The sequence below is a fragment of the Mytilus trossulus genome, chromosome 1 (assembly GCF_036588685.1).
Source record: "Mytilus trossulus isolate FHL-02 chromosome 1, PNRI_Mtr1.1.1.hap1, whole genome shotgun sequence".
Lineage (NCBI taxonomy): Eukaryota > Metazoa > Mollusca > Bivalvia > Mytilida > Mytilidae > Mytilus > Mytilus trossulus.
The window spans coordinates 21,652,835-21,763,919 of record NC_086373.1 but is presented as its reverse complement, the minus strand read 5'-3'; the positions used below and the strand labels follow the sequence as shown (position 1 = coordinate 21,763,919).

General features: G+C 31.6%; 3 protein-coding genes and 1 long non-coding RNA gene across 20 annotated transcripts; 2 read left to right on the top strand and 2 right to left on the bottom strand.

Moving 5' to 3' along the window:
• Positions 1 to 4,079: 4,079 nt before the first annotated feature.
• Positions 4,080 to 72,418, bottom strand: LOC134718752 (band 4.1-like protein 2). 11 transcript variants are annotated; one of them, XM_063581439.1, is made up of 27 exons: positions 72,297 to 72,418; positions 67,581 to 68,104; positions 34,698 to 34,826; positions 33,076 to 33,177; positions 32,219 to 32,261; positions 29,877 to 29,952; positions 29,173 to 29,217; positions 27,694 to 27,882; positions 26,332 to 26,419; positions 25,649 to 25,801; positions 24,930 to 25,027; positions 24,282 to 24,460; positions 23,841 to 24,028; positions 22,180 to 22,389; positions 21,746 to 21,811; positions 20,973 to 21,020; positions 20,260 to 20,694; positions 16,876 to 19,146; positions 16,601 to 16,642; positions 15,798 to 15,860; positions 13,751 to 14,032; positions 12,343 to 12,450; positions 11,231 to 11,386; positions 10,063 to 10,266; positions 7,963 to 8,058; positions 7,560 to 7,672; positions 4,080 to 6,059 (listed from the first exon to the last, which is right to left on the bottom strand). In XM_063581439.1, exons 2-26 carry the CDS (start codon positions 68,076 to 68,078, stop codon positions 7,574 to 7,576), a joined length of 5,868 nt encoding a protein of 1,955 aa, XP_063437509.1. In that variant the 5' UTR covers positions 68,079 to 68,104; positions 72,297 to 72,418; the 3' UTR covers positions 4,080 to 6,059; positions 7,560 to 7,573. The 11 variants fall into 11 exon arrangements, with proteins under 11 accessions (XP_063437509.1, XP_063437528.1, XP_063437537.1 ...); XM_063581458.1 differs by lacking the exon at positions 10,063 to 10,266; XM_063581467.1 differs by lacking the exon at positions 13,751 to 14,032.
• On the top strand, positions 19,417 to 62,225 carry LOC134718802 (uncharacterized). Of its 7 annotated transcripts, none has more exons than XR_010107446.1 (6): positions 19,417 to 19,663; positions 41,633 to 41,738; positions 42,427 to 42,547; positions 47,333 to 47,428; positions 54,403 to 54,493; positions 56,654 to 62,225. It is a non-coding gene; the product is annotated as an uncharacterized LOC134718802 (long non-coding RNA). The 7 variants fall into 7 exon arrangements; XR_010107445.1 differs by lacking the exon at positions 19,417 to 19,663 and adding an exon at positions 30,676 to 30,762; XR_010107449.1 differs by lacking the exon at positions 19,417 to 19,663 and adding an exon at positions 33,690 to 34,140.
• Positions 72,419 to 75,076: 2,658 nt separating the features above from the next.
• Positions 75,077 to 92,310, top strand: LOC134718730 (CD82 antigen-like). Its single transcript, XM_063581421.1, has 9 exons — positions 75,077 to 75,166; positions 75,265 to 75,348; positions 79,103 to 79,151; positions 80,331 to 80,383; positions 81,389 to 81,463; positions 84,546 to 84,614; positions 84,977 to 85,105; positions 86,989 to 87,075; positions 91,172 to 92,310. The coding sequence occupies exons 1-9, from the start codon at positions 75,110 to 75,112 to the stop codon at positions 91,835 to 91,837; spliced, it is 1,269 nt and encodes a 422-aa protein (XP_063437491.1). The 5' UTR covers positions 75,077 to 75,109; the 3' UTR covers positions 91,838 to 92,310.
• Positions 92,311 to 93,013: 703 nt separating this feature from the next.
• LOC134718741 (uncharacterized) lies at positions 93,014 to 101,981 on the bottom strand. Its single transcript, XM_063581430.1, has 5 exons — positions 101,701 to 101,981; positions 97,658 to 97,771; positions 96,879 to 96,938; positions 94,365 to 94,571; positions 93,014 to 93,636 (listed from the first exon to the last, which is right to left on the bottom strand). The coding sequence occupies exons 1-5, from the start codon at positions 101,750 to 101,752 to the stop codon at positions 93,404 to 93,406; spliced, it is 666 nt and encodes a 221-aa protein (XP_063437500.1). The 5' UTR covers positions 101,753 to 101,981; the 3' UTR covers positions 93,014 to 93,403.
• Between the last annotated feature and the right edge of the window lie 9,104 nt (positions 101,982 to 111,085).

Below are 111,085 nucleotides of genomic sequence, written 5' to 3'. Positions count from 1 at the left end.
CCAATGGTGAGTTTTTATTGCACTTCTTTTCTTTGACATGATTTGGTCCGTATATCTTCCAATGGTGAGTTTTGATAGCACTTTTTTTCTTTGACATGATTTGATCTGTATATCTTCCAATGGTGAGTTTGGTTGCACTTCTTTTCTTTGGCATGATTTGATCCGTATTTCTTCCAATGGCGAGTTTGATTGCACTTCTTTTCTTTGACATGATTTGATCCGTATATCTTCCAATGGTGAGTTTGATTGCACTTCTTTTCTTTGACATGATTTGATCTGTATATCTTCCAATGGTGAGTTTGATTGCACTTCTTTTCTTTGACATGATTTGATCCGTATATCTTCCAATGGTGAGTGTGATTGCACTTCTTTTCTTTGACATGATTTGTTGCGTATATCTTCCAATGGTGAGTGTGATTGCACTTCTTTTCTTTGACATGATTTGATCTGTATATCTTCCAATGGTGAGTTTGATTGCACTTCTTTTCTTTGACATGATTTGTTGCGTATATCTTCCAATGGTGAGTGTGATTGCACTTCTTTTCTTTGACATGATTTGATCCGTATATCTTCCAATGGTGAGTTTGATTACAGTTCTTTTCTTTGAAATGATTTGATCCGTATATCTTCCAATGGTGAGTTTTGATTGCACTTCTTTTCTGTGACCTGATTTGATCCGTATATCTTCCAATGGTGAGTTTGATTACAGTTCTTTTCTTTGACATGATTTGATCCGTATATCTTCCAATGGTGAGTTTTGATTGCACTTCTTTTCTTTGAAATGATTTGATCCGTATATCTTCCAATGGCGAGTTTTGATTGCACTTCTTTTCTTTGAAATGATTTGATCCGTATATCTTCCAATGATGCGTTTGATTACAGTTCTTTTCTTTGACATGATTTGATCCGTATATCTTCCAATGGTGAGTGTGATTGCACTTTCTTTTCTTTGAAATGATTTGATTCGTATATCTTCCAATGGCGAGTTTTGATTGCACTTCTTTTCTTTGAAATGATTTGATCCGTATATCTTCCAATGGTGAGTTTTGATTGCACTTCTTTTCTTTGACATGATTTGATCCGTATATCTTCCAATGGTGAGTTATGATTGCACTTATTTTCTTTGACATAATTTGATCCGTATATCTTCCAATGGTGAGTGTGATTGCACTTCTTTTCTTTGACATGATTTGATCCGTATATCATCCAATGGCGAGTTTTGATTGCACTTCTTTTCTTTCACACGATTTGATCTGTATATCTTCCAATGGTGAGTTTGATTGCACTTCTTTTCTTTTAAATGATTTGATCTGTATATCTTCCAATGGTGAGTTTTATTGCACTTCTTTTCTTTGACATGATTTGATCCGTATATCTTCCAATGGTGAGTTTTGATTGCACTTCTTTTCTTTGACATGATTTGATCCCTATATTTTCCAATGGTGAGTTTTGATTGCACTTCTTTTCTTTGACATAATTTGATCCGTATATCTTCCAATGGTGAGTTTGATTGCACTTCTTTTCTTTTACATAATTTGATCTGTATATCTTTCAATGGTGAGTGTGATTGCACTTCTTTTCTTTGACATGATTTGATCCGTATATCTTCCAATGGCGAGTTTTGATTGCACTTCTTTTCTTTGACATGATTTGATCCGTAAATCTTCCAATGGCGAGTTTGATTGCACTTCTTTTCAGAGACATGATTTGCTCCGTATATCTTCCAATGGTGAGTTTGATTGCACTTCTTTTCTTTCACATGATTTGATCCGTATATCTTCCAATGGTGAGTTTGATTGCACTTTCTTTTCTTTGACATGATTTGATCCGTATATCTTCCAATGGTGAGTTTGATTCCACTTCTTTTCTTTGACATGATTTGATATGTATATCTTCCAATGATGTGTTTTGATTGCACTTCTTTTCTTTGACATGATTTTATCCGTATATCTTCCAATGGTGAGTTCGATTGCACCTCTTTTCTTTGACATGATTTGATCCGCATATCTTCCAATGGTGAGTTTTGATTGCACTTCTTTTCTTTGACATGATTTGATCCGTATATCTTCCAATGGTGAGTTTTGATTGCACTTCTTTTCTTTGACATGATTTGATCCGTATATCTTACAATGGTGAGTTTTGATTGCACTTCTTTTCTTTGAAATGATTTGATCCGTATATCTTCCAATGGCGAGTTTGATTGCACTTCTTTTCAAACATTAAAGAAAAGCTCGAGTGGAGTTAGCTTTCTTTGCGATGATGTCAATGTGTTTGTTCCAACTCAATGTTTTGTGTATTGAGACGCCAAGATATTTTGCAGAGTTCACCTCTTCTAGGATGTGGCTGTAGATGTTATAATTTGCCTTGACTATTTTCCTCTTTGTTTTTACTCTGAGGAGTTGGCATAAGCCATTTTTGGGGGTGGAATTCCATCTGCTAGTCTGCCTCCCATTGTTGAAGTCCTTCCAGGTCGTTTTGGAGGGTGTCCACATCCGTTTCGCTTCTTATATGTCTAACGAAAAGTCTAACATTTGAAGATGACACATACTCAGGGAGGTCATTTATAAAGATAAGAAACATAAGCTGGCCGAGCACACTACCTTGTGGGACTCCAGACTGCACTGGTGAGGTTTCTGACGATTCTTCTACCAGGAGTACAAATAGTTGGCCCTGTTTTAAGGACATGTAAACCTTGTTAGGATCCAATCTACTAATTTATTTAATATAACTATTCATCAAGTGAAAAATTCACCAGACCAAAAACCCAAACTACAAATCTTAAGGTGTTTAAAGCGTTTACTGAACCAGATGAGGTGAAGGGTGACAATGGACATGTATTCTTACAGAAACTTTGTAACGTAAGGCTTGTGTTATCAAATTATGAATGTCTTCTAACGTCAGAAATATTAAGCTTATACACCACTTGATTAAAATCTGTATATCTCATATTTTATGACAAAAATTAAATGTACATCAGAACTATCAGAAAGTCGATGTGGATCTTTAAGGTCCTTTTTTTTAGAAGGTGAGAAAACCAAATCACCAGCATTTGTTTTATTACAAGGTATATAGCATTCAAATTCAATTAAAATGTCAAATGGAACTCAAGTTATTGCAGAAAACTATTGTCTATAGATGGACAGAGCTGACAAGTTACAGACATACTAATGCCCTAGTATAACACCATCTGGTCTCATTTGTTTAAATTTCTATTTTTTTCGGTCTCTGGATGATTTTTGTACATTTATTCTCCAAGGATACATATTTTTTCAAAATATCCCTCGACAGAATTCTTAGATTAATCCGAGTTTGACACAACCGTTTTCAACACAATAAGGTTAGACTTTATTCTGTGCGTCTCCATAACTTTCACATTCAATTTATGTTCTTTTTAAAATGAAACTTCAGGTTTAAGAAAAAGAAGGCTCGAGTAAAGTGGAAACATCAGCGTAACTATTGTAGAATGTGTTTTGAGTAATACTTGCTCCATTGTGGCTAGTTCACATGAATTGAGCAGGAAAAAATTAAAAGACAAAGTGACATGTGGTTGTCTAAATATGTATGTATTGTTTTTTGGCAAACTATACAGTTATTGTGTAAGTGAAATTACAAGACATATTTGATTTCTGTGCCAGATTTTTTGTATACCATTACTTTGTTCTTCAATTTACAGTTGTGGTATGTTTGTCAAGTTCCAAAAAAATCAGCTCAAATCAGTTCTAGGGAAAGTCTTAAACTTGCAGTGAGGTGAGAGTTTTATTTTGTTTTTGCTTCAAGTTGAAGGCCTCGCTGCAATTTTGAGATGAAGAACATCAATAAAAGTAATGTTCTTTCTCTTTGATTTTTTTGCAGAACAGAATTTGTGTCATGGATGGATACCTCATATCCTTTCTTTCTATTACGCTAGGACAATATGTGCTTCTCAGTAAAATCTGGTTTGCAGTAACATATATCCAAAATGTACCAGTTTTATAACAAAGTGATTTATTATCACTAGATGTTCTTTGATTTCACATTGAAATGACAAATATATTGGATAAACTTCTGGAAATCAAATGGCATAACAAAAATCCAATGGCGTCATTTAAAAATTTATTAGTATGCTTTTAAGAATAAAATGATGTTCTGAACAGCTGCTATAATATGTGGGAAACAGACAAAATAAATAATGCCTTTTCAAGGCGACAATTAAAACAACCATAAAATGTGTGACAACTACAGAAGGTTTATGACAGGACAGTTCAGCAGAATGACTTTCATTTCATCAAACTGATAATGATTAAAATCTGAGATTACTCCTTACCATATATCAAAAATATCAATTACTCTAACCTTTTTGTAGTATAGTATCCATGTATCTTATGAAACATAAAAAAAATATCAAAGGTTTTTGATGTGATTTTATAAACAATAACTCAATAATGACATGGGTGTGAAAGTTTGTCATTCTGCTACTGAAGATATACATCTTTTAATGTTATTTGTGAAATATATTCTTTTATGTAAAAAAAATATGTACAAGTAAAAGTAGTCCCCACTTTTTCTCATAATGAAAAGAATACAGACTGCTTCAGGATAACCTGTATAAGAAAGGAAAACAGTTCTCACTGATTTCAATGGCTTAAAATTAAATCTTGATAAATATTTCATAAAAAATAAATTTTTAGGAGATCAAAAGAATGGCGCAGACTTATCACCTACAAAGACAGCAAGATAGAAGGCTTTATGTTTTTCAAGCTTCAAAATCTATGCTACATCTATTTTAAAACATAAAGCAAGTCGAAGTGAAACAAGCATTGAGCAAAATGCAACATAAAATAGTCTATATAATTAGATTTGTCAATTTACTTTGTCAAATAATTTCTTGTGGTAAAAAAACAGAAATATTTTTTGACCAAAGACAAATTTACAAATTCATAAAAAAAATTGTTATAACTATATTTTTTTACAAAAAAAAATAAATTTATTTGTATAATAATAATCAACTTTGTACCGGCTGCCTCCCACACAACATTAATTCATAAATAAAATAAGCATTTTCATATAGAATTTATAAAACAGATAAGAAAATGCACTTTTTTGTAAAAAATTAGAATTTAATAAAAACTATAAAACGATATATTCAGTAACAATATATCTATGTATAATATTTAAATGTTTTATCATGTATAATTATTAATTCCATTTTCAGTGGTCTCTCATCCCTGTTATCAATACAATTTTGTGTTCAATTATTAAAATCCTCATTTTTCTAAATAAATTTAACAACAAAAAATAAAAAGTCCTCAATTTTCTTTTAAAATTTAAAAACAAAATTGAATCAAACCTAAATGAATTTTGCTTCATGGATAAATGTAAACTAATGAATATTCAGGTTCAGAACCTCATTTCTTAAAAGTATCATCATATATGTCTTCTTCACAAATGTGTTGATCAACGAAAGATAAAAAATAAATGGACTAACATATATAAAACAAATGCATGATAAAAATGGATTTTCTTTACAATTGATGAGCTATACAAAATATGTCATGATTTATCTATAATGATGTTAAAACAATAAAAACTAAACACTTTCACATATAAATTATTGCATTTAAAACCAGACTGGATTAGAAGAAAATAAACAAATGAATGTTATTATGAAAAAAAAATGTTTTTAACAATCCTGAATTATCCCCCAGAAACCACACTATTCATAAAGAAATTAACAGAATTCTAAGCTACTGAAGGCAGTTTAATATATGATAGGTGCAACTACACTTATGACAGTCCATGTACACTTATCAAATGAAAATATCAAACAATCAAATCAAACTGTAAAACTGCTTATAATTTTGAATACCCATTAAAATACCACTAACTGATTATAATTAGTTTGGGAAAGGGAAGGTTGTTATCACATTTTACGATATTCTTTCTAAACCAGTCTGGTGCTGTGGTTTAGTACCATCAGTACAATATAACAGGCCAACGTCTTTATAAAGAGCAATAAACAAGTCTTTAGGCACTAAAAGATCATATGTCTCTTCTGAAGCACTCCATTCAACACTTGCATCCTAAAATATAAACATTCAAGTAAATGTATGTCCTATGTACGATTTTTAACAGAAAGGCTTCCCAAAATATAGTTTTTATAAACATTGAAGTAAAAGTATGTTCTATGTATAATTATCAAAAGAAAAGATTTCCCAAATAAAGCCTTTTGAGAACATCAACCCCTCAGCAGCAAGGTATACCTCTTTGAGATTTTATTTTCATATTATTCTACTTATGAAGATGATATAAACAAAACAGGAGTTATTGTAAATAAATAAAAGTGATCAAGTGCTTATAATGCAATGTTCAATGGGACATTACTACTGTACACATCACTAATTAGCACTGATTTTTTAACTTGTCTCTGACATTGCTGATATAACCTTACATGAAAATTTCATAACAACTCTACATTAATCTAGTTGTAAGTGTTCTTACTAGGCAACTTTTGATATATCTAGATTTCTGAGGAGCCACTTTTGATATGTCTAGAATTCCGAGGAGCCACTTTTGATATATCTAGAATTCCGAGGAGCCACTTTTGATATATCTAGAATTCCGAGGAGCCACTTTTGATATATCTAGATTTCCGAGGAGCAACTTTTGATATATCTAGAATTCCGTGGAGCCACTTTTGATATATCTAGAATTCCGAGGAGCAACTTTTGATATATCTAGATTTCTGAGGAGCAACTTTTGATATATCTAGATTTCTGAGGAGCAACTTTTGATATATCTAGATTTCCAAGGAGCAACTCTTGATATATCTAGATTTCAAAGGACCAACTTTTGATATATCTAGATTTCCGAGGAGCAACTTTTGATATATCTAGATTTCCGAGGAGCAACTTTTGTTATATCTAGAATTCCGAGGAGCAACTTTTGATATATCTAGAATTCTGAAGAGCAACTTTTGATAGATCTAGATTTCTGAGGAGCAACTTTTGATATATCTAGAATTCCGAGGAGCAACTTTTGATAGATCTAGATTTTTGAGGAGCAACTTTTTATATATCTAGAATTCCGAGGAGCAACTTTTGATAGATCTAGATTTCTGAGGAGCAACTTTTGATATATCTAGAATTCCGAGGAGCAACTTTTGATAGATCTATATTTCTGAGGAGCAACTTTTGATATCTAGATTTCCAAGGACCAACTTTTGATATATCTAGATTTCAAAGGACCAACTTTTGATATATCTAGATTTCCAAGGATCAACTTTTGATATATCTAGATTTCAAAGGACCAACTTTTGATATATCTAGATTTCCGAGGAGCATAACTTATAGTTGATCAGTACTGATGTTCTAACTGGTTGAAGACATTACTTGGTTTATGATTCATTAACAAAATATTTTGTGAGATTTTTTCACTTGAGAGCACTTCCAGTGCAATTTCATATAGAATTAATATTTCAAGGGACTTAATTCCAGTTAAAAAAGTTCTCAAACTAGAGTCTTTTATTAATAATATTTACATGATGCTAGATTCCAACAGATATTGAGTAAAAACTTTCATACCAATGCTAAAATTTCTATTTTTCCACTTCTTCAATCTGTCTCATACATTCTATTCTTTCTACTGACAAATCTGGATTCATTTCTGTTACTGAACGGATAGCTTCTGCTAAGAGCTAAAATGAAATAATATTAAACATCAGTTTAAAGTCAGAAAAAAACCCAAGAAGAAATCAAAAAGTAAAGCAACATTTATATATAGTATAACAATGTGAATAGAATACATACAGTACATTAAAAAAATATCTAGCATTTTTCATCATGCATTTGAATAAGAAGTTTGGGCTACAAAATATTTGAACACATCCTTTGAATAATTTATGAAAACATTGACATCTTATACTGAAGCACCTGTGGTAGTATCAATAAAACCAGGGACAACATTGTATTTAAAAGTAAATCTTACATCATCATGATCTAAATCATCATCATCTCCTTCATCTGTAATCACAACCTTTTTCTCCACCCGGGTTTCTACTTTGCCATCTTTTTCTGTTTTATACTGCAACAAAATTATATACCATATTACAAATATTGTCACAATATAAACAAAATTATAATCAAATCATACACAAGTAAAAAATTTTGTATTTCAATGTAAATTCTATGTAAAATTGAAATGGTAAAACATGAAACACTGCAAATATAAGTGACATATAACTAACAGTTCCTAACAATTGATATATCACAATTAAATCTAAACATTGTTACTTACATAATATTTTTAATGCTTTTCGTAATGTAACTGGTTTAATGAGGTCTGTCTAGTAATTCGTTTTAAAGACCATACTACATGTATCTGTTGAAGTTAGTACTCCAAGACTAAAACATATTTTAATGGTAATGGTGTTAGGTAGAAAGGCAAGAAAGTTTTAAAATAAGGTTTAATTTTCAAAATGTAAGTATTTCACTTAAAGCAAAACCTCATCATATATGGCATGGTTATATCTATTTAGCATGCTAATATTGTTATAGATAGCAGTTAGCGACTAAAATCTGAAAAAAAAGTAGTTTCAACACTTTAATGCATTTATAGTAAAATAACTTTTAATTCTAACTTATCATCTGTTAATTAACATTTCTTTTTCAATTGATCTTTATAATTTTAAACTAATATATCTAATGCTTTTAGCCGATGAATTAAAGTGTAAGTAAAATGACTAATGCATGTAACAATTATACAGTTCTGAGAACAATTGCTCTGCCAATACAAGCAATACTGAAAATTATTGCTGGTATTTATTATTGTGATTTCATAATTTAAGACTAAAATATGATTTTAATTTTTGAGATATTGAGAAATGTCCTGTTTAATTCTTATAAAAAAAGTTCAAAATGCGAGTTTAAATTATTGCGATTATAACACTTATAATACATTCTTAAAATAACACACTATATTTAAAAAAAAAAATGCAATATATAACTTTTCCATTATTTCCTTCAACAACTTTTAAAATAAAACAAGAAAGAAACTGCAAGTCATAAAATCTAGCTTCAATGTATCTTACTGATTCCAGGAAACTTCAAAAGGAGCAAAGAAATAAGGTATAGAGAACATTTTACTTCTGCATATGTGAAACAAGTGACATACTTCCTCCTAAAGTTTACTCTTTTGTATAGGTGTAATACCATCATTGATTAGTCAAAATTTTCAAAAAATTGTGCAGAATTTATCTTTGTTTTGAAAAAAGAAATACTTGGAATGAGTCAAGTTTTATCCTGTCCCAGTACTATAAAAAAAATTCCACATAACATTTCATTCCATATAAGAAAATAACCATCACTGGAAGTTAACCAATCAAATTTCTCCCCTTATTTAACCTGTGAACAAGCTTTAATAACCATGGAATCTCAAGTTTACAAAATATTCTATAGAAACTCCAAATAAAAATTAACCTTGCTTTGACATACCCAAGACATATGATTATGATATGACACAGAAATGTTTTACTGCAATATAAAATATAGGACTAATTACCTACAACTGTCAAATCCAAGGGAATAATTTTTTTCAACATATTTTCATATACAACTGGATGTGACGTACCATGATTTTGTGGAATACCTTTAATAGCTGGTGAACTTGATCCATTATATTGAAACTTAAAGCCATAATTAAAATCAAATTTTCTACCAACAAATTGAATTTTACACTTTTATCTTATATTATAGTTAGTTACTTTAACCTTGAACTTTCTTGTAGTGACCTTAAAATAAAGAGGAGCAGAAGAAGATAGAGGGATTTTATTTAAAGAAGTCATGGTCATTGCTTATAAAGAGGCAAATGTCCAAGTTTGGTCAAGATCTAACAGATGGCACTGAAAATAAATGAAAGCTAAAATGCTGATGCTTTTTAAATTTTATAAATAAACATTCCAGTTTGTAAAATGCAACATGCTGTTTTTGTAATTGCATTCTCCATTATGCTAAAGAAAATATAAACATACAAAGAGCAGTTAAGAAATGTTAGTAAATAAGAAACCACAGTCTGCCTATAAGAACTTACTGTGGTAGTTTCAATGGTTTGTGATCGTGTACTATGGGACTGTGAACTTATCAGGATTCCATCTTCCGTTTCATACGGATAACCGTCTTTTTCATATGTAACTGTTTGTGTTTTTGTCTTTACAAAAGGAACATTTTTCGTTGAAATAGGGATGTCATCCGTATTATTTTCATAAGTAAAACTTTCTGTAGGAATAGTTGGTGGCTGAAAAACAGAAAGATGGAATCTGCTTGAAGCTTTCAGAAGCAGCGCAAGAACCTTTTACCTGATGATAAACAGATGTACGCGGCAGAGAGACAGAAATTGTTTAATCTAAACACTGGCAACAAATGCTCAAAAAGAAATGCAACTTGTAAAAGCCAAAAACAATGCATAACACTAGCCATTAAAACCTGAAATATAAAACCATTCCAACAGCAAAAGTCAGGGCAAAATTAAAACATTCCTCAAAGGGAAATAACTCTATTTGTTTAAAATCACACCTTTCATTAACTTTGTAAAATCAATTTAAATCTTTATCAAATTTCATTAAATTTTGATGGTCTCCCTATGAAGATTGGACGACATCCTATAATATTTTGTTTATTGACTGTGGTAATTAAATGACAGACACTACCAATCAGGCATATGACAATACAAACATTGTGTACATTAGAAGACATGGACAGGACATTATGTCACATTAGAACGTAGACAGGACAAACATTCCATATGTTATTGACATATTTTGACAACATATACATCAGAGGTTAGTGTTAATAAACATTAAAAGATCTACCTAAAAAGTAGGTATAAAAAAACAGATATTTTTTTCTAATTTCTAAATTGAAATAATAGAAGCAAATATTTTTTTTAAATATCCCAAATAATTCATGTTTTTAGCTCCTAAATTAAATTTAAGAGGCAAGTACCGCTGGAGTCAGCTTAATGATTTTACTAATGGCAGAAAGACGGTCTTTTGATTTCATATAAATCTGCATCAGGAGGGAAAAAATGATTCATCAGAAACTGAATCTAGCCGATTCAACTAAAATAGTGGTGTAATTAGTAGACTGAAATACAATAACCTACCATCACCTTTCCAATAAAGAAACACCAATTAAAATAAACTTTACACCGAAATATGTAGAAGAAAAAGAATTGTTAATAAAAAGTAAAAAATATTAACCATGTCTGGCATTGATCTGTCTTCCTCCGAAAATCCATTCCTCATGCCCTTTGGAGGAACTGGGGGTGGTACCTTTCTGCCAAGGGTATCTCCTGACGCAGAATCGAAAAATGGCATTGTTGAATTGCTATGGCCCTTCAGTGAATCTTTAGTCTCCTGAAATAGGAACAAAACAATCATTAGTATAACTAACTTCATACAGCTTACTATGTGAGGGTGATAAAAAAATCATTTGTTTTAATTGTCAAATAACACTGCTTAGCCTCTATGAAAGCTTTGCAAAGAACAATGAAGTGCTATAAGATGTAGTGTTCATTTTTCAATATAACATATCATTTTGGTCATGTTTAAAATCAAAGTTTAAAAGATTTTAAAAAAGTCATTTCTGCTATTTTCCAAAAATAGTGATTTCATCAAAAGTAGTTTCAGCAATAATCGAAAGAACAAGAAATGTTTTCCGCAAATTTTGGTAGAAAAATCTCATTTTACAGGTATTTTCTTAAGGTGGAAAATCTTAAGTCAATTTTTTCATTGCCATTTTAAGATGTTTTCTTTTTTTTCTTTTTTTTTTAATGTATACGGAGACCCAAATATTTTTCTACACAATGTAATCAACATTTAGATCCCCTAAATCTAGATCTGCTAAAGATTAGGATTTTACAAATAGGTATTACTCGATTTATTTCACTTGACTGGGCGGAGTTTCACCAGTTCGCTCATAACAAACCAGTCAATCTATGAATAGGTGTTTTAGGATAAACTCATTAATGAAGTGTCCAGTTATTCATTTGTAAAATACTATGATGACACTGATTAAAAATCTGTAATAATTATAACCGCAATCATCCTTGCCACACACATCTTCAAATGTGTGTCCTTATTCAAATTAAAACGTAAGCTCCGCCCGATCAGTTTAAATAACATTGGTAATATCCCATGATTAATCATTAAACCACAGTAAACCACAGTAGGTCAAATCAGTGAAATTCATATATCAATTGCAAGAGCTGGACATAACACTTCAGTCTTCCGTCATTGAGTTTAAAAACTGACAAAGAGCCTTAAGAGGAGTAGTCTGCAAATGTTTTAACTGCATGAAGTAAGATAGTAACCTGTACTGGAGGTGTTACTGGGATAAATTGCATTCTTCTATCTATAGAACCTTCTCCTTCAGGTAAAACTCGGTTGATCATGTCTCCTCCATCCATACCCAGTCCAACCTAGAAAACACAATAGTTTATTATTACAGGATAAGCTACACATTTAACTTTACAAAAATACTAAATATATCTTGTCATTAATCAGTCTATGGAAATACTAACTCTTATATGATATAACCAGTCCAAGAAGGACCCTTTTTCTTCATTTCCATTAAAAAATATTGAAAAAGAAAGTCTCATTTATCAATTTTCAATAAACAATTCATAGAAAACTGTAAACCCAAAAGCATACATCTTACTGCATAAAAGAATGCATTAACTAAAGAGAAAGCTGCACTAGAAGCAAACTACTTATTTCTTTAATACAAGTTACTATTCAACTGCAAAAACTCAAATTTGAACATTATACATGCTTAGCAACATTTATGTTGGAGAAAAATGATATAAATGATATCCAAATATGTTTTACAAAATCTGTGTAATAAATCTGTGCAACTATTCTGTAAAATATGTTTTAGCTTTTTCAAATGTAAAATGAAAAACAAATTTTTAAAAGGACACATTTACAGAAAAGATATGCACACTTTTTTCATGAAATTAATTATTATCTTATCATATACACTGTATATATTTGAGTACAATAACTGTTAACAATACATATACAAGCAAGAGATTGGTCAAGGTAATAAAAGAGGGTCTGTAGTACATAAGCTAATGTTTTAGTTTTATATGGCAAAATAAATAAAACTGTTGGATAGTAGGAGAGTTCAAGTAATGATATCGGCTAGTTTCTGCAATATACTGAACATCAAATATTCTTGATTTGTAAATGTATTACACTATTTTTAAAACTATTTTAATGCCAACTTGATCAACTTGAAAGCTTGCATATTCTGTTTATAAGAAAAAGTTTTAAGATACAGATATTGTGATAACATTTTGATATTCATTGTATTACAACTAGACATATCTTATGACCAGTCAAGTTTTGTACTTATTAATCTGAAAACATATATACTGAGTACTGAAAAATCTCTCAGATATCTCATCACCTATTTTGACTTGAACATTTTCAATTCTTTTCATATGTCCCTGAAGATGTTTTACAATATACATGCAAACAAATACATAATAGATTTCGTACATTCATAATGTATAAGTTACTTCACTATTCAAACTTTTTTTTTAATTGGTCACAAAATTAAGACACATTCATTCTGAATTCAACAATACATAACTCCACTCTGATGGTACATGCATTTCGTTTTATAAAATTTCAATTCAATCATTCCGGTAACAACAAGCAATCTGAGGGAAAGAGGCAAACATTCAAATCACTTCCATGCACGATATTTCAAACCTCAGGAGTTGTAATAGCTGCTTCAGTCGTAACATTTTCTGTCTTCTCTACAAGATCAATTATTTCCCGTACTTCCTCAACCTCTGTAGCACATGGTTCTGGTAAATCTTTTGGTACAGATGCAGTAGTTTTTTCTTCATTCATACCGACAGGTTCTAAATTCTGCATATTTTGATCCTGCATTTCCATGAGGTCAGCTATCGGTGCTTTGGCGTTGTCGTCGTGAGTAGAGTGTGTTGAATGGGACGAGGTAGTACTATGTCGTTTAGTCTTGTCTTCATGCTGCAGGATGAATTTTAAGCTACTGACTAAAAGTTATCACTAATATTTATACGTATGGCTATCGACTATAAACAATGAAATCAGTTATAACAGAATAAAATCTCTATTGATGATGATCTAATGTATATTAGCCCTAATGCATGATCAGTACTTCATGCTTTGAGAAACTAACTAGAAATATCTTTTTAAAGCATGTGTTTTTTTACATAATTCAAAATAAAGGATAGGACCTACCCATTCAAATAAGACTTCAATAAACCATTCAAAAATGCCATAAAAATCAAAATCTACCACAGAAAAGCATTACTACAGCAGAAAATGAAAACAAAAGTTGGTTAAAACTATTTCATGACAAGAGTGCACACACTGAAATGTCTCGCCTTCTTTACTAATCATTGATATTATGTGGATAGTCCTAAGTATATTTGCTTGATTACAACTGCCACATAAACTTAACATTAACCAATATAGCTAAACAAAGACCAATAACTCATGAAAATGAGGTCAAGGTCAGATGAACCATGCCAGGCAGACATGTTCAGCTAACAATGCTTCCATACAACAAATATAGTTGACCTATTACTTAAAGTTTAAGAAAAACAGACCAAAACACAAAAACTAACACTGTGCAATGAACCGTGAAATTGAGGTCATGGTCAAATAAAACCAGCGGGACTTACATATAAATCATAAAATATTTCCATACACCAAATATAGTTGACCTTTGGGATATTATATTAGATAAAAAGACCGAAACTCAAAAACTTAACTATGACCACTAAACCATGAAAATTAGGTCAAGGTCACATGACATCAGCACGCTAGACATGTACACCTTACAATCATTCCATACAACAAATATAGTAAACCTATCGCATAAAGTATGAGAAAAACTGACCAAAACACAAAAACTTAACTATAACCACTGAACCATGAAAATGAGGTCAAGGTCAGATGACACCTGCCAGTTGGACATGTACCCCTTACAGTCCTTCCATACACCGAATATACTAGCCATATTGCTTATAGTATCTAAGATATGGACTTGACCACCAAAACTTAACCTTGTTCACTGATCCATGAATTAAGGTCGAGGTCAAGTGAAAACTGTCTGACGGGCATGAGGACCTTGCAAGGTAAGCACATACCAAATATATTTATCCTATTACTTATAATAAGAGAATATTCAACATTACAAAAATTCTGATTTTTTTTTTCAAGTGGTCACTGAACTATGAAATGAGGTCAAGGACATTGGACATGTGACTGACAGAAACTTCGTAATATGAGGCATCTATATACAAAGTATGAAGCATCTAGGTCTTCCACCTTCTAAAATATAAAGCTTTTAAGAAGTTAGCTAACACCGCCGCCAGATCAATATCCCTATGTCGAGCTTTCTGCAACAAAAGTTGCAGGCTCGACAATAAAAACCCTATGAAATAAGACTTCACCCTTTACAAAGAAAAATAATTTATTAATGATTGTGTAATCATAATACCTCCTTAAAATGCACTGTGACATGCAACATAACAAAATGAAATAAATTCAATGGGAAAAGTCTTCTAATATGAAATCCAAAAGGCAGAAAAAAACACTGCCACAAAATAAACAAAATAAAAGCTAAGTATCCTGGTATCTGAACGGTCATGCTAGGAAGAAAATTATCAAATTTTAACAATTTCAAAACCCCAAAACAAAAAACAATTGCAAATTGACAGAAACAAAGTTACTGGCTGCATGCTTTGTAAGAATGAGCTCAAACCTTTGTTCCTTTCTTCTGCAACTCATCCATCCCTGGTAAAGCCCAACCGAGACCTTTCCCTTTCTGAAATAATATATTATATTTACATCCTAATGTATGAATATGTTTACTTAATATCTTCACGTATTATTACTTTCCAATTAATAACATCTACTTTGAATCAAGACTTTCCTTGGAGACATATCTCATTATAAGTATCTTAACTTTCTTCTAAGATTTTTACAAATTAAACTCATTTCAATACTGACAATTTAAAACAATGATGAAAAAATCAAATAATAAACAATGTCTATTTTATAAATATATAATTCTATAGAAATAGATAATTCTATAGAAATGGGTACACATTTTATATGTTGAACAGAACTACCATGCTGTTCATATATAACATATTACACAGTATGGTATAAGCAACATAGAATAGTCTGAATGTAGGAAAAATGGACTCAAGACTAGGGTACTAATTGTTATACTATATGTTAAGACATATAATTTTAGAGGAATGAAATAAAGCAATCAGGCAAAAAGTATGGACATGAGAAAGTGGAGGGGTATTGTCAGAAAAGTGAAAGAAAAAAGTGTATGGAAATGATAATAAAAAGAAATAGTGCTGTCACGAAAAAGAAACAAATCAACAATGAACTTGACAAGAAAGTATTAGTGAAACAATAAGTACATTGTGGTGAGCTCATGAGCAATATTAAGTACAATGTAAAACCCTAATAAAGGTTTATTATACAACTAATTATTAGTAATGATTGACAAGTTTTAGTATGACATTTGTCATGCTTGTGATAGAGCACCTGTTTGGGACTGACTTTCACCTCTTCTACTGGTTTCACTTCCTATATAATTATACACAAATACATAATAAACTGTAGTTCTTAGATAAATAAATAAATGCAGAAAACAGAGACAAAAAATTACTTTACAATTAATTAACATTATGTGAACAAAAAAATGTTAAATCAATTCTTTCCTTTTCCGAAGAAGTACTATTTCAAAACAAAATTCAATTATTGTCAATGAACATTTTTTCACAATATTTTTTTTTTTTCAAGAATTGAAATATAAGAACCTCCTCCTGAACTTTTTCCTCTATTACTTCCTCAGGGGGTTTCTCCTCAACTTTCTCTTCTTCATCAGAACTGAGTTCACCAGACGCTCCAAAACAACCTGTAGATTTATGCTTTTTCTTATTTTTTGGTGTTTTCTTTTCCTTTTCCTTTTTACTTTGTTTTTCTTTTTTCTCTTTTTTTGGCTTTTTCTGTTTTTTATTTGTTTCTACAACTGGTTCTTCTGGTTTTGGTGTTTCCTCTTCAGCTGGTTCATCTTTCAGATTTATTTCCTCCATTTTTTCGTCTTCCTTCTGTTTTGCCATGACCATAGCTATAGCTGTTGGAACACGCTCCTCTACAACCTTCTCCACAGACCCTACAGTCGGCTCTTTTTCTGATTCTGGCTTTTCAACATTTCCATCTGTTACCTCTTCTATGCCTTGTTCTACAACTACCTCAGACTTTTTATTTTTCTTAGATTTTTTCTCCTCCTTTTCCTTCTTTTTCTTTTCCTTTTCTGCTTCCTTTTCCTTCTTCTTCCTCTCTTTCTCTTCTAGCTTTTCCCTTTTTACCCTCTCCTTTTCTTCCTGTATTTCCCTTTTCTTTCTTTCTTTTTCTTCAGCAAGTTCCTTCTTTTTCCTTTCTTTCTCTTCTTTTTTCAATCGCATGCTCTCCTTTTTATCCAGCTTAGGAGCAACATGTTCATTCCCAGCTTCCTCATTAACTACCTGCTTTATAACTTCTGGTGTTTCATCATGTTCTTTCACCTTTTCACTGACACTATCACCAGAGCTGTCATCAATGTATTTCATCTTTTTAACATTTTCTTCTAATGTATTTTCAGATTTGACAACTTTAACCTCAATAACACTCTCCTCTTTCTTTACGTCTGATTCAACAGGTGCATTTACCTCCTTTGGTTCTTCTATTTCAGGTTTTTCTTTTCTTTCCTCTGATACAATATTTCCACTATCGTTTTTAATATCTGTGACAACAACAGTTTCTATGACTTGTCTAACTTCCCCTAATTCATCTTGTAATCCCATTCTGCTCTTTTTGTCTGCGGCTTCTATTTCTTTTTTGTATTTCTCAAATTCTTCAGGCTTCAGTTCTCTGCGGGTATGTGTTAAAACCTCTTTTTGAATGGTTTCAGTCGTTCTCTCAGAACGGTGTGATATAACTTGATTACCATCAGGCGATACACACTTTTGTTCAGAAACTACAACATCAAAATCTCTTTTTTCGTCCACCTTTCTCTCACAATTATCCTTTTTATCATCAACCAATGTCTCCTGATTATTTAGTGTTTCACCCTGAACATCATTTGATACATACAAATCTTTCTGAACTTCAGGTTGGATGTCCTGCTTGACTTCTGATACAGTGTCTGTTTCAGTAACTTTTATACTGTCCACTATATCTTTCTCCTCTGTAGTCACAATTTCTATTTCATTCTCAGTTTGTTTTTCTTCCACTGATATTAGAGGACTCTCAATTACTTTAATTTCTGTTTTTACTTCAACTTGAGTTTGTGTTACTGGAATAGTTTCTGTTTCATTACAATTAACAACTTCAACTCTACTTTCACTTTGTTCCTCTTCTACAATGGTTTCTACTTTCACTTTGGGTGGTGTTTCTTCCATAGGAGATTCTACATGATAAGAGCCACATACCTCCTCATCATCACTACTATCACTACTCAAACTGCCCGTCTCTGATCCTACATGATTACTGATCACTGAGAGACCCACTGATTCTGTTTTATGTACTTCGGTAGTAAATACTTCATCTTCAATAGCCTCAATCAAAGGACCATTACAGCTTTCTATTTTAACTTTCTCCTCTTTGTTAATTGTCTTATCCTCTATTACAGTCTCCTCTTTAACAATAATCCTCTCAACAGTTTTAATTTCCTCAGACTTAGACAAATCTGATAAGTTTTCTTCCACTTCTTTATTCTCCATTATTTTCTCAACGTCTTTTGTTTCTTTTTCAGCTGTTATTTCCTCAGTAACTACTTTCACTTCCTCAATATCATTATTACTGTTTCTTCCTACACAATGACCATCCACTTCCTCTATAACCTTTTCAGGAGCATCTTTGTTTGTGATAGTTTCTACAATTTTTTCTTGAACTTTGACTTCTGGTATGTCTGTTTTCGTTTCTTCTTTAGCGACCACGGTTATCACTACCTCTCGGACTGTTTCAGAAGCTTCATTAACAGCAGGTTGGACAGTATTGCTGATTTGTGTTTCTTCCACTACATTGGTTTCCTTGACAATTGTCTCTTTCTAAAGAAAAAGATAGATATAATTAGCCATACAGCTAATATTATTTTTTCTGTTATCTAGTTGAAACTCATGCCTTGAGTATTATTTCCATGCCATGCTCAATTACAAGTATGCAAATTTTCAAAAGTCTTTGATAGATTTTCCATTTCATAAATCTAATAACATATTGCTATTAATTTAGACTGTGCTTTGGACTAACTTTGATATCCATGCTGGATGGTAAGATAATTTCATGCTGCTTGGCAGCCAGTAGATTTATGTTCTTGCTTTAAGTGTCCATGCATACTTTTACCTTTGTAACTCCAGGGTGCTTGGTTCATAACTGTTCCAAGCTTGTCATGCTTACTCTCAAATCTATAATTAGTTGTGAACTTCTCCACATAAAATCTACGATAAAATATACAAAGTCATTGTCATATAACTTCCTTTTAAAAGTACTTGGTGATGTATCAGGAAACACGTTATCTTGTCACCATTGTTGTACTTTGTCAAAGGAAGTAAGAACATGCCAAAAACTGTAAGTAGTAAAACATGCTTATTTCTATAATTAAAATCTATAATATAAAAAAATAACAAAATGCTCATAACAATTATTTCTATTTTGAAATGTATTTTCTACTCAAGAAGAAAACCTATAAGACTTATACACCCAGCTCCCTGCTTTACACACTTTATATACAAGCTAGTCAAGTAGGGGAAGTCAAAATAGATAATACTTTAAAATCTTAATATACTCGTACATAACATAATTCAAATGTACCGGGAAGTCGTCAATATTGTCTGAAACAATTAAACAAACGTAAAAGTTTCAGAACATCTTTGTAGAAGCAAAGGCATACCCAAAAGCTAATTTCCCCAACAATAAAAGCAACATGGCATCAACTATTCTACAATGCAAAATGTAATAACTATATTGAAAAGGGAGTTTCATATATATCTATATATTGCTAAAAGCTATATTCTATGAAAAAATATTTTAGAAATTAAAATTATATATTTATGAATATAAAAAATACATGTAAAAATTGTATAAATAAAATGGTTTTAAGCATATAGCACATACATATGCATTGCCCTAATATAATTTTGAAGCAAGCAGGTGTGTTTTTTAACCTGATATGCTGAATCAGGGCTGGTTGGACTTCCTGGAGCAGAATCAATGTCAGTTTCCTTCCCCTTTCCTTTCTTGCAATCCTTGTCCTTTGGAGACCTGAGTCGTCCAAAGAAACCAGACTTCTTGTCTTTAGATTTGTCAGACTCTTTTCTTTTAGATTTGTCACCCTTCTTTTTATCGTCATCAAATTTATCTGACTTTCTATGACCATCATCTCTACTCAATTTATGGTCATCATCTCTATCTAATTTATTATCATTCTCTCTTTTCCTTCTTTCAGCATCATCACCATCATCTATGTCAGTTTCAGGGGAGGCAACTGACCTTTGTTTTTCTGATACCAGCGGGGGAGCAATTCTAATTCCAGGCCCAGTACCCATATTGTTATAAGAATCATCAATTGTTGTCTCAGCCTTTGGCTGTTGTTCTAAATCCTGTTTTGAAAATGATTCTTGAAATTACAAAATCAGCTTTAAAGAAAAATATATTGCTTTTTATGTATTTTTTTTACTTATTGAAAAAAGTGATTTAAAAACTTAAAAACATTGAGAAAAAAAATGATTTGAATAATTATGATAAAAACTAAAAATTGATGTTTTCAAAACTGCAAAGAAACTTAAAATTGAAATAATAAATGATTTCATCAAACAAAAAAGAAAGAAATTACTGGACTATTATGCTTGATATAATATGGGAATAAATGAATTTTAACCTTTCTTGAATCAGCTCCATCTGGTGGTGCTAATGCAGTTATCTTCCCCTGGTATAACATAAATACATGTTAATATGATGCACAAACAACATTTTGTTAAAGACACACTACATGCTTCAATACCATTGTAACTACACTTGAGCCTTGTCTTAAAATTACATTACACAAGAAATGATAATTGATGCATTATAAATATATCATTTTTTTTATGACAATATGATATTCAATACAACATGATATATGATCAGACTTCATATTTGATATAGCTATGCCGATATATTCTCATTGTAGAATATCTGACACTAGTTTAATAAATGTAATCTCCAGCTCTGGAATAATTTTATTTCAGATCTTACTAGCCAGTATATATTTAATCTATGCCTTTCCAATTTATCAGACAGAAACTAATACTGCTTTCACAAAGACAGGCTGTTTTTGATCATGCAACTAGCCTAAAAATACAGATGTGTTCCTTAAAGTCTCTTTACAGTCTTTATTACTGTAATTTGTACTTTTGTCTGTTTTAGAATATTTATTAAAACCGTTCAAAAAAAAATATTAATAGAAATTCTCAACTTCAAAAACTTTCCCTAAAATAGAAATAAATCCATTGGTGAAGATGTTTTAAAATAGATTGCTATCTTACCATGTACAATTGCCAAAATAAATCTCTCAAAAGAGTTTTAAATGTTTAAAAATAAACAAGCCAAAATAAGAATTTAAAGAGCTTTACAAATTTCACGTTTGGAGTCAATCTTGTTTATAATACTTACAGAATCAAGACCAGCTGATCCAGGGTAATGTTCACCATTCAAACCTAATGTTGCTGATTCATCACCCTGAAACAAATCACCAGTATTAGTATCCTTGGAAATTGTAAATTTATAATAATATGCATATTTTGATAGTTTGTTGTTACGTTATACTGCTGTTCCAGGTTAGGGGAGTGTTTGTTTATCATTTTGAACATAAATCAGGCTGCTAATTTTCACATTTGAATTGTTTTACATTCATCCTCTTCCAGAGTTCTATAGTTTGCTATGCAGTATGGGTTTTGCTCATCGTAGAATACTTTTGAGGGACAGGTGCTAACTTCTATATCATTTAGTCTCTGCTTGAGATGTGTCTAATTGGCAATCATACCATATCTTCTATAGTCCATAAGGAATATATATTTAAGAAAATAGTTTAGCTGATCAAACCGTACCATTTTATCTGTTCTGTCTTCAGCACCTTTTCCTTGTTTTCTTTCTTTTTCTAATCGTTTTCTTTCCTTCTCCTCTTCCTTTTTTCTTCTCTTTTCTTCTTCCTTTTCCCTCTTTTCTCTTTCTTTATCTTCTTTTGACTTTTTGCCTCTGTTTTGAGCTTCTAATGTGGCTGCATCACCAGCACCTGGTGACCAATCTTGTGTTGCATCCTAAAATACACAAATTACATATAATGTATTCACACTACGCATTAGTCCATTGAAGACCAGCTCTTATTAAACTGTTTCTTTGATAGATGGAAAAGTAAAAACCCATAAAAAATACTGTAAACCTATTTATTTTCTGAAACTTTTCATTTTCTTGTTTTACTTATACAAGAGAAAGACACAAGGATCAAAGTTTTCAAATATTCAGGACAATTTAAATTTGCATTATTTTTCAACCAGCAAATAAACACTTTTGATAAGTTTTGTGCATCTTATTATTGCTGTACTTGCATTGGTCAACAAAATCAGGTCAATACTTTATCCCCTTAAGGATGTCTGCTGGTCATGTTTTTGAATTCTTGTCATATTTTCGATTTTCTCAGGTTTTATCCATCCAAATGTATTAAAAAAAAATTTACACGGCACCCCACTTTTGTCTTCATAAATCTGTTAAATAGATCATTTCAGATTTAGTGATCCGGCGGCATGAAATCCTTGTTATTTTTTCTTGGTTTAAAGGGTAAAAAACAATTCCAATGTTAACAAATAGTAAAGTCTGAAGAAAACCCTTTTCCCGCCATTTTCTAAATGTCTCGTATTTTGAAAACTACACACGAGACTAATGATTTTATTACTTTATTTTGTTTAAATATCAAAGTTGTTTTCATTTTAAGCAACCACATGAAATCCTTGTTATTTTAAATTAGAGCAGCAGACATCCTTAATATAATCTTTTTAGATTCTTCTACTATCAAATGAAATCATTTAATTTAATATGTTTAAAAACCATTTAAAGAACCTGAAAATCTTCAAACTTAAACAGTTGCAGAATCTTAATTTCTATGATTATGTGTTTTAGCAATAGTTACTTCCCTTGGATAGAAGTGAGATTGCCAATTTTACAACTTTCTATCAAAGTCTAAAGTACAAGAATAACTATATGTCCCACATACCATGAAGTGTTGAGATTATCGCGGGAACATAACGTTCCAACTATTGTACGTTTATTGTCGACGTCGTATTGTCAGTGACGTCGCCTTGGGCGGAAATACGAACTTCTATATAAAATGTAATGGCTGAATAGTTGTTGTTATCGTTGCCTGAACTATCATCTATATGAAGTAAGCTTTTAGTTAAAAGTCCAGGGGTGAAAAATGAGAAACAATTTAAAAGTGAAAACAAATGGCCTATGTATTTTAAAACAATCATCTAAAATCAATTTTGTTGTTACAAGATTTTTTCTTAGTGAATATAATATTTCTTTAAGAAATGATTTTGCTATGCTATGTGTCTGTATATTGTTTGTTAATAAATTTGAGCCATAAAAAGAATGATTCACTGTATAAAGTAACCAAATCTCTCAATTACATAAATCAATCCCACTCCTAATCTGGTGCAAATAAACAGTGAAAGTAGTATTCCACATAATAAACCTAATATATAATGTAACTGACCTCATGACCTGGAGTTCTGTCTGTTCTGTCCTCTGACATATTGCCCAGAGAGTTAGGTTTGTCTGCTGAGGATTCTAGTGTATTGTAACCATCAGTAAAGTATGGAGGAGGTCCACTCTCTGTTGATGGTGTGGTCACACCTTTCTGATCTGTTCTATCTTTCTCGTCTGGGTAACCATGGTTATAACCTGAAGATAATAACAATTTAATCATGAATAAAGACAACAGACCACAAGAGATATCAATTTCTTATACTTGCCCTGTGACTAGATGAGCTTAACAATTTCTTACAGTGAAAGAAATATGCACAACTTAACACAAAGATTTATGAATCACAAACAACTAAATATAAAAAAAATATAATTCCAATTCGTCAAGAAGAGACATAACTTTCCTAGTCAAGCAGTCTGTCTACAAAAACATGATGCTATTGTAACTAACCTTCTGTATTGTTTGTTTGTGGCATTGAGCTGTATTTGAAGTGTGTTCTGTCGAATTTTGGTTTGTTTTCAATCTTTTCCACTTCATCTCGGACTTGTTTTTGTGTTCTACCAGAATATCTAAACTTTGAGTTAAATCTAGGAAATGTTGAACTTTTAGGTGGATCTGATTGATGTAATCTGAAAAACAAATTTCATAATCAATATCTATCAGTAACAAAGGATCCTTGAATTACATAATTAGAAATACAAAGAACTTCTAATTTACAAAAATGTCACTTCATAGGAAGCTTTTTGAGATATTATAATGAAAATAAAATCTGATTAAAATGAGATCTGTCATCTGTTAGGATTTTTAGTACAAGGAGACTGTAACCATATGTGCAGAAATATATTTTTCAGATAGTGCCTTTCCTTATTCATGTCAGTTAAGTAACTTTGCTACACGCAATAAATGCATGTTCAGAAATCATTAGAAGACATTCAGGTACAAAGAAAAAGTTCTCTGACATGATATGGTTACTATTTTTTAAGATGATGATTATTTCATTTTAGACCAATTTTTTGAAAAATGCTTTGATACACCCCCATAAAATTACTTTTAATATTCTTTATGGTAAACAATTTTCATATAAATGTAAATTCTCACCTAAAGAAAGCATGGTGTTCTACACAGGTTTTCCATAATCTTTTAGCCATTTTATGATTTTCTAATTTAAAACCAATCGTCTCACCATCTTTTTCATTCTGAAACAACATACAGATTATATTGACTTTTCTAAGGGAACCTCTAAAATTTTACAAAAAAAAACAAGATTCATAAGACTGATTGCTGCAGTTTACTCTAGTGGCAAATGTTCCATTCAAATAAAAGATCCAAGCAGTTTGGAGGCATGATTCTGAAATTTGAAAAACTTTTCAAGAATCTTTTCTAACTAGAAGATTTGAATTTTTTTAACTTTTAACTTTTCAACATATAACAATCAGCAGTATATATTTATAGATTTTATGTAGTATCAAAATTCAAATTATGCAAAAACAACAACTGAAGCACGTCTGGGTGCGGAAATTTCTAGCTGCATTGAAGACCTGTAGGTGACCTTCTGCTGTTGTCTATTCTATGGTCAGGTTGCTGTCTCTTTGACACATTCCCCATTTCCATTCTCAAATTTAACTTCTAATAAATCTTTATGTTTATGTTCATGTTGGTCTTTCTCTAGTTTTAGATGTTGTGCTTTGCTTACTGTTTTTTTTTTTTTGACATGGCATTATCAATTTGTTTTTAACTTAAGAATTTTAATATCCCTTTTGAATCTTTCACCTTTTTCCCCCATAATCTCATATAAGATATATAATGCATTATCATACCTCTGTAGGTCTTTTCTTTACATAAAAGTTATTCCTTTTGTATGAAAGTTTTAAAATGGCGGGCCACACAAATCTGTTAATTCTTAATTTGTCTTTATATACTTGTATACCACTGGCACATACACCTAACATTAACTTTACTCCTGTTGAATCCTGAAAAAGAAAATATTTAATGTTAATCCAAATACACAAATATTTATAATCTAAGGTAAATATTTAATGATAAAATTGTTAAACATCCATTATAAGGCCATCAGATAGAGGAAACAGAAAATAGACAAATTTTCTACTTTTAAAGAGGTTTCAGTCGAGAACTTTTGAAAACCCCCAAATTAAACTTGATCTGTGTTTGGTGGTAATAAGCATTAGGTGCACATTTCATAAGTTTGCCATAGAAAACTCCAAAACATTTAATTTCAGAATTTTGGTTGTGGCAAAATTAGGAAATGCCTATTTACCATTTTTTATCATTTAAAAAGGGACATAACTCAAGAACAATGTAACTGAAGCCACTCAAAATTGAAAAATAATTTGGTTGTAATAAGCATTGAATATTAAGTTTCAAGACCTTAAACTAAAATAGTGAAGCGAAACCAATTTCAAAACAATATAACTGTCTTTTATTGACAATTTTATTGAATGTCTCAAAAGTTATGTATTTTATTTTATAAATGAAAACTTACTCTAGCTTGATGTAAATCAACACCATACATAGCTAATTTTTTGGCATTTTCTAAATATTGCAATTCTGCTTCTTCTGGTGTTAAACCTCTGAAAAACAAAGAAGAAATTTACATTATTTGGTAACTACAATATTCTGAATTCATCACATTTGTCAAATTTAACTCCCATTTTTCTAGAAATACATACAAGAGGAGATTGAGAAATTTTAACCTTTTATTTAATGAAATTTATAAGTTTTTTTATTCTGAATTCAGAAATTATTTATCTCTTCTTATCGTGAAGTTAATTATCATATTTATTGTAAATTCTTGAACAATTTTGAATGCTGAATCAATGACTAAAGATATAGGTTGTGGTCACTCTAAAAATGTGTGAGTCTTCTGTCATCTCCAAATAATATTTGCTGAAGTGTCAGAGTTTATGTTTAATTAGGAAAAAAACCAAAATTTCTCGTTTAGAATATCAAATTAGTATGTACACAATATAAAGTTCTGTATAAGAATTGACCAAGCTTAAGACGAATCCTTTACAAGGATTTGCAGTTAAATGTAAAGTGCGACGCTGACAAAATCAAAGCAAGATAAGAGAAGTTATTTCTGAGTGTTGCTTAAGCTGTGGGACAACACATTAGAAACTATTTATTATCGGTAGTAGTATTCTATTGCATATTATTTCAACCAGCATTCTTGACTTTTACAAACCAAATTACAAAATTTACAAAACTAACCATTTTTAATTGAAGTTTATTTGCACTGGCTTCTAACCCACTCTTTCTTCAGTCATCACAGTATAGATACATTTTTTAGTCTTCTATAACACATATCAACCTATCCATTCAAAAAACTTTTTTTTTTTTACAAAATATTGACCAACATACTTGTGTTTTGTGTAATTCACACTATTGACCTGCTTACTTATGTGTTTTGTGTTATTCACACTATTGACCTACTTACTTATGTGTTTTGTGTTATTCAAACTATTGACCTACTTACTTATGTGTTTCATGTTATTCACACTATTGACCTACTTACTTGTGTGTTTTGTGTAATTCACACTATTGACCTACTTACTTGTGTGTTTTGTGTTATTCACACTATTGACCTACTTACTTATGTTTTGCGTAATTCACACTATTGACCTACTTACTTGTGTGTTTTGTGTTATTCACACTATTGACCTACTTATGTGTTTTGTGTAATTCACACTATTGACCTACTTACTTGTGTGTTTTGAGTAATTCACAGTATTGACCTACTTACTTGTGTGTTTTGTGTAATTCACATTATTGACTTACTAACTTGTGTGTTTTGTGTACTTCACATTATTGACCTACTTACTTATGTGTTTTGTGACCTACTTACTTGTGTGTTTTGTGTAATTCGTATACTTTGGATCTCATTTCTGGTGATTTGTTTGGTGCATATTCTATTTTATCTAAATAACTATCTCCTGGGCCAAACTCGTACTCATCAATGTTGTCATAGTCACCAACTTCTGCCTGGACCATGTAAGAGCCAACAACAGCCAAGGTGGTAAAGGAACAGGGTAATCTAAAAAAGTATCAACACCAAACAAATAATGAATTCTAATGCAATTAGTTTGTAACGATAATTTTCATTGGACATTGATAAATATTTTGAGGGGTTAGATTCCACGTTTTACCAGTCCGTAACTAAGAAAGCCACCATTTTGAATTCTGGGATATGTAATTTCTCAAAAAATAAACAAGATATTCACATTTTGAGCCTCAAAATCTTCTTTTAGTCTATATTGAAACCATTGTGAAGCGTACGAAAAGTAAAAATATGTTTAGTATTCATGTTGGACATCCAGAGTAAACACATGACGTCACATTGTTTAGATGCTTAAGACAATGCAACAGTTTCACAGACTTTTTCATTTATGTCATTTTTAAGCCAAAATATTTATCAAATGACATTTGTTTTAATATGTGGCATTAGAATGGAGATAACTGTATTGTATTTTAAGCTTGGCCTTCGTAAAACTTAATTTTACTGTCGCAAATATCCGTTTTAAACAAAATATTTGCGACAGTAAAATCTACGTTTTACGAAGGCCAAGCTTAAAATACAATACAGTTATCTCCTAATTCTAATTATCCCAAAGCAAATTAATGCCTAGAAAATACAGTCTTAACGATAAACTTTTAAATCCACAAGTTCAAGCTCATTTTACAATTTTTTTAGTTGGATCCTGCCAGCTTCTAGTTAAGAATTTCACAAGACCGTAAAGAATTTTACAAGCCAGGCCTGTCAGAGGTTTGAGTGAAGACTGCTAGTTTGTGGAATGGAATCATCACTACAATTTTTACCATTTTTTTTTGGCTCAGAAATGTTTTGCCTGGCAAATTTCTGTGTGTTGGTTTTCTTTTTGAATTGTATCAGTTTATTTATGAAGGCTACATGGTGACCTATTGCTGCATACATCCACATGATTTGTATTTTGGTGGACAGTCGTCTCATTGGCAGTTATTCCAAATCTACTTATTGTTATATAGTATGCTAAAATGTTGATAAGCAGTTAATAACTAATTTGGTGTCTTTTCAATCTCAAAAATATAAAATTAGCCCTAAAATTGGTTTTATACAAAAAGATGTTTAAATGTGGTCTTTCAAAACGTATGATGTTGAACTAGAAACAAAACATTCTTAAAACTACCTGACTCGCCTATTGTAACACTTGATATTGTTTTTCTCAATATTCTATTTATTTCTTTTCAATGTTCATTGAATTCTTTTTATGTTTGATGCAAATTTGTGTACCCATCTATATATTGGCTATAAAGCATACTATATTGGGAGATGGTTAAAACTACTTACTTTCCATTAAAGATGTCAAATCTGACTTGTAAACAAAGTTGAAATCTGAAATGTTATAAAAAAAATATTATGGAATGTCAAAAATGATAGTAAATGTAATAAAACATAAAAAATATTTCTGATTTTTCCTTACTTATGATGTAAGACTAGTAAATAAACTTTATAAAATTGTTAAATCCAAATTGCACCTTAAACATTTAACAAATTTTATAACATGTTTGCATTAAAAAAATATGTATGACTTATGCAATCCCTTAATGTGTGAATATGCCTCTAGTGATATTCTCTCATACATAATATATCAAATGTACTTTTGAGTTTTGTGTAGGTGTTTGAAGTAAAACATATGTAGTCATGTGTAAATCTAATATTCAGCTGTAGTGTGAAATTATGCACAACCCAATAACATTTAAATTTTTCAATTTTGTATCATTATAATTACACTAGTTTTCTTTACCTAGGCTTTTTGTGTGTATATGTGATCAGATTCATTTTAACAATATAATGATTCTATTAGCGGCTATATAATTGGATTGAAATGAGATGCACTTGTGAGATGAATCATAAACTTATATTACATAATATTTCTATAGTAAGCTGCTCTTAAAACTGAAATAAAGCAACTGCATGTTAATTCACTTTTCATGTATGCTTCTCTGGCAGATGGTAAAGTTTCTTTTTAATGCTGATGTAGATTATCTCACCTAGAAAGGTCCTCTAACATTGCCAGGGGTTCTGGGGGATAAAACTTTACTGAAAAGTCAAAGACACTGGTACCGCCTGAAAAAAGTGCTATAATATTAGTACTTTACAACAATTTTCTTTGAAGCTATTAATAATATATTATGAAGAGTCCACTTTAAATATGAAAAAATGCTGAGGAGAAAAAGACAAGTAAGGACTAGGAGGAGGGTCGTATAATCTGTTTTAAGAACAAGGAAGTAATATTTAAGTTATACAGGAAGTCATAGAAAAAATCAGTCTTCAAAACTAAGTATAAATCACTTAGTTCAAGTAATTTTTAAGTTGAAACAAACATAAAGAAGACCCATCCAGACGATACCTTTTAAGTAGCAAACAAATTTAAAACTAAGCTAGTCAAACTACGTAGTAACTTGCTCACTGTTTTTTTTTATTTTCTATATTTTACTTGAAAAACCTTAGTAAATTTATTGAGGAATGATTAATTTCACTGAGAAGTTTTCTCTTTTTTATTACAAATGTATCAAATTTCTGAATAATTTCTCCTCCTGATATTTGTGTCTTGTGTACTATTATTTGTCTGTTTGTATTTTTCTTTTTTAGCCATGGCCTTTTCAGTTTGTTTTCAATCTATAAGTTTGAATGTCCATCTAGTATCTTTCGCCATTCTTTTATATATTTTCTGTCATATGTCATATTCGTACAAACTATTTTACATAGTGATACTCTATCCCTTGTTTCATTACCAGTTTATCTACCATACTATATTATTTGTTTTGATACTACAATTAACATATCGTTAACCTTATTTTACACATGTATTTTTATGGAGAACACCTGAGACAAAGAAGGAATGATGTCTATTTTATGTACTGTATACAAGACAAAGTAGGTCTGATGTAAACTTTATGTAGTATATTACAGTAAGATGATACCAATACAACCAAAGGGAAATGTTTCCATGTGTTGAACATGATAACAATATAGCATGACCATGTCTGCCTTAGTATGTATATGTAGAATATAATTGGCAAATGCTAATAGGGAATACCATTGTGTGACCTTCTGATGAACAGTCAATATTATTTCTTAAAATCAATACCAATTATCGTAGATTTCATTTGGGCTTGTTAAACTTTTTCTGGAATTCCAATGACATTGCAGCAGTCAATCAAATTCAACTGACACAGCATGTACATGTTTATAGGTGAAATAAATTGTCATACTTCCATCAAACTCAACATGCTCAACACCTAATTTTAATTGATAGATTTTTTTGTGTTATGGTCATTTATATTCAACAAGGTGTTTTATTTCATCAATACTAATAAAACAAACTGTTTACTCAATTAATACTTCAAATAAAACAGGAACTGAGACAATCATACCATTAAATGACCTAGATATTGGAAATACAATAAAACAATGTAAATATTGACATTCTGTGTAGGTCAATACAATCTTGGCTTGAATGAATACCTGTGATCACTGAAGGATGACCATTTATGATTGTATTCTGTACTATAAACAATAGGTTAGGCAATCATAAATAATGTACTGTTGACAACAGATACCTAGGGCAGATTTTAATACACTAATAACAATATAAATCATACTATGATCTTAGTCTTTATAAAAATCTATGGGAGACCATTCAATATCATAATACTGTATCTCCTAAGAAGATTGTATTTTAATTGACTATTTCAGTTAAATCTGGACTCGAACTGTGATGGCATTTCATTTCAAATCAGAATGTTCAATCCACATATAAACTGGATATTAAGTAAACAAAACCACATTCTACAAGTCATGTGATACTTAACAGGTCAACATCAGCATGACCCAGTTAAATGTGAAATTTTAAATAACACTCACTGCAGGAGAGCAAATCTGAGCATGAAACTCAATCTTTTATTTTTTTTTCAAGAAAAATAACTTTTGATTTATATAAAGCAATGTTTATTAAGCTAAACAATATCCCCAGAAGTTTTGAACTTTCATACAAACCTTTCTTCTAAGTATTGTTGAAATATGAAACTACCTTTTTTTGTGTGTTTTTGTATTGTCTCATTGATGGCTCACCACACCTTTGTTTGTTCATTTCTATTACATAAGACATGCTCATCAAATTTATAAGGAATATGAATTTTTACCTCTGTCCTTGTGAATTAGAAATAACACAATCAACTACAGGACCAGTATAAACTAATGTTTAAATCTACATGTAACAATTGCAATAATTAAAGGAAAACTGAGGATGTAATAACCTACCACACACAGACACATTTCCTCAAGCTAAATTTTAGGTTGAAGTTAAAAAAACATATCTTTTTGAACTTACCCTTGACTTGTTTCAATATTTTCTTTTCATTATTCAACCAGAACTGAAAATAAATGTTTTTTATCAATTAAAAATATTATTACCGTATATAAATATACATTTAAGACATTCCAATATACAAAGAGCAAGTCACTTATGCATGAATATAACTTATGGTGACTTCAATATTTGAACTAACTTTGGTTTTTATTTGAAAAAATATAAACTGTTAAATAGTAAGCCTCTATGACATGAACTTGAATTAACTAAGAACAGGAACTGTGCCTGTGCCACAAGACAAAACTTTCTCAAAGGGGTCGTACATACCAGTACAGTAAAGTACAGTCAAGTTAAAATGAACTATGATATTGACAGCATAATAATTAGGGATCTTTCATAATATGTTCATTTGGTTGAAATTCTACATTAGGTTCTTAAGTTAATATCGGAAACCCCTTTTCTGCTTTTCTGTTGCATTAATCTTGATTGAAGATATATTTAGTGATCTCAGAATGAACATGATTAAGAATCTTCCTCTCATTAACATGTGAATATTCATCCATGTGACATTCTACAAGTTTCTTTATAAAGAAAAATCCTTTTCTTTTATTTTATAACCTTGGTCTTAGGGATTTGAGATCTAACTCTAATTTATATCATACAGACCCCTAAGATGTCAGGAAAGACAGACAGACCAACTGATGGATAGGTCAAAGCCAGTTTCAATCATTGGCCTTGTACTGTATGAAAAAATGAAACAACAGATATGTGGATGCCAAAGAAGGGGTAACAAAAAACATTCAAAATTGTTATCTCCTTCCAATATCATCAGACTGGATCATTTATCTGAGTGCAAAATCTTTCTATTGTATACTTACTTTAACGTTGTTATTCTGATACTGTAAACCAAAATAATCTTTCTCTTGTAATGTTAAATAAGCACAAACTTTATCAAACAATTCTTTGCCAGTTGCATTTTTCTGAAAGGAAAAAATATCATTCACATATATATAGAAATTATGAAAATAGTTTATACTGTACTTCTTATTAATCTTTGTTGATACTTTAGTCATTTCCTTTTAAACAATTACACAAAATGACATGTTAGTTGTTTTTAAAGAAATCATAAATAAAATTGAGAAGGGAAATGGGGAATGTGTCAAAGAGACAACATTCCGACCATAGAGCAGACAACAGCAGAACATCACCAACAAGTCTTCAATGCAGCAAGAAATTCCCGCACCCTGAGGCATCCTTCAGCTGGCCCCTAAACAAATATATATACTAGTTCAGTGATAATGCCATACTAAACTCCAAATTGTACACAAGAAACTAAAAATTAAAAATAATACAAGACTAACAAAGGCCATAGGCTCATGACTTGGGACAGGCGCAAAAAAAATGCGGCAGGGTTAAACATGTTTATGATATCTCAACCCTCCCCCTATACCTCTAGCCAATGCAGAGAAGTAAACACATAACAATTCGCACATTAAAATTCAGTTCAAAAGAAGTCTGAGTCTGACATATATTATCGACTGTTAAAAAAACTGAGTTTTAGTACTTTTTCACTGCCAAATGTTCAACTTCAGCAGTACAAAAATTTGAACAGGACATGCCCACGCCTCAAAAAACTGACATAATTAATTGAACACTAAATTGGACAAGTCAAAACATTTTTTTTGCTGAGAAAACATTCTGAATTTGATTGTAAAATCAATGTTTATAGATTACCAATGCTCATAATTAATGTTCTTGTTCATTTACTTAAAATTTGCATTTCTAATTTTGATGAATGTTTTTATTTTGAGCGTATATTTTTTGGCATTTTCATCTCAGGCCCTGAATAAACCCAAACATGACTAGATATGTACAGTACAGCAAAATCATCAAAATTTATGGTATGCCACCTCACGTTCATAAGTCATAAATCCTGCATTAAGGTCAGTGTAAAAAAATAAATTCAGAATGAGCAGTTGTAACTTTCTACTGAATCTGTCACACCTGTCCTTCAAATGTACCTTTCACCTGTAGTGTAATGATATATACTAAAACAAAATTATCTGAATATATATACAGTGTATACATATTATATGTTCCAATAATTTGTACATACTGGGGATTCATTACTGCCACCTGTAGAGTAATATACTAATACAGTATATGTATATACCTACATGTATCATTATATGTATGTTCCAATAGTTTCTACATACTGGGGATTCATTTCTTGTGTGATACTAATTTCCATAGATTTAGATGGACGGTAAATTTAACAACAAATCTGTACGTTCAAAGAATTACCATTATGCTACAGGATTGTATGCAGACTTTGGCTAAACCACAGTTTGAAATATCCATGAAAATATAATTTCCTCAGTCCTTGAAAATTGGTACATGTATCAAATGAATTCACAGTATATTAAATTAATAAAAACCACTATATGTTTTTCAATAGTTAGTTTTCCATTTTAAACCAAAGCTAGCTACAAATACTCACTGTAACATCTGTTTCATATAACTGTCCATCTAAAAGATGAATTTTACAAAACACCATTTTGCCAGATCTTGGCTTGGCCTTTGTTGGTGGTTTTGTGGTTTTAGGACAGACTTCTTTTTTCTCTTCTACCTGCAAAATACAGACAACTTTTAGTACACTTAATCTCTCAGTGCTTTATAAAATAAATAATTATAATAACTTAAAATAAAGAAATAAGCTAAGTCATCATGACTTGCATATCAATATTCTTTATGATACTACATGCAGTACATAAGTTATATTTATCATTGTTTATTATCAGCAAAAGCCAATAGTCTTGCATGCTGACCTGAGAACACAGATATATATTCCAGTGGCAGTGCAATTCTTTAAGACAAAAAGCAAATTACAGCCTCATACTGCCCACACTAAGGAATCCATTTGTAGACAAATCAAAGAAAATAACTATTTTCCCTGACCCTGCTGTGCCTGTACAACCCTAGGTTTTCCATATTTTCATTGAGCCTGTTAGAATTTCTAATACAGCCCTATTGAAGCTTTAGAAATTTTATTCTACAGATGATCATAAGAGCTTGTGGCTGCAAAAATTGGACACACAATATTTTCTTCATGAACCATCTAGACATTTTATAATTTTCTTTGAAAGCTGATACCACATTTTCAGTAATATGTCTTTAGATGGTTTGTGTTCTAGCTAGAATCTGATGCCAGAGGGCATAGCACAATAAAAGGGCCAGGGGCAAACACCAAAGGAGTTTATACATTGAAAAATATTTAGAAGGTCTCTTTAATATCAATGCAGTACTTTATGTACTTAGCTTTCTTATTACAGTTGAAGAAATATATATATGATTCATGTGCATATATTTCAGAAACTTGAGAAAATATGACAAAGGTACACTGTACATGTTACATACATGTACGCACATCAATTGCTTTTATCCTTTGATATTCATTACATCTTTTTCAAATATATGTCAAGTGTATTGAAGACCAAGTTATATATAAAATAAGTAATTAAACATTATGTCTAACTTGTCAGATTCTTACTTGTGACTGCTCATTTAACTTGATTAAAATAAAATACTAGCTGACACAGTAATTAATTTTTCCAACAAAAAGTATATATTCTATCATTTCTAAAAATAATTATTCAGTTCATTTGAAAGAATGGGGAAAGACACAAGTACAAATCGAACAGGATATATATGCAAACTTAAAAGTCAAAAACAAACTGACAATGCCATGACAAAACACAAAACAGCCAAAAGACAACCATCAGTACACAAAACACAACATAAAAAACTTAAAATTGAGCAAAAAGAACCAAACTAAAAACTGGGGGTGTTTTAAAGTGTTTTTGAAAAAATTGACAGATTTTGCTCTGCATGTGAAACCCTTCATGTAAGAATATAAAACTATAAAAAGTAAAACTAATGCTCCATAACAGTCAATCAACTGCTGATATATTCAGTAAACAATTGAAAAGGGATGATTTCATCTTAAAACCACTTGGAACCTTTTTTTAAATAGCATTCTTATAAACAGCAAACCTCTATATGTCTATCAAGCAAATCATGATAGGAAAAGTAAGCTCTATAGTATGGTGTCAACTGAGCTCCATGTCAGGTGCTGTTGGTTGCTACAGTGTACATAGAAATGGAGAGCTCACAATTGGGAAATTTTTGAAATCATCTTTGTCAGTCAATCATCTAAAATTTTCAATTTTTAGATGCAAGTCAAGATACCAAGCAGACTTAACAACAAATGCTGGATCCTTCATCTATTTCATGTTCTTCTACAGCAAATCTGACAGAACTATGATTATGAACAATATTTATTTGGAAGAGAGTACTCACGATTCAGGATATACATGTACATGTACATCTGTATTTTTGATACAGAACCTTTTATATATCAATTTTCAAAACTGAAAACTATTGACCGATTATCAAGGCTTTATCACATTGGACAGCAAAGAAAAGCAAAGAATACATGTACATTGTACATGAATGATGAAGTAGCAGAAATGAACATGACTTCTTCACATTAGTTTCCTGACACAGACATACATGTACACTTGGTTAGGGTCAATCAAAATACATGTACATTTTTGTGTACATACAGACTTTTTTGTTAATGGATGAATCCATGCCACCACTCTACCAACTCAGCTACATGTAATACACCAGTTCCAATGGTACTGTAGTTATATCTCATTCTGTCATATGAGTTTCAATACAATGTGACAAAAATGTAGGCATTGTCACTTCCAACACATTTTGAGTTAATGGGTGATAAAGTTTCATGCAATATTGGGAAATTAAAAATCTAGATTAATTGATTGGTTATCCTCATTTCAGTATTACAAGACGTTAAGATTATGTACCTAAAACCTAAGGAACAGAAATTATTTCTAGACTACCGTGCAAAATGACAATCGTGAAAATGCTCGAAATCTGATACATGTAGGTACAAGCTAGGCTACTTGCCCCCTTTCTCACTGGTAAATGACATAAGTTCATGTGTAATTCATTGATGATCTTTTCTGGTGAAAGGTACCAACTGAGCTACAGTTCTGCTTTTCAAGCAGAAATGCGTAAGATTTGACAAAAATTGTTCAGGTAAAAGGGAAAAAAAATAGATCACAGGAAAATGTGTGGCAGCCTTGGAGCTTAGACCAATAGTAAGCAACTTCCCTGCATTTTATGTTTTTAGGATGTTTCACATTGAGTTATCGGTAGTCTACATGTATATTTGCTTTCATCAACTTCAATGTCTTCATACATCAGGTAAAGTTACAAATGATAGTCATGATAGTCAACCTTTCAATGAGGATAGTAATGGATATTCGACCCAGTCCCTATAATGGTAGTATACATACTAGTAGTGACTTTCACTGTCAGTCGTCAAACAGTCATTTTCAGCTATTTTTAGCGTCAAATTGGTTATAATTTGTCAACTTCTATTTTTTTTTTGTCTTCTTCCAATAAAAAGGAGTCTTGTAACCTTAGGAGGGAGTCTCATTGATCTGGCTTACTACAATTGTATTTTGTCAGATTCCCGTATCCTGCTTACACTATGTACAACGAACGTACATAATTCTGGCCCTGTAGGAGCAGGTGCTGTCATTTTTCCATCAAATATTATAATCAACCACAAATTGAAATTAGTAAAGCTGTATCCAAAAAAGGATCAATACTACTCGGAGAACTGATCGCCATTAAACTTGTTGTTGACCACTTTTTAATTTCAGAAAACAGACAAAACACAGACTCAATTACACTTTTTTCAGATAGTCAGACCTCAATTGGAATTTTAACTTTAAACTGGAAATCAGAAAATTACATCAAAGTCATAAGAGAAATTAAGAAAAACATGAAAGTATTAAAGATGAATGGAATTCCATTAAATTTTGAATGGACACCTGGTCATGCTGATATCCAAGGAAATGACATTGCTGATTCACTGGCCAAAAAAAGGAGCTAAAGAAGCTGAAAAAATAGAAGAACCATCAGAAGTAACCAGGCAGGATATAAAACGTTCAGCAAGAGAAAGTGTTTTAAGAAAATGGCAGAACCAATGGGAATCAAGTCAACGTGGCAGAAATTATTATAACTATCATCAAAAAGTTTGTCAAAAAATACCAAAAGATTTACCATCCAAATGGTCGTTTTCAATAATTACTAGTTTGAGAACAGGTTATTGTGATCTAAATGATTATAAATCTAAAATCATACCATCATCAGACAAAAACTGTTCCTGTGGAGAGCCAGAAACTGTAGAACACTACCTTTTACATTGTTCTAACTATGAGGAGGCTAGAGAGAGGATGAGAACATCTATTTACTTTATAACAGGAAATATATGCATGGATTTAGACACCTTACTAGGAATTGATGAAGAAGACATTAATAGAGACAACCCAAATGAGATATTGTGCCATCTGGAAAATTATTTAACGGAGTCTGGTAGATTCAAAAACACTATACAGCAAAAAACACTATAATTCTAAATCAAAATTAAGTCAAAATTTTTTAAGCAGCAGCCACCATTTCAATTAAGTACATGAGTGAAAATTACATATGTGAAGAAACTACAAAAGAGGAAACGAAACGTACACAAGTGTTTACAGTGTCATTTGGGACACTTACTAAAGACTAAAGACATTTTTTTGTCATTTCCCGGGTCCCGCAAGACCTCATTTCCCGTTTTCACGACACAATATTTTGACTTTCACGTGTCACGCTTACAAAAAAATTGGCAATCCCGTGTCACGCTTAGACCCCAATGAGACCCACTTGGGAGTGAAAAACTAAATCATCTAAAAAAAAGTGTTATATTTATCGCCATGCATCAAAATATGTAAACGTTAATTGGCAATAATTTTGACTATTATTTTGTATTAAGGTATCCCCTCACAACCTTCTTCAATTGATCGAAAAAGTGCCTGTTAGTGTTATACATTTGTACATGTGCATGGCCATGGGTACGTAAATAAGAAAAAAAGGGGGGATATATGGCAAATAATTTGTCAATTATTTCATTCTAAATTGGACCCATTTAATGCTTTTTCGGTTCTTCTTTAAAGGGGAGGTCATTTGGCACGTCAAGTTTTGTTTTCTGCAATAAAGACGAGTAAAAATTGACCTTTTCTGCCGCCATTTCCCACTTTTCAAATTTCTTTACAAAAACTGGGTCAAGTGTAATGACATGTCAAGGAAGAGTTAAATGCTGATTTCCTGTGATACTAACACAATAGTTAGGACATAAGTATGTTAATGTATTACCTATATAGCTGTAACACAAAGTGAAAATACACACAATGTTCCGTGTTCGAAAAAATCATGGAAGCCTCCAGTACACAAATGATATCACACACGCACTTCCTTCCCACAATTCCCCGAGTAGCTATTTTTAGGCGCTCAAGGTAAAGTAAACAAACAGGTGGATGAAAACCCTCTTAGTCTTCTTACCCATGATAATATAAAAAGTCACAAGTTTATTGTCGTCTTATTGATTTTAATACATATGCATTAACTAGATAAGTTAATTAAAGACACTCTTGAATAACACAGCCTCCAGGGAAATAATTTTATTTAAATTATACAAATATTCAAATAATTAATCAGAATAGATTTCTTATATTTGTTTTAAACTTCAATATAATCAATCATTTATTTTGGCATTGACATTTAAATTTTGAATGCTCCACAAGACACAGTAATGTGTAACAGGGTGGGAAAAGGGGGAGGGTCTGGAGCTTAAATGGTTAATTAACACTTAACTAACACATTTTTGTTAAATGACCCCCAGGTCAACTCATCAGTTCATTCATGAATGGAAAAAGTAAACTCTTCTAATTAGCTATATATATTATTAGAAACTTTAAACATGTATTATATGTCTCTTATATCATGTAAACAAACAAAAGTTAGTATACTATCTTCAAAAAAATTAGTGTGAGGTCATTTCGCATTTTAATCAACATGAATTGGTAGAAAGTAACATTAGTAGCTCGATTGGCACTAGTTAATTTGGTTTTATTTGTTTAGGAAGTGTTATAATTTTCTGATGATTTAGACCTAAGTTTTCTAAAGTATACATGACCCTTATAAGTCAAGAAATATTTGTTTTGATGGACGAGTTATTATAAGGTAATAGAATTTCTGACAACAAAATATTGGATTTCACAACTTACTGCAAGCAACAAGTTGATCTCGGTTACAAGAAAAAGAAAGTACATATTTTAATATATTTATATATTTTTTAAAGGAATTTTTTTTTTTTTGGGGGGGGGGGGGCAAAGTTCCTGGCCCCTCTTGTGGTAAAAATTGGTTGATTATTTAGGGAATTACTAATGCATGACTAGAGCGAGCCCCCTCTTGCCCAAGATCAAGTCAGTCTCCCAGTATGAATATGTATTCCACCTCTGATTAATTTTAAAGTGTACTTCAAATAAGAGTTTTAAATCTAAAGATATCACAAGTGCACAAGGTTGATGATCAATTATGACATAACATCCTAAGAATCCAATTTACACATCTCCATAATGAATGAAAGAGTTACATTGTCACAATAGCACAGAAATTATTTTTATTTGGCAAGGACTTGTAAAAATGTTGAACAACAACTTTTGTGAAGGCATTCCATTCATTTTCATGTGTCAGGCTAAATTAAAAAGAATAAGAAGCAGAAATAGTGAAGATTTACATGTTTTGCTATTATTTTAATCATTCTGTCAGTACAGAAGCCTTAGATTTTTCAGCAAGTCATTAAGGAATTTGTTCTTGTGTCTGTTTTTTATTTTACGCCCCTCTTTTAAATATATATTTTCTGTCAGAATTGATGCAAGTCATGTTGCCCTAGCTACTATAAATAAAAAATCTATGCACCAAGAGTCTATACTATAAAGATGCTTTCTGAGTGGATCAATAACTACATATATCTATCAAGTGAAAGTATAACCATTTGGGTGTAACCATTTTGGAATAAAATATTGAAGAGCTGCAAGATTTTTATGACTTTTGCAGAATTAAAATTGTATATCTGATTGATTTTTGGGTGCTAAGCATCCATTGGCAAATATTTCATACATGTTTTGGACATAGGTAAACAAGCACTGAAGTTTGAATAAAGTTCTAATGATCAAAGGAACACACAATTTAAGCAAAGTACTAAATTATTTTTTTCCAAGCAACCCATCTCCAAATTTATAAATTTTACAAACAGCTGAAGAAATAAGGAACTTGTCGTCTCAATTTTTTAGGTTTTAAAAGATTGACTATTATGGTTAGATAATAGTCCCAGATATAGAGTATTGATAGTTTGTATTTAATGTATCATATCAATTGTCAACACATTGTAATGTTTACTGATGTAATTGATACACCGATGATTTAACTGTCCACAGGTATTGTACTTAATCTTTACAGGTAAATTAGACTTCCTACATGGTCATCCCTCAGGGCAGAAAGATGACAAGATGCTTGTCAATCAGAGATCTAAAGAGGAAGTCAACCAGTGAAAAACAGGTTCAGGGTATATACTTATGATGTAAAATATAATTATAAACCTCTTAAGTATGGAAAATATATTTTCTTTACTTTTTACCTTGATATGTTTTATATTGGCATTCAAATGAATTGATGTATATCTTTAGAATAACAATATGTCATCTATTTAAACATATTACAGATCTATGCTAAAAATATGCCATCACAATTTTCAAAAAAAATCTTCAGAAGTATTTTGCATAAAATTTTGTAACACATTTATTCAAAGCAACTCAAGTAATACAATAACATGTCCACTCTCACACTTAGTTTTAAAACTTATTTGCTTTTATTCTCATTTTAATGACCATTAGAATATTACAATATAATGAGATACGATTTTATAATTTAGTGAATTTAGTGTTAAATAAGAAGGTCACAGAAATTTGAGTTTCCTGAAACTTGAGACACACTGTAGTGTATACGATCTGATTTTGGCACCGTATTACTGGTAATATTTCCTTGTCCAACGAGCTGTTTTGCCACAACTGAAAAGAAGTGACTTTTTTTATAGGCAATCTTTACTTAAGACAGTGGTTGTTACAGATATATATATGGGTCTCAGAAGCATGAGAGTAAACTGAAGAATGATGTTTACAAAAATTCAACAGAGGTAGAGACAATTAGTATTTTGTATTTTTTTAACCCCCTTTTTCATCTTGTTTCCTCAACAGAAAATAATGGTTTACATGGCAACATCTTTAAAGTACATCGTCTGATGATTTGATAATAGTGAATCTGATGAAATATATAGAGCATGCACCACTGGCAGACCCAAGGACTTTTTGCTGAAAAGTAAGAGGGACTCAGTAGAAAAGAAATCAGAATACCCCCCTAATTAGAAAGAAGAAAACAGGTCTCTTGTCTGTCCTCCTTGGACCCCCTTATTAAGTTATTACCATTGTGCACAGAGTTTGATTGTTTTCTGAGAAATTGAAACTTAAAAACATATTACTTGATCAAGAGAAACAGAATATAAATAAGAAATATCTACAGTTTGACAATAAGACCTTGAGGTAACTATTAGTTCTGTAGTGAGTTGATTATGATCTATTGTTACTTAAAGTGAAGATGTTATATCTGTTCACACTTTACATCCAGTAGTTGATGACATTTTCTGATACCATATGATAAAGTGTAGAAGTTATTCATACCATAGAACAATATCTTGCTGACTACTGATTGTATAATAGTAACTACTTTGAGATCTGCCCTGTCACTTTTATCATTTGTTTACACAATGCATTGACATCATAGAAATGACAAAAGATATTTTACCTATGATTCTCTGAATAAATTTCACTTCAAACTTGAGTCAGAGTTATTCAGGATGTGGGTGGGAAGTTTAGGTTAACCACACCTGTTTCTAATCAGAGCAATGTCTGCACCTTAAATTTATGGTCAAGATGACCACATAAATCTGAGGTCAGTTTTGTTTTTAGATATCAGATCTAATTACAGGTGATTTTTAACATGAAATTTTAATGATTAAGGCTGTTTTTCACTTCTTGATATTGTGGATTTTTTTTTCAAGGAAAATTAAAAACCTATGTACTGTGATAAAAATAATTTAGTTCTGAGTAAGTGTTAAGACCGAGGCCAATATTTAAAACAACATTTTGACATGCATTCATTTACAGATAATATCTATAAACACCACGCTATAGTAAAGCAATGAGGCATTTTAATGATAAAAAGTGAAAACTCATTTTCATTGACAAGTATGATTTAATTTGACATTTGAATTCACACAATTGACCTTTGTCAGCTACAGGTCACGTAATGTTTTTTGGCTACTGTTCAAAGGTCATGTTGATGAATAATTATTAAATTTGTGCCAAATTAACCAATAAATCAATGAAAATAACTTTTAAGCAGGTTTTGAACTTCTGGAACTCATGTTTTAATGAAAGAATATATTACATGTAATCAATCCCTTTTTTTTTTATATATATATATTTTTTTTAAAGTGCAGCACTCATTACAATGATATATTATTAGACTTGATTATAGCCTTTGATGAAATAGAAAAATCTGCATGATCTAGCATGGAATTTTAGTGACAATATATAAGCATAGATCTCAAAGGAACAAAATGTTAAATTGTAAAAGGAATATTACTAAGGTACACTCATTTTTTATTAAAATTGAAATAAACAAAATGGCTATAGAAATATGAAACTCAAAATGGTACCTTTAATAACTGAGTAGACAGAAGACAGATGGGGAAACTTTAGTTTATGAATAGCTGTTGGAGAATTGAAATGAACCCATAAAAATCTTTATTAATCCTGAGCCATTTGGTTTTGTTGATTGACAAATACAAAAAGTGGCATAAAAGTATAAGTAGAGGTCAAAAATTGCAGTTTACATGTTATCAATATTTCTAAGATGAAAGAGAGAGATCTGCATTCTAGTAAAGACAGATATTGATTGAATGATATCAACCTAGTTCAGGTACAGGTCAAACAGTTCCAGGGTTCCAAATGGCATGTCACTCATATAAACAAAAGAATAATTAATTCCATGGTTTTGATGTAAATAGGCTTACAGAAACTCCACAAGGCTATTTTAAGAATATGGTTTGAATTTCTTGACATTTCAATGTTTGTTTACATTTTCTGGGGACTTGAGGATTAAGTAGCAATTAACCAGATCCTTTCCCTAAAGACAGTGGCATTACATACAAACCATATGTTGGAGTAATTACCTCTTTATGGGAATGGGCACAGGACGTTTGCGCTTTTTTACCTGAAAAACGATAGGACATTTGCGCTTCAAATACTATGGACATTTGCGCTTTTAATTTTGATTCACCTGTATTAAATTGACCGGACATTTGCGCTTTTTACCTAAAGTGGTCTACCTGTAATCTTAATGAGAAGTAATCATTAAAGTTAAAAAAAATAACTTATATTTGTCATTATAGTTAGTTCACATTTACACAGTCTTGAACATGGAGTTTAAAGTTATAGAGACTAGTAAATGAAAAAAATGTTTATGATTAGGTACATTAATGAACAGGCTCCCCAAACAAGAATTGAGAAGTAGAAACTCGATCATTTATTTAAGTACCAATCAGGACAGATAACAAGAGCAATATTTGTTCACTCATTGGGCTTCGAATATCAAGCTATAACTGACCTGTAATTGTGATGACAGTACATGCATGGTTTTATTTCATAAGAATGTGTACTTTTAGCTGTACATAAACTTTTAAACAAATATCAACAATATGACATGTTTGTGCTATGAAATGATTTTTAAACTTTTAACCATAAAGAATGACTTTAACTCTGCCCGGTCAAACCTGCCGGTCCCAAGCCCGGATAAAAGAAAAGGGAAGTCATAGATATATATATAAAAAAAGCGCAAATATCCTATGTGAAAAGCGCAAATGTCCATTTTTAAAAAGCGCAACTGTCCTATGTTTTGAAGCGCAAGTGTCCACAAAAAAAAGCGCAAATGTCCTATGAAAAAGCGCAAATGTCCCGTGCCGATGGGAATATAATTGGCAGGATGACATGATTATCTACTATAATTAATGGATATCATTTATCTCTCAAGTGAAAGTATTATCACACAGATCAAATACATTTTGATAAGAATTTGATACTTGGTTCCTGTAATTAGAAGACATCTTTGATATGTCAAGTTCGCTTATTAAAATGGCAAAGCTGGACCAGAGACATTATAGTACAAAAATTTAACTGACTGGACCAATAAATCCCTCATCCATGGTTTTACATTTTAAGGTCAATAAACTATTTTCACATCATTGCAAAGAATTTTAAATACATATAAGTGTATATTTATGTGAAATTGGAGATACAATATAATGTTAAATCAAGTGGGAATTCTAATGTGATCATGGTGATGCTTTAAGCTTGTAATGTACTTCCAGGGGCGGATCCAGTCATTTTAAAAGGGGGGGGGGGTCCCAACCAAGAACAATGGGGAGTTCCAACTATATGTCCCCATTCAAATGCCTTGATTGTCCCAGAAAAAGGGGGGTTCCAACCCTCAGAACCTTCCTCTGGATCTACCACTGACTTCCATATATTTAAACTTTCTCAAAATGAATGTAAAGAAGGGGGATTATTTTACCAATTTGAACCTTTGAATGTCTTGTATTTTAACATGAGACATAGGTTCAACTTTTATTACTGGAACTGTTTGTTTATAATAAATTATAAATATCTTAAGAGTACTATAAACTATCAGATAATATATATAAGTTACCAGTCATACCACACAGACGTTGGGAAAATGATTAGTAGTGATCCAAAGTTATCGTTTTCTCTTACTATTGACTCAGTTTTCCATTAGTATAAAAATTAATGCCTTTTTACTATAATTACAGATATAATATTGAATTTTGATTAAACGCTACATTAAAACACAATAGCCCATATTGTGAGGTTTCTAATGTTAGAACAAAGACCATCTGGAAAATAGGAATTCTAGCCTACTTTATATAGCCTGTCTCTAAAATATAACATTATAAATCCTGTTGATAGACATGGGGGTCTACATAGGAATTTCTTACAAAAGTGAATGTCTACACATGAAAGTATTCACATTTAGGGGCCAGCTGAAGGACCCCTCCGGGTGCTGGAATTTCTAGTTACATTGAAGACCTGTTGGTGACCTTCTGCTGTTGTTTTTTCTTTGGTCGGGTTGTTGTCTCTTTGATACATTCCCCATTTCCATTCTCAATTTTACATGTAAAGGAATAAGATTTAAGGGGAAGGAATTCACTCTGAGGCAACAAAATTACTAAAATTTCCAAAGACAATCTTGTTTCTTGTATCATTTCTTTCCATATCCGGCTAATTAGTTGTGACAAAAATTGAAAAGATTTGAAGAAGATATTCATTTAATAGCCAATTTTTTTAAGAGCATTATTTATAGTATGATTTTGTTTGGTTTTAGTATATTATAGAAAGACAATTAATAAGAATTGATAAACTAATTATATTCTGTAATTAATAGTGCACACATTTGACATTTTGTAGATGCATGTTTGACATTATATAAGTGGAGACCTGATGTCATTATGAATTCCCTATTGAATTGTTTCCTCAGCAATGGTATGCATATAGAACCTCAATTGTAATACAGTATTAATGCAGAAATGATTGTCTTTTTATCAGCTTTATTTTCCACACTCCATTGATTGTCTGTTATTTTATATCAGTTTAAGCATGGTCCGTTACCAGAGCACATGCTGTATTTTACAGGCTGTTGTAACAATAGTCTTAAAAAGATAATCATTTTAATCATACCGATTATGATAACTTTCCATTGGAATTGTATTCAGTTTCTTCCAGATAGTATATCACCAATAAATATTTATTCATTGATTTTTTTTTTGTCATATTTTTCTACACATAGATTTATGACGAGACCATACTATATAGATCTTCAGTTTTTCTGATAGGTGAAATATGTATTAGTATGTAGATAAGAAGAGGCTGTTAACTGCTTGACTTAAAACACAGGATGTATTATTTTGTATAGAAGGCAATAAACAATGAATCATTTCAATCAATTGATGTTTTTTTTATATATTTTCAGAGAAGCCGTCAAGCATTTGTGTGAGATAAGAAGATACACTGTCTGAAATGCTAACCAGTTTATAAATGCCTATGGATCTAGATAAAGAATCCCAAAGTAAGAAATATCTGATATGGATTAAGAATATGTTATTCAGGGCAATCATCATTATATATTATAATAAAGTCTTTATAACACAGAAAAAAAATCCAGCCATTATTGGAATGAAGACCAACTAGAGGTGGGGGGGGGGGGTCAATTGAGTTGAAAAATAATGTCAAGTCAGTGTGTCAGTCTTACAGTTAATTCCCTCAAAACCATGGGTTTGAAGTAGTCCCTGTTGAATATGAATATAATATCTTGCAAATTGGTATTAGTTGGCAATCTATACCTGGGTATAATAATAAATGTCAATTACTTTTATAAAAGAACTACATTTAAGGAATTCAGGAGTTATAAGGATGACAAAATGGATCAAAAGCTATCCATACATTTCTATCAATATTATATGCTTGTATTCAGTTTTTATTTTTTCATGGGTTGAATATCCCCTTTTCCTAAGGTTTAGCCATGAACATCAAGTATTAAATTCACTGGCTTGTCCTTGTTAATGCCATGGTAGCTTGACTAGCTTCATTGAAAGATTACATGCATTTCCCTGTATAAACAGTCCTCAGAAACAGTCCCTTTTGAATATTGTATTGCTATTCAATTTACCCACAAAAGATGTCTTCAAACAGGGACTTATCTGACTGGCCCTAAAGCACCTGATACAATAGCTTATCTTTTGAAGATTGTATCACTATTTATTTTCATATTTATTTGATTTCAAAGTACCTTGACCCTGTGGTAAAATATGTTTAATTTATTACTCATATTTATTTTATTGCAATTATGCAAAAACTGTATGTACTAAGTATTTAAATACATATTTATATTGTAATTTTCATCAATATATATAGGTACAAAACCTACAATTAGTTACCTGCTGATATAATCTTTAATATTGTTGTGTCATTTAATACTTTGATTCTGTTTGATAGAAGTAAATAAAGAACCTTTGGTAAAATGTTATTGTGAGTATTGTTGACTTACAAGAATAAAAAGGTAGTTATTGTAAATTGAAAAGCGGAACAGATTATTGCTTGGTTTATGAAACTATTTAATCTAAAAGCATTTTTTTTTAAAGTACATTGATATGATTTGATTGGATCAAATTAATGAAACTTTTGCTTTTTTTTTTTTGTGGTTATATTTACAAAGTAACAAAGCAATCTTTAGTTTCACTAGTATCATGAGTATAGTCAAACCTACTTTAAAGGTCACCTTCTAAAGTGAAAACTATCTTGCAAGGTCGAATGCATTTTAAACCTCAATTAGAAGATCACTTTCCTTATAATGTTACTCTCTCTCACACTTGCCCCTCCCCAAGGTAACTTTAATTATGAAGCTTTAAAAGACTGCAGTATAAAACTCTTTTTTTTTTCTCGCAGTGTAAATAAGCCAGAGCTTGATAATTTAAAATACCCTTACCTAATTTATAGTCCACATTTATTATATCCTCAAATCTTAAATAATAGCAAAATAAATCCGGGAGACATGTGGGTGTTAGATTACCTGGCAGGTAAAAATGTTTCATCAAGTATAAACTGAATTAGAAAGGTACACACGTTTTATTAAAGTTTTGAAATTGATCAAAATTACAAGCAGTAGAACTGCATTCTATATATCTGTGTGCTGCCATAATTAATGAGATTGAAAGTGTAACAGCTGCTGGGGGAATGATGAATTTTATCATCAAAATCTTTTTGAGAAATATCATCTTGTGTTTCGCAGGATGTTCTTTTAATAAATGGTTTGAGCTACCTTACATATTTCTGTCAATTAAGAACAATTGTATAAATAATGTTCAACTTTAGTAAACAGTGTGGTTTTCTTCAAATAAAGATTTGTAAAATTTTGTAGTGAGGTAGTTATAAATAGATTTGCCAGTATCTTAATGTTAGGATTCCCATAGAGAACTGAAGCATTATATGAAGAGTATTCTAATCATTTTGGACTGCACAGGGAGTTTGTAACCACTGACCACAGGAATTTACTCTAGGCTGCTGGATTTATAGTGAAGTCTATCAAATTTTTGCAATTATTCTCCTTTTGATTAAACTGAATTCTCAACTAACTTTATAACATTTGTATGCATGTACGTACTGCAGCTTAAAACCCTGATTATGCCTGCTTTATAAAAATGAGGCGATGTGATATGAGTTTCAAAGGAAGTGGATGTAAGCAAATATAGGCTAATTTACATATATGTTCAAACTGCATTCATATTGATATAACTAGAGCAAAAAAGTAAGAAAATAGATCTAAGAAAAGCCATTTCAGCACAGTACTATGTGTTTGGAATAAATGCATGGTACAGTACACACTAATTTGAAGATAAGGGTCATAGTTCATCACCATGCTTAAAATTCCTAGTGGGAACACTCAATTTGAATAATAAATCTGCAAAAAGATTCAAACTACAAAAGCACTTTAATCCACCCTACACCAACGCCTTTTAATTTCTATATTTAGAAGACGACTGATAAGGTAAATTTGATCATTGCAATGTGTGCATGTTTGGACAAAATCTGTCAGTAAATTTTATTTATTTTTAATTTTCAAAGATTGTTTCCTAGCAACTTGATGTTTAGATGAAATCCATAATTTAATACTTAACATCCAAATGAAACATAAAAATGTTGTCACATATCAGATTTGACAATGTAATATTTTCTGTGCAACAACAATTTTATCTCGTAAATTATTATTTTTTTCTTTCTTTTGGTTCACCCAGTCCATTTGATCAAAATGTTTGCACGAAGAAAAACAGTAAAATAAAATATGATTATCTTCATTTCCCCCTTAGATGCTCTGTGGAAAACATATGTACAGTCATGTTTAAGATTTATTTGTATCGCAGATTTACATCTTTGTAATTAATACAGGTTAACCAAGAAAATAAACTTTGTGTGTATGAATAATCATTTACAGCTTTAAAAACATCAAAATAAATGAAGTTCCTGTTTGAAGCATAGGTTCATAACAAATCTTGCAATCAGAATTTATCCAATTTCATGTAATAAAATTATAAGGGGGATGACACACTTTGGGATATGGGATAGAGGAATATGTTCTATTTAGGGGTTATAAACAGGGATCTATGAATAAAGAGGGAAAAAAATTAAAAGAGAGCTTATAAAATTTACAAAAAAGAGAGATCTGAAATAAGCACCTCTATGTCACCCACTCAATTATGGACAAAAAGAAATAGTTCCCTGAATACTGCATTTCCAAGAATATAAATGCACATGTGAAAGTCTTTTAGATATACATGTACCTATTTAACAATAAGGAGATGCAATATGATCCACTTTATACAAATTCCAAAGTCCATGTGCCAAGAATGTAAGTTAGTTATAATGTGGGCCATCAACCATGAGGAAATTGTACAAATAAGCCGTAAAAGTGCTTGAAAAGTTAACAAATGTGAAAAAATTCAAATAGAAAACCAATGGCCTAGTATGTTTCGCAAGATGTACTAGTTAAAGTGTTGTTGTTCATTAAAATATTCTTAAAGTTTTAATGTGCATAGTTTTATGCCAAAAAAGTAGACATTTTTGTTATTATTTTGCCTAGGGTCATGTTTTTCTCCATTTCCCCTGAAATCTTAAATAACAATCTCAAAGTGCATTATGTTAAAAAAATATCTGCAAGTTAAACCCTCTGGTCTATAGTTATCTCATTTAGAAGGAGATGGCTTGTATACAAAAATATGCACTTTATTTGACTACCTCTGAAAAAGTAAACAGAGTTCAGTAATTTGGAAGGGTCTTGCAGTTTCCAAGAAGATTTAGCTGCCTATTTTCAAAAGCGTCTTGTTCTTCAAACATGACTTGTACAGTTATAACCCTGACCACTTCCAAAAAAAAAAAGACCTTTCCTATTCAATGCCATCTTTTTCACTTGGCAACTGTATGAGAGTTGAACTCCTGGCACTTGCCTACAGTATCCAACAAGGTGATTTTAAGCAGTTTTTCTAAAGAAAAGCTTATTAAACCCCTTGAAACAGTTTCACTTTCTACGACTAATTACATAACATGTCTAACTGTTAATTATGTCATTCGTTTATATAAAAGCACTTTGGGTAATAACTTATTTACCATATGCAACCAAGCTGGAAATAATAATGAATTTTTCATTACAGATTGATATAGGTTTAGTTATTAAAACGTGATATGCTGTGTTGTATTAGTGACACCCTACAATGTGAAATAATTACAGGAAATTATATATAGATTCTAGTAGGTGATGATAATCAGTTATTTCATTTAATGACAGTCCTATCAATCATTGTATTACATTAGGTACCAGATTAATATACTGTATAAAAATACAGATTACCCTCAACCTGAGGACAACATACACAGGTGAGAACAACATACACAGGTGTTGACAGGTGAATAAGTTCACTTCCCTGTTATGGTGTAATCCCCCTTTTTTTTTTGGAAGTATAATGCATTTGAATGGGGACATATTGTTGGTTCCCTTTTTTCTCCTGGGTTAGACCCCCCTTATAAATGGCTGGATCCAATCCTGATGTATAGTCCATTTATGAAGTTCCACAAGGGAGGAGAGGGGGGGGGCAATATCACATATCACCCTCTTGTTTGATGATTGAAGCTGATTTAGCATAGATATGGGAAATTATATCAATAAAACAGAAAAACAAAGATATTTTTTATCGACCACTGAAATTGAAAATGGTAAAGGGACAATTTCCACTCAAACTTTGTGGCTCATTCTCTTTGAAGCCCTAAAGGGAAATAACTTTTTGCTTCTCTTCACTTGTAGAATTTATGATCAATCTTATGTTAAAAGAATGTGTATGGCGACAGAAAAGTTGACAGGGAAATGAAAAAACTTACATAATAATTATGTTGTAATCAGAATTACATGAAGTAAATAAAGAAGTTTAGAATTTTTGTGGTTATTTTAATTGTTTTTGCATGATACATAAATGATAAATGGTTTGCAAAAAACTATGCCTTTCTATAGTATATACGTAAGAACAAACATAGATTTGAAATCCAAATGGACTTTTTGAATAAAACAATATGTTGGGTCCCATCAACACAAGTTAAATAGAAAATCTAGAGGTCACTTTTCAATGACTAGCAGTGGACAAGCATCCAGCCAATATAGTATAAGTTAGCTCTTAATTTTCTGCAGTCTGATTAATTCAACGTGCATGTTCAACAGAGATGACCGTACATCTGACTCTACACAGACACCTCAATTTCAGTAATTAAATACTTGCATTCCTTGCAATATAAGGAATTCAAACATATATATTTCAAGACAATTTTTTTTTCAAACTGAATTTTGATTTTTTAATCAGGTTATCCTGACTGAAAATCCGGTTATCAATTTGTGTTAGTAACTGGACAGGCTGATTACAAGACACTTTAGCTGTTTACATGTAATAACAAGAACCCTTTGTTTTATTTTATAATTTGTGAGCCATTCTTCAAATGTATTTCAAATTTTGATATTTTGTTTCTCATTATAGAATAGAGGTCAAGTCAGTTATTGACATTTTTGGCATTTGCTATTCAAGAGTTATAGTTCCTGATTGATTGGAAAATTGCAAATTATGTCTCTTACATTCAATAATTTCTGGATAATTTGATCAAATTAATTTTTTGTAATATACTGTTTTTGCATTATAAAATGAAGTTCAGGATGATTGTAATATTTTCACTTTTGCTCTTCAATTCTCTTGATTAACTATGATATAATTTATGTAAAACAAACTGTTTTGATGTCATTTTGACAACATCTTGTCATGTATTGAATTTATATATTAAAGTTTGTTAAAATGGTCTTTTTGATAGGTAATGTTCAGTGCTTCCATACATAAAAATAAGTGGCCACTTTAAACCTTAATTTTAAACAAATAGATTTTTTCTAAATTATACCTGAGTGCAGTGATTTATAAAAGGAGAAGTTGAAATGTTTGTAAAATTGTTTTAACCTAAATGCTAGAATATGATTTGTCTAGCTTTAAATATAAAACTTTGATATCCAAAATTTTTGATAAACCTACTAATAACAGGCTATTATTTGAACTTTGAATTTTCATAATTTCTTGTGTATAAAATTTTTGATAAATTCCATGTTTATTTGATATTATAATCTTTTGAGCGGTTAATAACACTTTCCATACAATGTATTTTGGTTAGATAGTGTTGTGCGCAGCACAGTACATTCTATTGAAAATATACTATTTTCCTTATAATAGAAAGTGTTGTGTGCAGCACAGAACATTTCAGTACAGAATAAACATTAACAAGAAATCAAGCAAAAATTCCATAATTAAAAATAATTCCAATTTCAAATAATAGCCTGTTAAATGCAAATTTTTGTTGTAGACTTTAAAAACCTCTATTTATTCATGTTTACTAAAACCAGCTGAGATTATAATGATTTGACCTTGAAATGAATATATTCCAGTTCACTGGATTTTCATTTTAAATGAAGACATGTAAAGTTTATTTTTCTTGAAATATTAAGATTAAAGAAAACATTAAACCTGTTCAATAACATTTTCATTTAAGCTGAAATCCAAATATGGTAAACAGTTAATCAGCACACAAATAAAGTCAAACACTTAAAATAGTTATACACTGATGCAATGACCTGCATTTTTCTGCCTTTGAATATTAAAGAGTTCAATAAGGTTTTGAAATATGTCATAGAAAACTCCTTACATGAAAGTATACAAGGGGGAGAAATTAAAAAAAAAAGAAACAAGCAACCTTAAAATAAGTGTTCAGCATTTATTGAAATGGAGTAATTACTCCTGTTAACTGTCAAAAAGCCACAAAGTGGACGGTGGATTCATAAACCATAAGCGGAAGTAAGACCGACATCATAAGAGAAAATGAAAACAGAAAACTGTCGTCCACAAAAAAAACCTGAGAAAGGTGAAAATTGAATAGCACAAACCCTCATATTGTTCTTAAAGATTAATTTTGTTTTTACAGGCAGAAAGGATCAGCTCATATCAAAAGGAATAGACTAGAGAAATTAGACATGGGGAACAGTCCATGTACCAGTTACACATTGTCAAGAGAGGTGAGAAAAGATAATGGTCATTGAATAACACAACACCTTTTCTCAGGACATAATACGTTCAAACTGTCAGGTCATTCAGTTTGTTACATTCCACTCCTAGTCAATGAAAAAATGGACTGTGACCTTTGATTATGCAAAATGGATAAATTAGATTATTCATAACAATAATTCACATATCCGTTCCTAATTCGTTTTATATTTAAGTGCAGATAATTTGCCTTGAAAGCATATATTATAAGTTACCTTTTATCGTTTTATGAAAAAGACATTGACATTTAAGTGTTGTGATTTGTTATAGATAGTTGAAACCTGCTCATGAATTTTAAAGAGTTGGAATAATAAACAGATTTAAATAAAATATGAGTTGTGCATATCATTGTAAGAATTGGTTATATTTTCCAATTTTGGTATACATTTAACTACTGTCAATATGAAAATAAGGAGATGTGGGATGGTTGCCAATGAGACAAGATAAGTGTTAAGAGTTCTTATGTTTAGGATGAAAGAAAATAATGAGTTGAAGCCTCAATCAAGGCAAATTTATGTTGTAAACATATTATGTGTTTAAAGGAGGTGAAAATATTGAAAAGTTCTTATTTAAAATTTACATGGCTGTGTAATCTGGTGGTTCTTATAGCATTTTGTTATTACAACCTTAGACGTAAAAGCAAGGCTGAAGTATGCACTTGAATAAGTATAAATATTTACAAATGTAATTTTAGTGGTTTCACTTTAAAACACCCAGACTTCTAATTTAAATTCAAAATCAAGATAATAAAATCAACTCTTGCCCTAAATCTAATATTTGATTTCGATCTGATAAGTGTCATTATGACCATAACAGTCAGTGCCCTCAAAGGCCATGTTATCTTTATTGGTGATAAACTGGACAGTACTGAAAAACAGGCCTAACATATGACAAGTCTAATCTGTTATGAGATGCTTAACACAGATTATACAGGGCTTATTATAAAACTGGCCTGTCATAATTCAAGATGGAGGAGAAAAATAATTCACCAAATGAGAAATTTACAAAATAATTAACGGGAAATTGTTTGATCACCGTTTAAATATAGATAGAGTTATATTGTGCATGTATCATTAGCTGGTTTGTTAACTTCTACGTCATTACTGTCTCTGGTGGAGAGTTGTCTCATTGGCAATCATAACACATCTTAGTATTATGTTTGGAGCAATACTATTCAATATTACTAAAATTCAATAAGTTTTTTTATTGTCCCAAAGGCAGTTTAAATATGAGAAGATATTAGAAACTTAAAATGATGAATGGCCTATTATTGTTTTGTAAAGTCATTGTATATTAACCAATCCATTATACCCTCTCAGTGTGCATACAATATATATTTTGTTTTATGTGTTTTTTACTGTGTGTTGAACTAACTTTAGAAATAGGTTTTCTTTAGAAATAGAAACATATATTATGTCCCTGCTTCCTAGTTATTAATTTCATGTAAATATTTCCTCATGTTTACCTTTAAAATATTGAAGCAGCTACTTGCATTTGTATGGTGACATCATATTATATGCATTTGTGTTGTCATCTTTTGTCACCACAAAACAACAATATATAAATCAGAATTAAACCTGGCTGTAAACCAAAAATTTACATACTACTATCTTTATGTACTTAATTTTATGCTGAATAAGATAAGTCAGTTGATCGACATTATGAATGGACTGCTTCAGCTTCTAAGTACAGCAACTTTCATGAAATATCAGGATATTGTTTGAAAAGCAATAGTTATTTAATGAATGGAAATGCCTTATAAATAAAAGTGTGCATGTTGTAAACACAGTGATAAATATAAAAAAAGAAGATGTGGTATGATTCCCAATGAGACAACTCTCCACAAGAGACCAAATGACACAGACATTTTAATAACTATAGGTCACTGTAGGGCCTTCATCAATGAGCAAAGCCAATACTGCATAGTAAGCTATAAAAAGCCCCTAGATGACAAATAAAGTATAGTATTGTCTCAAGAGTATTGTGGTGGTAGAAAGTATAGCACTTTTTTTGCTATTTAAAAAAAATATAACATTGGAGAAGCAATCTGCCACCACAGATGATAAAATAGATTGAGGTCAGACTATATAGTTGCAAAAGAATAAACAATATAATACTGTTATATTTTGTAGGAGATAAATCCCAGGATACTACCCAGTGAAAGAACATGGACATGTTTCTGATCATATCAACATTAATAATAATGCCTGGAGTTCAGTTATTACATTAGGAACAACAGTTTGACATATACTTCCTAGGACTCCCACATTAGGAGAGTTTTTACTTCCTAGAAATCCCATGGAGAGCCATTGTAGCTATTCAATTTAATATACAGATCATCATATTTAGTACAGTACAAGTTATAAAATTCAATAAAAAAGCAACTTACCCTTATGTTTTTATGAATGTTTTTCTTAAGGAATTTCCCATAATTGATCGATGTAAGACATTTTTGTACACAAATCCTTATACTTTATTTTTGTAATAAATCACAGAAAACTGGCACTAATCCAGTCCTAAAGTAATGAATATATGATCAAACTGTAAAAAGGTATTAATTTACTTCCTAATGGGAAACATGATATTTAAGGTCTAATTAAAAGTACTTACCTTTTTGTAATTATTTCCCACACCTGGGAATTGTTCTTTTTTGTTATTTATTCCTCTAAGAATTATTATCCTGTGTGACTAAAGTATTTTAACACAATATCTGACTAGACTGATATTGACAATTATTTCATGCTCTAGGGGGTTGTGTCAAAGTGTATGTTGTTAAATATCTATCCAGGTAAACTTTTTACAAGTTCTCAATGAGAAAGTTATCTCACAACTGAATACAAAATTTGAAAAATTATATACACATTTTATTAATTGAAATTTTTATGAGCAGAAATTTGCTTCAATAGTTGCTGATAGAGCAGAACTATTCAATTTATTTCCCCAGGCAAATCTAAAGGTTTATTTATCTCGAAACATCAATAGATATTTTGATCTTGACATGATGAATTTTTATAAGCCTCCTGTTACTCTGCATGATTACATTTTTTAACCCTATCTCATCTAGAGAAGAGTTCATAAAACACTACTCGTTTCTGCTGTAGTAGCATCTGTTCATTTAAATCACCAATCAAATTAACAAAGTTAATAGAATTTCTACACTTTTGCATTTATTTATTACTTTTTGAGAGATGATCACAATGCCTGGGCAATTCATGGTAATTTATAAAATCAACTTCTTCGCCAGAACTCAATTATAGAACATTCTAATACAATTTGTGTGATGTTTACCAAAATTTTATTCAAATCATGGGGTGCCATTATAGACCTGATTATACTAGTTTTTATATCTGAGGATTTTCAAACCCTAAATCTCTACTCTAGAAACCTTAGTTTACTTTTATTATAAACAAAATATTTTTGAAACAAGTCATATATTTTATAATCAACATGTATAGGTATTATGAAAGACCTAAAAGAATGGCCCTGTTTTCTAGGTAAAATTTCAATATTCTTTAAACAATGACTAGATAGTTATTTGCCTAAATGTGGTAGAAATTCTATTTCTGATTTTACGACTTTCATCAATATCTCTACTTTTGGCCAATATGGGTGTAAATTTAAAGTCTTTAAAAAAAACCCTCAAATTCGTATTTCACTTTAATGCATCAAACTGAAATACTTTAATTTTTTAAGTTATTTACTTAAGACTAAATAGGACCCCTTCTCTTTAATTCCATATTGGGTTAGTAAGTTAGTACAACAGTCAGCAAATCTATTTTATTGCTATTTTTAACCTTGAGTCTGTTCTGTATGTATTTTCACTTTTTTTAGATATTGATCAGACATTATAACAATGACAAGTATGTAATGTGGTAACACATTTTACAATGGAATGTGGGATTTATATATATTGTACTTAGATATGGTTATTTTATACTATAGATGTACATGTATACACTTATTTGTAATGGAAATCATCTATTCAGACTAAAAAGTCTACATTTTTTTATAAAACAAGTTTTTTCTTTATAATTCAAACTATAATATTTATTTCAACACCTAAAACACAATTTGTTTTTTTTTTAGTGTGAGAGGTTGAAAATAATGCAACATAAACTCAAATAATTCAGGCAAAAGATGGAGAGTTTGGAAAGCATTGAAGTTTTATTACCCCAAAAAGTCTGCTAAAGAATTATTTGGTAATAAACAAAAAATGAAATCTCCTTTAATATTAAATCAAAAACACTGTTTTAATCCAGTGAAAATAACTTTTCACATTTTCACTTTATTATTATCAACCTAGATGGAAAGCAAAGAGACCCATTAATTTTAAAAGATGATACAACACTTTTCATAACCAGATGTTACAAAAACAATTGTGTGTTTTGAAAACAATCTGGAACCAGCATGATTCTCAGAATGTCTGAATGAATTAATATACACCTACTGTTTACTATAAGTATATCTCTTTTTTGTTTCTTTTGGATCTTAGTATGAGTATACAGAGGTAGCATACATTTGAGCTCCATGCATGTCAAGTTAGAAATCCTATAAATGAAACCTTTGGGTTGCATGATGACCTGACATGTCTGAGGATGGAAAGTAGTTCAATCAATATGATTTATTTAAATGTATTTAAAAAAATAGGAGAAATGAGATTTGTCTACGAATGTGATTTTACATTGATCCTGATTAGCCTTCTTGTAAACATTGCTTTGTTTGAATACTGTGGATTCATTATTATTCGTTGGATACCAATTTTCGTGGGAACAGTTGAACCTCGAAATTAAATGTTCAACGAATGACAATTTTTCTCGTGGCTAGTACGCAGACTTCGGCAAAACCACGAAATCAAATATCCACGAACATGTAAGTTTTCCTCAATCCACGAAAATTGGTATCCACGAAAATAAATGAATCCACAGTTCATAACATTGTAATTGAAAATAGATGTTCACAATGCTTATTATTGATCAGGTTAAGACTAGAATGTGTGTTTAATACAATTTTTACAGAAATTGATTGTTTCAATCGTGTTTCTTTGGTTTGATGAAAATAATTTGATTTGCATAGATCTGTTTTATGTAATAGAATTATAAGATACTATATTTAAAATGAATTAATCAAAGGAAATCCTAGCTTCTTTCTGAGACAATGATAAATGTATGTATAAAATGTAGATTTTGAGACTGATAGATTTTCCATTCTTTCACATTTCACAAAATTGTAAATAGTATATTAAGATGATTAATATATTAAGTCTGTTTGCAGATGATAAAGTAGAACATTTCACCAAGGATTTGTGATAAGTTCCAGTAGGATTCCTTTATGTAAGCCTGTCTGTCTGACTGTAAATTCTAACTTCAGGATGTTCGCTACTCTGTTTAAAAATAACAAGCTTTTTTAAAGACTGTTATAGATTGAAAGTATGTAAATAAAAAAACAAAAAAAGCAGAAAAAATGGAGGGTCCGTGTGCTTATTTTCGAGTTGTAAGAGGGTTTGGATGGAGTTAGATGATTAAAGAATAATGCCATTAAAATATGAAGATTAGAGAATAACGGGCCAAAAAAAAGAAGATTAGTGAATAACGGGCAAAAAAAAGAAGATTAGTGAATAACGGGCCAAAAAAATGAAGATTAGTGAAAAAAAGGGTGGGGTTTTTTAACATTAGAGAAAAAAAAGGGGTTAATTTTTTGAAGATTAGAGAAAAAAAGGGTGAAGATTGAATGTTTACAGAATAACAGACCAATAATGGTTTCAGAGTTGTGTCCCTTCAATTGTTTCAGACAGGTAATAACAAAGTGAAATATCAGTCTTTCCAAAAATGAATAATATATTTCCTTTTTAATTTTTTTGTATTTATAATATTTTTATTTGGCCATTTCTTAATGAGTCAAATAAAATACCTTTGCTGTATCGTTATAATCTACCATGAAAATCAGAAATTCAGTATATGTTTTAAAAAATGTTTTTATCTTCTTATATCATCATTATTTAATTCTAAATACAGGGGAATTTCAAAAGTGTTACCCCTTTTACTGTTCCAGAATATAACTCCATACATGCTAAACCTAATGGAGGAGTAGGAATATGACATAAATGGTTTTTGGATAATACATTATGCAAGCTTATATCATGTCCCTTATAAGTTTATTCTACACATTTATTTTATTTTTTTGTTGGTTTTGAACAAGCAGTTTCTTAATGATAACATAAAAGGCTTTAACATATTAATGCATTGCTGAAAATAAAGATTAAACTTAAGGGGGTTCGCGGGTCTAAATCATTTATATAGGATTTCTCTATATTTTTCTATAAAGGAACTTTATCCTAAAGTTAATAGAAAAATAGAATAAAAAAGTGGGGTCACCGTTCATTTGCGCTCACAATCTGCCTTCGAAAGAAACATACATTTTTGTATAAGTGTTTTTTTTTCTGTTGAAATAATAGGAGAAATAAATTTAATATCAAAATAAAAAAAAGAAATTTATTACAGAAATCGCTCAAATTTTACAATAATTTAGTTTAAGTACAGCTTATATGGAAATTATAATAAAAAATATAGGTCACCGATGAGTTGAAAAAGCTATTTCAATTTTAAAGCCAAAAAATGGCATTTTTCCACCAAAGGGAGATAATTTGGAACTGTTTCAATGATGTATACATCTTAAAAGTCATCTGGAGCCAACACGAATTGACTGTTTTGAATGTTTTTTGTACCATATGATAAAGTAACAACTACAAAAGGTAACAAATAAAATTTGTATTGAAAAACAAATGTTTAATTTTTTTCTGAAATTTTTATACCCTCGAGCCTCCTTTTAAGACTAGATTACTATTGATGTTTTGCTTCTTATCAACCTAAATGGAAAGGCTTATTGAATGGAGTTTGTGTTTATCATTGCTCTGTCTTACAATTTTTTTCGTACTGAAATACAAGCTTTAACTTTTTTGCATTTCTCCTACTGTGCTGTTAGGAGACTATCTGCAGGCTTTGCCTACTTATATCTTTGTAGGAACAAAACTCTGACAGCCAATTTTATTAACTTTTAGATCTAACAAAACGAAATTATGATATGTAATAAAACATTATTTAAAGGTAGCCTTTGAATTATCTTTAATTCTCATTAAGTGACCCCCTACCCTGTTATTTCAGGACTACTTCATTAATAAGCTTTTAGATAGTGACATATCTTGGTTTTTTTCAACAAACAATTTAATGTACTGAAACAATTTTAGTATATACTCATATTGCCTTATGTTAAAGGGCCCTTTAATGTATATATGACTTATCCCTTTAGTAAACAATGAATTCCACAAGGTTGTCTCAGGTAATGCAACAATATATCATGCTCTACTTAAATGAGTCACCATGGAAAACCTGTCATTTCACAGATTTGACAAAGTGTTTTGCATTCAGTCATTATCTTTTGTGAAATGTTTTACCTGTAATTTGTCTCGGTCAAAAGCTAATTTGCAGTGATGAATGTTTTATTCTTTCCCTTTGTTAGCGGTCAAATGTCAAAAGGCCATTTACCTTTTCTGTACAACTTTTACTAATGCTTCATTAAATATGATGGGAACAGTAACTGGTTGGTTGTTCAACCCTATAAAATTAACTCATTTATCTTTTTTTCTACTGATATATAGTTTAAATCAAATGTTATATTGATCTCTTGGGTATTAAATTGTTTCTTAACTTTGCCAAGATTTGTTATAAATGACTTGAATAGTTATTTAAGAGTGCATGATATGTTACAAAAGAAAGGGAGGCCACTATAAGCACATCCCTCATACACACAATGAATACATGTATTACAGTATGTATTGCATTTTCTTTTTAGTGCAGTTCAGACAAATGCCATTGAAAATTGTGGCATCCTCAACTCATATCATGATACATGTAGTATCCTGGTAAAGTGAACATTCAGAAATTATTTAATTATTGAGATTTCTGGAAAAGGTAAAATTGAAAAAGTGTTTGATTTTTGCAACACCTATCTAGTCACAAAAAGAGAAGAATTAAAGAAGTCTTAAGTTGGTCTTTTCACATGATGGGCTTTGCAACATTGAAACAATATTAGACCTATATGTTATATGTGATGATTGGTTAGTATTTTTTTCTTTGTTTAATCCCAAGCTTTGACAGAAAGCAGTGCATTATAAGGTACATGTGAGCATGACGTATTATACTAACATTGACTTCCTTGGTGAGAGAAAGTTATGTGAATTTGAAGTTCAGCATGTTCATTTAAAATTGTTCACACCATGTGAGGAATGGGACCATACAACTGCTTCTATTGTTTATATTTTACCTGCAATGGCATGAGTTCTAAAGTAAAGGACATGGGTTACCCTTTTTTGAAAGTTCTGAACTTACTCAAAGTCTATCTCTGTATAAGAGGACTTTGTTAGTAGTGCATATCGTGGATTTGAAACTTTGTGTTGACTTGATGAGGGTTGAAGAAAGATTTCTGTTTGCAGTATGAAGAAATGCAATTATCTAATATCATAAATTACATTTTTTCTCTGACCTTTTTGAAATACTTTGGTTTCAACATTTATGAATACAACTATGATAGTAATAGAATAAGAATAAGATAGTAATAAATGAAATATCTGACCCTTTGAATCTTGTTCATCAACACCTACCTAAACATTTGGATTGGTATATGTCAAGTACTCTATAAAGACATTAAAGCTAGGATTAATTTAGAGATGATTTATGCACAAGTTTGTTTAAAATTTGCCAGATGGTGATTAAAGACGAGATACACATAACCTTTGAATAGGTAAGGTAGGTATCCGAGGAATGCTGGCCATTGTATATAGACCTATAATAAGTTAGCCATGTGGACATAATTTGTTTACAAAATGATAGGGATTATATGTAGATTTAAGAATGTACAAGCGCTTAAGTTTAAACTTATGAGAGGGTTGTTATAATCATAAGACAGTTTTTACATATTTCTGTTAAATGCAACAATGCAAAAAAATTGTCAATTTTTTGCAAAGTATATTTTCTTTCATTTTTCACTTTTAAAACTTTAAGTAATAGGTGCAATTGCCCCTCATCTACTTTACATCTTACTGTATATCAAAATTATCATATTATAAGGATTGTACTTAGTTTACAATTCACCTGAGTTAGGAGGTTCATGCCCCTCATCCACCTTATATCAGATAATATAACACTTATTATGTAAATCGGAGGATTATGTATTGTTACAGCTGATTTATATGTGAAGTATCATCTTGTGATTGAAGCTACGAAAAAAACCAAACACCTTAATGAAAAGCTATTAAAAGGTGTTAATCGTACTGAACAATAGAAAAGTAAAACCTTTAAGATTGACAATAGTGTCTTACCTGGCCTTGATTGTCTGGTAATATCCTCACCGATGTGAGAAAGGGGAGGTGTTTTCAATAACCTACCATTAATCTCAGTCAAGTCTGTCCAACATACAATTATCTTTTCCATAAGTTACTTTTAATAGAATTACATGACTCCACAGGTATATTGATTCATACAATTTATCTGTACTGTATTTTCTTATATTCTCAAGGTCGACTCACTGAAAGAATGTAAGGTAGTCGACCTTCCACCACTGGTAGGTCCATGGTTAAAATCCTTGGTTTGGAGCCCCCCCCCCTTTTTATACGCCCGGGACGGAACGTATTAGGGTATACCGTTGTCCGTCCGTCCGTTGTCCACACTTCGGACAATAACTCAAAAACACTTTCACCAATGTCCCTGAAACTTAAGTGAATTGTTTATATCTATTGATGTAAGCTCCCTTTCGTTTTTTTAATTTCAGATTTTAAGTTTTGGATTTATGGGGCTTTATTCATAAAAAGGGGGATTTTTAACACTTCGGACAATAACTCAAAAAGGCTTTCACCAATGTCCATGAAACTTTGGTGAATTGTTTATATCTATTGATGTAACTCCTTTCAATTTTTTTTAATTTCAGATTTTAAGTTTTGGATTTATGGGGCTTTATTCATAAAAAAAGGTGGACTTTTAACACTTCGGACAATAACTCAAAAAGACTTTCACCAATGTCCATGAAACTTTGGTGAATTGTTTATATCTATTGATGTAAGCTCCCTTTCAATTTTTATAAATTTCAGATTTTAAGTTTTGGATTTATGGGGCTTTATTCATAAAAAAAGGGGGATTTTAACACTTCGGACAATAACTCAAAAAGGCTTTCACCAATGTCCATGAAACTTTGGTGAATTGTTTATATCTATTGATGTAACACATAATACTTAATAAAATCTGATGAAAACATAAAATTTGTAAAATCTTTAGTTCAATTTAAAACATTAAATTTCTTGTAAAAAATAGGTTCCATGAATGTCATACGTTTGTACTATTATTGAATGGTTGCAAGGATGAAAGCACATTAGCAGTCCCTGAGATACTAACTGTTCCCTGAGGCATATATCATTTTATGATAACATACTTTCATCACCTACTTCCTCATTTAGCTCATAACTTTCAGTAGAGTCACTTTCACCATCTTCACTTTCCCTGTTATCTTCTTGCTGCTCTTCATTGTCATTGTAGTCTTTTTTTGCCATTTGTATACGCCCGTCGTCTTTCAGACGGGACGTATTATGGTATACCGTTGTCCGTCCTTCTGTCCATCCGTCGTCCACACTTCAGACAATAACTCACATATAAGCTCCCTTTCGAGTCCATTTTATAAATATAAAAGGTACTTGGTACTCAGGAAGTGTGTTGTGAACAAGATAGAATGTATGGATGAAAAATTAAGACAACAAACTTAGTTAAATTTGAGGTAGCCTTAATAGTGCCAATTTTTTTTGTGCATTTTTATTTATTATTTGACAGGGCTCACACTATTTCTAGTTGGTCATATAAATTCATTGAAAGACAAGTTAAAAGAGCAACGGGCGTATCATGCGCTAAAGCGTAGCCCTTTATTTTAAATCATTTAAGTTGAAAAATAATGCATCAGGGAAGAATGCAGTGTATATAATTCTCCAAAAAAAATAATATACATGTGTAAATAAAGATATCCGCCACTGGCACATGATGGATATACTCAATTTATGGGTTTATTTTGATACTTTGCAATCTGAAATCAAAGATGGCTGCTGTATCTAGAAAAGTTCGATACAGACCGGGTCATCCGTATTGAAACCTTTGCTAAAGAGGCCTTTAATTATATTTTCCCTTATTGATTGCACTTTAGCAATGTTTTTGAACTGTGTGTCAAAAGTTATAATACGTATTGAGTGTCAGTCTGACATTCACGGATCTTTAACATCTTTATGTTAGTTAATTTCGAATCAATTAGTCTGGTTTACTTTTCACTTTCAATTTGTCTGTTCAACACCTACACCTATCATATGTCAGTATTCAATTTCCCACTTTAAATACTAATAATGCAAATTTCCGAAACACAATATCATTGACAAAATCTGAAATTTATACTTGACTATGCCACTAAGTCTTGGAAGCAAGAAGCTTGAATTGTTGTAGAGCATAAGATCAATCTTTGAATTACCCTTTCTCGTTAATCTATGCCTAAGTGTTATTTCTTTATAATGTAAGAGATTATTGTAACACTCATAATATTGAAGAAAAATCGGTTATATTCCAATGTCATATCACAACGTTTTCTTTCATTAAACGAATATATTATTTGCTGGTATCTGTACATATAATTATAAGTACATGCAATTACAAAACAATAATTTGAATGCTGACTCCAGGATACAATTTCTGCAAAGATACCAATTATACAGGTCTTTAAATATTTTAAAAGGAACTAAATTATAAACTTGCTTATTTATAAAGTTTTGCACAGATTCAAATCATCTACAGATCTATAACTGACAATCGTTTTGTTGTTGTGGTCATATCTATTCGTATGTTTTATGAAATCTTTTTAATTATTTGACGGGATTATAAGACAAAGATCTACCCCGGTCATATATGTAGGAATCACTGAACCCTGTGTATATCTGTGTAACATAACTAACTTCAAAAAAAGATAATTCGAAGATTATAGCCAGATCTCATATAGCAATCATCATTACAGGCCTTGTTTCTTATCAACTGACAGTCCATTGAACGATCTAACATTGGTAGATTAAAGAAGGTATTTTAATGGCAGTGATTTTAGCTCCTGATGTCAGATAAAACATAGCCTGTAGCTTTGTTTTTGCTTCCCAGTAATTAAGAAAAGCTACCTAATTTCTTAAGTGTTAATTCAACATAGAAGATTTTGACCTATATATTTTATAGTTTATAACGGCGTAGTTTTTGTTGGAAGAAAATGTATTAACTGTCAACAGTCAAACAAAGGATGATTTAACATAACATAAGGTACTTCTATTTGGCAGCATTTCCCCGAATAGTTTAACGCTCTCTATCTTTTAGAATTAGATTAAACTAGACCATCGTATGATGTCGTTTGTTTGTCATTGATTGCTAACCATTTAAGCTCCGATCCCTTAGCCGTGTTTGTTATTTCGGTCATCTACGGGTTATTTTGTTATAAATGTCGGATTTCCACACATGCTGGCCTTCAAGTTCATCCCTATCAAGGAGAGGATAGTTGTAAATATAAAAAAGAAGATGTGTAGAATTCACATATATAACGGAACAAAATTCAAACTTTATTATATTGTTTCATGTGTGTTTTGAATGGAATGTATATCATAAAAACAGATTGTATACGTAGGTTTTTAACGATCAATGCTTTTGAATGGGAGACATATGGTTGGAACCCCTCCCCCTTTTCCCTGGGTTGGAACTCCCATTTAAAAAAATGGCTGGATCCGCCCCAAAATTTTGCGAAACACAGAAATAAACAATAAGACAGAGCAGCAATTCAAAGAGAAACAAACATTAAGATGAGTAGTTTGAATAGCGAGTAGGTACTTTGTACTTTGCATACCGTGCAGCAAGTTCAAAATCTATAGACGCTTGTACAATATGCATATATTTTGCACATTCTTGTGGATATTTTCCCTTCTGAAACAACATCTATGACAAAACATTTTATTATACTTACTGATCCATTGCCAGTTTTCACGATCCCTATAGGTACATTATGTTCTGTGTCTTGCTCTACCGCAACATTTGAAGGTGTTTCAGTAGACTCTATTGTTTCTTCTGGTTTACTTGGATTCACATCACTATTGTCGGCTAAAGAAGTAGATGCGTTCTCTGTAGTGTTGTTTACCTGTTCAATGTTTGCAGCTACTTCCTGAGGTATTGACTGAGTTTGGATGATATTTTCAGCAAGTTTTGTACTATCGTCCATATCATCATGTTGTAAATCCTGCGAAAATTCCATAGAATTGGACTCTGACGTCTCAGTTTTGAGGTTGCTGTCAGATTCCATAGACTGAGAGGGTGAAACACCGGGTCCATTCATCACTGCGGGCTCACAATTTATCACTTGTTTCTCGAAATTTTTCTCAGCTTTATTATCATCCACATTGTCTGATAGAAACTTTTCTGTCTCTGGAGAATTAATTTCTTCGATTTTCCCCTTTTCTTCGGCCATGGCTTATCCTATCAAATACTCTACTCCTAGAAAAAATGTTTATATTTACCTCTTTATAAATATCAAATCAGTCAATTTTGGAGAACCATGATTGCTTAAAAAAACACTTGATTGCTTTTTCAGAATATATTGAAGTACTATATATATGTTCAAATATTCCTGATCCAGAAGCTGCTTTAAATTACTTGTGTAAACAAAAAGACACAACTATTTAGCCACCATCTTTTGTTATGTGATCAATGGTAAGATTGTCACACTCCATATAATCTATTATTTTGTACAAAAGAAAAAATGTCACTCTGATGATACTTCAATAGTAATTTAACGATACGGGTACATATAGTATCATGTCAAAGTTACATTAATGTATCATCTGTGTGCAACTTTGACAAAAGATCCGAATAGTTCTTGTTAATATAATAAGAGAATGACATGCGTGGAGCGTAATAGTGGCAAATATCATGACAAAATTCTATTTAACAGATCAATTCTGTAATTGTGTGCATCAAACAAAGGGAATGGATCTCAGCTCAATTTACGTTTTCAATGTTTACATTGTTTCCATTTTAAAATTTAGCAGCTGATTATATTAAGTTTGCATATTATTGATGCCTTAAGCATTTTGTTGATACAAGTTGCATAATCAGAATTGTGACAAAAAAATGAATGAAAGAAGGTCGATCGGCGCTGTGCACTAATGTTGCAAATCATAGATCTGAATGTCTGAAAGCATCGATTGCGTGACTGTCGTCTGTCTCTAGGAACTGTGGAGTTTTATTATTATTCCTTTCAACTCCATATTTCCTTAAATTTAACTGCAGATATATTTGCATTTAATTAATTGATTACTAAAATATTGATGATTTGATAACGATGACCGTAATCTAATGGGACCTTGATATTTACAGTTTTACCGATAATATCGATTCCAGAGGCAGACGACCTTGTATTTGTGATAACTAACTTCGAAAAAGATCTGTTTGTGGGAACGAAAAGAGAATATGTTTGTGGGAACGAAAAGAGAATAGGTTTGCAGGAATATTGCTTGACAACAGAGGTTCATGCTCATAAAAGATCATAAAAGCACAAATACGTTGGTATCTTCATTCCAATTTAAATTTTTGGTTTAAGTTATTGCCATCATATGTGTAGTGGTCGACTCGAGTTAACATTCTTTCCTATACATATGAACCAGCATGAACAACAATATCCTATATCTCGATTGAACACACAACGATTTCGCTAAAAGGTTAAGATCATTTTTGATGTTTTTATAACTATTGTCTGGGAATTTTTAATCAATTACACTACTTCGAAAGGTGTATTTGAAATCCAGTTTTGAAACTGTAAAATCGGTAACAGTGTTTTATTTTTGTATGGAATCAACAGCTCCCTTCGTGCAATCGTATTGTAATATTCAAGACACTTCTATACTCTTTGCCATTTAATGCAAGCAGCAAGCTTCAGCGTTTTTTCTATAGACTTGTGAACCTACATTTAGATCTGGAATCTTGTTTTAAAATCCAGTTCCTTTTCTGGTGTATACTAGTAGTTAGTTATTTGATTGTTGGAATGTAACAAAAAGATAGTATCCCAATACGCACATAAAGCATACAATCATTTTTTTACATGAATAGGGCCGTTAGTTTTCTCGTTTGAATTGTTTTACATTGTCTTATAGGGGCCTTTTATGGCTGACTATGCGGTATGGGCTTTGCTCATTGTTGAAGGCCGTACGGTGACCTATAGTTGTTAATGTTTGTGTCATTTTGGCCTTTTGTGGATAGTTGTCTCATTGGCAATCATACCATATCTTATTTTTTATATGTATATCTGATGACTGATCCTTAACATTTTCTGGCTAGAATGTGTTTTTAAGAAATCACAGACCCGACATCCTGTTCCGTTTATTTATCGGAAATTTGCTTGATTCACACCTTACTGTACTACAAATTTAACACTATCGTCTTTTGCACATACACTCAGATTATAGATGTATTGGTTTATATATATCTATGCTCTGACTGCAAGCTGCGAGTTTATAGTAGTTCTATCTAACTATATGTCTCGCCAACAACGACACATGAATTGTTCTACCAATTATTTAGTCTCGTACTAAAATTTATGATTTTTCTAAAACACTATTGAAGGCTATGTATAATGTAGAGTGATAGCACTGATTAGAACTACTAAACATATGAGTGAACAATACCAAAGCGACAATACTATAGGGAAAATATCGAAACTGAACAAGACAAGACATACACAAACAATACACTAATTCTGTTCTGAGATTTAAAATAACACTCAAAATAAGAAAATTCTGTGCCCATGTAAAAAACAAATAAATTCCAGGCAATGATACCAATCAATAAATAAAACGAGGTGTATGTTGTAATTCTACATGTGGAATATGGATCCTACAACAACCAGTATATTACCCTAACTTACAAGTTAATTAATTAATATATGTAGCCATGTAAAGGAAGTCACAGTGTTACTTCATAACATAATTAACACTGTGTATCTATAAAACATTAAACTGAACAGTATATGAAGTAAACACGAGAACAGTACGCTCAAGAAAGGAAAATTTACTATAAGGAAATTTATATCATCTGGTCTTTGCTCTACTGTAGCTTCATGTTCAACAATCAATAGGATAAACATTAGCCTTGTTTGTAACAACATATAAAAATATAGTGGAATAATAAGCCTTGTTTGTAACAACATATAAAAATATAGTAGAATAATACATGGCAGAGTCTTTCACGTTAACAGTATTAATTGGTTGACATTTCAAAAGCAACAGTAGACAGATAACTGCATTTATACCAGTACAAAAAGGTCTCCTGCATGCTAAGAGCAGGCTTGACAGTACCTTTTCCCCTCCACTGTTCAGCTTTAAGTTATAAGGGGAATAAAATATGAGAAAATCGGATGTAAGTTGTTTTGCACATGATATGATAAGAATCTTATTGAAAATTGATATACACCATCAAAAGGGTGAGAATAAATGTGACCTCAATTGCTCACTCAATCAATAAAACAGATATGAAATGCTGCACTTATCTCGTTGTCTGTATGTATAACAACAGTTACGATAACATTTGTTACGCAATGTATCGTGTTTGGCAGTTGTTAAGTTAATTATAGAGATACAAAACATTTCGTTTCGTTTCCAAAACAAACAAACAAAAAAATCAACAATAAGATGTTTTGTACGCTTTTCTGGTTACCAAAGTAACAATTATAAAAACAAAAAGATGAAAAATGTTCCAACTTATATTTATATTTAAGTAAAAAAGAATGTTATGATATTTAACCATTTGGCAATACACTATATAAAAAAAGAAGATATAACTACGGTAAAATTGCAATCACGTTTATGAACAATAGGCCTAGTATTTTGTGGGAGAGTGCAACTTTCTGTAAAATTCTCTAAAATGTGCCCAAAAATTATAGTACAATGTTGTCTACAAGAAAGAGGAACATGTTTTGCTAAAGCAATATTTGCAAGTTACATTGGCTGTATGTATTGTGCTGCGAGGATGCTCTAAAAAAAAAACTTGAAGAAAAGCATATGAACACTTCTCTCATTAGGCAGCTTTATAAAAAAACAACTCCGTGTATCCCATACACAAAAACTTAATAAATTATGAAAAGACTTCAAGACTACAATTGCAGTTTAACGCGACAAAAACAAATACTCACTATTGAAAGTTGTATACATATGTAATTTTTCAAAATTCGTCATTTGTCTCCAAGGTTACCATGCATACCACAACTCCTTGTTATAATTTACTGATATCTTGTCATAAATTATAAGAGTTTTCCCTCGGGTATCAGAGATTGTACTTATAGTTAACTTGCCTCGCAGAAAACATTACAGCAGGTGCAAAAGTTAATTCAAATGAAAACATACATATATTCATTCATACACATTTGCAGATGGAACATATGTTTTGATACATTTTCTTGTCTTTAATATCAGAAATATTTGGTAATATGATCACACTTTTCTCTCGTTTACTTTAATACAAGAAAGTTAATACGAATACATATTATTCCTTAATCTTTTTGCGATGTAGACTATAACTAGAAATACACATTTATTCAATTTACAATTGAATGTTATTTTTTTAAAACAATTTTTGCCATGATTATATGACAAATATAATTATCTGACATGAGAACTATAATTAGTGCGCCACTCACCTCAGTTCATCCGCCTGCTAGTCAAATGTCTGATAGTAAGGATGCTCAATCATCAACACATATCACATTTCATAAATCGCTTTAAAAATGCTTCCGTTTTGTTGCATAATTTAGGTGCACTGTTGATTGCCAAATTTTAAATGTTTACTTTTACTTAATAAAAAATAAATTAAACTCTTCGATTTCAGTACTAGAAAAAAAAACTTTGAAGATAGATAAAACTTTCTTTAAAAAAGTTTTGTATTGTTAAGATGTCGAGATGGTGTATTTTCAGAATAAGCTGTTATCATCAACAGTACATCATTGTGTAAGCAGATTTTTTGAAATAAAATTGACATAGAACGTAGAAATTCGACAGCCACGGATTCTTTGTTAGCGACAAAAATGTATCCCTACCAATATCTATCAAATGTCCGTACACGAAAGCTCAATAATTTGACCTTTATGGTATACAAGTTTGGCAGCAAAAATTTGCCTTGTTTAGTAAATATCATGTACCGGTATGTATAAGTCCAGCCCTGGCCTCAATGACTTATTTTCAAATTGTGTTTTGTCACTTTAATGAGACCAGGGCTGGACTTCAGTATGCACCAGCTCTTCTAGACTAACCTAATAACAAGTAATGCAATAGTTTCTCACCACAGACTTTGTAAACACGCGGATTTTAGTCAGTAATTATGTTTTGTAATAGATTATGTAACTTTTTCCAGATGTGAAAGACTTAAATCCAATTTAGATACGTTGTTTTTTTCGTTTAAAATTTTGAGTGCATGTTCACTTTGAGAGCCCACGTGGTCGTGTGGTCTAGCGGGACGGCTACAGTGCAGGCGATTTGGTGTCACGATATCACAGTAGCATTGGTTCGAATCCCGGAGAGGGAAGAACCAAAAATTTGCGAAAGCAAATTTACTGATCTAACATTGTTGGGTTGATGTTTAGACGAGTTATATATATATATATATATATGTACAGTCAAAATAAGGAGGTCTCATATATTCTCCTTGGTCAAACGGACAACCTCTTTTAATAGCATATGTTGTACGGTCTAAGAGGGGAATACAGGCGACCCTATTACTTTAGTAAGACCTTACTTACCATTTCTCTCCGAATTTAAACAAACAAATGCCATAAAATAAAAGAAAGTATTCAGTTGGTGAAATTCCTGTTAATTGGATTTTTTTTAAAATTGAATGCAGTTTATATATTAAGGATCGAGCAACCTTACCTTGAACCAGCATTTTTTTAAAAGTTACATTAAAAATAGAAACACAATTCCGTGCAACGAAAGATAACCTATTGCAAATTCAGAAATATTTTATGGAGAATAAATTAACACGGTGTTTATTCATTCCCCTCTATCATATCTATCTGGCTTAAGTCAACTCGATTCTATGTTTAAAGAATATAGGGAGGGTTGAGATCTCACAAACATGTTTAACCCCGCAGCATTTTTGCGCCTGTCCCAAGTCAGGAGCCTCTGGCCTTTGTTAGTCTTGTATTATTTATTAATTTTAGTTTCTTGTGTACAATTTGGAAATTAGTATGGCGTTCATTATCACTGAACTAGTATATATCTGTTTAGGGGCCAGCTGAAGGACGCCTCCGGGTGCGGGAATTTCTCGCTACATTGAAGACCTGTTGGTGACCTTCTGCTGTTGTTTTTTTATTTGGTCGGGTTGTTGTCTCTTTGACACATTCCCCATTTCCATTCTCAATTTTATATCATTGTTTGTGCAAGTCATTGTTTATGCACATCTTTTGAAGTATATAAAATATTTGCTTATTTATCTAAAGTGCATATGATCACCACTTAATGATGCACACTAGTAGAGTTAAAGTGTTTTTTATGTACTGGATTTGGATTGTATGTACGTGAGTTTAAAAAAGACGAATGGTTGAGATCTTAAAGACAAAGTGTAGCCAGCTTCTTGAAAGTGTTTCCCTGGACTCAGACACCTTGTCAGTAGTAGTTTGTCGTAGATTGGGTGTTAATAACAGACGCTGTTTAATTTATTTACATTTATAGACTTAGGTTCATTTAGAGCTTGATTTATTGTATAGACACCAGTATATTGTTGAACCCTGTATATATTTTTTGTCGTTGGGTTTCTGTCTCCTTGAGACCATTGAACGCATACCCCTTTCTTCTCTTGTATTCATAAAAAAAGCTGTGATTTTCTTTATATGATTTGTAAGACCCTTCAACGACTTTAAGAAAATAATAAAAATAATATCGCATTCATATAATCAATTAAATATTTTCTAATCTTGAATATACATCCATCAATTAAACTGAATCTACAGAAAATCGCACGGCCAGTTTTTTTCATTTGGAAAAGTCTTTTTTACATACCAGTTACACCAGTTTAGTGACAAGTAATTTTTTAACATATATAGAGGATGTTTGTTTTTATGTTATCCAAAATCTACCACATTTTGGGAAATATCGCATCATGCCCAAAAGCTTCACGCCTACGTGTCGTATATTTGTGAACATTTGTTCAAAACATTATAGAGGGGTGAACTTTCTTGAAAACTACCCTCAGAGAAACTACCTTTGGCCGAATAATTTTATGACAGCAGAGATTTTATTTTTACCTTTTTATTTAAATATATACTGACATGCATGTGTCACGACGACTTAGTTTTGAAACTTCGAAAATAAATATTAACTTTTGTATTTGTTTTGAAACGTTTCTGCTAATCGGAAATCAGAAAAGCAAACAAAGAAAATCGTTTTCATAATGCTAATTAATATTTTCGTTCTGAAAACTTTTACTGTATTCTGTATATTGAAAGATGACACAAAAATTATGGCAGATATAGGAACACTGAGATTGCTGTTTTTAGCAGCAAATCTGTTTTTCTGGGTAAGATCGTTTTTTGAACACATACGTTTAGATGAATACTAAGTAAAAATATGTCAAGTTGTTCAAAATGTACGTATTTACATATTTTTGTTATTTAGTTCATTGGCGGAGGACTTCTTGGATTCGTAGGATGGACTTTGAGTACATTGCCGAGTACATCAGGATTTATGTCTGGCAGTTTTGTAAGTATTCTATATGATGATCATAGTTATATATTTCACTACAATGATAATTTCCTTCTTTTAAACAAATAATTTTAGCTGTGACAAATAATATCCAAGCCCCATAGTCCTAAAATAATTTTGACCAAGGATTGTTGTAAATATGTATCATTTGAACTAGAACAAAGTACAATAACTGCCTTATATATTGGTTTGCTTGTCTTGATCAGATGTTTCTGATTTTTACCGATTAAACAATTTTCATATTTCTTTAGGTTTCTTCATTTTTTTATGGTGAAAGTGATCCGCATAGAAAATCCACTCGACCGCTACGCATTCACTACAGTTTATCTAAAATTTTATTTTGCTAAATGTATCTTTATTTATGTTTTCCGATTCTCCATACGACGGAATTATTGTAAAACAAATAAAAAGTATTTCATCTTGAGTCTTGAGTAAAAAAACAACCTTATCATAGTTAAGTAATAAAACTAGTATATACTGCAAAGAAATGTTTAAGGACTGCAAATATAATATAAGAAATATGAAAACAGATATATATACAATGTAAAGATAAAATGAAATATGAATAAAACAAAGGCTTATTTTAAGACCCTCTAGCAAACACCGAGATGAAAAACAGCTATTAAAACGATGGTTTTTTTTTTTTATTTAAATGTATATGATTGATTACTTCCTGAAGTATTTATTTCATCAAATCGTCTCTTGACGTATATAATATATCTGCATTACTAGTGTTGTTTACAGTCATTAATGAAGTCAGTCGTTGCGGTTTACACATGTATACATGTAGTCATCCCCTGAATGTTGTGTAAAGAAAACGCCCTTACATTGCCTTCCTCCTTCAGAAATATTCATATGAAAACAACATTACCAAAGTTCTCTACTATTAGATAATATGGATTATATATGATCATATATGAACAAACTAAGTAAATCTCGAACATACATCGCCATGAAAATTTTCGTAAATAAGTTTGTTTATAGTATTCCATGCGGAATGCGAGTCTTATGTAGAAAGTATTCCACATTGAATACTGTAGATCAAAAACAAACTTTTAATTTGAAGGTCATGTACATTGTTTTAACAAATAATAACACAAAAATAATAACCCAAACAGTAACCGGCGAGATCTTACTATATATATATATATATATATATATACAACTCGTCTAAACATCAACCCAACAATGTTAGATCTGTAAATTTGCTTTCGCAAATTTTTGGTTCTTCCCTCGCCGGGATTCGAACCCATGCTACTGTGATATCGTGACACCAAATCGCCTGCACTGCAGCCGTCCCGCTAGACCACACGACCACCTGGGCTCTCAATAAAAAGAGCTTTCGGTGGCCATATGTTACCTTTCTACGTCAGTTTTAATCTAGCGGCGTACTACAGTACATGATATATAAGGCATGAAGATGTTATTGTTACAGATCAGCTAAATTATCTATAGTAAAGGATCCTACAAATTAATGTAAGATACAGTCACAGAAAATAATTATATTCATAAGTACGTCTGAGTCAGTGACAACCCTACAACAGATGTATCCATCGGATCGCCATCAATGATGGTGATACATGGCTGTGTACATAATGTATATACAACTCGTCTAAACATCAACCCAACAATGTTAGATCTGTAAATATATATATATATATGGGTTCGAATCCCGGCGAGGGAAGAACCAAAAATTTGCGAAAGCAAATTTACAGATCTAACATTGTTGGGTTGATGTTTAGACGAGTTGTATATACATTATGTACACAGCCATGTATCACCATCGTTGATGGCGATCCGATGGATACATCTGTTGTAGGGTTGTCACTGACTCAGACGTACTTATGAATATAATTATTTTCTGTGACTGTATCTTACATTAATTTGTAGGATCCTTTACTATAGATAATTTAGCTGATCTGTAACATTAACATCTTCATGCCTAATATATCATGTACTGTAGTACGCCGCTAGATTAAAACTGACGTGGAAAGGTAACATATGGCCACCGAAAGCTCTTTTAATGAGAGCCCAGGTGGTCGTGTGGTCTAGCGGGACGGCTGCAGTGTAGGCGATTTGGTGTCACGATATCACAGTAGCATGGGTTCGAATCCCGGCGAGGGAAGAACCAAAAATTTGCGAAAGCAAATTTACAGATCTAACATTGTTGGGTTGATGTTTAGACGAGTTGTATATACATTATGTACACAGCCATGTATCACCATCATTGATGGCGATCCGATGGATACATCTGTTGTAGGGTTGTCACTGACTCAGACGTACTTATGAATATAATTATTTTCTGTGACTGTATCTTACATTAATTTGTAGGATCCTTTACTATAGATAATTTAGCTGATCTGTAACAATAACATCTTCATGCCTAATATATCATGTACTGTAGTACGCCGCTAGATTAAAACTGACGTGGAAAGGTAACATATGGCCACCGAAAGCTCTTTTAATGAGAGCCCAGGTGGTCGTGTGGTCTAGCGGGACGGCTGCAGTGCAGGCGATTTGGTGTCACGATATCACAGTAGCATGGGTTCGAATCCCGGCAAGGGAAGAACCAAAAATTTGCGAAAGCAAATTTACAGATCTAACATTGTTGGGTTGGTGTTTAGACGAGTTGTATATATATATATACAACTCGTCTAAACATCAACCCAACAATGTTAGATATATATATACTGTAATTTGTTGGACGGGCAACGACATTGAAAAAATATATACCATGTATAAGCATCAGAATCGAAGAAATGTATAGGAAGATAGCAGATTTCATCATGAATTAAAAACTGAATGGTCAGTGTAGTCCTGTAGGTTCTACACAAGTTGCCAGTTGACTCATTTTGCTTTTTTTTTTTTATAATTTTTACAACAAGAAAGCAATGCAAAAAAAAGATATATATTATAGATTCTAATTTAATAGTATTATAGGGTTATTGCATAAAAATATTGGGGATTATTCCATATTGATAAAATATTAGTAGGGTTTTCTATATGAATGGGATTTTGAATAAATAAGCATATTCACCTGCGGAAAAAGGATATTCACCGCGCAAAACGTCGCGTGCTTTTAGGTGTATAATTTTGGTAAAAACACGTTTGATGTACAATTGGTTTTAGTAAATATTTTCCATTACAATTTAATTTCTCTCGGAATATGGAATAAAACATTTACTGTCTTTTGTTTCGGTAAATTTGTGGTTTTATTGACTTTTGAAAAACTGATATTCACTTCGGCCGTTGGCCTCAGTGAATATCAGTTTTTCAAAAGTCAATAAAACCACACATTTACCTCACCAAAAGACAGTAATTGTATAATATTGTTCCGAGTATATCTTCTACGAGGGACAGTATTCCCCAATATTCATACAATAACCCTTTAATTGTATACAAATATAATATTTGTAAGTAAAAATTGGTTAAACTAAGATTTTGTCGTTGATGACGTCATGGATTTCTAAGATTTATTGCACTAGTGCAATATTGGAATTTAATGCACGCTAACTGTTGGTTACTTTATGTGGGAAATATTATATTGCTATACATCAACACGTTATATAATACTGGAAAAGAAATAAGTGTTATAGTACATATACAAGCATCAACATCAATATATCTGACTCTGACCTTTGTTCGTATGCTTACCAATCATTTACATTTTTGTTATTGCACTAAAATCTATTTTAATAATATGTTGTCATTTTTTTCCACCAGAATGATATCACGATGTGTTTTATTTCAGTTAGTATTTTATGCCGGCATAGCCATTGGTGTCCTAATAGCTCTTGCTGGTAAGTTGAAAACAAGTACCTAATATCATAAAGAATGATAACGACTATAAAATAAGATTAAAAAAAGATGTGTAAACAGATCTCTGCACAAAAAGAATGGTAAAATAATTTTCACAAAATATCAAATTTTGAAGTTATTCGAATCTTACAATGTGTCACTTTTTTCATTTGTATAGTCTTAATTAACAGTAACAAGAAAATAGGGATCAAATCAACACAGAGTGGTACAGAATGTTTTTTGAGTTATTCCGCTTTGTTTAAGAATAACTTTTAAACATCCAATAGAACCATTTCAATAAAACTGCTAAAAGAAATATTTTGAATAATGATAGTACTAACATGAAGTTTTAGAAGAAATTAGACAGCAATGAGAGACACGTTAGAAAACCAAGATAATGAACATCTAAATACAGATTAAAAGGAAAACATTCCTTAGAAGAAGAAAAAAATAAAAGGAAAAGTAAAAACAAGGATTGGATATCAAACCATTAATAAATTATTTATAGTTTTTATGGCCCCGAAGTTGTCGGTGCCATATAGTTTTACCCTAGTCCGAAATTCCGTCTTTCCGTTTTTTTCTAAACGCCTTCAGATATTGGGCTGAATTTTAGTATTTGAGTTAGCCATGATGAGTTTCAGATCAATTTTAAGTTTCGTTCCCCTCCACTAATTTTTGCCGAAATTACGGGCTTTGGACTTTGAGAAATGGTTGAAAATCACAGTTATATGGACTTTTTTCTAAACGCCTTCAGATATTGGGCTGATTTTTGGTATGTGAGTTAACTATGATGAGTTATAGGTCAAGCTTAAGTTTCGTTACGCTCCGCTTATTTTCGCTGAAATTACGGGCTTTGGACTTTGATAAATTATTGAAAATCACAGTTTTTTTCTCTATTTCCCTCCAGATTTTTAGCTGATTTTTGATATGTGAGACTACCATCATGTTTGTGTCCACATTTGTTTATATTGAAATTGCAGAATTTTCAACTTTTTGGGACGGGGCCATTCGTGTCGCTTTGACACATCTAGTTTTAAGAATGTTAGATGCTCTTGTTTTGAAACATAAGCTGAAGAACTGCTAAATGTATTCCATATTTGAATAAATATGAAACAATTATTAAAAGTGTACACTATTTTCTTTGAATTCATGTTCTTTTTAGAATATACTTACTATTATAGGACTCGTAGGATGTCTTGGCGGCATGTTTGGAAGCATGCTATTATTGAAAGTGGTAAGTTTTTGTTATCAATAAATAATTACATTAGATGTATGTTTCATTATAATACGTTATTCTGATTGGCTAACAGCACATCACATGTTATTCCAATCAATTGCATGAGACAATAACATTTATCATGCATGATGACACGAGGTCCCACAATAAAGTGCACAGGTGAATATAACAAAACTGGATAAAAATCGTGTTTTCATGATCCTAGCTAAAAAATGTAATTATAAGCATTGAATGCTTCTTTTTGTAACTTTATAGGGTTGTAAAAGCGTTGACCGTGCGTACATTTTTAGAATGAAGCGCTTCCGCGCTTCATACAAAATGTACTTCGGTCAACGCTTTTACCCCCCAATAAATTTACAAAAAGAAGCATTCAATTCTTAAGTAAATTGTAAGAAGGAATGATAATATGCGCTGGTTTTGGTATATTGGGAAATCGAAGATTATTTTGAGAACGTTTTTAACCGATACATCCATCGGCGTTAAATTTCAGAATTTCATTCAATTTTTAAGAAAAGAAAACCCTCAGTAGTAGATCAAAGTGTCCTGGTTATATGGCCAATTCTGCAGGAGTCTGAAACACCGCCCACTTACTGTTCATAGATCTTTAAAACACGTTGCTCATAAGGGAAATGAAAATCATTTTTTCATAAACACCAAACTCAATCAATCAATATCAACAACAAGGCATACAGATAAGTGGATGATCGGATTTATCCAATCGAGGTACCTACATAATACATTTTTTCTATTGTACATTCTGTAGTTCAAAATTTCGCATATTTTTATACTGACGCATTTCAAAATTTTAAATTAAAAACTTAAAAAAGCGAGGAATAAAAGTACATCAGACCGTCCTACGGAAAAAAAAATGATGTTCAAAATCTCTCATGTGGAGGACTACTCCCATCTAAAGTTGATTGTCAATTGTATTGGTGAAGTATGCATAAAAATATTTGTTTTATTATATTTATTCATCCTTAAACACTTTTGTTAACATTGCAGTACCTTGGACTTTCAATGACGTTTGGAATGATAGAGATTATTCTGATTATCGTAGTGTACACGCAAAAAGATCAGGTATGCTTCTTTTATATATATTTATAAAGTTATGTAGGTATAACAATTTCCAGATAAAAGAGTCTATTGTACTAGGAATGTTATGAAATTTACAAGAAGTTGAATTGAACACTTTTTCTTCAAAAAATTCCGCAAAAACAACTTGTCAGAGTTCCTTCAGACACTTGTCAAAACAAGTAGATCAAAGAAGCCAGATTCTTTAATTTAACATTCAGATATAGTGATGATGTTCTTTCCATTAACAATCCAAAATTTTCTGATTTGATCCATTAATATATCCTTCAGAACTAGAAATTAAAGAAACAACAGACACAGCTTCCTCTGGTTCATTTTATACTTATGAATATAATTTGACATACGCTGTCATCTCAGTACTAGAACCTATAACAAACGAGACAATTTCAACTTTGAAATTATCAATCCCCCACCTTATTTGCAATATACCTACTTCACCTGCATATCGGATATACATTTCCCAACTTTTGATGATAAAGAATACTTTTTGCTTGGTCTACTGCAGGGCCGTAAATTGACTGTCCTGTAAGGGGAGGCAGTTTATTATCGCCTAGCGAAGCGAGACAAAAAAAATGTGAACCCATTCCATGCAGAAACAGGATATTATTTTGGGCCTTTTCCTTGTATGTAATGTACCTCCCAAGAATACACGACTTGTTAATTTTTTGTTACCTTTCAATAAATATGCGCCTGGAATATACTGCAGTTCTTGCTGATTATTTTCTCCCAGTACGTGTCTGGATTCAAGCCTTATTGACCAAGCTATCATTTGAGTCTATGAGTGTCATAACAAGCCTGTTCTTTGATCACTTGTTTTCTTCCAAAGTTGATGTTAAAGGTAGCTGTATTTGTGCTGATAGACTATTAAGACCTTAGGCTGTAAAACTTGGTGGTACTCCGAGCCATTTTTAAGGTGTCTGTTAATCTTTCTTTATGTGGCTTCGACTGTTGTTGCTGTCATCTCATGTATCATAAGAAGCAATGTTAGTTTTGGTATATCCAATTCTTAAACTTCCCAGGAAATCAACCTTTGTCTACCTCATGAAGCTATTCTGCACCCTGTGTCTGTACTGTCTTCATATTGATGTTGTCTTTTAGGGTGTCATCAAAAATTTTTTCAAGGCAGTTATATATAATATGGTTATCTATGATTGTTGGTGTTTCATCACCTAAATCTTAAACTGGAACTGTGCAGTTATCTGATTCCTTCTGAGTATCATTGATCTTGACTTTTTTAGCTTAAATTTCATCCTGGCCCACGAGACTACTTCTCTTGCTTGAAATTAAAATGCCGTTGTTACTGTAAGGTCATCCATGGTCCATTGGTTGCTGGTAGAACAATCACTGAATCTGTCTTTGGACCTCTTGGTCTCATTCAGATTCCTTCATTATGACATTCTTGCTCATAATGAATAGTATCGGTGAGATGGTACAAACCGTTACTATTGCTTTCTCTATGATATGCCATGCTTTGTCTAATAATCTACAGTAAATCACAGCTGTATACCACCAAATTAATTTTGTACTTTTTTCAATATTCGATTTGGAATGCGGTAGTGATCCATTGCCATCTCTATCAATTTGTGTGGGTCTGATCCATAAGCATTTGCATGTTGGCGTAGGACACTATTATGTTCTACACACCCCGAAAAACCTGCAATGCCTCCTTTTTACATATAGATGTAACCATGCAACCATCCTCTACACTTTGTAATTCTGTTTACCAATATAGAGAAGTAAGTTCACCCCTCTACACTAAGCAGTAACATTGTTCTAAAATGTGAAACATCTTTTGAATCTTTTTCCTTTGGTACAAAGTAGCCTTCTGCCTTCTGGCAGCTTTCTGGAACGGTCCCGTTTTCCATAGTGTTCTAAATAGCTGCCTTCGTGTGTTTTGGTATTTCTTGTTTACTTTGTATGTTACACCGCTGTATCCAGGTGCTGATTCTCTTGTCTTTTTCCCCACCTACTGAACTTCTTTCCATGTCGGTTTCTTTGTTTCAAAGTCTATTGTTGATTGTTCTTCTTCTTAAACTCTTGGACAATATCCCAAAGGTACATATATCCCTTTGTCTCAGAGTGTTTCATGCAGATACTTTTCTACTTCATCCTTTCTACAATGCAGATGTTGAAAAGGTGTGTTCTGTGTCTTATAATTAACTAGAAATAATTAAACCTAGCCGCTTTGCAACACAATTTATAAATATTTTGGCTTTGAACTTCTCTGAAGAGACATTGTTTGTCGAAATTCGCTTCTGAGCATACATATTTGTACCGTTAATGTTATTTTTACCATTGGGTCGATACCTCTGCTGTTGGAACTGTTTGTTTCAGAGGGTACTACCAGCTAAGTAGCCAGCACTTCAGCACTGGTAAAAAACGGGTATCATTTCATTGAAATTTTTAGTTATAAAATTATTGAAATATTCTGTTATTAAATCATTGAAATATTCTGTTATAAAATTATTTACATTTGTTATGAAATTTTAAAAACCAATTGAAATAATGGAACATTTGGCCCTCTTATATAGGTCTGTTGTCTGTGTTATGCTATACTTATGGGGTTAAGTAGGTCCTTTCAGATATTATCAGCTCTTCAACGTTTGTATTTAGTTTTTGATTTAAAAATATTTTGGCTGCAATCATACAACAAGTACCGTTAATGTCATGTTAAATTGTCTGACATAAATCCTATCAAAAGTTAAAAATACAAGTCACAGATAAAACGGAAATTCTGACAATATTTTGCTTAAAGACGTTGTTTACTATAAAAATAAATTTAGATAAAATAATGGCGGATGGATGATAAATGATACAGGCAAATAAATTCTACAATAACGGTACAGAGGTAAAACAAAACAGTTATCTGGCTTCTCTTAATTGTGCCGTTAGTAGCCCTATTGTTCTATGTTGAATATCTGCAATTTGGAAATAAAAACAAAACTATTAAAACGAGAAAATGAAGCACTATGCATGATATATTTTGAAAATAATACTTTTTAAAGGTTTGTGTGGAAAGTAATATGATGAAAATGCTAATAGGTCATTTTTTATTGTTAACCTTTAGATACCCTCCATATTAGAAGCCACATGGAATGAAGTGAACGATGAAGCCAGATACACAATTCAGACTGGGGTAAGTTGATACTACAGTTTTCTAATGGTCTTGTCCATATTCACGAGAAAACCTTTACTTTTCAGTTTGACAATATATAAGTTTGATAATAATTCCTAACCTTATACATATATCAGCTGTTTTAAAGCATTCTGAGATATAAATTTAGTTTTCTATTTTCAAATCTGATAATTTCACATGCTATATGTTTCTTTTTAAAATATCATAAACGGTAAATGCACTAAGTCATCCAGTAACAGTGCTAAGTTTCTTATTTCTTCATTTATGTTGAGGATTCAAAGTGAGTGTAAGGAAATGTGAAACAAAAAAGAAATTAGTTAAGTACGAAGATTAGATTTTGAATAATAATAGATCTTTTTTAGTTGAAATGTTGTGGAATAAAAAGTTATAGTGAATATGGCAGTGACTATGCCAGCTTTCCTGACAGCTGCTTTAAAGTATCAGAGATGTTTGGAACAGTTACTGCAAAACGAGAATCAACACTCTATACCGTAAGTATGAATTACCATTGTTTAATGAAAATAAATATAAGAAGATTTGGCATGACTGCAAATAGACAACTCTCAATCCAAGTCACAATTCGTGAAAGTGAACCATTATAGGTCAAACTAAAAACTGTTAATTCAAGTGCAAAGAAGACTCCTTTAATTTAATGTAAAATTAAGAAGATGTGATATGATTACCAATGAGACAGCTTTTTACCAGATCCCAAATGACATATAAGTGAACACATATAGTCACCATACGGCTTTCAACAATGAGCAATACTCATACCGCATCATCAGCTATAAAAGTCCCTGAAATGACTTATGTAAAATAATTCAAACGAGATAACAACCGGTCTGATTTATTTACAAAACAATGAACGAAAAACAAAAGTGGTATATAGACACAAGTGACAACCACTGATTTACCGGTTCCTGACTTGGGCCTACCACAAATGGCAAAATAAAAAGCTCAAACACATCAAACGAATGGACAACAACTGCCATATTCCTGACTTGGGACATGCATTTCTTTATGTAGAAAAATGATGGATTGAACCTGGTTTCATACCTAGCTAAACCTCTCACTTGTATGATAGTCGCATCAAATTCCATTATATTGACCACAATGCTTGAAGAAAACAAACAGACGCAATAGGTAAAAATGTCAAAAATAGTGGTTCAATCAATACATTAAGTATGAATGAGCACCCTTTACTTCAAGTATGAATCAATATCCGTTACTTCATGTTTGTATACACAATATGTACCATATATACGTATGAAAGCAACATATTACACGTTAGATGTTTCAAACAACACTTTACGTTTTTCTAAATGTATTTTTTTAAATCAGCACGCGTTACTGGTAGTATAAAGTAACAACTCGAATAACCATTGTACTCAAATAATAATCAACTCTTAACAGCAAGTTCGAATTTGTACTGTAAATATCTTTTATTTTTTTAAAAGAGTGTTGTTTTTTGTCCACTTGATTATGAATCAACATTACCATATAAGCGGAGGATTTGGCTAGCATTTAAACCAGGTTCAACTCATAATAGTTTCTCAAAATTCCTGTACCAAGTATATAATATGATTGTTGTTATATATGTTATATACAGTCCGTTTCTATGTATATATGCGTTTGGGTTTGCTTTTGTTGAAGGTTAGTGTTTCTGTGTTCCGATGTTTTCCTCTAATAATTGATGTCTTTTGCTCGATTTTAGTTTGTTACCCGGATCTGTTTTTGATAATCGAATTATGTTTATTGAACAGCGGTCAACTACCGTTGCCTTTATTTCTTTACCAAGAACCTTTTTGACTGTTGTACCCCAATTTTGAATTTCTTACCTATAATTTCTCTTTTGTTTCATTCACACATTGTTGTCAATATAGTGGAATTATATGCGACTGCATGTTATACAAGGTTTAGAAAATATAAAATTCAATCATTTCTACAGCGGTAAATGCCGGTACCAAGTCAGGAATATGAAAATCTCGGACTTTCCGTTTTGAATGTTTCCTTGTAGTTTAGTATTTTTGTATTCTAATTATATGTTTTGTCCTGTTGTCATACTTTTGTCTTAGTTCAAAATATCATTTTATAAATTATACATGTCCGAATCGATTTTTTTGTGTATTTAGTTTCTCTAGGAAAGCCCAAAAAAACCGACATATTTGAAATTCAGGAATATACAAATACATGTAAACATTAGGAGGTTAACAAACTACGCAGCAAATAAACGTTAAAATTTAATGCAATTTGTTCTCTTTGTTCTCATATACTCCTTTTTGGTTCAATCGATTAGATTTATGTTTTAATCCGAAAAAAATGTAACTTTTCATTTGATTTTGTGTTTAGAGTAAATATTTACATTAATTTTTAGATATCGTGCCTATCTGCAATCCAAACATGGCTGACAGACAATATGGCAATATGGATCGCTGTCCTCGTTGGAATCGCTCTAGTACAGGTAATTATATAAATCACCCCACATTTTGTAAACAGACAAAACCTAATCTCTTTACTCATATATTTTAAGAGAACCATATTAATTTTAATGAAAAATATTTCCTTTATTTGATACTTCATATGCATAGCCTGGAACTAAATTTAAACGTAAATATTTATAAAGAAAAAAACTATGATTTCTAGAGAATGAACTTTATTTGCAGAAATGCTAGTTACTGTGACAGCGGATAAACTTAAGGCCTATTGATATCGTTAATAAGAGTAGCAATAGTTTGGTGGTGTTGAAATAAAGTTAATACGATCAAAATATGCATACAAATTAAGGGAAACAACTGAGGGGATTGACCAAACTCTGAAAGGATCGATACCGCGTATGTTGACAGGGTATTCATCGGCTAATATGGAATAAACCGTCACATAAATTAAGAATCAACCAACATTAACCTTACGGAACGCGAAACACGTGTTGGATTCATCGAGAAGACGACAATTCTGATTTAATATTTAAGATCGCCAAAACTTGTCTCTCGTGTGTTGAGACACAAAGACATTGTATTGGCCAACCAATTCGTGGTGATGATCATACCACTTCCATAGGGTCTGTTTTTACTTCTTCGTTCTCATAACCCTGACGAACACGATTTGCATTACATGCACAACCCTGTTAATGCAGTCTGTATAATGCGAACATACACGTACAAAACGTTTCAATTGAGATATGTGAACGTCCCACGGTTGGGCTGATACTATGTTACTACAGAGAAATTGGAAGTTGACAATGTGGTATCTAAGATCGTCGTGCTTTTCAGTTGTCCTACACAGCTACTTTTGCAAAGGTACTATTTCTGTACTAAAAATCTGTAGTGCTGGAAATTTACTTTTAATATTCAGTATTATTTTGTTACTTTAAAATTATTGTAATATATAGGTACCTGTATTTAACAGTACTTGATTTGTACTTGAAATTTAGATACTACAGAGTTTTGGTTATTACCGTTATATTTTCAGCATTTTGAAAGTTTTTCTATTTCAAATGTCATAAAATTATGATTTTCAAACATGGAATATTGTATTATTTCTGTACCAAAATATTTAGTACAAATCAAGTACTGTGAAATACAAGTACCTAAATATTACAATAATTTAAAGAAATAGTACTAAATATTAAAAGTAAATTGCCAGTACTACATATTTAAGTACAGAAATATAAACTATGCAAAAGTAGCTGTGTAGTTTAAATGGCTTCTTTGAAGATGCAAGAAAAAAGACAAAATAAGATACAAAAGGGCCATTCAAATATCTTAAGCTGAAAATAATCGGACAACGCCATGAAAAACGAAAATACTAACACAAAGCACAAAATTTATAACAAACGACTGAGCAACACGAACGCCACCAAATACCAGGGGTGATCTCAGATGCTTCGAAAGGATAATCATATACCGCTCCACTTGTCAACACGGTGTTTATCACGTTGCGATAAGACGTGTCACGGTACTTGTCTATCCCAAATTCATGTATTTGGTTTTGATGTTATATTTGTTATTCTCGTGGGATTTTGTCTGATGCTTGGTCCGTTTCTGTGTGTGTTACATTTAAGTGTTATGTCGTTGTTCTCCTCTTATATTTAATGCGTTTCCCTCGGTTTTAGTTTGTTACCCCGATTTTTTTTTGTCCATGGATATATGAGTTTGAACAGCGGTATACTACTGTTGCTACTATTTGATATGTAAGAACTAACTCAGTATGTCACATACGAAGAAAGAGGAAGAGATTGTGGTAACGACAATTGGTACAGTTTTTGGAGGGGAGATTTCTACCTTATCGCTTGAAACCTTTGGTTTAATAGTTTCATCGAAAAATCCTTCAACTCATAGGTTATAAATATTTTCTAAATAGTGATCCAAGATTGTAATAGGTACCATGCATATAATTTTAAACTTGCGTACATTTCTTGTTTAAATCCAATTAGAAATGAAACATTTTTCCACTTAAAAAATTCGTTTCTTTTATAGAAATAATTATATTTCTCTCTTTGGCAAAATTATTTCAAACAGTAACAAAATTATGTATTGTACTAGTATTTGTAGTTCATAATTTAAACAGTTAATATAATTATGTTGACTTATAGATAGGTTTTCGTTCGACTTTTGGTTTGTGTCTCATTCATGTTTACTGTTTTGGCTTGATGCCAATGAAACAGCAAGGGTTGACGTGTATTTTGATCTGAGCGTCACTGATGAGACTTATGAAGATGAAACGCGCGTCTGGCATATCAGAATTATAATCCTGGTACCTTTGATAACTAGTTACACCAATGGGTCGATGCCACTGATGGTGGACATTTCGTCTCCAAGGGTATCACCAACTCAGTAGTCAGCACTCCGGTGTTGACATGAATATCAATATTGTGGTCATTTTTACAAATTTCCTGTTTACAAAACTTTAAATTTTTCAAACTTAAGACTTTCTTATCCCATGCATAGATACTAAGCAGTATTTTGCACAATGTTTTTGAATTTTGGGTCCTCAATACTCTTCAACTTTGTACTTGTTTGGCTTTATAACTATCTTGATCTGAGTGCCCTTGATGAGTCTCATTTAGACGAAACTCGCATCTGGCGATAACTGATAACTATAGTATTAAATTATAATCCTGGTACCCGTGTTAACTATTTACACCACTGGGTTGATGCCACTGCTGTTGGACGTTTTGTCTCCGAGGGTATCACCAGCCCAGAAGTCAGAACATCGGTGTTGACATGAATATCAATACTATGGTCATTTTTTTTAAATTTCCTGTTTACATAACTTTGAATTTTTCGAATAACTAAGGATTTTCTTAGTCCAGCCATGGATTGCCTTAGCCGTATTTGAAACTTTTTTGGGGGGGTATTTTGAGTCATCAATGCTCTTCAACTTTGTACTTGTTTGGCTTTATAACTATTTTGATCTGAGTGACCTTGATGAGTCTCATGTAGACGAAACTCGCATCTGGCGATAACTGATAACTATGGTATTAAATTATAATCCTGTACCCGTGATAACTATTTACACCACTGGGTTGATGCCACTGCTGGTGGACGTTTTGTCTCCGCGGGTTTCACCAGCCCAGTAGTCAGCACATCGGTGTTGACCTGAATATCAATACTATGGTCATTGTTTTAAATTTCCTGTTTACAAAACTTTGAATTTTTCGAATAACTAAGGATTTTCTTATTCCAGGCATAGATTACCTTAGCCGTATTTGACACATTTTTTTTTTAAATTTTAAGTCATCAATGCTCTTTTACTTTGTACTTGTTTGACTTTATAACTATTTTGAGCTGAGCGTCGCTGATGAGTCTTATGTAGACAAAACGCGCGTCTGACGTATACAATTATAATTCTGGTACCTGTGATAACCAAGATTGCGTTAGAGTACACAATTATAACAGTTAATACTGGATACACTGTACAAGCATCGTTTTATCTAGACTGGTTTCCGATCGCAATATTAAGTATGTTACACATATAACAATATGCGGGATAGTCCGAAACAGTTACCATCGAACACTAAACGATAGGAAGAGAACATTATATCGTGGTGGACTTATATAACAACCTTGTACGCACGATTCTTCTAAGAAAGACTTAACTGTGACACTCGAATGAAAACGTAAAAACTCCAAAAGCGCTGAGGACCAAAATTTTCAAATGTTGCACAATATGGCAGTTTTTGGAGATAAAAAGTTTTGTAAACAGCCATTTTTTTACTACTGGACTTGTGATACTATCGGAAAGAAATTTCCACTATCAATGGCATTGACCAAGAAATTACAAAGTTTTGAAAAAAATTGAAAATTTGTACACAAATTCTGTTAAACTTACAGTATGTACAAAATTACAAATTATTCAAATTTATATCCAGTAGGTTTGCATATTGAATAACGGAATAATAAATAATTATCTCGGAAATTATGTTTCATAGGCTGGAGGCATACAAACAGGAAGAAATGAATCATAGCCCGGTCGGATTCTTCTGTTCTGTTTTCAATCAAATTATGAAATTATTTTTTAACTATTTACTTTTCACTCCAACCTTAATTTGCTTTCAGATAGTCAGTGGAATGTTGTCTTGTCAAGTCTTCACTCGTCTCCACGAAAAGGTAAGAGTAAGACCGATGATGGGCGAGGATCCGAACGAGCTTAATCTAGCAGGTTCAAAATCCAAACAGGAAGAATTGAATGATTTGGACTTGACCGAAAACGAAAGAAATATAGATGGCGCTAGTTGTAATTCTACATCTACGATAGAACAAGAGGAAGGCCATAACAGAAAAAACGCTGGCATTGTTGCTGTGGTAAATTTAGAAAGTAACGACAATCTGGAAGATTCTATGTCCGAAAAAGATATAAACGATAAGGAGTTTGAGTTCAAATCTGAACCACAGTTAAATGCTGATGACCTTGAAAAAAGTTTACACTTTGCTGAAAAAAATGCTGATAGTGATGATGAAAATGTGCAAGAACAAAAACTGTATACAGAGAGTACTAAAGAACTGTGTCCCCCTCCTGTTGTGAGTAAGGACGAAGCTAGTCGATCTAGATCTGTCATTACAAATGACTCAAATGACGACCCGAGTCGAGATAAAACGATCGACAATAACGAAAATTCTTCTGTCCGATCAGAGTCAGTTTCATCTTATAAACATATGTCAGATAGCAGACGACAAATCAGTGTTTCTGATGAAAACAATTTTGAACCAGAAGTAAAGTCTTAGAAAATCCATGATGATAACTTAAAAATAGTCTTTATCAGATATTTCATTTAGTAATTAACATTTGTATAAGATAAACTATGTACATGACAGAGTGGACGCTTTACAAAACAATATTAATTTGAAGAATCTGGACATGAAAAATTATCCATGTATACAGTTCATTCGTTTATTAAACATGATTAAATATTAGAAAACTTAAAAAAAAGTTTCAACAATTATATAATCAACTTTTTGATAATTCTTCATAAATAAACAACCATCAAAGCACCATTTATTGGTTACATGTAGCATTAATAATATCAACTTATAAATACTATACTTGTACAAAAATACATGCTATGCTAGGTTTCAATGGCTCTTAAATATTCATACATGATTTTGAAGAAAAAACGATTCAATTGCTTAAATTGAAATCGTTCCTGACAAATTGTCACATATTCATGTGTTTCCGTAAATCTGAAAGAAATTTGATTATATCATTTATGGGTAGACTTCACATAGATAAATTCAGCGTATTTGACGTGAAACTGTACTTATGTATCCCGTCATACTTTAAAGCACACCATTATTTTATTTATTATTATTACTTTTACTGTTAAGTCTGTTTTTGTTATATAAACTTTACGTAAGTCTTCATTTATGTATGCCGTCATACGACAAAATTATTTTATGTCTACCTGTGCGAATTTCATACGCGCATTTTTAAACCAGTAATGAAACCTTCTATCATTATGGGTAGACTTTACATAGATAAATTCAGCCGTATAAGAAAAGCAAAATGAGAATGTTAAATTAATGTACCCCTTTTTTTGCTTCTTTGTTACATTTGTTGTTTATGTAGATACATTAAGATGATAACACAATATTGACTGTTGTACCCCTATTTTTGACATTTTTACTCTTTGAGTATGTTTGTTTTGTTCATGCGTCGTTGACAATTTAATGGAATATGATGCGACTGTCATATAAGTGAGAGGTTTAGCTAGCTATAAAACCAGGTTCAATCCACCATTTTCTACATTAGAAAATGCCTGTACCAAGTCAGGAATATGACAGTTGTTACCCATTCGTTTGATGTGTTTGGACTTTTGATTTTGCCTTTTGATTTTTGATTTTCCTTTTTGAATTTTCCTCGGAGTTCGGTATTTTTGTGTTTTTACTTTTTTTCAAGAACAGATTTTATTCATCACGCTAAATGCCACACATCACTTGACATTTTACTGACTGAAATGTTACTGCCAACAATTCATGACAATGTGTGTACCATATAAGTTGTAATGTAATAAAACATTCCCTCTTTAGATGAAGTCAACAATTATCGTCTTTTGATCGAGAATTAGATTATTTACTTGACATCTGTAGAAATGATATTGTCATCGAAAGAATTAAGGAAGGAAATCCAAAATCACTGACGAGCAAACATATGCTTATGGCTTTTGATTGGTACGACTGGATTTATTCATTTTAGTAAACCTTGATTGTTTTAGTATACTTATCAGTATTCATGACAAATAAATTAATAAATATAAATATATATACACATGATACTATATTTCAAGAATGAAGTTACACAAACGCACCCAAATTGTCAGCCATTAGTTCGGAGTACCATGACCTATCTTCGTATCTACAATATACTAAACTGATGACCAATAAAAATATTGCTTTCAGAATCAGTCCTGTTAAAATAACGGAAACCAGTACTAAGGAGTACCAGTAAAGCATTGGATCACAGTAGTTCATATTGTTCGTTTCAATCACATTCACCTCTCTTACGATGCTAAACACCCATACTGATCCTACAATAAAAATGCATATATAAATTTTCTACAACACATTATATTGTATTTAGGATCACAACAGCGTGGACATGACCATTTCTTGGTACGCTCATGTGATCAAGTGTCTGTAACGCCAAGTTATCTTATCATACGTGTTATAGACACTTAAACTGTGGGGTCGCCAAAGGTTAAAACCGGCTTAATCAAACAATACGGATAACTATCAGAGGACTAAACATTGTATGATGATTTAATGGTTGACTACTTAATAAACATTATTTTTTTCTTCTCTTGCATCTGTATGTACTTTAATCTTTTATTTTATTTAATTCCACACTGGAAGGCCTCTTACAGACTGGGTGAGCAAAAAATCATTGTAATCATTAGTCGATGACAAACAAGTTAACGGTAAAGGATTCAGTATTATTACCACCATAAGTATTGCGGTTGTCCAAGCTGTTATGGAAATGATAATATATATATATCTAAAAAAAATGTTTAGAAATATGTGTTGATTTTCATCGTATAAGTATGCAACGAGACACTTAAATGATGCAAATAACATTTGCGTTGTTGACTGTTTTTTGTGCTCTGTATTTTGGTTTCTGGCTACCTTTCCAGCATAGTTAGTTCAGCACCTTATAACCGTTAGTGTCACGTGTAAAATGTATCTTAAACTATAATGTTATAATTTGACATGTTTGATATGATGAATGTTTTACTGTGGTTTATAATGCTTTACGTACCTGTTATGGTCCAGAAAGCAACAAGGACACCCGATATCTTGCTTAATGTTTGCAGTGGAGAACATTCAGTAGAAGAATCGTCCCGCTTTGTTTGTGTACATAATTTTCCAGTTTCAAATAAACTACGAATACACATCGCAGAGCCATGTACGATAAGAAATATCGGCAAAACTGGTTGGCATTGACAAGTACCTATGCGTATAAAACCTGAAAAGATAATTTGTGCTTATAAGTGTTAAAACTCATACCGAATAGTGAGCTATGAAGAGCCCCGAAATAAATAACAAATGTAAAACAATTAAACGAGAACACTAGCAGCCTTATCAAAATGTACAAAATAATGAACGAAAACAAATATGATATACAGTAACAAACCACTGAATTGAAGGAACCTGACTTAGGGCAATCATATACCGAATGTGATGGGGCTAAAGTAGTTCGAAGCCGATAACCCTCCCCAACCTGGGACAGTAGTGTAACAATACAACACAAGAGCAAACTATAAATATCAGTTGAAAAAGGCTAAACTCATCAGAAAAATACAGAGCAGAAAAACTTCTAACAAAAACACAGAGCAGAGGTGGCAGGCTATTTGTACATTCACACAACAAAAAGACACCTTAGGTAATATATATATATATAGATCTGAGAGTACTTGTAGCCAATAATAACTGATAGAAAAAAATCATGCACCAAAACCTTCTACAACTTATTTTTGATATACATTAACGATATAAGTTTATATGATGTGACAACCCTTTGTTACTATATGTCCTTCATAAATCTGTGTTTTGATTCGGTTAATTTTCGTAACATTTCTACGAGTCCTCTCCTTTCATTCTTCAATCGAAATCAAATAAAAATGAACTATAAAAAGCCATCAGAAAAATACCGAACAAAAGCTCACAATAAAGTACTAGTAAACACATTACAATTCAACAAAAACCACCTACAGCATAATGAAGAGAAAGCAAAAATGAAACTAGAGGCTCTCAAGAGCCTGTTTCGCTCACCTGTTACTGTATTTACTGATGTCGGTCATCTTGGTTGGTAGGTGGGGTCATTAGACACTTTTTTTAAATAGATATTTAAATTTAAATGTCTTAGTTTTAAAGATATAAATCAAAAACTGCATTTTACCACTATGTTCTAATTTTAGCCATGTCGGCCATTTTGTTTGGTTGACGGTGTCATCGGACACATTTTTTAAACTATATACCACAATGATAATTATGGCCAAGTTTGGTTTAATTTGGCCATGTAGTTTCAGAGAAGAAGATTTTTGTACAAGTTACAAAAACTGACGAAAATTTGTTAAAAATTGACTATAAAGGGCAATAACTCCTTAAGGGGTTGACTGACAATTTTGGTCATGCTTACTTATTTGTAGGTTTTACTTTGCTGAACACTATTGCTGTTAACAGTTTATCTCTATCTATAATAGTATTCAAGATAATAAACAAAAACTGCAAAATTTCCTTAAAATATCCAATTCAGGGGCAGCAACCTAACAACAGGTTGTCCGATTCAACCTGATCAACAATTTTACCCCCATGTCAGATTTGCTCTAAATGTTTTTGTTTCAAAGATATAAGCCAAAGTATACATTTTACCCCTGTGTTCTATTTTTAGCCATGGCGGCCATCTTGGTTGGATGGCCAGGTCACCGGACACATTTTTAAAACTAGATACCCCAAAGATAATTGTGGCCAAGTTTGGTTAAATTTGGCCCAGTAGTTTCAGAGGAGAAGATTTTTGTAAAAGTTTACGGACGACGGACGCCAAGTGATGAGAAAAGCTCACTTGACCTTTCAGGTCAGGTGAGCTAAAAAATGAAAAAAATAAAATAAAATGAAAAAAAGAAAAACGTCAACCTAACTTAACATGAACTACAGCATGATTTAAAATAGCTCCTGATCAGGTTCGAGATTTCCTGGGTGTTAATTAAAGAGGGATCATCGGGTTTTTTTTGGGTTTTTTTGTGTATTATTTTCCTCTACTTAAGCAGAGGATTAATAGCAGCAATAGATTAAGTTCAATTTTCTTTGAATCGGTATGAAGATTTCTATATTCTTATGGTGAAAAACGTTAAGTTAAAGTCACTCATGAAGTAAACAAATCCGACAAAATCAAAACTGAAGCTTAGGCTATAATACCATTTATTGCACTTGACGATAATCATTCTTCATCCTTTATGATTATTCATTTGATAATCGAGTACATCCCTGCATGTTAGCAAGTATATATTTAAATTAAGCTACCCATATATCATTAGATGCGTTATTCATTCATTATAATAAAATGACACTCGCACCTTTTTTTTCAATTTGACAAACTATTGATGGTCATCGGAACTTCGTATATAAATTCGGTCTCAGGCTTTGGTATATCAGCAATAATTTACGTAAAATATCTATTGTCTTTATTTTGTGCGGTATTCATATATTCAGCTTCACTTTTGAATAAGAAATTTCAAATTTCCAGTTTTACTCTGAAAACATTAGATAAACTTACCAATGGCAAGAGACATAATCGATAGAGCATAACTGAGAATTAATAAGACTGCACCAATAGCTACAAAATAAAAATTAAATTAATAATACTGCACCAATTGCTACAAAATAAAAATAAAAATTAATGATACTGCACCAATAGCTACAAAATAAGAATAAACCTATACATTTACTTTATATGACCAGTTCATTTGAAATCTTTTGTGATTTACTTTTCCAATTGATTTATTACTTGCATTTAAAATAATTGAAATTGATGATTCTGTCAAGAGAAATGGGAAATGTCCTAACATGGCGTGTGGTAACATCTGCATCAGAAGCTAATTCTTGGAATAAGAAAGTGAGTATGAAACAAGACAGGTTGGAGATTTGTTATCCTGTCAGATGCGACACACACAAATGAATGGATTGATTTTGTTCACGTCATTTGCTAAAAAAAAGCACGGGATATTGAATGCAGAAAGTGGTCCTGTATTACACAATATAATTTGGTAAAGGAGTTATCTCCCGTGTTTAAAACAGATCACGCGTTAGGCGAGTCTTAGGAAACAATAAAAGTTAATCGTATAAAACGTGTTCTTTGACGCTTCTCCATGAAGATTAATTTAGGATATATGAGGATGATCATTGCCTTTTGAATAAGTTCACGTTTAAATGTGAAGAACCAGTATTTATAGTGGTGACATCGTTGAAAAGTCATTTATCCTGGACTTTTTTTTCAATGCACATCTAACAATAACTTCTTACTCTGCAATAAGGTCCAACAGTACAAAATCTTACCTGATTTGCTAACAGTTGATTCAATTCGTCCAATATAATGAAGTAAATCTTCTTCCTCAAGGAATGCTTCCGATGTGATTTGGCATATCCAGACACAACATTTTCTCGATTTTGCTGAAAAAGAGCAATGATTGAGAGAAATAATTGTATTGTTGTTTAGTATTTTTGCGAAATTTGCCATATGAACAATGGGGATGAAATCAATGTCGGAAAATAAAAATAGTGATTGTAATATAGTGTTCGATTTGCTATTGTAGAATTTATATTTATCAAGTTCTTTGTGTGCCATAATAAGACAGATTGCGTGTCTTCTTTCACTGACCAAGAGTTCCACTAATAATCTGCACGATAAAAGGAGAAAGAGTGACTAGTCATTATTTAATCCCAGAATTTGCAAAAATCATAAATTCTACGACTTTATATTAACCATATACATCTTTTAAAATAAGTAATCTATTCCTGGGGTTAATAAATTACACAATTATGATGACAAAATTCAGACTATTTTTGTACTGCCTGAGAAAATATGAAGTGTGATTTTCATGCCTTTACGTACATATTAGCCATTTTCTTCAAGCAATATTCTTTTTCTGTAAGGACACTTGACAAGTTGGAATAAAAAAGAAGGCCAAATTTATTAATAAGAGTATCCTCAAATATGCTGTTGAAAAATTTGATTGTGTTATTGTCATTTTGTGAGTTTGTCAAAAAATACCAAACTCATAGAATTTTTTAGATACATATTTATTTATTCACAATGCTTAACTTAAACAACAATTTAACTATTTTTATAAAGTTCTTTTATTAGTATAATTGATAGCAAAGTTAACGACACTGTTGTCTTTAAAACGAACAAATCTTTGTATTTAATATAAAAAAAAAAGGAGATGTGGTATGATTGTCAATGAGACAACTGTCCACAAGAGATCAAAATGACACAAACATTAACAACTATAGGTCACCGTACGGCCCTCAACGTTTGTTAAGTTCTGAGAGAGGAGCCACTATTCCAGTTTTCTTATATACACATAACTGCATATAAGAAGAATGCTTTGTCTTTTATAGTTGATCTTCAATGGGTCACATGAAATGAAAAATAAATAAAAACGAAAAGAAACAAAGGAGGAAAAAAGACCTATTAAGAAAGTGGCAAAGCTACACATATATTTATTTATAAATAATGATAATCAATAATTTACATAGTGTTATAGTATTAGACCATTAAACATAAATACAATAATACATAGTCGAGGTCACAATTTATGACCATAACAATTTTCAAAGTGAGTTATTAATAATTATAGATGTTATAAAATTGTCATAGAAAGAAGTAATAATATTGCAATAGAAAGACAAAGGATTTTGCGTATCTATCCATGACACAAAATTAGTAAATGCACAGCAAAAAAAAACATAGAAGAAGTAAAGGAACAGCGCTTTCATTATACAGTGTAACAACCAATGAAACTCCTCTGTTCAAAATGTTATTGAAATCGACTGGTTCCTACGAATACTCAGGTGAATATAGAGAAAACGGTTGGTGTATGTACTGTGCTCTATGTAACACAAACTACAAAAGATACCAATAGTGTACCATTTTTCATAATATATATTTCTTTACCTTTAAAGGCACTTTCCTTATTGACAGCCTTATTGGTACAGTCATCCTTTGCTCTACCCATTTTTAAATTAAGTCCATTTTACATTAAGGCCTTCTTAATTTTCCCTTGTCTTACTCTCGACATATTCTGTGTAAACCGTGTTAATATAAACTATCAGTATGTCGCCTGACAACATTGTAGCAGATGTTACTATCGACATCTGATTTAGTCAGTGTTTGTTAATGCTGTATAATATTAAGAAGCATCTGATTTAGTCCATATTTGATAATGCTGTATTATATTAAGAAGCGTAGCATTAATCAAATCTTACACATACATAATGCGACTAATAAGTAATGCAGATAATTAGAATTTCCTGGTAAGAATTCACGAAATACAAATTAAGATAACGAGCGAATCATTCGAAACTCATGAGCAAATAAACATATATTCATATAAGCATTAATCTACGATTAAAAAAGCATAAGCATACGTTGCTGTTGTCAAGGGTTAACTTTTTTTTTATTTGAATGACATTCTAAAATTCCCTCATCTCGAAATTCGAAAATAACGTCAGTAAAATCCATGCCAAATCGGAATTTATAGATATACGTATATCACGTCCAGTCGCAATGTGGACGTGAAATCTGATGCTTTGCGTAGATCGAGTAGCACGCTGATTTCACGTGAAGAACCCATACAACATCTATTAGAGGGATCCGAAGGACAAGTTGTTTTTTCCTTTTCCACCATACACTCGTTTAGCAACCGAAGAAAAATTATCACCATGACACCAGTCAGAACCTATATTTCGGATAAATCTTAAATTGTTATCGTCCTGAATGTTCCCGAAATAGTTGCCATTAAAATTAAGCAGTCAATCAAACCACTTTTCTTTGCCAACAAGGAAATATTGCTCAGAAGGAAAAAAACAGTTTATTTCAAAGAAGTTGAGCATTAAACTATGAATGCTCTTAGATTTAAATACATGTATATCATTTCTTCAATTGTCTTTAACAGCTTCTAGTATGATAAGCAGCCATTGAAATTTGATGTCATGAACATATTGGTAAATGGTTGCTAAACCATAAAAATTCCACAAGGCTTTATAAACTTCCGGTATTTGTCCCTATTCCTTAGCACGGTTGTCAACCGTTCATGGATCCTGTGTATGACTATCTTGGTAGTCGTACGGCATTACGACCATTGGGTTTATGTTACTGCTGACGACCCCAGGGTTTCTCTAACATCGTGTCCATTATTGTTGGATCAGGAGTGGTACTGCTGCTATTTAGAAGACAATGGGGATCGGTAATATATGCTGCTGTTGAGTGTTAATTTCACTTTAGTGATTGATTCTGTTTTATGTTTCGGATACATAACTTGTACTGACGGCAACTACATTTTTGAAGTGTGAATATGTTTGATTAAAATTATTTTTTTGAATTTTGAAATTGTCTAAGCATGAAATAAAATATCTACTTGAACAATCCGATGTATCATTTACACCCATAGTAGGACGGGCTACAAACGTGTTTCTAGACTAATCCTAACAAAATTCAATCGAGATTAAAGATTAAAAAAAATATTAATTTAAATTGAAACATTGAATGGCCCACGGGAGTCCACTATTTGATTTAGTACAACTACCGTTATAAATTATGTAAGTAACAATGTCAATCTATATGTAATAATTAAACTGCGTCATGATTAGTACCAACGAACTGGCTACTGGACATATGGGACAGACCGGTTAGCAGATGCTGCCACCAGTGGTGGACATATAAACTTTACAATATATGCTGCATTAATCTGGTTACAGGTACTCTCAATAGTTTTAAAACGTTTAAACCGACTCCCCATTTTTAAAGGACACTTTATGGAAACTGATATTGAATAATTCTATCTTTAAAAATAGAGAGTATCGCTCGAATTTTTTACCATATCTTCTTCGTATGAGACCTAATCCATTTCATGCCAATTACATCGCATATTTTAAAGGTAATCACTTCATTTATAATATCAACATTACTGATATCCCAAGGACACAGCATTTCACTGGAATTAAAACGATAATTAATTTTTAAATAATATCAACATTCGCTGTTATCTCATATGGACCATTTCACTCGGATTAAAACAGTAATTATTTAATAATATTACTAGTTGCTCCTATCTCAGAGAAACATCATTCCATTCAAATTTTTAATGGTAATCACTAAATTGTTATTTCTCGAGGACAGCATAGAGATTGACAAAGTTGTAAGGGTTGGCAGAGTAATTAAATGCAGGAGATCTGTCTATATGACAATTAAAACCATCATTGTGAGATATTACTATTAAAGGCAATATAATTGACTAATTACACCAATGCATATTAATCAAACGCAGGCTTTTTATGAATATAAAGTTTAAAGGGAATTATATATATAAAATACTTACTCGATTTTGTGTCATCCTTAGATGTTTTCGGTATTAAATCCTCACTAGCCATTATTATTGTATCGTCAGATCAACGGCCAGTGCCATTTTTACCTGCAGCAGATGTCATATAATATCACACAGTAGTAAATTAATGATTATATTTCGTTTCCTTTATAGCGATTCCTAGGAAGCTTTGTCAAGATTCATTAATTACACACGTGGTCTCTGAACAAGCAGTGAAAACAAACAGGTAGAAAATGAAGATGTACAACGTAAATCTTCCTTTTAGCAAACACACGTCATGTGCTATGTAGAAAAGGTGCCTAGGGATACATAAAATGTCACAGGATACATATATTATACATTTCAACCAGTTTATTTCAAATTTTGTGTAATCCATGCAAGATATATGTTTGTTCCACAAAACTTCCTCCGTTGCATTTAGATTTTGCTGACATATTTTGAAATTTATATCAATATGCTCGTTTTGATTGTATATTAATAACCAAAACCAATTAATCCCTAGAAACTTGCATTTATTTCATGTATTGTCATTGCTTCAATCATTAAATTATAAAATTCATTCTGTATAAATCAACCAATTATTATACAGTTTTCGAATCTGCATTATATTTGAACGAGTTCTCAAATTGTAAAACAGATGTAAATCCATTTGTACTGATCTCCATGTCGGATTGTTAATGAGCAATTGTACTTTTTAATGGAAATCCATTACTCTGCAGTAAAATTAAATAAACTTGCTGTGAATCGTGTTATTGTTCAAGAAGTCCAAGAAGCAATCTATTTCCTACTTTGATAAAAGATAATGCAGCACGTGACAAGTAACACGGAGATCAAAAAGAAAATAGTAGAAATCGACATATGACAGTTGGGATTTCAATTATAAACATTGTCATCAGTCGTTATTTCAATTATAAATATAACTATTAATAACCCACAGTCCATTGTGCTGGAAGGAGTTTTCAACATGAAATAATAATATAAAAACATCAAACTGATAAATATATTCCCATTTCAAATACAAGTTATTATTGCATCTGCTAAACGTTTCCATTTTGTTGACAAACGTTTAGCAAATGCAATAATTCATTGTCAAGAAACCATCAAATTGCACGATGACGCTTATCTGTCAAAGTTCTGCAATCAAAGCATAAGATGACAGAAGCACTTATCGAACGATTTTTCATGGAGAAATAATTATTTGCTAAATAATTGCTATTTATCCGAAAGTGGAAATCTTTTTGCAGTTTGCCTCAAATTAAGATATCGTAATCACTGTTTTCTTTTGTTTTTGATTTTTTGTTTTGCTTGTTTGTAAAAAAAGAAGATGGGGTGTGATTACCAATGAGACACCTCTTTACAAGAGACCAAATGACACAGAAATGAACAACTATAATAGGTCAACATACAGCTTTTCACAATGAGACAAGCCCATACCACATATTCAGCTATGAAAGACCCCGATATGACAAGTGTAAAACAATTCAAACGAGAAAACTAACGGCCTAATTTATGAAAAATAAAATGAACGAAAAACAATTATGACAGCAACAAACGACAACCTCTGAATTACAGGCTCCTGCTTGGGACATACACCTACTTCGCAAATTAAACATATAAGTGGGATCCCAACCATTACCCCTGGAACAGTGGTGTAACAGTACAACATTAGAACGAACTATACAAATCAGTCGAAGAAGGTTTAGCTTAGCAGATGAATACAAATAGAAATACGTCTAACAAAAATACAGAGACGCAACGTCAGATATTGCTCTCATTTAGTGTATCAGAAAAATGACGTTAAATTGGAAAGGCGCACTATCTAATTCTTCCTGCTTTCCTTTTTGGGTAAATGCAAAATATAACACACAAGTATAAATGCAGTGAGAATCCAAGCCAATATAATTTTATAATTAAAATAGGATATTCAAGTTTACTGCTAGTAATTATGTGTTTTTGGAGGCATTATATATTCAACCCGAGTATTCAGGCAATGATATACAATAGCTAATAGTTATGATACTGAAGTTTTCTTACTTTTGATCGTCTTATAGATGTGTATTTTTGTAATGTGTGCATCATTTCGTTTTGTTGAAAGCAGGACATTTATATTTGGTGGAGGAAGGAACACGCGAATGTAGTTCATGCCGTCCCTATCATATCACACTTGTGGTGACGTCAAATTATGATAACGGACAAACTTGCAAGACATTTTCATTAATCCGTATTTTTTATAGATTACCCTATAATCTTAATGCTATTTGGTGTACCGACTTCAACTTTAAAAGTACTTTTTATTGGCACAGTTATCAAAGCCGAAAAATAATCTTCACGAAATCAAATCTCTGTTTTTTTGGCCGTAAAAGTTTTGTGAAGGCATAAAAGTTTAACTCGGACATTTCCGCAAGACATTGCAAATTTGTTGTTTTGTGTTGAATATGAAGCTCAATTTATTTTTCAATTCGAATTTTGGGAGCTTACACTCAGTACAAAACGATCGGGCTTACAGTTTAATGAATTATCTGTCAAAATTTTTTTTTGAACTGAAATGTTGCAAGTTTCCAAATCAAATTTCCGATGGGACATTTCCGTACATCATATTAAAAAAAAATTATGTATGCAAATTTTAAATGGAGACAGCCATGTTAACCAATTACTGAAAAATATCATGTCATAGAATGTTCATGCAAAATTTCCAAGAGTTGCGTGAACATTTCGCGAATTGTTCGAGTTTTATGTTTCGAGTTTGTTACATGGGACAACGCTAAGTAAAAGATTTTTTTCTGATATTCTGTGTCTTCCTAAGGCTACGAATATTATATTTTCATTCTTACTCTATCATAATATGAAAATTTAAGAATCAATCTTTATTTTCATGTATAATTTGAAATATTTATTTCCGCATTTCTAAACATATTTCCCGTCATATATTTACTTAACGTTATTTTTCGTGGTAGTAGCAATATCAAACGTTGCGTCAGAGCGAACGTGGCCGGATACTTGTATATCCCAACAATAAAAATGCACTGAGCACTGATTTGAGAGTACTCACAGTTACTGACAGCTAGTTCAAAGCCACTAAAATTTTGTCTAGCTTTCGATGCAAATGACGGCATGTTTGTGCTTTGTATAGAATATCACACACAAAAGATGGGATGTGAAAACCCTGATACATACAGAATGTGACGAACGATCCCAACCCAAATATGTGTATGTTTGTTTGTCTGTCCGTGTATTTTTTGTTCGCTTGCACTGGGTCCATCGATTTAGGTTCTTTTGATGATGCGGCTCTTCAACTGCTTTGGCTTTTGTACTTTCGTGGTTTTTAAACACTCGGCTTTTAGTGTTCCTGATGAAAATAAATCCAGAAAAGCGCTTCGAATGTTTGCAATTATAAAGTGTTTTTTTTCATTTTTACAGACCTATATAATAATATATAGGTTACTAACTTCGTCATAAACAGTAGCGATCCATGCGGTCATGTAGCTGAAATTTGCATAATGAATCAGATGTCGCTTAAAAAAATAAAAAAATAGCTCATAAAAAAATTATCAAATTTTAATAATTATTAGGATAAAAATCTATTTATTATACAGATTTCTATCAATTATTTATATTTACAATTATATAGAAATATAATGTCAATTATTTTTTTTCAAATTTATAAAAGAATGACGGTATAAAACGACAATTTTTTGCACCCTTATCTTTGAAATACCAATTTTGTCATGTATATTTGCATTAGGGCTTTGAAGTCAGATGCATTTCGTGGAAAACAATATAGCTCCATAAATTGTTTCGAAGATATGAGCAACAGTTTTACCCAAAAAGATATTTTGTTTTCAAAAATATTGGTAACCGAATCTTTCAGCCAATAAAAGATCAGAATTGGTATGAAATGAACATCTACTATTATTTAATATGCATACATTTGTGAATGTAATATGTTTACATTGTGAATGTACATTAAAGGAGAAAAAACAATATGACATCTTTTGCTGCGGGCTTTTAATTATATTCAATATTCGTGAAATTAAAATATTCAAATATAAAATTTATTGAGAGATCTTTTGACATGCATGTACTGTGTAATGAAGAGTCTACTGTATAAATTATCTTTCAGTAGACCTGCTTGTATATGCAAAATGAATATTTGTTACGGAACAAAATCATTTATTGCGCAAAACAACCTGTATGATTTCATTCTCCTTAATCCAATTGCATAAGTAACTTTGCTTTTCTATTTGTTGAATATGTATTGTTTTAATCGCATACAGTTGTCACATCGCATAAGGCATTCCTCCTACAGCGCTTTCCTTTCTGGTTTAATTTCATGACGGAGAGAAAATGTCCGAAATGATTGACGAGACATACTGTGAAATTTGAGAAAATAAATGCAAATTGTTCACTTTTGTATAATATTTGTATTCATATTGCATACAAACTTAGGCCCTAGTACATTTAAAAAATAATAATGAATATATAACAAAAAAAAAATCCAATTTGAATTGATATTGTTTTTAAAGTCCGTAAAATCAGATGCCATTCGTGTAAACTAATTGATCCTTTCAAAGTAACAATATCTTTAAATATTGTTTTATTAGTACAACATTCATGTTGTTTTTTAAGAATGAAAACATAACTAAATATATCTTCCTATAAATGGATACAGGTATTAGAAATCATTATCCTTCATCCGGTCTATTCCGGGTTTTTTTATTTAGTCATTACTCAATGTCGTGTGTTATTCAAACTGTTAATGGCGTAGAAAGTTACGCTAAATCTGTTGGATGTGAACTGAATGATACTTTTGTCAGGAAGAACATTATTTTTTTACTTAGTTGTATAATGTAATTGAGTTTGAACTAGCTTTTAGTAACTGTGCGTACTTTTATGTCGGTATTTTGTGTCTGTTGTTTTTATGAAAGTTGTTTTTTGCCTCGTATATTTTATCAATTGGAAGTGCCTTTTGAAAACCGGAATTTGATAGATAATAGATATATGTACAAGAAAATTTTATCAAGAGAAAAAAATCCAGGGTTTATCCACCATTTTTATATAAGAAATGCCTGTACCAAGTCAGGAATATGACAGTTGCTGTCCATTCGTTTGCCAATGGATTAGGGACTCTCTCTTTGGAATTTTCCTCGGAGTTTAATACTTTTGTGATTTTACTTTTTTCTATAATGTATGTTATTTTTTTAAAGTAAGTGAAAAATGTAATTTACCTGTAAATATCGTCCATATAAACACTCAATTTACACAGATTCTGAAGTTGCAATCAACTATGTCAAACATACACTTATTTCCGATTTCTATTTATATTCTGTCATGCATAATTTAACAAACAAGTTTTTCAACTTAATCAATTTATTTAGTGTATTTTAAAGGACCATTTAGGTTATTGTGAGAATTATATTTACTCATATTCGAGATATAACTTTTTTTCTTGTAAAACAAACTAAATCCCAATAATAGAAATATGCTTAGTATTTGGTTAGACACCTGCAAACATGCTTAACCCCGCTACATTCTAAATGTGCCTGTTTAAAAAAAGGAGCCTGTAATTGAGTGGTTGTCGTTTTTTGCTGTTTCTCATAGTTCATTGTTTGTTTTTTTTGTGTTTTTTTTTCTATATATCCCAGATAAGGGGAGGATTGGCGCCATCAAACATGTTTAACACTGCCATATGTGCCTGTAATTCGTAATTTGTCGTTTCTTGCTGCAATTCCTTTTTATTTTTCGTTCGTCGTTTTCTTCATGAATCAGGCCATTAGTTTTCTTGTTTGAATTGTTTTGCCATTTTCATTTTGGGGCTTTTTATAGCTGACTTAGCGTATGGGTTTTGCTCTTTGCTGTAGGGCACACGGTGCAAAAATTGTAGGTTTCTTTTTGCGATTGTATCCCAATCACGAATGACCTTCAGGAAATGCAAACATGAAAGTCATCTAATGATGAGAATACCATGATAATTTTTTTACTTTTTACAATATAATGCTATGTAGAAAGTAGAAACATGTCAATCACTTATATAAGAGTGGCCTATATGAAGTAGTGTAAACATTTTTATCACTTATGGAGTAACCTTTTGGACATTTTATGTTAGGGTGTCTTAAAGGTAACACAAACATTCAAAGCTTTTTAAAATTCCGTATGCTATAGATTGTACAAACATGCCAACTGCTATATAGTGGAACTACCTTCAGCCAGTACGAACATACAAATCACATGCCAACCAATTTGTAACGGATTAAATAATGCCAATTCAACAAAACAAGAAGTGAAAAACGACGAAAAGATAAACAAACAGAACAGAAACTATAACAGAAAAAATAAATAAAAACTGAACAACAGGAACATTATCAAAAACTTGGGGTGATTTCATGCATTTTGAAAGGGTTAGTAAACCGTGTTCAATATGGCGCAACATGTAAGTACAAACCCGGTGGTAAGTCTAATTTGGTAAATCACCCTCGACGGAATTGCGGTTACGACATTAGGAACATATTTGTCATCATGTGTGAAAATGATATATCATAACGGTAAACTAACTCATGATGGCATCCGTAAATTGTCGGTGAGAGAATATCAACTTCACCAGTTGGAATTCTTGGGTTAATAACTTTATTCAAAGCAGAAAACGCTATCAAATAAATGATAATCGAAAATGCACCCTCTGGAATATTAATCAACTCGTAGATATTTACTTTATATATAGCCACTGCAGGAATGTTGCTACATATAAATGAAAAGTTCACATTTGGGAATCTAAAATCATCTCTTTTCTAGTAATGTTATTTTCTCAACAGTCCCCCATTTTAAATTTCTTAATGTTAGCCAAGATATGAGACAGATTTGTTTTGTAACCTCTTTTTCAATTTCGAGGAGACAAAGTATTCAGCATAGTCAACAAACTTTGAAGGATACACCAGACACAAGTTAGGCTGCCTCATATCTTGACTTACATCTATAAAATGACATTGAGGGTCGAATCAAAGCAAACCCTTACGTTAAAGGGGCCGATTTCAGGCTCCATATATCTTCCCAATGATACAATATGTAAGGGCTTGCATGTTTGTCATGATTCCCTTAATAGAATATACTGCCTACAAGGGTGCTATTAAACCAAAAGTTCCAAGCCGTGAAGTTGCAAGATATTGTAACTGTTTGGGTTGATTAACCAATTAAAAAAATATGACTGAACAATAAACAAATATGATACAAATGGGTGTTTGGCCAGCTATAAAACCAGTTTTATGTCATCATTTACTTCGGAAAATGTTTTTACCGATTCAGGCATATTGCCCCCCCCCCCCCCCCCATTTGTTCCGTTGATCAATATCATTTGATTTTAGCAGTTTATATGGACTTCCACTCTTTGAATTTGCTCTAGAGTTTAATATTTATTTATCTATTTATTTACACTTTTAGTTTAGTGGTCAATGCTTTGGTACTGACCAGATTTAAAAAATACTTTGCCAAAATTTTCTATTGATAAATTAAAAAATAGTTCCAAATCCCTCGTGCAAAGTTGATCTTAGACGGATATTGCTATTCCTTTTGGTTGCATTTGATCATAAAGATTCTTAAATTTCTACGTATTATTAGCTTGATGATGCATTATTCAGAAAAGCGTCAAGTGTACACGAAATTCAGAATGTGTAATTTTCATTTTGAGTAGATTTAGTATCTATAGGTAAATTCTGTTAATGGAGCCTGTGAAGTTTGAACATGCATGAAGTGGAGACATAATATTGAGATATTTATACATAGACAATAATAGTGCATTGACTTGACATATCAACGATATAAGGATGAGGCTTAGAAACGGGGAAATGCGAGGCTGTGCCGAGCATTTTCCCCGTTTCGGGCCGAATCCTTATATCGTTGATATGTCAATTAAGTCAATGCACTATTATTGTCTTTATACTGCAATCTAAAAAAAACATTTTTCTATTGTTGTTTAGTGTGTTAATGTTATTTAGTTGATATAAATATTGGGAAAAAAAACCTTTGAAAAGGCCTCCTATCACACAGGCGGAGAAATATACAACACGATGAAATGTCCATCATTGAAAACCGCAATCAATGGTGAACGAATTCGTTTGTTTACAGACTTAAATATCAACTGTGTTACAATTAACATAAAACATAATGATTTATAAGTTGCAAACAAAAAATATAAATACGTGAAATATGTTTCCCCAAAAATTGTAAAAGAAACAAGTTTGAGTCGTAAAACGCATCGTTGTTTACATTGGAAACAAGAACAGGTCGAAGAGGTCATATGAATAATTAAATATAATTTCGACAATTTCTATTTAAATATTCATGAGGAAAAGTGATATCAGGTCAGTGACTGTATATGACATAGAAATATACGGTCAACGCATTTTGACTGCTCAAATAGAACGAGTGCAGTATAAATCCGTATAATGGGACAAAGGTTGTGTTACTGAAACATGAAACATGGTCACGGACTCTCTGGAAGGTTTAACGTTCTTACTCTTTAGGTCACGGACTGTCTGGAAGGTTTATTGTTCTTACTCTTTAGGTCACGGACTGTCTGGAAGGTTTAACGTTCTTACTCTTTAGGTCACGGACTCTCTGGAAGGTTTATTGTTCTTACTCTTTAGGTCAAGGACTGTCTGGAAGGTTTAACGTTCTTACTCTTTAGGTCACGGACTGTCTGGAAGGTTTATTGTTCTTACTCTTTAGGTCACGGACTGTCTGGAAGTTTTAACGTTCTTACTCTTTAGGTCACGGACTCTCTGGAAGGTTTAACGTTCTTACTCTTTAGGTCACGGACTCTCTGGAAGGTTTAACGTTCTTACTCTTTAGGTCACGGACTGTCTGGAAGGTTTATTGTTCTTACTCTTTAGGTCACGGACTGTCTGGAAGGTTTGACGTTCTTACTCTTTAGGTCACGGACTGTCTGGAAGGTTTAACGTTCTTACTCTTTAGGTCACGGACTCTCTGGAAGGTTTAACGTTCTTACTCTTTAGGTCACGGACTGTCTGGAAGGTTTATTGTTCTTACTCTTTATGTCACGGACTGTCTGGAAGGTTTAACGTTCTTACTCTTTAGGTCACGGACTGTCTGGAAGGTTTAACGTTCTTACTCTTTAGGTCAAGGACTGTCTGGAAGGTTTAACGTTCTTACTCTTTAGGTCACGGACTGTCTGGAAGGTTTAACGTTCTTACTCTTTAGGTCACGGACTGTCTGGAAGGTTTATTGTTCTTACTCTTTAGGTCACGGACTGTCTGGAAGGTTTAACGTTCTTACTCTTTAGGTCACGGACTGTCTGAAAGGTTTAACGTTCTTACTCTTTAGGTCACGGGCTGTCTGGAAGGTTTATTGTTCTTACTCTTTAGGTCACGGA

Coding starts and splice junctions, on each gene's coding strand:
- LOC134718741 (XM_063581430.1), bottom strand. CDS start 101,752: ATGGCTAGTGAGGATTTAATACCGAAAACATCTAAGGATGACACAAAA. Junction 97,772..101,700: donor TAAGGATGACACAAAATCGA/GTAAGTATTTTA, acceptor GCTCTTTTTCAG/CAAAATCGAGAAAATGTTGT. Junction 94,572..96,878: donor GATTATGTCTCTTGCCATTG/GTAAGTTTATCT, acceptor TTATCTTTTCAG/GTTTTATACGCATAGGTACT.
- LOC134718752 (XM_063581439.1), bottom strand. CDS start 68,078: ATGGCCGAAGAAAAGGGGAAAATCGAAGAAATTAATTCTCCAGAGACA. Junction 24,461..24,929: donor GAACACCATGCTTTCTTTAG/GTGAGAATTTAC, acceptor TTTGTTTTTCAG/ATTACATCAATCAGATCCAC. Junction 12,451..13,750: donor CAGCTATTACAACTCCTGAG/GTTTGAAATATC, acceptor TGTGTTTTCTAG/GTTGGACTGGGTATGGATGG.
- LOC134718730 (XM_063581421.1), top strand. CDS start 75,110: ATGGCAGATATAGGAACACTGAGATTGCTGTTTTTAGCAGCAAATCTG. Junction 80,384..81,388: donor GCATGCTATTATTGAAAGTG/GTAAGTTTTTGT, acceptor TTAACATTGCAG/TACCTTGGACTTTCAATGAC. Junction 84,615..84,976: donor GATACACAATTCAGACTGGG/GTAAGTTGATAC, acceptor GATCTTTTTTAG/TTGAAATGTTGTGGAATAAA.